Source organism: Pseudoliparis swirei, chromosome 7 (assembly GCF_029220125.1).
Source record: "Pseudoliparis swirei isolate HS2019 ecotype Mariana Trench chromosome 7, NWPU_hadal_v1, whole genome shotgun sequence".
Classification (NCBI taxonomy): Eukaryota; Metazoa; Chordata; class Actinopteri; order Perciformes; family Liparidae; genus Pseudoliparis; species Pseudoliparis swirei.
Window position 1 is genome coordinate 10,075,675 of NC_079394.1, and position 142,473 is coordinate 10,218,147.

At 42.0% G+C, this 142,473-nt stretch overlaps 9 protein-coding genes across 19 annotated transcripts in view; 7 read left to right on the forward strand and 2 right to left on the reverse strand.

Moving 5' to 3' along the window:
* Nucleotides 1–4,444: 4,444 nt before the first annotated feature.
* Nucleotides 4,445–12,381, reverse strand: npffr1l2 (neuropeptide FF receptor 1 like 2). The gene is made up of 4 exons (XM_056419313.1): nucleotides 12,232–12,381; nucleotides 9,527–9,890; nucleotides 7,593–7,692; nucleotides 4,445–5,845 (listed from the first exon to the last, which is right to left on the reverse strand). Exons 2-4 carry the CDS (start codon nucleotides 9,867–9,869, stop codon nucleotides 4,837–4,839), a joined length of 1,452 nt encoding a protein of 483 aa, XP_056275288.1. The 5' UTR covers nucleotides 9,870–9,890; nucleotides 12,232–12,381; the 3' UTR covers nucleotides 4,445–4,836.
* A 5,788-nt stretch (nucleotides 12,382–18,169) lies between these two features.
* hk2 (hexokinase 2) lies at nucleotides 18,170–40,083 on the reverse strand. Of its 2 annotated transcripts, XM_056418305.1 has the most exons (18): nucleotides 39,821–40,083; nucleotides 37,960–38,122; nucleotides 36,081–36,229; nucleotides 34,757–34,876; nucleotides 33,457–33,552; nucleotides 31,762–31,861; nucleotides 29,000–29,183; nucleotides 27,236–27,397; nucleotides 26,609–26,842; nucleotides 25,442–25,746; nucleotides 25,177–25,325; nucleotides 24,916–25,035; nucleotides 23,758–23,853; nucleotides 22,707–22,806; nucleotides 22,319–22,502; nucleotides 20,917–21,072; nucleotides 19,351–19,587; nucleotides 18,170–19,141 (listed from the first exon to the last, which is right to left on the reverse strand). In XM_056418305.1, the coding sequence occupies exons 1-18, from the start codon at nucleotides 39,881–39,883 to the stop codon at nucleotides 18,997–18,999; spliced, it is 2,763 nt and encodes a 920-aa protein (XP_056274280.1). In that variant the 5' UTR covers nucleotides 39,884–40,083; the 3' UTR covers nucleotides 18,170–18,996. The 2 variants fall into 2 exon arrangements, with proteins under 2 accessions (XP_056274280.1, XP_056274281.1); XM_056418306.1 differs by lacking the exons at nucleotides 27,236–27,397; nucleotides 29,000–29,183; nucleotides 31,762–31,861; ... (3 more) ...; nucleotides 37,960–38,122; nucleotides 39,821–40,083 and having other exon boundaries at nucleotides 25,442–25,679; nucleotides 26,609–26,698.
* A 4,768-nt stretch (nucleotides 40,084–44,851) lies between these two features.
* On the forward strand, nucleotides 44,852–50,603 carry figla (folliculogenesis specific bHLH transcription factor). The gene is made up of 5 exons (XM_056420123.1): nucleotides 44,852–45,052; nucleotides 46,489–46,635; nucleotides 46,742–46,831; nucleotides 49,106–49,258; nucleotides 50,589–50,603. The coding sequence occupies exons 1-5, from the start codon at nucleotides 44,852–44,854 to the stop codon at nucleotides 50,601–50,603; spliced, it is 606 nt and encodes a 201-aa protein (XP_056276098.1).
* Nucleotides 50,604–53,536: 2,933 nt separating this feature from the next.
* add2 (adducin 2 (beta)) lies at nucleotides 53,537–70,789 on the forward strand. 5 transcript variants are annotated; one of them, XM_056419218.1, is made up of 17 exons: nucleotides 53,537–53,776; nucleotides 56,506–56,636; nucleotides 57,581–57,777; nucleotides 58,232–58,373; nucleotides 58,949–59,100; nucleotides 60,392–60,472; nucleotides 60,932–61,081; nucleotides 61,204–61,347; nucleotides 61,658–61,756; nucleotides 62,109–62,285; nucleotides 64,773–65,021; nucleotides 66,291–66,401; nucleotides 66,509–66,595; nucleotides 66,692–66,806; nucleotides 67,498–67,581; nucleotides 69,083–69,116; nucleotides 69,284–69,373. In XM_056419218.1, coding segments are annotated over exons 3-17 (1,773 nt in total). In that variant the 5' UTR covers nucleotides 53,537–53,776; nucleotides 56,506–56,636; nucleotides 57,581–57,630; the 3' UTR covers nucleotides 69,285–69,373. The 5 variants fall into 5 exon arrangements, with proteins under 5 accessions (XP_056275193.1, XP_056275191.1, XP_056275189.1 ...); XM_056419216.1 differs by lacking the exon at nucleotides 69,083–69,116 and having other exon boundaries at nucleotides 56,506–56,642; nucleotides 69,284–70,789; XM_056419214.1 differs by lacking the exon at nucleotides 69,083–69,116 and having other exon boundaries at nucleotides 69,284–70,789.
* A 320-nt stretch (nucleotides 70,790–71,109) lies between these two features.
* Nucleotides 71,110–77,953, forward strand: snrnp27 (small nuclear ribonucleoprotein 27 (U4/U6.U5)). 2 transcript variants are annotated; one of them, XM_056419220.1, is made up of 6 exons: nucleotides 71,112–71,266; nucleotides 73,331–73,466; nucleotides 75,177–75,265; nucleotides 76,068–76,147; nucleotides 77,214–77,278; nucleotides 77,642–77,953. In XM_056419220.1, the coding sequence occupies exons 1-6, from the start codon at nucleotides 71,230–71,232 to the stop codon at nucleotides 77,694–77,696; spliced, it is 462 nt and encodes a 153-aa protein (XP_056275195.1). In that variant the 5' UTR covers nucleotides 71,112–71,229; the 3' UTR covers nucleotides 77,697–77,953. The 2 variants fall into 2 exon arrangements, with proteins under 2 accessions (XP_056275194.1, XP_056275195.1); XM_056419219.1 differs by lacking the exon at nucleotides 77,214–77,278 and having other exon boundaries at nucleotides 71,110–71,266.
* An 884-nt stretch (nucleotides 77,954–78,837) lies between these two features.
* Nucleotides 78,838–93,961, forward strand: mxd1 (MAX dimerization protein 1). The gene is made up of 6 exons (XM_056419075.1): nucleotides 78,838–79,706; nucleotides 80,361–80,460; nucleotides 85,198–85,227; nucleotides 88,952–89,066; nucleotides 89,912–90,068; nucleotides 90,627–93,961. The coding sequence occupies exons 1-6, from the start codon at nucleotides 79,640–79,642 to the stop codon at nucleotides 90,821–90,823; spliced, it is 666 nt and encodes a 221-aa protein (XP_056275050.1). The 5' UTR covers nucleotides 78,838–79,639; the 3' UTR covers nucleotides 90,824–93,961.
* An 8,505-nt stretch (nucleotides 93,962–102,466) lies between these two features.
* Nucleotides 102,467–106,435, forward strand: zgc:65851 (uncharacterized protein LOC321113 homolog). The gene is made up of 4 exons (XM_056418864.1): nucleotides 102,467–103,222; nucleotides 104,657–104,974; nucleotides 105,369–105,493; nucleotides 106,105–106,435. Exons 1-4 carry the CDS (start codon nucleotides 102,467–102,469, stop codon nucleotides 106,433–106,435), a joined length of 1,530 nt encoding a protein of 509 aa, XP_056274839.1.
* A 7,938-nt stretch (nucleotides 106,436–114,373) lies between these two features.
* On the forward strand, nucleotides 114,374–128,418 carry cds2 (CDP-diacylglycerol synthase (phosphatidate cytidylyltransferase) 2). The gene is made up of 13 exons (XM_056419231.1): nucleotides 114,374–114,570; nucleotides 118,659–118,798; nucleotides 119,088–119,184; nucleotides 119,590–119,687; nucleotides 120,139–120,278; nucleotides 121,693–121,751; nucleotides 123,220–123,302; nucleotides 123,511–123,598; nucleotides 123,868–123,936; nucleotides 125,133–125,285; nucleotides 125,781–125,900; nucleotides 126,176–126,279; nucleotides 127,068–128,418. The coding sequence occupies exons 1-13, from the start codon at nucleotides 114,499–114,501 to the stop codon at nucleotides 127,201–127,203; spliced, it is 1,359 nt and encodes a 452-aa protein (XP_056275206.1). The 5' UTR covers nucleotides 114,374–114,498; the 3' UTR covers nucleotides 127,204–128,418.
* A 2,364-nt stretch (nucleotides 128,419–130,782) lies between these two features.
* arhgap25 (Rho GTPase activating protein 25) overlaps nucleotides 130,783–142,473 on the forward strand; it is a 12,060-nt gene continuing 369 nt past the window's right edge. The window contains exons 1-11 of one of the 5 annotated variants that reach the window (XM_056419927.1): nucleotides 130,783–130,926; nucleotides 134,934–135,136; nucleotides 137,076–137,163; nucleotides 137,370–137,483; nucleotides 137,921–138,125; nucleotides 139,401–139,533; nucleotides 139,661–139,734; nucleotides 139,972–140,093; nucleotides 140,384–140,538; nucleotides 140,960–141,495; nucleotides 142,140–142,473. The exon at nucleotides 142,140–142,473 is cut by the window's right edge and continues 369 nt beyond it. In XM_056419927.1, coding sequence (XP_056275902.1) covers nucleotides 135,002–135,136; nucleotides 137,076–137,163; nucleotides 137,370–137,483; nucleotides 137,921–138,125; nucleotides 139,401–139,533; nucleotides 139,661–139,734; nucleotides 139,972–140,093; nucleotides 140,384–140,538; nucleotides 140,960–141,495; nucleotides 142,140–142,341 — 1,764 coding nt within the window. In that variant the 5' untranslated portion in view covers nucleotides 130,783–130,926; nucleotides 134,934–135,001 and the 3' untranslated portion in view covers nucleotides 142,342–142,473. The other 4 variants (XM_056419924.1, XM_056419926.1, XM_056419923.1 and 1 more) reach the window with 4 other exon arrangements.

Genomic DNA, 142,473 nt, shown 5'->3' on the forward strand with positions numbered 1-142,473 from the left:
TGCCTCGCATTCACATTTTTCTCCATGCACTTTATTCACATATAAACTGACAAACATCGACTAAGAAAAAATGAAAGTACCTGCATGTCGCTGTAGCGAGCTGCTCTTTGCTGTGCGGCAGCAACAGAAATGGCGAACATCAGCTACATCGTAGGTTGTGGTCTGCCTGACCAGCATATAGGGTTGATGATGCTTTGAAGTTGCCTCAACCTATCGGATACTAAACTGATGCTCAGCTGGGCGGTAGAGGAACAGTGCAAAGTGGGTAGTTACAGGAGGTAGTTTGGGTTTTTCCCTAATGCGTAGTTATAAGTCATTGCGATGGAAAATGGTTTTATACAAGATATGCATGTTATACTGTTTTGAAAACATGGAATATATCTGTGTGAATCTCTAAATAAATGATGTTGTCCAAACTAAGTCTTATTATGAGGCATCTGAATAAGAGCTAGTTGTTTTCAAAAGATACGGAATAGGTTTCTAGTCGATCTACAAAAACACGGTTCGTATCGTTGGAAACTATAAAATTCGGAGCTCTCTAATGCAATTAAATGCACCTCACGTTGGAACACCAGTCGACAGGGAAAAGAGTCCAACATTTTACAAACGAATGCGTCCGCATGTCTGAATTTCTCCCTATGTAATATTGCAAGTCCTAAATCTGGAATAAATAAAGATTAAAGGTTCTGTTATATATGCAAAGGACATATCCACATAGAGATTCCTTGTTATATAATAGTTGAACAAAAATAATGATGGAAATGATTTGCTGGGAATGTTTGAAGAATCGTGCTTTTTGCTTATTTTGCATTTTGACCACTTAGGCTACATGTTTTGAAAGGTGTCACGATTGTACATTATTTGATAAGCCAATTGCTTATTCTGGTTGAGGTTATTTATTGTGCATACTGATATAAATTGAGGTAGTTGACCAGTAGCATTGATGCATAATACAATTTGTATGAAGGAGAACTTCCACTAACTTTTATACATCTGCAATGGTGTTCGATTGCGTGTGAGCGTCTTTTTCTGAGCGACAGCGTCTGTTTTCTATCGTTACGATTAAAAAGCGCCTTGCTTCTCAGCGTTTCTCCTCTTGTGCGGCCGCTCGGAGCGCTTCAAGTGGAAAATCTTGGAACGTCACTGGAGTCAATGGAGGAGAAGCTTGTTTTGGCCATGTCTTTGCAGATTGGTTAAACACTCTCTTCTCTCTTATGATCCACTAAAGTTTGGCATTAAACAAGATGAATAAATCACAGTTTCTGTCACGTTAGGCGTCATCTGGACAGGAAGGGAGCTGCAGGGACGCCAGAACCAGTGTTTTGAAGCAGATGCGGGCAGTCACCGGTAACCAGTGGAGAGAGCGTAGGAGCGGAGTGGTGTGGGTGAATTTCAGGAGACTGAAGACCAGTCGAGCAGCTGCATTCTGGACGAGCTGCAGAGGTCGGATGGCCTTAGCAGGTAGACCAGCCAGGAGGGAGTTGCAGTAGTCGAGGCGTGAAATGACCAGAGCCTGGACCAGAACCTGTGCCGCCTTCTGAGTAAGAAGAGGCCGTATTCTCCTGATGTTGTGCAGCATGTACCTACAGGAACGCGCTGTCGCAGCGATGTTGGCCGTCAGGGAGAGTTGACTGTCTAGTGTCACCCCGAGGTTCCTGGCAGTCAGGGTATGGGCCAACACAGAGCTGTTGAAGGTGGTAGTCAGGTCATGGGTGGGGGAGCCTTTCCCTGGAAGGAATAGTAACTCGGTCTTGTCAAGGTTGTGTGCAGACATCCACTGAGAGACGTCGGTCAGACAGGCAGAGATTCGCGCCGCCACCTGTGTTTTGGACGGTGGAAACGAGAAGATCAGTTGCGTGTCATCGGCATAGCTATGGTAGGAGAAGCCATGCGAACGAATGACAGAGCCGAGAGAATTTGTGTACAGAGAGAAGAGCAGGGGACCCAGGACGGAGCCTTGAGGAACCCCAGTAGTGAGAGGACAAGGATCAGACACAGATCCTCTCCAAGTTACCCGGTAAGTGTGGTCGTTAAGGTAGGAAGAGAAACGAGCGAGTGCAGTGCCTGAGATCCCCAGGTCCTGAAGAGAAGAGATAAGGAAAGAGAGGGGGATGAAGAAGTTAGTGTTGGTGAGGTGATAGAAGATGGATTGGTAAAGGAGGAGCGTATGTCATCTATCTTGTTTGTAAAGTAGTCGACAAAGTGGCTCGGCAAAAGGGTGGAAGGAGGAGGGGGACAGGGGGGATCAAGGAGGTTGGAAAAGATAGAGAAGAGTTTTTTGGGGTTAGAGAAGGAAGACTGCATTTTGGTCAGATAGAAAGAGCTTTTGGCTGCAGAGATAGAGGCAGAGAAAGAGGAGAGAAGAGATTGATAGAAGAGCAAGTCTTCCGCTTGATTCGATTTGCGCCATTTCCTTTCCGTCGCTCGCAGGGTGGCTCTCTCGGCGCACCGAGTCCGACAACCACGGAGCCGGAGAGGATTTCCGAACCGGTCGTGTCTTAAAAGGACAAAGAGAATCAAGAGATGAAGACAGGGAAGAGAGGAGAGTGTCTGCGGCAGAGTTAGGCTGCATGAGTGAGAAGGAGTCAGTTGAGGGGAGAGCAGATAGGACAGAGGAGGCCAGGGAGGAGGGACAGAGGGTGCGAATGTTGCGGCGTACATGTGCAGAGTCTGTAGATATGGGTGGGTTGTCAGTACCATAGAGTGAGAGAGAGTAAGAGATGAAGAAGTGGTCAGAGACATGGAGAGGGGTTACAGTGAGGTTGGAGGTAGAGCAGTTTCTAGTGAAAATGTAGTCAAGGTGGTTGCCGGCTTTGTGAGTAGGAGGGGAGGGACTGAGTGAGAGGTTAAAGGAAAACAGTAAGAGTAAGAGATCACATGACTTCTGTCTGGATGTTCAAGTCACCCAGAAGCAGGAGCGGGGGGCCGTGTTCCGAGAAGTTCGACAGGAGGACGTCTAGCTCTTCCAAGATATCTCCCAAAGAACCAGGAGGACGGTAGAGAACAACAATGTGTAGTTGAACCGGATGAGTAACCGTCACAGCATGAAACTCAAAAGTCAGTGGGATAAAGAGTGGAAGCGGGTAGGGAGAGAAACACCATTTGGGTGAGATGAGTAAACCTGAACCTCCACCCCGACCAGAGGGTCTGGGTGTGTGGCTGAAGGAGAAGGCAGAGGAGAGAGCAGCCGGGGTAGACGTGTTGTCTGCTGTGATCCAGGTCTCAGTGAGAGCCAGGAAGTCAAGCGACTGCTCCACAGCAAAGCCAGAGATTAAACCAGCCTTGCGGTTGGCTGACTGACAGTTCCAGAGGCCTCCTGTGACCAGGTGCTGGGTGTGAGTAGAACGGGTAGGAAGGATAACGTCGATTAGAAATACGCACAGGTATGGAAAATACACACATATTCACAAAATGGTGAAATACTCAGCCACCCACGAAGACTCCAACGGAAGACTCCTATGTCTTTGTCCTCCGAGTCTTCGTCCGATGAGTGACGCTGACGCTAAAGACCCGATCCGGTTATGAGCCCAAGTTGGTGCCAATTACCTCCAGCCGCGTTGACACCGCCCCTTGGCCGTTGGTATTCAAATGACACTCAATTGAAACAAGGTGATGAGCACTCGTCCAATCAGTGAAGATTCAGGTGTCAGGACACAGGACACACCTCTCGACCAAAACAAATCCTAAAACAGTACAGACTAACAATCTAGCAGCTTTAAACAACAAATACAACAGTAACTTAGCAGATAAAACTAATTTAAAGAAGATACTTAGCAGGATACAAGTAGTCTGTAGTCTCACCTCACAGGTAGAAAATGCACACATTAATGTCTTATTTGACAATATCCATCACATTACTTCATAGAGGCATCAACTAAGAACAGTTTTTGCTTCACAGTTCCATTGAAGTTATTTACCTACTTGTGTACACATGACATCTATTGCATCGGGAGAGGGATCCTCCTCTGTTGCTCTCCTGAAGGTTTCTTCCCTTTTCTCCCTGTGAAAGGTTTTTTTCAATTTTTTGGGGAGTTTTTGTTGTTCGATGTGAGGTCCTGGGACAGGGATGTCCATGTGTACAGATTGTAAAGCCCTCTGAGGCTAATTTGTAATTTGTGATATTGGGCTATACAAAATAAACTAACCTAGACTTGTCTTGTACAAGTTCAATTCAGACAGTTGTGATGCAGCGGGGAGAAGGTGCAGAGGCATGGCAGAACGAGAAAGGAGATGTTATGAGGGAACGGTTACATTGACTGTTCTATTTTATGTATACATATATTTTCTTGTCAAACTTTTCATCTACAGTCTAACAAGAACCGTAATTACATTCACTCAACACTTTTTTTCTGCAATACTTAAACCATTAATGTTTGCATTTCATTTCAAGTGTGTGTACATATGCAATGTCTATGTGATTACCTTACTGAATAGATTTGGATGTGCTCTTAAAAATGTCAACACAATATTGTACTGATAAAATAATGAAGGCTTACGTTATTGCGACGCTTCTGTTAATTGCACACAAGTTTTGCCTTAAAAAGGGATTATTTTGCCTTCAGAGCAACAACACCAACGGGCATTACCTACCTTCATTATCTATATTGGAGGTTTGAGGTTAGGGAATTGGCGCCTGTTGCTCTTAGCCTAAACTAATTGGTTTGCCCGCTGACTGACATGTTGGGCTAGGCACGAATGAGGAAATATAAAATAACCTCAAGGTACATGGTGCTACTTCTAGTGGAGTCATCTGCGCTGTCCCCGATTGGCAGAGCACATGTTTACAGGAAAGATGTTTGGCTTTGTTCATTAATTTCTTTTAAATATTGTGAACACTCAGTTATCCCATGCCTGACACATTGAGGCTGCCCGTGAACCAACCTTATCCGACTCCTCACTGTTACTGCCTTTCTTATGTGCAGCTGTAATTTCTAACCCTTGATCTGAAAGACTTCTCTCTGTGTGGACCACCACACACCCCACTCTTTCACTTCTATTCACATCGGCTGTTTCTGCCGTCTCGTTGACGTTATGGACTCGATTTCTCAGCCCAATGACAAGATGGTTGTGATTGTTCGTGGCATCTCTGAAGTCATTACCTCCACAGGGTGCTTGATTAGGCCGGCCTGTCCTGCCCCTCTTGGCCACCCCTTCCCACTGCTCGCACTGGAAAAGTCCACAGAAGGGCCTGGACTTGCACAGCGCCTGGAAGCCCCTCTTAAAGTTCTCATTGTAGTAGCCATAAATGATGGGGTTAATGCCGGAGTTGGAGAAAGCCAGCCAGTGGGCGAAGGGAAAGATGTAGCTCGTCAGGAGGTCCAGCTGATCCCTGTCCAAGCCTGCGTAGTCAGTCATCATCATGAGAGTCCAGAGTGGCAGCCAGGACAGCATGAAAAGCAAAGCCACCAGGATGAGCATCTTTATCACCTTGACCTTCTTCTGGGAAATCATATGCTGACCAGCCCTCCTACGCCCAACCTGGACGATGACGTTGGCCAGCTGGGGCTCTCGGTTTGCAACCATAGAAGAACACAGTTTACCTCCGATACCTCCGTACATCAGTGTGATGACGGTGAGCGGCACCAGGTAGATGTGAGCGAACAGAACCGCGGTGTAGACCTTTCTCATCTGAGAGTTGGAAAAGTTCTCATAGCAGCTGCACATGGGGAACGTCTGGTTGAAGTCATCATTGTACACCATCGCATGGAAAGGAACTTCATCCACAGTCAATGCCATAGCCGCAGGACACATGATCCCCACTGCTAGCAACCAGATCAACACAATGGCTGCCTTGGCAACGAGGATGGTGGGCTTGGGTTGGAGAGGGAAAACTATACAGCGAAACCTGGAGAAAAATAAGTAAGGAGCGTTCCAACAAATTAGCTATATATCTAGATATAAACAAAACAACATCTGAAATAAAAAAAGCTTTAATTAAGCATACTTGCTGAATAAGAATTAATCTTCCCATTATTTTTGACATGATTCATTGAGTCTTAAAAAAATCATGACAACCCCACATCTCAAAGTAACAACCCATGTTTTAGAAATTGCAATTTTGTTTAGCCACTGGTAAAAAATATGTATACTTGATTTGTAAGAAGCAGCTTAGAAACATTTTAGGGTTATGCTCGATGGGAATGTTCGACTAAAATATTCCAACCACTATTTCATACATTGACCTGTAATTTTGTACAGACATTAATGGTCCCCGTAGGACTTTGGTGATGCTGACTTTTCTATTGCTATTAGCATTAGCATTTACATACAGGTGAATAGCAGAGTCAAGAACCCAGATGTCCGTAGCCAACAATGCTATTTGCATCCCGACCCGGGCATTCATTAGATACTGTATGTAAAAGCGTCTGCTAAATGACATGTAATGTAATGTATGTATACGTGTAGCCTTCTGTAGGCGATGTATATTGTTCCTCTGTAGTGTTGATGCCCAAACCCAACCAAACTGCGACTGATAACTGAAAGTAATACACCAATGGACTCTTAATATAACAGCTATACGTTAGCATGTTGAGCGTGGTTGCATGCTGTATGTTAGCATTAAGTTAAGTTAAATCTAAACTTCACCCCACTGCTCAAAACAATAAATAATGATGTCCAAGGCTGAATGTGTTAGTGTGTGGCTCAGTGACTGACTGACTGTGTGAGTCCATGTGTCTCCATCTGAATAAATGAATGTACGCTTCTGTTTTTATCCACTTTTATCATTAGCAACAAGGCTGATTACACCGCTGCCACATGGGAAGACTTCACATTTAGTTTAATTTAGGTTTTGGAAAGATTATATGAAATGTCTTTGACGACGACTTCAAGCCGATTGTCTGCATACATCGCCAGTGGTTTTAGAATTTAAATGGAGCGTCTTTTACAACGCCCTAGGGTCTGTTTGGGGAGTGTTGCTTTTATTGATCATACAATACAGTAATGGTCGTTATGGACACAGCTGGTGGAGATCTGCATTCTACAGAGTTCACATTACTAGTATTCTTTTTTTATATACGTATGACACCTCATCTATATCATCACTGTTTCTTTTTTATTTTATTTCGGTATTTCTTAAATTGTTCCATCAACATTATTATTATGTCTTTGCTCATTTCGTTATTTATATCTTATCTCATATTTCCAGTGTCCTCTGGTTATTGTCTGACATATATAAATACACAACACATTCACAGTACTCTTTTTTGTATCTGTAGTGGGGAATGCTCCCCAGAGAAGGACGGGTAGGGTTTTGAACGCATCCCTCAGGCTGGCTTCACCCCAATCAGCGCCAGCATATAAAAAGGCACCTGTTGTCTTAATATTTTTTATTTTTTATTTTCGTTGATTCTTGAAATAAAATTCTGATTTGTTTTACTAAACATGTCTCTGGTCAAATATCAGTAAGGAATCTGTGTCCTCAACACTTCTCAAACTATATTTTGGGGTTGTTAAACTTATAGTTCTTGGTGTCCCCAGGTGTCATTGGTTCCCTTTTATTTCCCCCTTCCTTAATAATAATAATAATAATCATTCATCTTATATAGCGCTTCTCAAGACACCCGAAGTCGAGGAGTACAGCTCACACTAACCTTTCAACAGATATGGCCACCAGAGTAAAGACCGATGCAGAGACAGACATTCCCTGCACAAAGCCACTCATCTTGCACACAGTGTTGGAAAAGGGCCAACCTGTTGAACAAGTTACAATCATTAGAATACTCTCGCTAATCCTCAGTGATGGCAAAATTGTCAGACCAAGAGGGTTTTTTGAAATTGACATTCACTCAAAGATTCCAGAACCTCTTACCGAATTACTTTAATGTGGCATTAACGCCATTTAGAGGTAACCTATTCTAGATATTCTTGTAAATGCAGAGAAGACAAAGCAAAAGATCCCTTCACACCTTGATTTATTTTGTTAGTCTGTTTCATCATCCCTTCTAAAACTGAAAGGAAGGCTTCAAACTCCCGACAGAGTGCCTTTCTATTTTCCGTGCAAAGGGTAATTGCTTAAATAGAGCATATTATATAATTATGTCGCAGAGAAGCGGCAAAGAAGAAAAATTGAAATTGGCTTTTAAGTTGTGTAAAACGGTGCTACGCTCTTTGCACTTTTTGAGAGGTGCTCATCTGATCTACCTCATACATTATTGGTGTGTCGCTTGGGACCCAAGGGATTGCTTCGTTGATGCAATTTCGATCTGCAACACTCTGTCTTAGCAAACTTTGAACAAGTGAGCAGAACAGTGCTGTGTGTAGCGGATGGGGCAGAGCTTCAGGGCAAAATGCTACACATTGGTAGCTGTGTTGTAATGAAGCTCCTGGATAGCTCTAATTTCACAAATGATAGGGTTGATAGGTTTCAAAACATCGAATGAATATTATCCATTCTGCATTTAATGTGGGCGTCTGTTGACATGCAAACTCCACATTTCCTACAGATTGAAGAGGTTATTGAATGGCAGCCAGTGCATCGTAGTAAGGATATGGGCTATTGGCATAAAAGAGTGCAAGGTGTTGAGCGGTGGTTTCATGTGGTCAAGTAGGACATGATATTGTGACTGCTCATAGTCCTCTGGGCATAGCAGTTATGGAGGGCCATTTTGAGAATAATAATGAAAGCCCTTTGTGGCGTTACTTAAAAAGCAGCTCGGTGGTAAACGGGCAATGTGGCAGGTGACAACAGGGGCTGCCGTCCTAGCAAAGGATGCAAGGGAGCAGCAGATTGCAAAGGCTGTGGAAACATTGCAGCTGGCATGTGCTGAAGTGAGGGAAATGAAATCATATTACTATAGAATACTCTCCGTTCCAGCTCAACCCTGAATGTTGTGAGGAAGGCCTTAAAGACCAAAAGCTAAAAATATCTTCTCTGCACGGATTCAAGTGTGCGGATAACGATTCTACCAGGTTGAACTTTTAGACCGAACTTTCAGCACCATATTTAAGATAAAGCCGGGTGAGGCGGTGGTAATCTTACATAAACCTACTTAAATTAAAAGCTTTTGAGAACTTCCGGCGAGATCCAGTGAAAGTACACCTTTTTATTTTCTCCCCCTTCTTTATGCCCTTTCTAGGGCTACGTATAAGGCTTTCAGGGAGGTTGCACAGCAGTAGTATAGGTTTCTTCCCTTTTTTTCCCCCTGAAGGGTTATTTGGGAGTTTTTCCTGGTCCGATGTGAGGTTTTGGGGCAGGGATGTCTATGTGTACAGATTGTAAAGCACTCCGAGACAAATTTGTAATTTGTGAAATTGGGCTATACAAATAAACTGAATTGAATTGAATAGTATAGCAACCTTCCTACTGTCAATCTGCTTTAACCACCAATGCACCTCCCTGTATTAGCTATACATCCAGCTTTTGGCAAGACCTATGGAAAACAAATTACTACGTTTTTAGTTACACTAATGAAGTAGAAGAGCTCAAAAAGACTGGACTAGTTTTGTGACAGAGGTCTGAGTCTATTATGTTGCTATAGAGATAGTGGCGGGGGCAGTAGTGGACTTCGAACAGGGAATGAATTACCTGTGATGAGGATGTCCACCAGTGTTGTAGGGATGCAGAAGATGCCCACCAGTAGGTCACTGATGGCCAGGTTGAGGATGAAGAGATTGGTGATTGTGCGCATACGACGGTTTTCCATTACAATCAGACAAACTAGGATGTTTCCCACCATACACAGCAGGAAGATGAGGAAGTAGGCCAGGATGTAGCTGGCAGCCACAAACAGCGAGTGCTGATAATAGGGGGAAAAGGTCATGTTGGTGTCATTTGTGGAGGCATCCAGGCTGATGTTTATAATTGCTGGTTTGTTGGCTGATCCCTCTAACTCCATCTCCTCCTCGCCCATGTTGTCCAGTATATCCATTCTTCAGAATAACCAACACTGCTGAGAAAATCAAATAGTGACAAGAAAATATTTGATTGGAACGAATAGTTAAAATCACCCGATTAGACCAAGAATACACAGTTTTGGATTCATTACTGTTTAAGCGGGAAGACATTTTGACCAGAACGTTGTGATCAATGGACATTGTTATCGCGTTCTTAAGGAGTGTGGCTGCTTTCATTATATATAAAAAATATTCAACTTTCTTTCACAATTGTAATATGCACTCAAGTTCAAATAATTCCTCATGTTATCACAATAAAAGTGTATTTGGGGATTTGAAACTGTTCTTCCTTCGTACATTATTGCATCACCCAGATATATATTGTGATTCGTTTGTAATGCCAGGAACTTTCGAATCTCTAAACCGCACTGTAAAAAATAAATAAAAGCCAGGGTCATTAGTAGGGCTGCAACTAACGATTATTTTGATAATCGATTAATCGGTTGATTATTCTATCGATTAATCGGATGAAAATGCGGAAGGTTATGTTTTGATCGCCGTGTATTTATTTATTTATTTATCTATTTATTTGTATGCGTGTTACTCGCATAACTAAAAAAGTATTAAACCGAATCGCATGAAATTTGGTGGGATGATTGGTTATTATCCGGGGACCATTTGATTAGATTTTGGGATCGATCGGGTCAAAGGTCAAGGTCATGAAAAGGTCAACATCTTCTTTTTACCATAGCGCGGTCAATTTGTATCCAATTGGCATGCAACTAATGCCAAAGTGTTCATAATTCAATGCCCAATCTTGTGATATGCGAAGGTATGCGCTCTACCGAGTGCCCGTTCTAGTTAATGTTTTATTATAATTAGGACTTATAATGATGTCACTGGCTTTATTTACACACTTTGCTAATAAGACACCATCCTTATGTGTGTTACAGCCACCGTTGTTACTTTCAATAGATCACAACTTTTGAGTGGGAAGTGGCGTATACGACACCTTGAGACCCAGTCAAACCCCAAAGGGAAGTCGGACCAGGAAGAACAGGCTTGACATTTAAGTATTCTCAAATTATATCTGCACTTGTGTCACAACAAATGTGACTAGAGGCAATTGTAATAACACCCCCGAGACCCAGTTTTGAGTGTACACAGCGGTTTTAAATGAGACCCCTGATCATAAATACCAAATTGGTCAGAAAGTTTCAGAAAATGTTAACCTTTTAAATGTCATTTAATGTGTTTACATATTGCCAATATTGGTTTTATGAGAAAACCAAAACATTAAACAGGAATTATGTTCTTGTTTAAATGCTGGGGGGTGGGGGGATTTATGAATTTTCACAGTTAAGGAACACAGTTAAGGATATGTCAATGCTCAGCCAGGTGCAAGAAGAGACTCTTAAATCATGTACTGTCGAACCTCCATGACATCTTTCTGAAGCGCAGCCCTGTTAGATAACCAATATAGACAAAGGATTTACCCATATTTATTTGAAGTATTTCATCGAAATGTATATACGCGCCAGCAACTACTGGCAATCATGCAAGAGATGTATACTATATGTACATTTAGCTTATAATAAAAAAAACGGAACCATCCTGTCTTTGACGATTATTTTGTTTCCAATGAAAATTCGAAGTGCAAAAACAATGACGACATGCTTTTCCCACAACACAAGTCTTTACAGGAAGACTGAATGCACTCACAGCCTATATAGTGTCACTGTTCATGGCATGCACAAAGGCTGACCTGCATGCTTTACATAAAAAGAACAACTGTTCCCACAAGCAACAGCTTAAAGTCAACAGACTTTTCTCATGTTGCAATTGTTTCATTTCAAATCCAATATGCTGGGGAGCAAAGACAAAACACCTGTGGCTCTTATGGGCTGTAGATAACGTGCGTGCTGATTTATCATCATCATCATCATCATCATCATCATGTTCTCGCTTATTGCCATCAAGGTAGTGAAGCTTACTTAATAAAGCATTGTTCTAAATGATGGGAAAATAGCATTGACAACTAAAACCAATAGGCCTACGTTTTTTAAGAAACCCTCTGATATATGTGTATATACATATATACATATACATGTATATATATATATACATATACACATATACATACATATATACATACACAGGCCTATATATATACATAGCCTACAAAAGTCCACAGGTCCAACAAAGAGCTGCAGAAATGCAAATGTTCAGAAAGTTCAAGCTCGCCGTTATTTTGAGTGTCGCGAGCCTATCGCTTCCTCTGTGGAAGAGCAAGGTGTCTGTGTGTCAGTCAGTCAGCTCCATTCGGTCACCGTCCCGTGGATGACTGAATAAACCAATCTGGTTCCCGCGACGCAGGGATCAGGATGCGTAACCTACCTTTACAGGTGCTGTCGGATGCTCTCTGAGGTCGCAGTTGTCACGAGTTAAAAAACCTAAATAAACAGAAAATGAACGCGGCGTTGTGCGTCTTCCACAGAGTTTCAACAATAACACCAAGGATGTAGTTTAAAGAGATGTCCAGCTCGAGGTTCGTGCAGCGTGTCCACCGAGGAATTGCCGCGGAGACTGGCTCTACTCTGGCTGTCTCTCCGCGCGGGGGCGGGGTCACCGGGAACAGCAGCAACATAATAACATCATCAGTTCCGACTTTCCTGAAGGCAACAGCTGGTAAAGTTGAGTGGCATCTGTAATATCTTGACTTCCTGTTTAAGTTGTGTCGCTAAATTGATGATTTAATCAAGGTGGGAGGTGGGGCTTGGAAGGCAGAGCAGGAGGGGCGGGACTGTTAGGGCTCTGTCTCATCTGGGACACGGGACCAGCGGCTTAGGCGGTGGTGTATAAAGTACCCAAAAGCCACACCTGAGTCAAAGTTAAGATACTTTACTGGTAAATTACTGAAGTAAAAGTGAAAAGCACCTATTAGAATACTACTTGAGTAAAATTCTTAAAGTATCTAATATTTATTGTAGTATTAAAAGTATTTTTTTTTGACAATGAGCTATTATGAACTTAGCAATATGAATATATGAATATATATATATATTAGGGCTGGGCAACGATTACAATTTTTAATCGTGATTAATCGCATGATTAATCGCATTTGTATACGCAAAATCCAATAATTAATTCAAAAGTAGTGTATAGCGCACTTCTATTTTAAATGTTCTGCCATATGAATGAAAGTGCCATAACATTTGTTGTCCCTGTTAGAGTGAGACACCAGAAAACACTTTCAGTGCAGTTTGTCAATTCCTAGCACTTGACACTTATTTTAAATGCACTGCCATATGAACTAAAGTGCCATAAAATCTGTTGTGTAAACAAACACTTAACATCAGCATTTGTATATAGTAGCAGTTAAATAAAATAAATACTTTGTGTAAATCTCAACTTAAACAATGTTATCAAAACAAACACAAAACTAAAGCTTATTGCCACTGCCAGGGCATTAATGTTAGAGTGTGGTGAAGCACCAAAAATGTGATTACATTTACGTAAACCAGAAAACGACAAACATAGAAGGAAGTTAGCCAAGGTGTATTTAATTGTAAAGACATTTTATATTTTCTAACATAGCTCTTCCCTTTGTACAGTCCTACAGTAGGCTATGAACAAGATTTACAGTTCAATCAGATTAACTCAACCAACAGCAAACGTGGAGGGTAACATGGGTTTCATGTGTAAACGAACCAGCTATTAACAATGCCATGATTCAGAAACCCGTTGGCCTAATTTAATTGAGAAAACTACGTTGAGGACCTAATCCTGAAAACATCAGCCCTCTCTTCAGAGAGAAAGAGCTAAAAATAACCTAACTAACCCAAAAAATAACCAGAAAACACTTTCAGTGCAGTTTGTAGATTCCTAAAAATTTATGTTTCTTACCCCTCTGCACTAAACCAGTTGCTAAGGCACACCAGATTATTAACATTTTCAGATGATAAAGAAGCTCTCTTCTTCTGGACAATATGACCAGCAAGAGAAAACAACCTTTCGCAGGGGACGGAGGATGCCGGTGTGGCCAGGTACTTCTGTGCACAGGGGGCCAGCCTGCTGTTTGTGTGCTCATTCTCTAGGAATAACCGTTACTGTCTACACTTTGATGTCTTTGGACCAACGTTTCTGGAAAAAGAATTGGAAAAAATAAAAATAACCACTCCGCCTCTGGAGGGAAGATCATAAAGCTCATAACAGCGTTCCATAAAGTTGGCCAACATTTAGAGCTCATGACATAATTTTAAAGTAATTTAAGGAACATATAAAATGTTTGATTATTATTATTATTTTTTATAAACTAAGACCAATTGTAGTTGATGCTCTTTAGTGTCCAGGTTCACACACATGTTATCCATTCCTACAACCACAAATGGTGGTTAACATGGAGAATTATACATCTTATAGAGCAACGTGAACCTATATGGCTGAAAATCAAGAATTAGGCCATTTGAACGGCCTAATTTAGTATTCTGCCACACCAGCATCAGCAGATGGTTCTGATTTATTGAAGAGCCGACCTGATGTCATCTGAAAGCAATAAATTGCCTGGGAATGCTTCCAGCCGAGTAACCAATCACCAGAACTCATGTAATTCACCCACATTTACATACAAATGCTCACACATCTGACCAGGATTTGTACAAATGAGCTAAGGCCCAATTAAATCTCTTTGTCTAATGTCATCACTGAATCCTGTAAGACTGATTAATGCAGTTACAAAGCTATTCAGGAAATACTCTGACACCCCCATGTGTATTTACTTGCTATTCTTCCCATACTATCACAGCAGGAAAAGCAACAGCCTAGTTAATCATATTAATAATGGCTCAGTTACATTAGACATGTAGTCGTAAAATAGTAACAATAATAAATATTATAATAATACTTTGATATATTTATAGATCCTTTTAGGATTAAGCATGGAGTTCTTTCTAGATTAAAATATTTAAAGATTAAAAATAATATTTGTATGACCTACATATGTTATATTCATATATACTACTTACTCATAATGATTGTTAATTCATTTAAATCCCATGACTTTATTCGCTCTTTTGTGTTTCTGCAAGAATTCCGAGTATGCACATTCAAACATAACCCATATATTTGTGTTCTCTAGAAGCAGAAAACAAAGTTGTACCCTTGGAATTTAATCGTAAATGAATGAGAATAAAGTCCTGATAATTAAATTTAAAAATCTTGCCCTATACCATAGGCAAGTCGATATAGAGCCTATCATGTTCTGTGCCTTAGCCATTGCTATTGCACTGTTGATGTGGTACCATCGCTTTCAGAGCATCCAAGACACAAATGGATGAGATAGAGTGTCTGAATCATCAGAGGTAGACACCAAAACTAACACTGATTATGCATAAATCTCACCATCATGTGGCTTTATGTCCACACAAATGTTAACTCAACCACCTCCAATAAAGAAAGTCCCTTTAGATGAGTGCCAGGCAAGCCATGTGTTCTCCTCAGGATGAATTGCATTAACTCTGGTGATCCGATTAGTTTAAAAAAAACTCTGTTTCATACGGTCACTTTAACTACCAAATACCTGCAAAATAAAGTCAATTCCATCTGTAAATAACCCCTTAAAATGTTTATTGTTTTGTGTTGATTGCCTTCTTTTGTATCTGCTTTATTGGTTTTGATGTATGCCTTTTTATATTTTATTGTTTTAATAATGTTATTGTATTGGACACTTTCCGGAAGGTATAGAATCAAGAAAAAAGGTCAGACAGGTTGAGTTTACTTGACTTTTCTTACCCATAGGACCTGTTAACATAGTGAAATCAAGTATAATCAAATAACAGTATTCACAAAATGCACTGTTATGCACATTGCTCTTCTCTCTAACACAAACATGTCTGTATCAGTCTGCCGTAAAGCTCTTCAGTCATCCCTCTGAACTTCAGATCTGTACTGAAAGGACAGAAACAACACGTGTATTATTCTCAAGAGCCCATATTACTACCTTTCATCTTCTTACCATTAATATGCACATAATGGTACTGACATGTCATTTGAAATAGTAATTACTTGTAAACCTCATAGGGCACAACAGGCACAGCATCTAATGACAAATAATTGATTTATTGTGTCAAGATACATGTCTCATGACGGGAAAACAAGTCAAGCATCATTTCAGGGCTTTTTTCTGGAGTTTATAAACTGATTAGTCGGGGTCTAAGATGACCACTTTGGATAGGTATTTACATACCAAACTCAATCAGAAAGATCCTGTACCTATTTGTCTGTAAAGATTATGAGCAGCAACAAGAAAACTATTAGTTTTAGAATTTAAAAAAATAGAATATTATTTTTAAAAAATTGACTGCTCCATCAAGAAAATTAATAGTGGAAGCAGTGTGAACATTTTGTCATTGGCCACAATTTGATTTATACACTTTTGCTTGTGGTGATTATTTACCTGGATGTTGTTGCATATGGATTAACATAATACATTATTTTTAAAATATAAAAATGAACATCATTTAAAAGAAAAGATTGTCAAAACTAACATGTCCTCAGGTTCAGTAATTATTATGATTATTTTATTTATTTACTTGCACTAAATTATTTGGTATTCACTTTATATGTTGCACTAGAGAGAAAGGTTTTTTCCAACTCTTCTGTATGTTTGCTACATGTCGAAAAAAATTAAGAATAAGGCTGACTTTTGACTTTATTAGTCTCCCTGTAAATCATTATGAGTTTCCCTGAAAGGCGAGAGTAATGTACAGACCATTTAAGATCTAAACTTCTGGCCACGAAGGATTACATGTCATCCAAAAATGCTAATGAAAATAAAATGCATTTGAATCAAATAGAAACAACTTAAATACAAGGCAAAAATGAATCCCTACTTCCCTTAAACCACCAACTCCAACAGTATCACAAATCTTTACTCTTCCCATTGTGACTTTGTGGATTAAATTAACTTTGCCATTCAGGTTCACAATCTACACACATTAATGTTATTCTCTTTAAATATACACGCTTGTGCAAAACATGAGATAAGAATTTGGCTCCAAAACAAACCTGAGCCTCATCTGCTCCACAAATTGTAAATTATGAAATAAAATAACATGAAAAGACTCACTTTTATATTTCTGAATCCATGACGATACTCAAAAGAAACTTTCAAACAAATAGGTTTTTATTAGATATTAAACGTCAGTGATTAAAGTTCAGTGGCTTGCATATCAGCCTGTTTGGCTTCATGCTGCCGCAGCCGGCAGTGAATTCAGCTGGATATTTACAGTTGTGGAGTAGACGCTTGTTTGGCTGGTACCCTGCGGGGGAGGCTGCATGGCACAGCAGCACAAGAGAAGGAAATACACGAGGCCCCCGAATGGAGACAGCATCAGGTGAAAAGGTGGAGTTGGTGATGAAAGTCGTTTCCTTAGAACCGATTCGACTCCATCCGAATGGAACAAAGAGAAACTTCCATTGAATAGAGACCAAGAGCAGCTCAAGGCCAACTTTATTGTGGCAGTAATTGGTAGATGACAACGGGATGTCAAGCTAATTATCACCGTGGGCCACATTAGCATCATGGCTGCCCTCAAAGGGCCGGTTGTCACTGTCACGCTGTATAATTCTAAATACTCCAGAACATCGTTAAATAACTATTTGAATTCTCCATTTATTCCACTCTAAAACAAAACACCTGTGACACTAACAGCCTTCACTTTTACACCACCTCATTGCCCTGGTTACAACACCCGCTCTTAAACGGACCCTGTCACGTATATTGTAAGCCGCCCCACTAGTTCCCACTTGAAGTAAAGGTGATCCTATGTCTTTCAAGGCATGGCGGGCCTTGGGTTTGACACCTGTGCATTATGTGTTCCACTGTGCGGCTGGAGCTCATAGGAAGCTCAAGGTCGTCGGTTCGATCCCCGCCCATAGTTTGCGTGTGTCAAGTGCCCTTGAGCAAGACACTGAACCCTCAGCTGCTCTCTGGTTGCCTCACTAATAACTAAGGATTGGTTCAATAAAAGCAGGATTTCTCCACTTTTGGATTAATACAGTATATTATGAACAATGACTGATTATAGGATGTTTGTTGTCTGTGGTGTTAATGTGTAGTCGTTTGGTTTGTTGGACGATGTATCCAAGAGTGATACAAAAGGAGATGAAGAAACTAAATAAAACAAAGAAGTCTAAAAACCGAGAAGAGGCAATTAACCTTTTGCGTTCCCTCCACTTGGAACTCGCCCTTTGTTTTCCTACCGCTGGGAATAAATCAACTCTCCTTCCAGCTCGGCCGAGGCTTCACAGTACGACTACAAAGACAAAGACCTGCTCTATGAATAAACCTTTCATTTAATGTCATTGTTTTATCTTAGTGCAGTCATTCTAGATAGACTTTTATTTTTAATTTCAGTGAAGAGATGGAGAGCAACACATTTAAATTTGATAACAATTAAGTAAAAGTTTATAACTTCACAAAAGAGTATTTAAAATAAAATCTTACAATCATTCTTAAAATTGATGTGAAACTAAATCAAACAAAAATTGAAAAGCATTATAGAACAAAATATTCTAAATACAAACATATTGCAGACATGGCTCATCTTCTGGACCAAATTACCACAATGTCAGGTTGTGAGTCGTTTCCTGGTTCTGTTTATTTTATGGTCGTGCTTTCGACTTTTACTGTGAGGCACTTTGTGACTTCAGATGCCAAAAAGTCGCAGTATGAATAAACGATTCTAAACTTAACTTATGCAAAGGTTAAAAGTAAACAGATTAACTTCATTTAAAAAATTTAAAAAATGAATTAAGCCGGGTGGAAACCTGCTGGAGTGTAAAAAACACACCCAAAAGAGCTCCACATCTTGTAACAGACATATTTCACAGCAGCTGCATCTTCTCTCACACACAACTTAAACTGTCATTTCTATAATTATTCTCCACCGTCCCCTGCAATGTCGGCAAACACAATAATTATGTATTAGGAACACAAACAACTAACATGCACATGTGTGGATGTGAAAACACACCCAGAAAAAGTCAAATTCAACATTTCCGTACTAAAGTTCTAAACTCAGGCCAGCTGTTGGTAACTTCATGTTGGTGACCTCAGTAGTGGTAGATCCGGTTCCACTTGTCCACCGCAGTGGAGACGATTCAGTGCTGGCCTTCACTCTTCATCCTACAGGCCACAGCTGTGATCAGCGCTGCTCCCTTCCCACTTCCATCCTCCGACTTGTGGAAGGTCACCTGGCACTGCGGCGCCAAATCCTGCAACGTCTCTTGCATGATGCTGGAGAAACTTAAGGAAGAGGGAGGGAGGAAAGGGAACCAGTGTTACATTTCAATCCTCACATCTTTGAGGCAAACCTTGCAGCTTGGCATTAAAGAATAAAGAAAACATTAAGTAGTTGTAAAACTCAAAATGGAAGAACTTGAACATGTCATGCTTCTGATTCTACTGGGCTTATGCACACCCAATAGTTGTGTTGGGACAAGAGCGCTCCTTACTGAGGGTGCGTCTTGTAAAGGGTGCCGTCCACTCCCACGGTGATGGAGAGCTGATTCAGGTTGCGGTTCTCTCGCATCTTGTCGATCACGGCAGCTAAACCGGCGCCACAGAGCTGGGCGGCGCGGCGCGAAACCACACTGCACACCTCCTTCACCAGCACGCTGTCGTCACACGTGGAGCTCGTGAGGCCCAGGTGCTGCAGGATGGAGCGGACCTGTCGCATGGCCAGGCGGTCACTTTGGGGTCGGACAGAATTAGAGTCATAAACACAAAATAGATGGCTAACATGCAGAGTGTGATTCTTTGTAGCAATGATTTTATTTCATTCAACTTAATGTGATAATACTGGAGGATGAATGCCGTTGTGTTACACAGACGAAAACACATGAGTTCATGTATTATTCAGTACTTTAATCTCCATGTAAAGACACTTAACTATACGTGGCCATAAGTGCACCGATATAATCAGTTAATAAGCTGCTGACAGACAGTTCAATGCAACCTTATTAGAGCCCGAGCACTGTCCATTAACTTCCACACAAATGTAAGACGTTCATAACCTCAACGCACAAAGCTTTTGATATATAGCGGAACACAGTTGCCGTGGCGACGCATTCTTCGCCATGAAACACCAAACGCACACATTTAAAGTCCTAAATGTGGTTATCCGATAGGATTCTAATGCTTTCGGCGATTTAGACGATTTAGTTCTGGCAGTCCGTTTCACCGACAATTTGCGAAGCACATTTAAAAAGTCATCAACAAGTCTCTTGGAGCCGAGTCAAAACCGAACCTGAAGTCGGCCTTCTTTAATTTTGTGCGAGTTTCTCATTAGTATTTTTAAGCCATTTCTAGGCGCTGTACTTTAATAAACTCCACCAATGCTTTTTATTAAATCAACATTTAATTTGTTCAGAACTAGCTAAAGACCTGAGTGATTAAATGACCTGGTACGGTCTAACTCGTGTCGCGTCTCATGCTCACTGAACTGCATGGCCGTTCTACTCGTATCCTCGACGTGCAGGAAGGTCCAAGGGCCTGATCAATTGCATACGGCATTATTTATGTCGACACAAGTGAAATGCCGTGTGCACAAAGCTTACCGGTCTTATTTGCTGAAAGATAAATAAAAGATTTTGCAACTTGGAGGAACATGAGGATATCAAACGTTAGATGAAAAACAGACAATAAGTCCGTCAAGCTTTGTGCACACACCATTTCATTTGTGTGTACACATAGATCATGCCTTATTGCTTTTAGTATGTCGGTATTATTTTCACATAATACCTTATGCTTCTTATACCCTTCCTCAAAATAAATGCTTTTAAGTGGGCGTTAGCGCCCCAAGAACTCTTCAGTTGAATGTGTATAAATGTGTTTGAGGACTGATAGTTAACAACTGATAAGCTACATTTTATATCCCTGAAAGATTACACAAACATATTTGAGATTTAACGTGTTAATGAATAACTGTCTTTATTCCCTACAGCAGTCAATTAGACCGCATCTCCACGCGTCTAAAACAAGTGCGAACAGGGTTACCGAGACTTATTTGTAATACTCACCTTTCAATCTGTGACAGGAACTTAGTCTCGAAGATGCACTGGGTCTTGAGTCGCTCGGACAGTTTCCCTCTGAACAGCAAGCCCTTGGCGGTGAAATCTAGCAGCACGTTCCTCACGACCTCCCCCAGGTACATGCCACTGATCATCTTCTCATACCTCAGAGAAAAAAACACAATTGGAAAACGTCCCAAAGCAATACATTGCTAACATTTATAATATTCAAATAAATAATCTAATTTACAATTTTCTTATGCTATACAGCTTTTTTTATTTGTAGTGTCAGCCTGACTTTATTTTCATGAATAAAAGAGAATAAACAAAAACTGGCAGTGGTTGAGAGGTTGGTTATTTAAACTTCATATTAGGAAAAGCCCAGATGTGTTCAATAACATTAATGAGAGCTGCATTCAACCTCCTCACAGTAAGAGGGGCCCCGGGTTTGACCCCGGATCGAGCGGCCCTTCTGTGTGGAGTTTGCACGTTCTCCCCGTGGCAGCGCGGCTTCCGTTCGGGTTCTCCGACTTACTCCCACAGTCCAAAGACACGCAGCTTAAGTTCATTGATGACTTTAAAATGCCCGTAGGTGAGAATGTGTGTGTGAAAGCTCGTCTGTCTCCATGTGTCTCAGCCCAGGGCGACCTGTCCAGCCTGTCAGCCGAGATCGGTTCGTCACATTGTCGGCCGTTTCTGACCTGCAGCTCTCTAGGTGCTGGACCAATTTATAAAAGTGCTGCCCCATTAGTTACGTGTTCTCCATGTAGGGGACTGCCAAACCGAAGCCACCGGAGAAGTCCCACGGAAAGGATCAGAGGTGGTGAGGGTCAGCCAGGTGGGCAGAGTGTAAAGCAAAGTTTGATTTAATCAACCTAGAATTATTAATGCGAGCTAGAAGCACAAGCAGCTCAACTTAGATCTGCTGTGCATTGAAAGATAGAAACATAAACTGCAGCTCAGGCACAAACTGTGTAACTGTGAACCCAAGCTGCAGCAACAGTGGGATCAAACAGCATTTGGATTGACAGCATAACCAATCTGCCCACACGATGCTACAAGGTCATTAGACGAGAGGACGCTTTTTTCAATTAGTAACAGCATTGTAGAAAAGCGAGACAACAAACGGCTAAGATACGTTGATTAGAGACGTATTTGTAATACGTCAAATACAAACGTAATCGGGGGAGAAATACGTTTGTCAAACCTAATTGCACGTTACGTTTTAGTTCAGGGTTAATAGGATTTTCATGATACAGGGTTGGCCCTGGGCACCTTCTTGCTCATTAGTTTATATTTGCTTATTATTTGTGACTAAGTGATGCCGTTTGATGCGAGTGTTTGCCCTTTTTGGTTGTTTTTCATGGATACAAAGTGGATTTTATCATGTCATAAACTACACATCCAATACCTCTGTTTCCCAGGATTGGTTGAGCAATTATCGACAATGTGATCGAACTCGGTGCAGAAGTCATCAAGTACGCCATTGTCACCAAATGCTCCCCACTCCATGTTGACACACATGCGGCCATCATTCCCCTCCACCAGCTCGATGTTCTGCATTTCCTCCATGAAGCACGCATTAGTCCCCGTGCCTGAGTTAAAGAGATGTGGACAAGTATTACCGGAAGCAGACATCTGTCAATCTTCAATGAGCATCATTCCAAAGTGAAAAAATAAAAGCACACAACAACAAAACACCACTTAATGTTTGGTCACATTGAATTGATTTTAACATTTAAAAATGGCCAGAAGAGATAAGAGACTGGCTTCCAGAGAGGAAGCAGGGACAGACTTACCCACAATGAGTCCCACTTCACATTGGGGGTCCTCATAGCTGCAGGTCATCATGGTTCCCACGGTGTCATTAACCACAGCCACAAAGTTCAAGTCAAATTCCTGGAAGCAGGGATAAAGTGATTGACATCTAGAATACTGAAAACACAGTTTTTGTAATTATAAATATCAGATATATAGTAATAAGTAGCTCCATATTAAAATCCCCTCTCCTTTTGACAAGTCTGTCTTCCCTATTTGACGCCGTTCCATTATAACCTTTCAGCATATTGTAATTAAAGTGAGATAAGAGAAGACGAGACTAGACTCTCCTCAGAGAATGTACTGATTGCATTAGTGTGGAAAGACTTATGCACATTAACATATACATGATTACACTTTTCTTTTTCTTTTCCTTGGGCATGTCAGAGCTGGACATCTTGCACGTTAGATCCATCTAAGATGGAGGTTGGTGGCCCTGAAGCCACGGTTAGCACGCATGTGACCAAGCTCAATCTGAGCCGAGAGCGAATCATCCAAAGTAAAACAGAAAGAAGGACTACTGGTAAAACCATGAAGAAGTCATAGATAACAGCAATCATGTCATTTATTAACATGCATTGTAGATAATATATATTTGTAACTATAATAATTGCAAGTGCATTATCCAGACCCCATAACAATGGAATACATTACATATACACATTACATTTATATGCTGTATTAAGGAATGATTCAAAAGACGATGTGGCTTAAGATGAACCCATTCAGAATAGCAACTGTTTGTCTTTTGTTTGTGCCTGAGCCCCGACTAGACCTTTAAAATAATGGCTGCTTAAATGTCAAGGATGAATGAGTATGGATGCAGCTGTAGACACTAAAGGGATACAAATATGACACCTAAATCTAGAAAAACTGAACTCAAATACATTTCTAGAGGCAACAGACATAATCAGTGGGACCATTAAGTATTTTTTTTTTACCATAAGCCTCTTTGGAGGACTTGGTGTCAACAATAACATGCTACATTTCTCAATAACGTTGAGACAAAGTATTTGTGATGCGTTTACTGACCCGTCTGCGGTGCACAGCCTCTTTCAGTAATGTAATGACATCCTGTCCCTCACAGCCACTGGCTTTGAACCCCTTTGTCCAGTTCAGAAGAATGCCCTGAACAAACGAGAATATTGATTTGTGTGTGAGACTCTTAAGAATGAAAAATAAATGATGATTAATGCTGGTATACAGAAATAGAAATAGAAATCAAAAGCGGTTTGGCACGATGAAAAATGAATCTAAATGTTTCCGCTGTCTAATGATTAACTTTCCTGATGTCTTCGTTTCCGATTAACCTGAACAATGTCAGTGGATTGCAGTAAATAACAGTTTATCCTGCTGTTTGCACAATTTGAAACCACAATCAAAAACCTTTTCAAAATGCAGCAGATGTTTCATCTTTCTGTGTTCATCAGAAGCTCAGAAAGTATTTGGTTGAGTTAAAAGGCATTGAACTTTATGAAAGGACATTTTAGTGTTCCGATCATAACTGTCTCTTATTTTTTCGTACGGTGGGCTTGTGTACGAGTGTCACGTCAGATACAGCAAACACTCCTCAGACAAGTGTGAAATTAAGCAATAATTATGCGCAAGTATAATTTATGTTGGGTTTTCAAACTCAAATTTAAAAGTAATGAAATATCCAATCCAATAGTGACGCCCTCAAGCCTGGTTAACAGAGGATTGGCACGTGCTTCCTACGACAGGACTGGGCCGAAGAGAAAACGCTTGCACGAGTCTGATTGCTGGAGAGGTTCTTACATGAGGCCCATTGTCGCTCTGCGGAACAAGAATACTTTGCATGTAATTGACCAATCCACATTTCAAATAACTGAAATCATTTTTCTTTTATGGACTTTAAACTGTATTTTAGACATTACACATTTAAGAGCTGATTTCTCTGGGTTTAGTTTCCTTCGTTGTCATCGGCTGAACCACATTTCCGATAGTCTGCTGGGGTTATGCTGGTTTTGGCTAATTAATACAATCAAAAGAATAATCCTTTCTAAACTAATAATGATGAAGCTCGGGGAACAAACTGATAGTGTCAGCCAACTTGATGTCATTCACACCTGAAGATCAGGAAACAATGCAAAACTACTGGTTGATTCAATATGTTGCTATACAAATTATTACTAGTGTTACACTTAAAATGCATATTGAATAAAACATTACCTGATCCAGCTTGCTTTGATGACAGGGGAAGGAGAATGTAAACCCCAGAGGTAAGGATGCTCCTGCCATGCCCATGTACTCCAGAAAGTCAGAGATGCAGAATACAATGTGGCTGAACAGCTGGCAAAGACAGAAGATAAACATAAATAAGAAATCCTGATTTTTACACATCTTTATGAAGTGCATGTAGGATCATCATGCAGAAATCAGAATATCTTTTGTCAGAGGATCAGTTTAAAATATTTGAAGAGGGGGTTATACTTCTTCCCCAGTGCCCTGCATCGTCTCCTGTGGGATAGTGTAGATCTTGTGGTGCATGTCCACATTGTGACCTTTTCCACTTCTCACTCGCACCAGCAGCACCCGAAAGCTGGAACCCCCAAAATCCAAGGCCAAGAAGTCGCCATGCTCTGAGGAAGGCAACAAAAAGGCAAGAATCATGAACATTTACATAGAAGCAACATAGAAAAGAGAAACCAGAGTTCAACACGTCAAGTGGATTATCATATTTTCATTTAAAAGCTACCTGTTCCATCTGGAGTGTCTCTGACAAAGGTCGGCAGCATCTTCACGCTCGCCTGCTCGTGGGTTTCTTTTGACAGGCCTCGCACCATTTCCTCACTCATTCGCTTCTTCACCTCCAGCAGATTTTCACGGCTCAAGCGCAATGTGTCGAGGATAAGCTGACGCTCAGCATGTTGAGCGGCGAGGCGGTAGGCTACCGCCGTCACCATGGCTGCACCTTTCCCACTGCCACACTGCGACTGCAAGAAACGCACATCACAGTCTGGCACAAGTCTGCGTACCATCTTGTGGAGCCTCCTGGGAAACCTAGAACAAGTGGATACACTTGTAATATCGGTGTCGTTTTGGAATCACCTCCGTTATCACTTTTCTCTTCAACAAACAAGCACAATAAAGTAAAACAAACATCTCTCATATAATACATACACACACACACACACACACACATAGTATACATAGCAAAATGCATACTGTGACATAGCAAACAGAATTGAAAGGCTGTTTTTTAGGTTGAAGATCAGTTGATGCATGGTAAACACAATGAGCAGTGAATATACACTATATATACTTTCAACATTCCGACTATACCTTGAATAAAAACAGAATAGCACTTCAGTGACACTTGAAAAACACTTCCTTATGGTATTACTTATGGTCTTACTTATGGTCTGGTCTTACTTATAGTATTACTTATGGTCTTACTTATGGTCTTACTTATGGTCTTACTTATGGTATTACTTATGGTCTTACTTATGGTATTACTTATGGTCTTACTTATGGTCTTACTTATGGTCTTACTTGTGGTCTTACTTATTGTATTACTTATGGTCTTACTTATGGTCTTACTTATGGTCTTACTTGTGGTCTTACTTGTGGTCTTACTTGTGGTCTTACTTATTGTCTTACTTATGGTCTTACTTATGGTGCTTTTGTTGTTTGGCTTTCTTGAAGAAATGTAACTTTCTTGATTCTTGTTGGTCCGAGTTTGTACTCTTGGTTGAATGCACTTACTGTAAGTCGCTTTGGAGAAAAGCGTCAGCTAAATGTAATGTTATGTAATATTCAACTCTATTCAGGTGACAGGCATCTAATACTGAACCCGACAGCTTATTGAACGCCGACTTCAAAAAGCCCCATAAACACAATTCTATGTTTGAGAGATACTTACTCTGGGTGGTTTTTGTAAACGGAGCCATCCACTCCAATAGTGGTCCGCAGCTTCTCAGCTGCTTTGTTGTCCCGGATCTGCCGCAGCACTGCCACGAGAGTGGCAGCACACAAGTGTGCAGCTCGTGTGGATACTATCTGACACACCCTCTGAGTGGTGATGCAGTCCTCAACAGACGGGTCCAGACCCAGGTCCCGGAGCACTTTCTCCGTGCTCGCCAGACCTTCCTTGTCCCTGCAGGTAAAGTAGAATACCAAATATATACAGGAACGTTGACCTTTGACTGCTTAGTGTGATTCTGAGACGTGTCGGCAAGAAACAAAATGCAAGGTCATACACTGGCGCACAATGGACTTTGTGGCTTAGGAGATGAAAAGCGCAAGGCCAGCAATACGTATGACATCGCTTCAGTTCTAAGATGATGAGATATATATATATATATTATATTTATGTGTTTGACGTTATACTCATTTATATTAATTTGACTGATTTAATATAAACAGTCAAATTAATATAAATGAGTATAAAGTCAAACAATAAATAAAAAAAATTACAACTTTTGCCTTTTGATATCTCACTGTGTCACCACTGCATCAGACTCTCTCAAACACACACACACAAACTAACTTTTCATTCTCAATGTCAAAGATGTAGCTGGTGTTGAAGCTCCCGGTGGTGAGGAGCTCTGCTGTCGTCTTGCCCTGGAATAGCAGCTTCTCTTTGGTCATCCTCAACAGGATGAGACGCACCAGTTCCCCCATGTACAGGCCGCTGATCATCTTCTCAAACCTGTACAGTAACACAAAAATCTATTGTCAAAACTGTCTCCACACATGCACAACCAAACACAGATGCAACTATCAGATGATTAATCTCATGACATCAGTGATGTTTTTAGGACATCTCCTTATATACCGTTTATGTCAGTCTAAAGGACAGGATATATTTTCCATTTCCCAGTATTTGTCTACTTGATCTGCCTAAAACAGAATATATAACTAGAATGGGCACTCGGTAGAGCGCATACCTTCGCATATCACAAGATTGGGCATTGAATTATGAACATGTTGGCATTAGTTGCATGCCAATTGGACAAAAATGTATCGTGCTATGGTAAAAAAAGAGTTTGACCTTTCCATGACCTTGACCTTGACCTTTGACCCGATTGATCCCAAAATCTAATCAAATGGTCCCCGGATAATAACCAATCATCCCACCAAATTTCATGCGATTCAAGAACATTTTGACCTGTTCATGACCCTTGACCTTTGACCCGATCGATCCCAAAATCTAATCAACTGGTCCCGGATAATAAACAATCATCCCACCAAATTTCATGCGATTCGGTTCAATACTTTTTGAGTTCTGCGAAATATTTTGACCTGTTCATGACCTTTGACCTTTGACCCGATCGATCCCAAAATCTAATCAACTGGTCCCCGGATAATAAACAATCATCCCACCAAATTTCATGCGATTCGGTTCAATACTTTTTGAGTTCTGCGAAAGAGTTTGACCTGTTCATGACCTTTGACCTTTGACCCGATCGATCCCAAAATCTAATCAACTGGTCCCCGGATAATAAACAATCATCCCACCAAATTTCATGCGATTCGGTTCAATACTTTTTGAGTTTTTCGAATAAAACGCATACAAATAAATAAATAAATAAATAAATAAATAAATACACGGCGATCAAAACATAACCTTCCGGCATTTTCAATGCGAAGGTAATAATGATAATATCCCACAAGAGGTTTCTTTGCAACAAGAAACATAAGAAATCTCCCCAGACCTTCCTGAGATATTACATTCACAAGAAGGGACTGGATGGACAACTCGAAAACAAAATGCTGCTGAATCTCACCCCCTGTGAAGTAAAGCTCTGACTGAGTCTAAATAACACACCTTCTGGCCCCTCCAGCAGCACTATTCTACAGATGGCAACAGATTAAAGCTTGTTAAAAGATTAATGTGCAATCTTTTACAAGCAAATATTTCCTGACAATACATCCATCTCTAAATCTCTATATCGCTATCCATCTTGTGTTTCATTAATAGAAGCTTAACAAAAGCGAGAAAAAAACAGTGCATAATGAGTAGTAATAACGATCTAGAATAGCATCCATCTGTTACAATAATCAATCAGTTAAAGTTGTGAGTATGCCTTATGCTGAATTATACATGACAAATGTTATGTAATTTGCGTCAACAGCAAATTGAAATAGTCGGTCAGCCAAAAGGGATTGATCAACTAAAATAACAGGAATATAGCGATATGAACAATATAAATCACGAATAAAGGGCATCTCTAATAAATGCCTGCCTGCAGCAGAGTTCAGTGAAGGGATGTCTTAAGTTGGACCAGGTAAGAAAAGCTCAGACACTCACAGCTGCTTGCCAGGGTTCAGAGAGCCCGCATCTATTTCACGGTCGATATCGGTGCGCAGGTCCTCCAGGGAACCATCGTCTCCAAAAGCGCCCCACTCTGTATTAACACACATCTGGCCCTCATCCCCGTCCAGCAGCTCCAGGTTCCTCATCTGCTCCATGTAGCAGGCATTGGTCCCCGTTCCTTGAGGGAAGAGATGTTAGCATAAAAATGACTACATAGTTCTCATTCAACATGTTACTTATTATCAGTAAAGGCTGGGCTCTTGTTCCTCTGCAAGCACGGGAGGTCGAACATGGACTCCAGGACAATACAACTACATACATATAATTGCAACTTCTTTTGGTGATGCGCCACAAATTGCAGTTGCACCGCTCTCAACCACAAGGCTCTACAGCGTGTGGTGAAACGCACATACCACCTGGACGGAACAGCCACCCACAAAAGCATTTCACAAAAACAACTGGAATTCGCAAACTCGCGGGAAAGTATTGAATTCAGTGCACAGACAAACAAAAAGTGACCAGTGCATTTAAAGTGAAGAATAAAGGAATGTGCAGGGTGTGACGGTAGGAAATTGTCGTGGGGCTGACGGGCTCATTAACATGTCAATGCCATAAGCAGAGCTCTTCTTATGGCATTGACAACACAATGATAATGTTATCAGTAACACCTACAGTCAGGGCCATACGTATTAGGACTGTGACATTTTTCTTATTTTCCTCTTTAAACGACTTTCCACAGATTTAAGATGTCAACATGTGGTTGACTTTCAGCTTTAAGTCAATGGATATAACAAAACTATCAGATTTACCGTTTTGGAATTGAAACTATTTTTACAGTTTTCCACAATTTCAGAGGCTCAAAAGTAATTGCCCTTACAAGTGGTTTAATTGCCAGGTGTGGCCTGTTCCCTCGTTATTTCATGACGAATTAAGCAGATAAAAAAGGTTACATTTGCATTTGTCAGGTCTCTCTCAGCATGATGCAAAACTAAATGGACGGCACCTCTCTGTACAGACGTATAATGACCCGAAACAAAATGTAAAAACAGCCCAAGAGCTTCTCATGGCAAATAAATGGAATATTATTCAATAGCAAAGTCAGTCATCTCTGATCTCAACCCAAGTGAGAAAGCTTTTAGTGAAGGCAGAAAGACCCACAAACAAGCACCAACTGACGGAGGCTGCAGTAAAGACCTGGCCAAGCATCAAGGGTGGAAGCTCAGCTTCGACTTCGGGCAATCATTGACTGCAAAGTATATTCCTCCTAGTATTAAAAATGATCATTATTTCACTATTATGCTAGTTTGACCAATTATTTCTGAACCTCGGAAAATGTGGGGCACTGTGTACAAATGGCTGTAATTCCTAAGCAGTTAATGCAAAAATGTTTGTTACATCCATTTGAATAAAGCTAAAAGTCTACACTTCAACCACATATTGACTGCTTTATTTAAAATCCATTGCAGTGTAAATAGTCAAAATTAGAAAAATGGTGTCAGTCCAAATACCTATGGCCATGACTGTGTGCTTTTCCATGTCAAGATGTCCAACAACAGGATAGCTAGGCAGATGTCAGAAAAGCAGTTTGTGCAATTCTACACACTCCAATTAGGTGTGGGTATATTATATATAACTAGCTTTCTGTTTGAGCGGGTTACAACAAATAACTATGAACGGCAGATGTTACAACTGGCATTATAATAGGCTGACATTTGTGTATGATGTAACATTTAACCGCTTCCACCAACAAAATTAAGTACTTGAGTGTGGGCGGTGCTCCATTGAGCAGACTTAACATTGTTAAACATGATTGTGGGATCATCACTGTTGGCGGTGAGAAACCTGTTGAGCAGGGGAATGGGATCTTACTTGCAGATTATAAGAAGCAGTTGACAACTCCCATCTAATTCCAAGGAGTCTGTCCACATTTACCCAACACAAGACTGGGAGACATGTACAATCAGAATAAAGGGTTTTACGTTTATTGCACTGCCCAGGCAACACGCTGTTGCTATCTAGGATTTAGAAATCTACTCTATTTTTAGAGATAATGTAATATATAAATGTATTATTAAGAGGTAATGTTAGCAAAATGATGATGTGATTTGATAGGAGCACAAAGACGTATCAAATGAAATAACACCATCAAACTACAGCAAAGGACAATCTATCAGTAACATGTTCTTACATGTCAGACACACAGGATCTTCCCTTCCCTGCTTCTGCTCCTTTATTATTTCAGTCTCCACATTTGTTACGTGTCTCTGTCTCTCCCTCTCCTTGCTTTCTCTCAGGTGCCAGCTGGTATCCCTTCGCTTCCTTGCTTTTGGAGGAAGTAGTTATCGTTTCATGTTTAGTTAATAAAAAACACCTTTTGTTTATCCCTTTGTTGTTGGTAAATCTGTATTACTCCCTTCCTCCCCTAGACCTAAAAGGGAGGGAACGTAACAACATTATACACCTCATATGCTTGAATAAAAAAATGGATTGTAGCTTCCAGCCCAGGAGACAAATCTGAATAAGAAACATGACAAGATGCAGATACAGGGCTCGAGGGTTCACGGGAGGAAACCTATGTAAAACACCATCTGTGAAGTCACAACATCTCAACACAACGTTACACATGTGGAATAATATTTGATTGATTATTAACATGGGTATGTTTGCTCTACCAACATTAGTAGGCAGTATAACATGGTACATGTTGGCACTTCCCAGACACAGTGCATTTCTTTCCCCTGAAATTCTGGACTCACCCACAATGAGTCCAATTTCACAGTGATGATCATCGTAGCCACACGTCATCATAGTTCCTACGGTGTCATTGATCACAGCCAAAATGTCCACGTCAAAGTCCTGCAAAGAGATTAGATTTATTTGTAATTAAAATCAGTACAGAGGCAAGGTTTTTTGCAGTTGCAATAGGCACAGAACTTTAGATCGACTTGCACAAGGTGCCTGCAGAGGTCTGAACTTGGATTTAAGGCATTCATTCAAGACGCTGCTGTATCACCTGTAGCAAGTGGCCAGTAAAGTTATGGACCACTGGAAGGTTTTGGGACAGGGATGTATATGTGTACAGATCGTAAAGCACTCTGAGACAAATTTGTAATTTGTGAAAATGGGCTATACAAATAAACTGAATTGGAAGGAACACCTTCGTTCTTATTAGGGCTGAACAATATGGCCAAAATCTTCCGTCCCCAATATGGATAATTTCATGTCTCGAAGAAATACGTATCAAAATAGAACATATTTTCTGTCTCGACTCTGTATGAAACAACCGCATTGCCTATTTTTGAATATTCCCGTCTGAATTTACTTCTTTCCAAATGACAAATACATTTTCTGATCAGTGTCTGACTTTCTTACGATGTCTTCTCGTTTCTGATGGACTGAGTCTGAGACGTATATCCACATGTTGAGCTCCGTCGAGCAAATCACTAGTTTGCTCCAGCTCTGCTTCCACTTACAAGGACCTGCATGTAAATCATCGTCCAACAGATGTAAATATTGCCGCAACGCAGTTTGGCTGCTGGGTTTTCATTTCAACATTGCAAGAACGATATTTTTTTTTTTTTAAGTAAAAAATAAATAAAATAAAATTATATATATATATATATATATACACACACACACACATATATATTTATGTGTTTGACTTACACTGATACTCATTTATATTAATTTGACCGTTTTATTTATATATATATATATATATATATATATATACACATACATACACTTATTACATTTGTATATTATTTGACATTATATAATGTCATATCACCGGCTGAAATAAAAAGAAAAATATCATGGGAAAAAACCACTTAATCTCTCCATCCATCTCTTCTGTTTGCTGGAGGCAGGACCTTTACTTAGTTCCCACTGTTGTTTACTCATCCCCCTGAGGCGGATGTACACATAAGCCACAACCAAGCTGTTGCTGAGTATCAATGTGCCTTCGAACACAACTTGTAACTCACGCAGACACATATTTGTCTCAATTCAAGCTTTCTTAGCAAACTGGCATTTAATCTCCGAGCTTTTCATCGTATGCAAAGCGCGTCACCTTTAAAATTCGCCCTCCATTCAACCATCTAATAATAGCCCCTGAAGATGATGGTTTTCCTTATGTGGGATTCAGGGCAAAGGAGAGTTCAGTTGCTCAATACTGAAATGGTGGCGAGTAGAAGGTGACTGGTGCTTTGCCCTGCTGCTCATCACCGAGCTGCCAGGGATGCTTCGTTTAGCCAATTTCCCTCAAGCGACATTCAGAGATGGTCAGAAGTTGAACCCCATCAATATATAACTACCTACATTTCACATGTCATGCATTATCTCCATAGACTAAACACAATTGATTTATAGGTCTTTGCAAGTTTACACACGTTTTGAAATGCATGTAAACAGTACATAATGCACTATGAAACTAGATTGTGTAGGCTTACCCCTCGTTTTTTGATGGATTTCCTCAGAAGGCTGACCACATCTTTTCCTTCTACTCCATTTGACTTGAAGCGTTTGGTCCAGGACACCAACACACTCTGCAAATAGGGAAATAAAGACAAAAAGTAAAACAAATATGTTGTGCTAGCTATTCTCGTTTTAGTGACAAGCCGCTCCTTTGACTTACAACATTCATTGTTCAAGATTCTTATCGTCGATAAACAGATACATTATTATAATTATTAACATTCCTAATACACACAAACATAAAAATCTGAGAAGGCCATTTTAGTAAGCTCCAGAGCATGATAACCAGAATGTATGAAAGATGTCGAGCATTTTTAATAGTTTCTAGTGGTATGATTAAACAGATGGAGTTTGAAGTGCATAAAGTGTGTACATTTGTCTATACGTTTGAATGGATCATTTTTGCAATAATAAGATTGAGAAAAGTAAAAGTGGAAATTTACTTATTCAGCTTAACCTTCTTACGTTTGAATAAAGTTTGTATTTTGAAAAATAGGTTTAGAATGTTTCCAGTTTTATTCAGTTTCCGAGCTCTGTCAGTCGATTGGAACAAGCTTCAAGATTATGTTGCTGCTTGTGATCGTTACTTTTTGCATTCCTTTTCCGTGAGTGTGTGATTGACAGCTTTTTGTGAAATGCTTTTCTACTTGTGGACAAATTAACTTTGGTGACCTACTGGGCTCCATTTGTTCACCGCCACTATAAATTAGATTAGATTAAATTAGATATTCCTTTATTAGTCCCACAGTGGGGACATTTCAAGATCACAGCAGCAGGTGCACATTAGAGCATTAATAGAAAATAAAAACACAATAACAAGAACAATACTAAATACTAACATACAAAATTTACAGAGGAAACAAACACATTTAGAGTTAATCATTGCATTTTTACAAAGTAGTTTATAGGCTCCTAAATACTGGAAATAACAGGAAACAGTTTCTATATAATTAAAATAAAGAAAACAAGTTAGTGGGAGTTAAACAATTTAGAATATAAAATAAAATTATAAGAAGCATTTGAGAGAGAATTAAATAAAGAAACTGGCTTTGCTAACTTAATCTCTACAGATGGCTTAAGTGCCCTGATAAAAGCAGTATCTGGAAGGTAAAAGTAGCAGGGCCACACATAGCTGTACTGTAACACTACTAATGTACGGCAGGGGTCGGCAACCTATGACACGGGTGGCAATGTGGGCCCGCAATGTCATGTTCATTAGCACTTGATGCAGGACTTTCACACTTATGGTTAGAGAATTACTTCTAAATCATTTACCTCATCCAACTTGGTCTGCTGGCAGGGAAACGAGAAGGTGAAGCCCAGAGGAAGCTTTTTATCCTTTATGCCAAACTTCTCCATAAAATTAGCCAGGCAATCAGCAATGTGGTCGAATAACTACAGGAGAGAGAAAAGGTCAGCTTTCTTATTAACCATCAGCTGGAAAATAGAGGGTTTCATTTTCAACATGTGTGTGTGTGTGTAATATATATACAGGACTGTCTCAGAAAATTAGAATATTGTGATAAAGTTCTTTATTTTCTGTAATGCAATTAAAAAAACAAAAATGTCATGCATTCTGGATTCATTACAAATCAACTGAAATATTGCAAGCCTTTTATTCTTTTAATATTGCTGATTATGGCTTACAGCTTAAGAAAACTCTAATATCCTATCTCATAAAATTTGAATATTTCCTCAGACCAAGTAAAAAAAAAGATTTATAACAGCAAAACAAAATCAAACATTTGAAAATGTGTTTCCAGGTGTTTCGAGTTAATTAGACGATTCAAGTGATTTGTTTAATACCCTACTAGTATACTTTTTCATGATATTCTAATATTTAGAAATAGGATATTTGAGTTTTCTTAAGCTGTAAGCCATAATCAGCAATATTAAAAGAATAAAAGGCTTGCAATATTTCAGTTGATTTGTAATGAATCCAGAATGCATGACATTTTTGTTTTTTTAATTGCATTACAGAAAATAAAGAACTTTATCACAATATTCTAATTTTCTGAGACAGTCCTGTATATATATATATATATATGTGTGTGTGTGAATACCCCATCTTGCGGGAACGAAAAGCTGATTGCACAGTCCCAATGTTTTTTGGGGTGAAGACTTGGCTTAAGGTAAGGTTAGGTAAACACACTACATGCCATTCACACTTATATGACATCTAAATGTATTAAATACATAAATATAACTGTTGCTGAAACTGAAAAATAATTCAGATAATTTATTATTAAATTATTTACTCAATAAGAAAAAGGAGATCACCGGCTGTTATATAACATTGTCTGGTTTTATTTCATGTTAATTTCCACTCTTTTTCCTCATTTACATAAATACATATTGCAAAGTATCCTGAGGGTTTCTTGGAAGTTCAGTACAAATGTCAACCCAGTGAAAAATAATCAATTGGTTAGAATACATACAATTATGAACCTTCAAGAATTCATAATGTAAAAAGGGTTTTGGAGAGGCCCTGTAGGGTTTTGCTTGACTTCATAAAAACTCATTAATTTTCACAAGACAATCCATGACATGTACTGTACACCACATTGTTTGCAGTATATATTATATGTGTGGTATTTACCTCTGACCCGCTGCCTCTCATGAGGTGTTCAGGAATGGCATAAATCTGATTTTCCATCTCCACCTCTTGCTTGCCGTTCGCCATAACTTTGACCAGCAGCACCCGGAAGTTTGATCCGCCAAGATCGAGTGCCAGGAATTCACCTTGCTCTTTGAACACAAACACACAATGTCACATGTCTCACACACAGACACACAACGTCACATGTCTCACACAGACACACACTTTCAACCAGGGCCCTATTTCTCGTACCTGGCTGACGTAGTTAGTGGGATAATTTCGAGGATGAGATTACACAAGTGAGGCTTTTCGGTTCCACGAAGCAAATTTGGAAAGCAACAAATCAAAGCGCAGGCTTATTCAGTCTACTTGAATAATCTGGCCACGCCCCCTGAAGGAAATAGAGCTTACTTCCTCATTTGTGTACAGTCATGTACATTATTGTACAGTGTGGTACATTATTGTACAGTGCGGTACAGAGTCGGCGATGCAGAACATCAGGAAAGCTGCTGTATGCCGAGCTGTTAGTAAAGTGTACTTAACCCTTGAGAAACTTCTGGATGTGTTCATTACATTGCGTGGCCCACACACAGATTCAAACTCCTATTATATATGGTCATCTCCACATACATGTGTATACACATATATATTATCTACTTGTTCTGGAAGAGTTGAGCCATTAAGCGACTGCCAGCAGGCACATTAAAAAAAAAACCGGATTATTTGGGGTGATGAGACACTTAAAATTATCCGATATATTTCCCCAACACTTGTGCTGCGTTTAAATCAAACGCGTTGAGAGCCGATTCATGAATGCACAGATGAGAATAAAGAGGATTTTCACCCAGGTATTCAGTCGGTGAAAGTTACCTAGCTGTGTGAGCCTACGGTTGATGTTATGTAGAAATATATATACGATATTGTTATGAACCCAAACACGAGGGCGTTTGATTTTCAGACGTTTGTGATAGTTCCACACCAGGTATTAAGGAGAAATAGTGGTTATTTCTTCCATGGTGTATAACTGTTTCCATGGAGATAAGCCACGCCCCCTCTACAGTGAAAGGAAGTGAATCAATTTAATGACGTCAGGGTTAGATGTTCATGATTATGGTCTGAAATTCCTCATCTACTGCTCGTCAGTGGAGGAAAAAAAACCTGGATTTTCCTTTCAGTTTATTTGATCTTGTGCCGTTACAAAATCATGGTTTCGGTGATCAACCCTTCCCCCTTTTGAAGTCAGGCGGGCACGCACAATCATCCTGTGAACTGACGTCTGGTTTAAATTAACGAAACTGTCTGAGGGCAGATCAGCCTTTGATAAACCGAGATAGCCTGATGTCAATCATCTCGTTAATTTAAGCGGGAAAATAGGACATTTGATCAACTTTGTTGAAATAGGGCCCAGAGTCCCTTCTTAACATTGTTGGTTTTTACTTCCTTTCCATCATTGAAAATCAAATGTAAAAAATCTGTAAAAAAATCTGAGGGGTGTCAAACATTATTGAAGTTCCAGCAATGACTGAAACATACAGCATGCAAACCATGGCCTAAACCAAAAAAACATGATTATTCTGTCTGTTTTTGTGGAAAAAGCGCCATCTCATAGTTAGTCAAATCTAGAAACCCCATTTCTTCCAGGGTGATATTTTATGGCTAGATACAATATAATTGGTATTCAGAGGAAGCATGGATGACGCTTTGCCTGATACTGAGGTACAAACAGATTGTCTGATTTGTTTAACTTTAAGAAATTAATAACAATAATGGTGGAGAGTTCAGGTGCTCTTGATATTTGAACAGCAGTCTAATATGACTCGGTCCAACATGTGTTCAATGGACCCACTTTGTACATTTCCTGCCTAAAAAGCGGTATTACCTGTTCCATCAGGAGTGGAGCGCACAAACGTGGGCAGCATCTTGACAGCAGATGTGGGGTTGGTGTCTCTGCCCAGGCCTTTGTCCATCTCTCGGCGAAATCTTATTGACAAATCCATTAAAGTCGCATCTGACAGATTAAAATGGTGCAGGTATTTGTCCACCTAAGCCATTGTAGAGAGGAGAAACTGTTACAGAAAAACACTACTGCCTTATGTGGGGGAAGCTAATAAAAGGCCATATTTCTTAAGGTAACTTAAGAAACCAGAAATCCCATGCCAAGTTATTGTTAAGGAAGCTCTGTTCTGCAAATCTTTAATGCAATTTGATGCGAGTTAGGATCTCTATAACCGAAAAAGATCATTTCATCAGCTGCGCTGGGCTCCACAACTAATGAGTGTCGTAGCATGCAGTCCAACGAGACAGCTCTGATGTAATATTGAGCGGGTTTTGACTTGAGATTGATTATACCTTTAACAAATGAAAAGTGCTGGTGCAATAGTTATGGCTCATTAGCACAAGTACAAATAACACTTCTGGTGATTCAGATAAAGTAGATGAGAAACATGTGATAGGAAGTGAAATTAAATGTGAGAGGCATCATTTTACCTATAATGTTGCCTCTCATAATAATTTCTACAATATGGCTGCAATTCACCACGTCAACATATTTGTTGCCACTTTCAACATCTCCATGTTGTGTGCAGAGTTTCTGCTCAGGGGGGCACATTCTGGAGTCAAGTTTTATTCATCACAACTTTTGTGTGTGAACTCTTTCAGGCCCAGTCTTTTTACATTTTAAGAATGGATTTTATAAAGAGGACTTGCATAATGCATCAGCTTTTCTACTGGGTCACCTTGACCCATGGTGTGCACATTGACCTTGTATCTGGGCAAAACAAATACTGTGTACACTTAAGAACACAAGGTTTGGCTTTCTCATGTCACAGGCACACCTGGTGTGTCCTGCGATGTGAAACTGGAGATGGTGGGGATAGCAGAGTTTAGCCACAAATAGCTTTACAAAAAGAGGTGAGAAGGCCTTTTCTGAATGGGGCCATGAAAAACAGATTTTCCCATCTAATGTTATTACATAAAAAAGGCCCAGTCTACTGTTGTCTGATACAGCAAGTAGGTAACGATTAAGTGAAATAAGACATACTATGTGCCTGACATCAACCAGTCATGTTTTTTTCAACGGAAACTATATTGTTTACTTTTGTGCAGACAAAGATCAGAGGACCAATAGGATAGGTGACAGTCTTACAACACAGGCAGCAATGGCATCAAACAGAAAGACACATACAGGTAAACGAGTTCCATTCAACTATTTTAGGAGTCCGTTTTTATAAAGTCAGTAAGAAAGACTGAGTAATGCTATGCTTTCCATCATTGACTGCAATCAGGAATTGCACTGAACCATAAATAAAACAATTGGAAATGGTAACCAGTATATGGAATGCATTATGAAAGGAATTGATCTGTTGAGATAGTTTTTTTACAATATAATTGTTGCACAATAATACATATACATTTTTATATATTAAAAATGTCTCCAGATGATCTAGGTGTCGATTATTAGTCAGACATCATTATTACTTTCCTATTGCGTATTTTCTACTCTGACATGTCCATTAAACACCATCCGATTGTATTTAACACCAGATGCACCAACCTACGTGCAATATGTATGAACAGTAGCCGACTACCTCATATCTGGGTCATGGAGCCGTCGCTGCGTCCACAACGTTGGCATTAAACCTAGCTACTTTAAATGGAAGAAGGGGTCGGACTAACTGCTGGATCCGAGTTCAAGACTCGAACATCCCAGAACAAACCCAGAGTTGTACACCAGTACTCACTCTCTGCGTTTGGTCGTCGTTGTGTTCCGTACAGAAATTAGCCAAAATACTCGAGGCTAACATCTTGCAGGGATGAGTGGCGACTTTACGTCCTGCTTTGTCCTCCTGCGTTTAGACTTGAACACAGTTGAGCTCCAAGGACAGCTACTTCAAATAATAAATGCAGAACAAAATTACTATTCCACCCGTCGGTCAGTTTTCGTCTAAACTCGGGAATTCAAACTTTAAAGTTAGTTTTAAAAAGCAGCCGTAGGAAATGTCCAGCTTCCTGAAGTTACAAGTAGCTTGATGACGTCATCGCGAAACGACGCCGCCGATTGGCTGCAGGGAAGGCCGGGCTTGATCTGTTTTTATTTTTAAAGTATTGTTCATGGATGTGAAGGGAGAGCCTTGCAACAATTCTTCATTTTTTGTAAATGAATAGTCAATGAAGGTTTATTTTTTTATTTGTATTAACTACGGGCATCCAGTACTATATTTAAGCGCTTAGAAAAAAACACCAGGTTAACTAACCACTCGAAAACTAGAATTGATTTGCTATTTTCAAACAGACCTGAAATAATTGTAGTCACTCATAAACTTCCCACAGGTCTCTCGGATCCCAATGCAATTCTTTTCTCCAGAAAATTAACAAAGTCACGATTCTCCAACTAAATAAATAACACACTAGAACATATTTGTAAAGGGAACAGAGCTAGATGTAGGAACCAAGTTTAAGCACCTAGGGGGTAACTCTAGACTCCACACGGACCTTTAAGAGCCATGTCAAAAAGCAAGCAAGTTACTTCAAATTCAACCTACTAAACTTCAGAAACAGCTTGACAGACGAAGCCAGGACATTCCTACATGTCATGGCCACTCACGTGCACAGCAACACTCAAACCCATAGAATCTCTGTATATGAGAGCACTCAAAGTCTTTAAAAAGATACTGCAAACCCATCATCACTGCCACATCCTGAACAGACATTAGTTATTATGTTTTAACAACCTTAAAGAAGCCAGCATCATTTAAAAAGCCCTAAATGGTCTGCTGAACAAGTACATCAAACAGAGACCTGTCTGCGGCCCTAGAGTCACCAGAGCCTCCGACAGGCGACGGTGTTATCCCACACAGGCGCTCCACATTACCATCCTGTGTTAGGGAGTGCCCAACCATCAGCACTTTCAAAAAGCACATGAAGGGATGGCTCTTGTCCCCCCAAACGTGTGCTCAAAGATAGTACTGTCAGGGCAGGGGGACAGACAATGGAAATCAGCCTTGCGGCTGTAATTGGGTGCATTTACAGTTCATCAATTTCATTGTCCCTCTCGAACAAATACAACTTGAAACTAAATTCAGATTGTTCCAATTTTATGCTGGATTAGACTACTTACACTCACTACATTCAGCTGCAGACGCAAGCAATTTTGCAGATTATAACATAGTCAGTTTATAACCAACAGTGTTTATTTATATATATATATATACACACACACACACACGTACAGTGTGAACAATACAACACCAATATAACCCTAACAATATAACACCATGAAAGTGACTGACACCTGGAGCTGAGACATGACAGGAGGAAACACACCTCACCCCACAGTCAGTCGACCTTTGAGTTACATACATCAGAGGCTGAAGACATGCGTTTGATTGCTTGACATGTGAACTGTCATTATAATGTGTAACTGTTTTGATTCATTATTTGCTCATGTATGACCACCTTCTTAAAACAGGCGCACGGTCCTCATAAAAGCAGGCATGTATTGAAATATGAATGTATATGGCATTAATAGGCATGAGTTATAGATGAGCAAAGAACGGTGCACATAATTAAGGAGAATTAAACAAAAGAACGAGAGGTTGATGTTTACAGCAAATAACAGCAAAGAAATCCATAAAAACAAAGTGATATATTTACTCTAAAGACATTAGCACAAAGAACGAACAGCTCAAAGAAAGGAAGGCTGAGTAAAACAGAGCTAAAATTATCTTGGTAATTAAATGATACTTGAACAGAAACTGGCATGGCAACCATAGGAAAACAAGGGATTATATCCACTTCTCTGACGTATTGAAAGCTCGATGCATGGGTCCTTGTTGAACACATCTTTGCACATTAAATGCTCTATATATTTGCTGTGAAGTCTGAGAACAATAAGTCTGAAGTTATTCGGATATTTGGCGTGATGTGTTTTTGGTAAAGTAGTCCGGTAGTAATGCAACTTGACTTCAAACTAAATGCAAGAAAAAAACATTTTACTTGTATCCTTCCAAAGGAATTCTCTTTGACATGTAACAAGTCTGAATGAATAATGCAATATACTTTTGATAAATGATACAGTGCATCTGGAAAGTATTCACAGCGCTTCATTTTTTCCACATTTTGTTATGTTACAGCCTTATTCCAAAATGGATTAAATTCATTATTTTTCTCAACATTCTACACACAAAAACCCATAATGACAAAGTGAAAACTGTTTTTTGCAAATGTTTGCACATTTATTAAAAATAAAGAACGAAAACATAACATGTACATAAGTATTCACAGCCTTTGCTCAATACTTTGTTGAAGCACCTTTGGCAGCAATTACAGCCTCAAGTCTTCTTGGGTATGATTCCACAAGCGTGGCACACCTATTTCTGGGCAGTTTCTCCCATTCTTCTTTGCAGAACCTCTCAAGTTCCATCAGGTTGGATGGGGAGCGTCGGTGCACAGCCATTTTCAGATCTCTCCAGAGATGTTCAATCGGGTTCAAGTCAGGGCTCTGGCTGGGCCACTCCAGGACCTTCACAGAGTTGTCCCGAAGCCACTCCTTTGTTATCGTGGCTGTGTGCTTCGGGTCGTTGTCCTGTTGGAAGATGAACCGTCGCCCCAGTCTGAGATCCAGAGCGCTTTGGAGCATGTTTTCATCCAGGATGTCTCTGTACATTGCTGCATTCATCTTTCCCTCAATCCTGACTAGTCTCCCAGTTCCTCCCGCTGAAAGACATCCCCACAGCATGATGCTGCCACCACCATGCTTCACTGTAGGGATGGTGTTGGCCAGGTGATGAGCAGAGCCTGGTTTCCTCCAGACATGACGCTTGGCATTCAGGCCAAAGAGTTCAATCTTTGTTTCATCAGACCAGAGAATTTTGTTTCTCATGGTCTGAGAGTCCTTCAGGTGCTTTTTTGCAAACTCTAGGCGGGCTGTCATGTGCTTTTTACTGAGGAGTGGCTTCCGTCTGGCCACTCTACCAAACAGGCCTGATTTGTGGAGTGCTGCAGAGATGGTTGTCCTTCTGGAAGGTTCTCCTCTCTTCATAGAACAACGCTGGAGCTCTGTCAGAGGGACCATCGGGTTCCTGGTCACCTCCCTGACTAAGGCCCTTCTCCCCCGATCGCTCAGTCTGGCTGGGCGGTCTACTCTAGGAAGAGTCCTGGTGGTTCCAAACTTCTTCCATGTCCGGATGATGGAGGCCACTGTGCTCATTGGGACTTTCAATGCTGCAGAAATCTTTCTGTACCCTAAGCCAGATCTGTGCCTCGATACAATTCTGTCTCGGAGGTCTATAGATAATTCCTTGAACTTCATGGCTTGGTTTATGCTCTGATACGCACTGTCAACTGTGATACCTTATATAGACAGGTGTGTGCCTTTCTCAATCATGTCCAATCAACTGAATTTATCACAGGTGGACTCCAATCAAACATCTCAAGGATGATCAGTGGAAACATGATTCACCTGAGCTACATTTTGAGTGTCATGGCAAAGGCTGTGAATACTTATGTACATGTTATGTTTTCGTTCATTATTTTTAACAGATTTGCAAAAATTTGCAAAAAACAGTTTTCACTTTGTCATTATGGGTTGTTGTGTGTAGAATGTTGAGGAAAATAATGAATTTAATCCATTTTGGAATAAGGCTATAACATAACAAAATGTGGAAAAAGTGAAGCGCTGTGAATACTTTCCGGATGCACTGTATGTTGTTGGTTGAAAAAGCATTTCTTTATGATAGATATCTTCGACAGCTCATTCATATAACACAGAAACAGATGATTTACTTGTGCACTAAGCCACTGTGTATACATGTTTTCCCGTCGACCGTGCAACAAGTACAACAACACCTGTGTTCTGTGTCACTTTAAACTCATTACCAAATTCACAATCACAAAAATACATTGATTGTAGTCCAGAATGATTTGGATTTTTGTGGTGCGTACAGCATAATCCTTAAGGGTGCAAATCAGAAGAACAATGGAACATAAGTGTGAAGGCCAACCTGGATGAGAATCGAGCCACTATCAGTGCTGTGGGAAGCTGTTTTTGTGTCACTAGGGTCATCTTCTTCATCAGCAGCTCTTGCCATTGACATATGGCATAAATTATGGCATGCAATAGTTTGTGTCCAGTGACCTCCTGTCATTTCAAGGTCAACATGCTTAACCTGATATATTTTTTTCTGATTGTCTGACATAGCAAAGACAATTACTTCTCAAATGCCTACAATAGAATAATGTCTGGAAATGCTAGACACTGCCATGGCTTCTACGTTGGCCTTACATATTATAGTTATTAAATTCATGTTAAATTAGTAGAGTTCTTCTAATGTATACTCTTGTTTTACTCGCTTTTCTTTACCTTCAGTTTGTCAGCATTCCTCATTTGTGTTCCTCCCTCTCTCCAGTCCACTGTTCCTCCATTTTATTTAACTCATTTGATAGTGCACGATTCCCAAAACCAGACACTCTGTCCAATATGAACATACTTTCGCCAAAAGCACGTCGAGGCCTCCGTATAATGCGTAATGCTGCATGTTGTCTTTTTAAATAAAAAGTGGAGTAGCCTCCGTCGTGTGAACACATCTTAGCTGAACGGCGTAGGTAACTATATTCGTTAAACGCATCCTCAAGTTGCCGCAGGGGACTAATTAAAGACGGAGCACAGGTGTGATAACGGCAGGCCGCTCTTATCCCGTCGTTGCGCTGTTTACACGAGTGATTTGCCGTCGGAAAAAAAGTTAACAGAAGTAACAAGTTGTCACGTCTCATATATGTCATTGGTTAAAATGAAGGTGCCAGAGGAGGAATTAATGAGCGATATTTTAAAGCGGTTAACGGGCGAATCTGCACTCCCCGCGTACAGCAGCATTGCAAAGTTCAAACGGGTAAAGGACGGCATTTACTTTGTGTCCGAGGACTTCAATCAAACTGTGAAAAAAAGACAACTGGTCAACGCCAAGGAACGACTGAGAGTGAGTGTTCATTTTAAAATATTCTGTATTAATGTTTGTGTGGTCGTGTGTTTGACAGGAGGGAAGCTAACCTAGCGACACTGAACAGTTCCTGCTTCGCATTCAAACTCTTGTCAGTTCAGTAGCTTAAGCTAGCAGTTCCCTAGCTAGTTAACGCACGGTAGGTGTTTCCTAGTTAACGGTAGGTATTCCCTTGTTTCAAGAGTTATTTGTTTGGCAGTATTAGCCTGACCCTCTAAAAAAAATTAAAAATCAGTTTTCGTAGTTTGGCACCAAGTAAAATAAAGCACACGTTTTCATAAACACTGGTAAACCGGGGAATTGAATAAATGGATTTAAGGTTTATGATGTATTGTCTGGAAGAGGTTACGTCTAGCTAGCTAAATGTTAGAATATAAAAAGGTATTGTGCCAGTAATCATTTGTGCAGATTTGAAAGAGCTAGTGACATTCAATTGGCTAAGTTACATCGATTAGAAATGCAACTATCAATGGTTGACTGCAGTATTTAAAGACCTGTGCTGGCTCGGGTTGGTGCAACAGTTGATTTGGAGAACCTATTGATTTTCTCTATTAAAACATGCACACATGGCCGCAGTTCTCTTCCTTACAAATCCAGTAAAGATGGAGATGCCAGCCTAAATAAACAATCTAATTATGCTTCACTCCTTTTAAAAATGAGCAAGTCAAAATGTATGCCTTTGTAGACTCTGGAAAGAGAACTAATGTCACAATAATGGACTTCTGAGTCAAACCATGTATCTTTCCAAGAATAGCCACCCATGGTTCTATAGGTACTTCCAGATTTTTTAGTATGGGCCATATACCCCGCTCTGAACCTAAACCCAAACATAATTTACTTGACCATATTCTTCGCCATGTACCAGCACTAAGTGGTCAGTCTTAATCTTAAAAACATTTTACTTGCTATGTAATACATCCAGTCTTAAACTAATAGACTGAAAGTAGTGAATACTTCACATAAACTATTTATAAGATGATCTTCATCTACTTTATTTGTAATTTTGTGTTGAACAAGTACTTTGTGGAGTGAAGAGGTGGAGGAAGGAAAGGTATCAGTGGGGGGTGTCTGTTGAAGAGAAAAATACAAATAATATTATTGCCTTAGTTATACTTGGTACTGCTTGCATCTGTCCTTCAATAAAATATATAAAACTGCAAACCATACATTATGATTTACACTATAACACAAGGATATTTTGATGCCTTTTGCATGTTGTGTCATATGTTATAACTCATACCATCAGCAATAAAGAATGAAGTCGAGACAAAATTGACCGACTACATCACCTGTCAATCTTTAGATGCATGTTAATCATCATTGTTTTGCTTTGTTTACATTTTGGGAACATAAAACATTTTTCGATGATCTAATTTGGCTAGATGATGTGAAACTTCAGCCTCTTTTCTATATAGATCAGGAACTTGAACACCATGTTCTCCCGCTTGAAACGCATGGTGCCACTAATGCGACCCGACAGGAAGCCCAGTAAAGTGGACACACTCAAAGCTGCGACGGAATACATTCGTTTGCTTGTTGCAGTGTTACAAGACGCAGAGAGTGTAAGTGCTGCATTCATCAGGATATAATGACAAGCCACCTCTGTTATTTGCCACTGAAAACCCTGACACTTTGAAATGTTGATTGGTGTTATTTTCTTTTTCTCAGGATGATGGCTGTGGAACCGATTTCCTAAAGAATGCAATCACTTATGGTCAGAGTGAGGGCTTGGGCAATGACCTTTGGAGGGTGGAAGATGTGAGTTGTAGGTTCTTTTTCCACTGTCCAGTTATGACGAGTTGTTTGATATATTTTAGTTTATGTGAATTAGGATTAGGTGATGTAGAAAATCAAAGTATTACACGATTTATTTGGGAGCAAATACCTCAATATTGCGACAATATGATAGTGATTTATGCCATTTTACGGTATGCAAAATCTAAGATAGGAATTGTAGTCGAACCTCATTATATGATCTCATCAATGTAAAGATGGCACAGTAGCCACTTGTAACACTTGACACTGTTTCTTAGTGGATGTAGTGGCTTTGGGGTTAGACCCCTAACGATGTCTACATTGGCTACATTTATCTATAAAGGAAAACACTGCATCAGCTATGGGAAAAAATGAAATCACCTACTATCATGATTGTAATTAAATGAATCTGTTAATATATAGTGTAGGTTTTATGCGTTTTTCTTAAACCTGCACATTTAGATAACAAATTCAATAATGGCGAAGAGATTAAAAAAAGCAGATTTAAGTACTGAAGTATCTTGTTTATCCATTGCACATTTCTCTATTGCACTAGAATCAAGCCTTTGGTACACCGTCTTCATAATGGCTTAGATTCATATTCAGAGAGAGGATGTTAAAATTATTTTGTTGCTGGTTTCATGGCTAGTGTCAATCCATATCTTATGATGCTCTTTAGGATTCAATTCAATTTTCAATTCAGTTTATTTGTATAGCCCATTTTCACAAATTAGAAATTTGTCTCAGAGTGCTGTACAATCTGTACATATAGACATCCCTGTCCCAAAACCTCACATCGGATCAGGAAAAACTCCTAAACAACCCCAAAAAAGGGAAGAAACCTTCAGGAGAGCAACAGAGGAGGATCCCTCTCCAGAATGGACAGGTGCAATATATGCCTTGTGTACATAATGAATCATTATACACAAATTAAAACACTGTAACAACACAATCAATGAATATGACTGAGTGTATGAATAGTTTTTAGTCATATTCCACGATCCAGACCTCGATGATCCATCAGGCAGATGGGATCTATGAGACGTGAAGTCAAAAGGACTCCGGGGAGAAAGCAGAGTTAGTAATGTGCAACAGAGATGAGAATTCATCCATAAGTAGAGAGAAAAAAGGAGAGAGGTGCTCAGTGTATCCTAAACGTCCCCCAGCAGCCTATAAGCCTATAGCAGCATATCAAGGGGCTGGACCAGGTGAACCTGATTCAGCCCTAACTATAAGCTCTGTCAAAGAGGAAAGTCTTAAGTCTACTCTTAAACGAGGTGACTGTGTCTGCCTCCCGGACTGAAGGTGGAAGCTGGTTCCATGAAAGAGGAGCTTGATAACTAAAGGCTCTGGCTCCCATTCTACTTTTTAAGACTCTAGGAACTACAAGTAGTCCCGCATTTAGTGAGCGCAGCTCTCTAGTGGGGCAATATGGTACTACAAGCTCCTTAAGATATGATGGTGCATCACCAATCAAGGCTTTGTAGGTTAAGAGAAGAATTTTAAATGTGATTCTTGATTTTACTGGGAGCCAGTGCAGAGCAGCTAGTGCAGGAGTGATGAGATCTCTTTTCTTAGTGTTAGTGAGAACACGAGCTTGCCTGGTAGAACATCATCATGCTCTAACTGCTAATTATATGCAGCCTCAATCTGTTCAGTAAGTAATGTCTTTGCTGTAGTATATTGCAATGCATGTATTCCAGGTAAAAAAGGCTGTATGTGGACAGTTATGCATTTATACAAAAACACCTTGATTGTCTTGTTTTTGGTGATAAATTGCTCATAGTGATTTGAGTGACTTGCCTCGGGTCAAGGACCATCTCCTGTGTTTAGGCAGCATTTTGAATGAGATGGTTGTTGTCACCACTTGATAGTACAGTGTCCTTGTGAAGAAGCCTCAAAATCACAGTATCAGCAGCACATTGTATAATGGAGTTATCAGGTGTATTTGCCTCATGCTTATATTCAAATTGATATGTAACTAACATTGGCTCGTCTCCCTTTTTGAGCAGGAACACTACAACATTCTCAAAGCATTTCATGACATTTGAGGCCAAAGCTGCAGGCACAAAATATAATTTTCTTTCCCATAATTACCCCATATTGGCTTACAGTGTAACAATCGCATCCCATTTTCACCATACAATGCAGCAGGTCAGTGATTGTAAACTGTTTAATAGTAATGTATTTTTTTAAGGCAACTATTAGTCACTTTTCAAGTCAAAGGTTATATTTTTTATCTATTTTCTCTTTTCATGCTTTTTCCACCCCTGACAGTTGCTGAACATGTCAGAGGAGCATATGGAAGATGGATTCTCCATGCCCGCAGAACCAGGAACGGAGGATGCCGATATGACCCGATTGATGTTGCAACATTGTGGGATGCCCCCCTACCAGTTCATCATCCAAGTAGCACCCGATCAGACTTTGGTAACTCATTTCACTTTCCTAGTATTCTACCTAATTTTATACTTGGTGTTTTTCGGCTAAGGAGTTGTATTTCAGGTTGTGAAATACAGTTGCTTAGTTACACCTGATACACAAGACCCCCTTTTTATAATGTCCATATGATACAAAGTGGCAGTATTATATTACTTTGAATGAGAGCTGGTTGTTATATAATTGTGTTTTATGTGATTAGGCCCTCTACACACAAGGCCAATGCGATAAATCATGTCTTTTTTTCTGCATTCATAAAAAATCCATCAATGTAACACCCTCCCACAGGGTTGTGCAGATGGGTGTGTATTTTTGCACTTGCCAAAGTGCCCTCCATTATCAATTTTACCAAACAATGTTTTCTTTCTCTGATTCACTGCTTTGGTCTCATTAACGTCTCTCGCTCTCTCCCTGCTCGTTGAGTTGGGGAGGAGGGTCCGACTTTGAAAGCCGTATGCTTAAAACTACCAACCTTAACGCTGCCATTTACAGACATACAATATTTACCTACTACATTGTTTTGTTTTTAAGCATAACCAATTGGCCGTTCAATAAATTATTTTGGCTATAGAGACAGAAAGCCTTTACGTCATGGCAACACCTGTAGGGAAACAAAGCATTGCTTTCCAGTGACTTTGTATTGTTTGACTCTGTCGCTTTAGTCTGATAACAAAGAACCCCAACAATGCCTAAAAGCAGCTGTGAGGTGGGTTGCACTACCAACAGGGTATATCCAATGTATACTGCATATCTTTTTTCAACAGAAACACAATCTTGTATTTCATAATTATTATTAATTGTTTTGTTTTATAGATAGTGATGCCAATATAAATTCAAAATATTCATCAGTTGTAGACTGATGCAACCTTTTGAACACAATACAGGCAGCCTTCATACTGTACACAGGAATAAATGCACATTCCCTTCAATCAATAGGCAATCAGACACTTAAATCCTAAAATGGTCTGAAAGGAATACGCCACGATCGCTGCTGGCAATCAACAGAAAGAATGTGATTGTCTTCAGTGTAACCCAGTCATCAGACTCATTCAAAGCCTCCTCACAAGTACCTCATTTGATTGGATAAATCAAGGTGAAGAGGTTTAGAGATAGACAAGGACACTTTTCTATTATTCCATTGGCCTGACGTGCGACCGCAACAGCTGCCCTGATGAGGAAATCAGTCCAAAAAAAGAGATGTCATGGACAGTTTATCAAGTTACTGAAAATGTTTTTATTGATAGCAAATGTATTGCTTATTCGTGGGGCTTATTGCATTAAGAAAATGCACGATTCATAATTCGCCTTATTTTTTCCACAGATGCCTCAACCCTAAAGCAAATGGCTTGGACTAATATTGGAAACCTGCCAGGTTAGATATTCATGTATACATATCCAGTCAGTTAAAATCCAGATAGCTGAAATCATACCAAAAGTTGGTAAGATTTTGTGGTCGTCTTTTTTGCCTTCCTCTTTTTCTACTTCTTCATTGTTATTGTCGTGGTGCGAATGGACTTCATTGGTCGAATAGTATACAAATGCTGCCCCAATGTGGTTTGACAGTTCATTGTCAATTTTATGCAACTGCTACAAAACAACCACTTCACTTTTTTTTTTCATGCAATATTAGGAAAAAGCACATGTGTAAATAATAAAATGACTGACCCATCTGGCTGCATTAGTTTCAGGGTCCTGATTGCTGTCTCACTGTCACGTCCTCCTGGGACACTTGAGCCATCGTTAATGTTTTTTTGCGCTGGGCCTGTTAAGACATGTCAACATTTCTGCTGTGAAAAAGGCCTCTTGGTTGATATTGGGTCCTTTTTCAAAGAGCTATTGAAGTCTGTTTTGCAATTAGAGTATATTTTGGTTTGTTAACTCACCCATTTGTAATTGTCAGAGTTAAGTGTAAAATCCTTGACTTCCTGCTGCCAGCACAACAATGTCCCTGTGCCTACAGGCCCAGCACACGGACTCATATGGGGTCAGTTATTTTGGCTGCTTGTATCTCTGCTTGTATTAAAATAAACCCGACTGGTAATTTGCCAAGTCACCAAATCCTTGCACAAAGAAGTAATTACCCCTCTTTGAATTTGTCATTTTTTATTTCTTTTTGAATAACACATGAGCACAGAGAAAAACAAAGTAAAGCAATGTATCCCTGGGATTTAAAAAGCAGTTACAGTGCCATCTTCTGGTTGGATGTTTCAATCCCCAAGTCACTCTTAAGTGTGATCAGCAGTGTGCCAAGTTCCTCCTGTAACCAGAATTTCTAAGGGATGTTGGGGTGCAAATAAAAACACCTGCATCACTGCAGTGTTGTGGGGGAAACAACAATTCAGAATATCACCTCCCACCAACAAGTCGCTGAATGCAGTAATTGTGTTAAACTAACTGTGCTATATTAGTTATGTTAATTTGTTTTATTTTTAGGGGCCTGTTAAAGAAAGGATTTTTCTTGAAGAATATGCACATTTATTTATCTATTTAATTTAATTTAACCTCTGAAATTTATACTTTGAGTAAATATGAATGTTTTTATTTTTGTTTTACAAACTGTATCCTTAGCACTTAAATAAAACAAGCAAGAATGCCTCTGTTTTTTTTACATTACTGTCTGAAAGGGTTTGTTTTTATTGAATCAAATAGATGCCTTCTCATTTAACAAACTATTCATCATAACAAGAATAACCATAATACTGTTATACATATTATGTGAATATTAGCAGCTTTCATGAATTGTCCTTTTGAAGGAAGGCATATGTACCAAGCGGACAGACATTGATTGTTAAGTTTCTGGCTCTCATAATGTTAATTTGTACATTATAAATATCAAAAAGCCGGAGTTGTTTTGAGCCATTGTAGCTGGAGTTTTTATTATTATTAATTCATGTCATTTAGGACATGTATCCATAGTAGCATGTTTTTTTTATGAACCAAATTGTGAGAAGCAGTAAGATTTATTTAATTAAGTAAAAGTATCAACACCACAGACATGTTTACCAAAGTAAAAAGGTCATAAGCATGTTCAGAAAAATGGACCTAAACTATTTTAAAAAAAGAATCAATGTCTGTTATGTATTATTGATGTATTCATATTTAAACGGCATCAGCAAAGGTTGAGCTCGTCTTTACTGTGGTCTCATGATCTATAGCAAAATATTGGTGCATGTTGTATGTAAAATATGTATTGGCAGTGTAGCATTAGTATAATGACTATAATAACTAGAATGGGCACTCGGTAGAGCGCATACCTTCGCATATCACAAGATTTGGCATTGAATTATGAACATTTTGGCATTAGTTGCATGCCAATTGGACAAAAATGTATCGTGCTATGGTAAAAAAAGAGTTTGACCTTTCCATGACCTTGACCTTTGACCCGATTGATCCCAAAATCTAATCAAATGGTCCCCGGATAATAACCAATGATCCCACCAAATTTCATGCGATTCGGTTCAATACTTTTTGAGTTCTGCGAAAGATTTTGACCTGTTCATGACCTTTGACCTTTGACCCGATCAATCCCAAAATCTAATCAACTGGTCCCCGGATAATAAACAATCATCCCACCAAATTTCATGCGATTCGGTTCAATACTTTTTGAGTTCTGCAAAAGATTTTGACCTGTTCATGACCTTTGACCTTTGACCCGATCGATCCCAAAATCTCATCAACTGGTCCCCGGATAATAAACAATCATCCCACCAAATTTCATGCGATTCGGTTCAATACTTTTTGAGTTTTGCGAATAACACGCATACAAATAAATAAATAAATACACAGCGATCAAAACATAACCTTCCGGCATTTTCAATGTCAAGGTAATAATACATTTCATTTCTATAGCGCTTTTCAGAATACTCAGACGCTTGGAATAAGAAGTAAAAAAAATTCTTTTGTATTTTGTTCTAGATTAGATATATAAAGGGTCTGTAAATGTAAATAGTCAAGTTCAAGTTTGTATAAGTACAGTACTTGTGAACATTTACTGTTATATTGTGGGGGTGAATCCTCTGACAGCCATCTAAATAGATTTGTTTTGGGTGTTTTTTACAGTGTAGGCTGACTGCTCTTCACCATTACAACAGAAGGTGGCGCCTGTCTGATAGGAAACATTTAGTCCCACTTGAACGGCCTAGCCAACTAAACAACGTTTTAGGAGCAGCATTAGATACCCAGCAGGGCTTTACACACGCAATAACTAAGTGCTCTGCACGAGATTGATTCCCACTGCAGTTGTGTGAGTGGGAGCCCCTGCGAGTCGGACTGTGGACAGGCGTGGTCGTGGGCTGGTCCAGGAGCAGCGAGCGATGGAACAAACATCAGGGTCCCCTGGCTTGGCATCAGCTGAGGCCCTGAACTAGTCTGACAAAGGAACCCGGTGTCGCATCCCCACCGGGACCGATCGATCGCTATTAACCACATCTGCTTCTGTCTGAGGACGCGGTTCCGGGCCGTGGGCGTGCCGCACCCGCACAGACGACTCTGTCCCGAGGATGCACTGAGGTGAGTCCACCGCCTGCAACCATTTGCGTTTAGCTGTGTCGGACCAGGCTGTCGTAGTGAAATGTCTGGGCGTAGTAACCTACAAGGTCCTCCCTGGCGCGTGCATGGCCCGTGTGTGTGCGCCCGATGATCCGGCTGCGGTAGCATCCTTTATGGCCTGATGGTTACCATGTCGTCGGTCGTACGTTGCGTCCCATTCTCCACCCCTTGATTTATTGTGTTATGTGCTTGTATCACGTTATTAAAATGGCGTAATTGATCGGCGCACAGCACCCTCTCTCCATATTGTCCATGCTTTCTTTTCGTCATTGTGCTCTGCAGAAGAAGGCCCGTGACGAGGGCAGTGTGTGTCCTGAGACCGCATCAAAGCCTGTGCAATGTGTAATCTCGCCCATTAGCGTGATGGCTGTTGGTTATTTCACAGAGGGTTTGAACCCCGGACAGTATCAGGATCAACATGCGGGACGTTATGGGCTCCTCTGGCCCATTTCACGGGATGGCTTTTAAATGCGCGGTTCTTTGCGGAGGGAGAGTCCCGCAGGGTTGAGCTGAGGCTGCTGGCCTCTGCTTTTTAGTGGGTGGCCATTAGCGGATCCTGGTGCTGATGCTGCAGCGCGCGCGAGTGTTGCTAGGCAGCCATGCAGCGCGCGGGTGGAGGAGCGGAGGAGGCTATAAACAACGATGTTGTTCATGCACGTCGAAATATGGAGCTGTAGATGGATGCACAGTATGTTGCCCTGCAGTCGCGTGACGGTATGATCCATACGCCTGTCCCCCTCTTCCCTCACGTGACTCAGTGTTGTTGGCACTGTATATTGTAATCTCCCTCATCATTCATACTAAAACGATATTGGGATATACACTGATTATACATTGCAATATGGCTTGTCCTAGATCAAATAAGGGCTGTTTGCATTTTTAAAACATCTAAATATAAGTTATTGAACCTCAAACATGCTGAAAGGAAGAAAAACAAACATTAGTGATGGGAGGATATACCTCTGACCAAAACAGTTTTTTTCCATTTTCGACGTTATTAAATGTTTTTTATATGTTGCTATTGTTTATTTACATTGAGGTGGAAGCCAAATGTCCCTTTTGAGACTAAATGTAAATTTATTGGGCCATTAATATTCATGCATTTTCATCTTATATGCTTGCACTTACAGAGAGCACTCCATCTGCTTGATGTATATAATTAATTTATTTGTGGGCCATAATAATTTAGTTCAGTGGAGTCTTAACTTAGTGTGTTGTGTTCGGGGATATTAAATTGAAATAGTTTTGCAGACCACCTAACACTGCCTGCACATTAGTCAATACAGGCATGTATCTTTGACAAGAATGTACATAAAACAAACTATGGTTCAGTCATCTCGTTTTAAGGTACAGATGAGGCCAAAGATCTCACAGTTTACTCTCTGGTAAAGGTAAACGCATGGAATCATATTTGTTTACTAAACTAAACCTTTCTACAGTTTTTCTTTTGCTGTTTGATAAGAATGGATAGAAGAGAAGGACTGGCAGCGGTCCTTCTTCCTGGGATTGTATGACACAAATATGAAGTGATGATGCAGCAAGTTCAGCAAGATCACAGTGAGACTAAAGACCACAGGAAGTGATGTCGAGCCAACAGCCAGATCTAAACATCAACGATGGAGATTAGAGATGTCCTTTTTGTTTAAGGCGAAATGTTTGTCAAAAAAACGATATTATTATAATATAAATATAATATTGCTGTGCCTACAAATCATACAGACTTAAGAAAAGATCTTAGTTTGCAACATATACGGGGGAGAAACGTTTTTCAATGTAAATGATAATAATGATTTCAAAATGATCATTCCCTCTGATATTGTAATTGCAATATTGGTTAAAATAAATAATAGTGATTGTTTTCCACCATTTTATTCCAGCCTAGCCAGATCTCTACATCTCCCCATAGTCATTAGGACTGTCCCTAGAGAGGGCGAGAGAGAGGGAGGGAGGGAGGGAAGAGGGAGAGACTTCCCCCCCCCCCAGGACAGAGGCAGAAACACTGAACCAACCTCTGGGAGACAATAGGAGAGAGCCGCTGTCTCAGATTTAGGCTTTTATAGGAAGACTACTGCTTCTAATTTTAAGATCAGCGACTTTGTCTGAACCTTTACTTGGATACATCACAATGAGCATATACATATCTGTGTGTGATTGCATGAAACCAAAAACTCCCCATCAAATCACAATAAAAGCAACATTTATTGTGAGAAGTAAGTCACATTACTAAGTCGAACACAGCAGCTCTTTCTTTATTATCAAAACAAGACAACATATTGCTCATACGTCGGTGTATGATTTCACAGTTATTCCTTTAGTAAAGGGCTGATGTGTTTCAATGCTTTTCTGTGCAGGCAGCCCGGCGTCGTCGGGTTAAAAGTGTACACTTTAGTCATCTGTCCGAGTTTCTCTCGTGCAAATCAATGACGTGTGTGTGTGTGTGTGTGTGTGTGTGTGTGTGTGTGTGTGTGTGTGTGTGTGTGTGTGTGTGTGTGTGTGTGTGTGTGTGTGTGTGTGTGTGTGTGTGTGTGTGTGTGTGTGTGTGTGTGTGTGTGTGTGTGTGTGTGTGTGTGTGTGTGTGTGTGTGTGTGTGTGTGTGTGTGTGTGTGTGTGTGTGTGTGTGTGTGTGTGAGAATCGGGGAGTGGCTAGCCAGCTCTTCTCTGGAGAGCCCTCCGGTAACTCTTTACTCCAGTTACAGAGCCGTATCACCAGCTAACTTCCTGTTACTGGCCGTGACGCTGCATGTGAGCTCTGCTCAGGCTTCGTGTTCTGTGGCTCTGCACTTCCACCGGCCAGGGCCCCGAGGAATACAGCATCCTTAATGTGAGGGTAGGTCTTTCCTCTGCATGCTGCCATTATAGAAGTACAAGGAAATCCAGGTTTGATGTGCACTCCAATACGCTGTTTATCTTTGCACTTGGATGTAAGATGCAAATGGATTTACATGGGTTGAAAGTGTATGCTAGTGAGAATATTGATTGAACTAACAATTGTTGTTAATTATTTGATCGTCTTTGCTGGATCTCTTCATAGCTTTGGGCTGATGTGCACCACCTGATCCCAGAGCAGGGCTTTTTGTGCGCTCCTAGAAGCGTATGGCAGCCAATTTACTGTTCACTGCACTTCTCCCATTTGCAAATGTACTCTGATGTTTTTAGAATAAAGCAATTACCTTCATCTGAACAGGGTCATGGCTGCTGCTTTAGGATCTTATGGCTCGGTTCCTTTGAATAGTTGTATTCGTTTGAACCTTTTTGTCCTGTCTTTGAAGCTATTATTTTCCTTCGTCATTCTTTAAGTCATATCAACTGACTGCTTAGTTAATCAAAAATGATAAAGGTGTTGGAAGGAAAGGGAGGAATTTAAACTTTTTTTTTCACAATACAAACTGTGTCCTTTAAAAAATTAAAAAATAACAACAACAACCAATGATGGAAAAACACTGGCAAGAGAAAGCTCAGCACTTGTTGTGCTTGTTGTGTGGGGTTCATATGGTGAGAAGGTGTGTTGGCCATCCAGCCTGAAGCTCCGGCCATGAGGACGGACCGGTGTGTTTGCCATGAATTGCTCCAATAAGTCGGGGCGGGTGCCGTTTGTGACGTGTTTCTGGCTTCATGATGTATCATGATGTGTTTATGGCTTCATGATGTTGATCTCCAGACTGCCCGTTTGGGCAAGACACTGAACCCCCTCCTGGTACAATAATTGACTAAAAAGTTCAATCATACAATCATTCATAAATAAATATTGCCACCCTTTCTTTCCAGTTATCCTCACCCCCTCCTAGCTGTAAGACACCCACTGCGATACGTAGAAGATGAGCAAGTCCCCCTCCCCCAAAGGCACCCCGGTGCAGGGCAGCCCCAGTGATGAGGTCCCGGAGGGCCTCCAGTCTCCTCAGCAGTCCACAGCCAGCTCCGGACCCCAGCATAAGAAACACATCTCCAGCCTTCTTCAGAGTCCGGTGAGCCGTCTGTTTGTCGGCGTGTGAATGCTTCAGTGGCTCAGTCTTTTTTCCTCTCCGTCTCCACTCCCCTAAATGTGTTTATCTCCTCACATTACGATAAATCTGTTCTCAAATGCTACTTGGCAGCTCGGGCCGCAGCTGCTTCTACATATGTGTGGGAGGCTGCATGACGCTGAAGAGGAGAAGGTGACCATGAAGGGAAAGGATGGATGGAGAGAGGCTGACTCGTGAAATATGTTTACTCGCCCCTGTAGTGTAGGAGTGTTTATCCCCTGTGGATGTGTATGTGTCAACAGCATCTTTCTAAGTTTTTTGGGTGGTAAAAATGAGACAATTCAGGAGTCGCCAAAAACAGAAATGTTCAATACACATTGAGTATTGTTATGAAACTGAAATGATTTGTATTGTGTGTTTTGTGGATATATATTCATATCTGTGTTTGTGTGTGTAGTCGTTCAGGGAGGAGCTGGATGTGCTGATCCAGGAGCAGGCGAAGAAGGGGGGCAGCTCGTCCAACCTATGGGCTCTGAGGCAGCTGGCTGATTTCATGGCCTCACATGGCTCCCCCGCCGCTCTGCCCGCCTCCCCTTCTAGTACGTGCTGAACACTAAACACATTCCCAATATACTGCATATACTTTCACTTTTATAGGCCTGGTATTATTTATGTATTACACACTAACCTGAAGCAGGATTGACTATGGATGCACTTATCGTCTGCTATTGCGGCGCCCCTGTAGATTGTATCATCGTTATTATTACAAGCAGCGCATTGTAGACAGAAACTATTATTAGCAATCATGAGAAAAATGTGCTGTAAAAGTATCGGCAGAATGTAAATAATGACAATATTTAACAAAGAAAACTGTCACAATGTATTTGTCTAATTGTTTCTTTAGTGTTAAAGGTCTTTAACACACACACACACACACACATACACACACACATATGTTTTAATTTAATCAGCCTTAGGATTTTTGATGCAGGGGATGATATAAGGTCGCCAAAGTCCTTGTACCAATAATATTGGTCAAAATTCAAGTTGCCCTATCAAATCCATCTTCCTTGTTGAAACGTGTCCCTTTGAAAAGAGCCGTATCTTTAGTGTCTGCACACACTCATCTCGACTGTACTCTCTCTCTGTCTGGTGCTCTGCCTTTCTCCCACAGACATGATGATGGTGACACCCATCAATGACCTGCAGAGCTGGGAGCCGGGCAGCATGGTGAAGGGGGAGAGGTTGATGCGCTGCAAGCTGGCCAGTGTCCATCGCCTGTTTGACCTGTATGGCTGGGCCCAGATCAGCCGCACCTGTCTCACTGTTAGTTCCAACAACTTTTCACATTACATTCCTGACTTGGACTGTTTTCCAAATGGCTTGCTTTTTCTTTTTTCTTATAGCATATACTGCAATTGCCCTAACAAAGTACGCACTCGGACATCCGACCTCATCGTAACATTGCACTTTGACTCTCTTGTCCGTATATCCGCTGCACAAAGGGTTGCGTGTGAGGATATCAAAAACAGCAGACTGCAAAATGCGACCGACTGCATTTGAAATACTATGTTATGCGACAAACTAAATATTTTTTCTCACAAAGAAATTAACAATTATAACTTATTTCTTGATGAAGTCCTTCTTGCAGTCAGAGATCAAGAAGTTCCATTCGGGTCTTCACGCACACACACAACATCACGGCGACTGGACCGGGTCCTATAGGCTATGACGTTTTTGACAAGTTCATTAAATTATTAGAGGAAATTCTTGGGGTTATTTTTCGCCCCTCTCCTAGTGATATCAGGGGCACATTATATTTCTTGGGGACAGTTTTGCCCTTTGCCCTCATGTATTTTTGACGCTGATAACAATGCACAGATTGTTTTCTTCCTTTTGTTGTGAGGCAGAAGACGTACTTAGTGACAATATGTTTCCATCATGTCGGTGCTCGGTACAAAGAGTTATAAATGGTAAATGGACTTATTACCACACATGTATAAACTGATGGCAGGGGCTGCCATGCAAGGGGCCATCTGCCCATCAGGACTCTAACTAGCCATTCACACCCAATCATACGCCGCAGGACCAATTTTAAGTCGAGTGTCTTGCCCAAGTACACATCGACATGGAGTAGCGGAGACAGGGATCCTCTGATTGAAGGACGACCCTGCTCTTCCACTGAGCCACAGACTATATAAGATCACCTCTGTTTAGCAGTACTCTGTGGAAGGCTAGCGAACACGTGGAAATCACTGAGTTGATCAGGTTGTTTGTGCAATGGATACGAGAAGTAATCCAGTCATTTGATTTGATTTAGTTCAACCACACAATTACCATTTGCACATAAAATATTCACCCCGTGTTTCCTTGAATTTCTGAAGAAAGCTTCATTTTGATGAACGAAGAATCAACAAACATACAAAAATGAGAAAGACGAATGGTAAGTAAATGGAAGCTGCGTTTCACAACAGCAAAAACAAGTATGGAAACATCCTTTTGCAAACTCTGGGAGTAGAATCCAAGTCTCGTTTTTCACACGACAACATATTCTTAGATCAGCATAGCTCCTCTTCCATCATGTGTCTTCAGTATCCCTCCTCTTCCTCCCTGACAGCTGCGTGTCAGTAAAGAACAGGAACACTTCCTGGTGCTTCCAGACGGCCTGGCGTACGGCGAGGTGACTGGATCCAATCTGGTGAGCACCACATATCAACGCCATGAAGAAGGTCACGCTTACACACTCAGTGGCCACTTTATTAGGTACACCTGTACAGGCTCATGCAGTTCAATACAACTGAGGGCCTAGTGTTTTACTGGACTACATTATAATGAGTGGGGCAGAATATTAGAAACTCCCCATGCAGTTCAGCACTACACCGTCACAGTGTGACAGTCTCATCATTATAGGCATCTCAAATGTAGACTTTATAACTGAACAGATGTATTGGATTGCATTATATCGAACATGTGTACCTAATAAAGTGGCCACTGAGGGTATGTTGACATGGCTGCTTATGGAAAAGTGCACGTAGCCCTCTGATGTTACTGATATGATGTTATTCTTTTTAATTACATTTGAATTATATACAGTAATTGAGCCAAAATCTGGTTTTCTGCGCGTGCATTTTTAAAACTGCTTTCATGTGGTGTCCAGGAAAAGGTGAACATCCTGGGTGAGATGGTGGAGAGGGGTAGCACCAACCTGGGCGTGGACACGGAGAAGTTCAGCCTGCACTCCGCCATCTACTCGGCCCGGCCAGATATTCGCTGTCTGCTTCACCTCCACACGCCGGCCTCTGCTGCGGTGAGTCAGCCTGGGAGTCGCCGTTACACTTCCGCTGGTCACATCCAGCGACACATGGATACGATTAATAACGCCTAATACTCTTAAGATACTTCGTAAAACTGACAGCCAACCGTGCACAGGTTTCAGCAATGAAGTGTGGCGTCCTGCCGCTGTCCCATGAGGCTCTGCTGGTCGGTGATGTGTCTTATTTCAACTACAACGGGGTCATGGAGGATGAGGAGGACAGAGTGGAGCTGCAGAAGAGCCTAGGGCCGACCTGCAAGGTGAGTCGGCCACCAGGGAAAAGACACGTGTGTGTGTGTTGATTGCCCGGTTGATCGGTCACTGCTCCGGTTTATCCCTCATTCAGCTTTCTGACTGAATGAATGAACTAACAACACAAGAGGATGAGCTCTTCCCCAGGATCAGCTCCTGAAGATGTTGCTGCTGCTTTGAGGCGACTCTTTGGGAGTTGGTCTTCGTGTGCCTTCTCATTCTACGGGGACATTTCTCAATAACCGGCAGCTGTTTCAAAATAGAAATCATGAGGGCGGTTTTCATTGCTGTGTAAAGGTTGATGTCATGATGTTTTAGGTTCTGGTGCTGAGGAATCACGGCATCGTGGCTCTGGGGGAGTCTGTGGAGGAGGCTTTCTACTCCATCTACCACATCCAGGCCGCCTGCCAGATCCAGGTAGTTCTCACACTCACATGTTTTCATCACTTTTCGGGACATTAAATTGACTTTCATTCAATACCTGGAGAATTACCCAAAGCATAAACACTACCAGCCGTGTGTGCGTGTGCGTGTGTGTGTGTGTGTGTGTGTGTGTGTGAGAGAGAGAGAGTGAGCTGGCACGTGTACATAATGTAGATGCACCCTTTTCCCTCCTGGGCGGTTGCCCATCTCTTAGTATCGTTTCAGGGTAATTGAGCCAGCAGCTCTGCAGTATATTACAGGAGAGAGTTGCTGTGTGCCAGAGACGCCCTGCAGTAATCCTACAGGAGAAGCTGCAGCTTGTTCTAAATCTAAATTTTTTTGCCAGGTGTCAGCTTTGTGCTGTGCCGGTGGGGAACAGAACCTGATCCTGCTGGACCGGACCACCCATAAACCCAATGTAGCCGGCACTGTGGGCTGGGCTGGCTCCACCTTTGGACCCCTGCACAAGAGTCGCATCGGGGAGCACGAGTTTGAGGCCCTCATGAGAACCTTGGATAATTTGGTAGGCAGCGGTTATACTAAATAGAAAAACATGTTTACAGCCATGATTGAAGATTCATTATTTAGATTTTGTGAAAGGGCCACTCCACCAAACTTTACACATAACGTTCTGTTTACTGGTTCTGAAGAGTAGGATACAGTTTATGAACACAGTTGTATGTGATGTCTTCTGTGGCTTGTGAGGGAGTTCAGGGAAGTAAATATGCATTTGAACAAGGAAGAGGAGCCTAATTTAATGGCAATCAGTGTATGTGTGTGTGTGTGGGGGGGGGGTCCACTTCGTTTCAGGACTAAGCTCAGAGCCACAGCCACGTTCTCCCCAGCCCGAAACACAATAGTGCTGTCCGTGGTTCTGAAACGACAAATAAAGTCACAGGCAACATTTTTGTTTTTGTTTTCTGCACATTTTTTACCCAACTTGTTTTGAGGAAAACAAACTATTATCATGCTGCCGTTCCCCCTCTGCTTCAAGGGATGCACTGATCAGATTTGGGCTTCGGGTATCAGCCAATACAGACACTGGGTTTAGGTTCGTGGTCAAATACCTAAACATGAATTTCAATTCCATTGGGATATTATTCATTATTAGTGACTAAACTAAGAAAACTAAATGTAAACATGAATCACAATTATGTCGCATACTATTGCAAGGCGTGAAATGCCTCCAAACAGCTGACATGTCTGTGATCTCCCTCAGCTCGGCGGCCTGTCGCCGTGCTGCTGACCCACCACTGAGTGGATTTAATGGCTCTGCCCATTGTCACCATCACCCCATCCAGTTTGTCGCAGCGCCATAGCAATTTACTAGATTAGCTTCTTTTTTTTATTAGCTTGAATTTAACAAGAAAATGCTAAAAGGTTTTACTTCCCTTGCTGTGTGGGGGAGGTTTGCTGATTCATAGCAGGTCCTTCAACTGCAGCGCCTCATCTAACCAGCTAACTGCTAGTTGTGTTGACCAACGTTTACTAAACATTGACAGATACACACTAAACATTTGATATTTTATCTTTTCTTGATGCTCTAATGTGCACCTGCTGCTGGGATCCTGAAATGTCCCCACTGTGGGACTAATACAGGATTATCTTATTTTATCTTATACTAATGCCACGTTCATGTTATATGGAAGTTTCTGTATTTACTATTGTAAATACCACAGATGTCAAAATTCAAGTCAGAACTGACTGAACAAAACAACGTGCAAAAGGTAATTCATCCCTCACTGAATTTGTGTTGTATGAACAATGCACATTATTTGTAATCCTCTCACAACCGCCTTGAGTAGTCTGATGACACGAATGATTGCTCATGGGAATCTTTCCTGTCTCTTTCGTGTATCATGTGAACGCAGCAGAAGAGCCGCGACAAATACTTTTCTGTGGCGTAAACCACTTCCTGTGGTTTGCTGATGGAAAACTATCGATGGAAAGAAGCAGCAGCAAATGTTCAGTTTGCATCTGCAATAACTTAACGGCAACTAAAACCCACACAGAAGGCTTTTCTGACTAAATGTCACTCTGTGGTCACCTACACAAGCCCAGACATCAGATAAAGGTTTGAGTTGCATGACAAGACGCTTCTCATGACTGTCCATTGAATTGAAAGCCAGCAGCCGTCAGTTAGCTTAGTTTAGCATGACGATTGGAAATGAGGAAACGGCGAGCCCGGCTCTGTCTGAAGGAAGCAAAATCCACTTTGAAGCTCCTCTAAAACTTGTTAAGACTGAGAGATTAATGTAAAATTATGAAATACAAATCTGCTTGGATTACTCTCAATTCTCTAAACTCCCATTTAAAATGTTAAACTTACACTACAAGATGAAAGTTTTAAATCAGCTGCCCTGCTTTCTTTCTTTCGATGGATTAGGCCAAATATGTACACTAAGGAAAGTTTGATTTTACTGATGATGATGATGATCATGCAGCTGAATTTCTCCCGAGATATGTGAAACTGAGGCGGAACTGAACAGGACCTCTCGTTTTCCTCCCTGGGAAAAGTTTTAATTCTTTCTGTCATGTTGTCTGATCCGGCCATATTATTTTGGCCATTGTATTTGGCTCCATTTAATAAGCCAATGGTTTTTTCTCAAATGGGCAGGAATAAGGGCTTCTTGGCGCTGCAGAGAACATTGCTGATGGAAAACTATCAGCAATGATAGAAAACTATCAGCAATGTTAGTTTATATATATATATGTATTTATTTATATATATATATATGTATTTATTTATATGTATTTATTTATAGATATGTATTTATTTTTATTTATATATATATTTATTTATGTATATATATTTATTTATGTATATATATATATTTATTTATATATGTTTGCAATGACACAGCAGGTAGAGGACAGAAATATTGTAAGTTTAACATGACCTGGTGCAGCAGTCGTGTTCCCCAGGAGACCTTTGGAAACGTGTCTGCTCTCTGCACTATTCTGTCCACCGAGCGGTGACTTGAAGCATCCCTCTCCTGTTGTTTCCCAGGGCTACCGTACAGGCTACGCCTACCGGTTCCCGGTCCTGCTGGAACGGACGCGGACGCGGAGGGAGGTGGAGGTGCCCGCAACCGCCACGGCTTTCCACCAGTTTGATGACGATGGAGTCCACCCGGCTCTGAGGCAGCAGCCGTTTGCTCAGCGCCAGCAGCAGGAGAGGACTCGATGGCTCAACACTCCCAACACCTACCAAAAAGTCAGCCAGGAGCAAGCAAGCCCGGGACACCAGCGAACCACTGTGAGGCCCTGGGAGGCATTGCTTTCTATTCATTGAACCAATTACACCATAGAAGGACTTCATGAATCGCCCAAAAATAAGATCCATGGTCCCAGCAGCAGTCCAGATACACGCATTATTTGCAATACGTGTGCAGATAATCACAATATTGTGCACACTGTGTTACATTGTGGCAATTGTCTAATTGTTAGAGGTAGGTATATGTCTGTAGTGATATGTAGGTGTATATAACAATATAGGGAGCAGAGGGATCAGAACAAAGAGGGAGAATAAAGGGAGCAGTGAGGAGGGAAGGAGGGAAAGCCTTGAAGCTGGTAGGTTTAAGATGATGACTCATGCAAGGAGGAAACCAACACAGAAAGAGAAAAGATCAAGCAGAGCTGCAGTGATGAGTTGTTTAGAGCCAAACACAATACGAGGTGGATTGTCAAGTGGGAGGAGCTTGGCTCTTCTGTTTCCTCTCCCCCTCCGTCCTCTCTCTCTTCTCTGCATTGCAGAGAAAGCCCGCTGCCCTGTGATGACACTGCAGTGCAGAGTGCTCCCTCTGGTGGACACACATCCACATTATCAAAGCTGCTTCATTAAAAACATCATCGTTAAGGGGAAGAAGTACTTTAAGAAAGAAAGTGACTAAATAACACATACGGTGCGGGATCTTGTACTTTTTTGACATATTCATTCATAAACTGCTAATTTGTCTTTTTGAAGTTTGGTATTTGTGGTTCGTTATTTGTTCAAATAATAAAATAAAAGAAAAAGAAAAGCTAAACAACAATGTAACAAAATGCACAGGTGACTTGAAAAGAAACCCTGTGCCCTTGTGAAAGTTACCCGTCTGACATTGAAATTAAAGACAGCAGTATATGCTTGCGAACAATTTACAAACAAGACGTCAATATTTTTTAAGTATCTAAAATTAAATAAAAAAGTAAAATTTCTAAACAATACAAAAAACACCAACAAGAAAGAGAAAAGAAGGAAAGACAGGATTACACTAACACATATGTGTTTTATTTATCATACCTCATTTACATTGCTATATACTCCATCAAGAGCAGTTTTTTTAACATCTTTTTTTTTTTAAAGCAGATTTGAGGAGCAAAACTGCTGAGAGAAGCAGAAAAGCTGGTCCACATAACTGGACCACTTTACCTATTTGAAAACTTTCCACGGCAAGTTCTGGCCATATAGAACTGAAACAGATCTGATGTGATGACACGGTATCTGATAAGGGGATTATGAGATATTGTTTTGATTTTGTTCCTTTAGTGGTTGAAAGAGGTGACGCAGGCCGGCAGCACGGCCATCAAGATGGAGAACCAAAACCAGTTTGTGCCTCTTTTCACCAACCCTCGAGAGGTGATCGAGACACGAAACAAGGTACCGTCTCGCTTTTAGCCTATTCCGTCTCCCTTGATTCCCATATTTTCCGTCTGCATAGTGTCACATAAATACAAATGTGAAACAATAATTGTTCCATTCCTCAGATCCGACAGCAGAATCGTCAGGACATGAAGACAGCCGGACCTCAGTCTCAAGTCCTCGCCGGCGTCATAGCGGTGGACGGCCCTCCGGTAAACTGCTTGTCTAACTTCTGCGCTTTCCCCCCTCCGTCCTCCTTTTCATCTGCAGCATTAAAAGTCGTGATTTTGTCTCTGCTCGTCTCTCAGTCTCCAGTCAGCCCACCAGAGCCAGAACCTCCTAACCCCTTCAACCAGCTGACAGACCAGGAGCTGGAGGAGTACCGCAAGGAGGTGCAGAAGAAACAGGATGGAGGGACCAATGGTATGCATCATTCAACTCTCTCTCTTTAGATTGTTAAGATAAGATTAGATAAACCTTTATTCGTCCCACAGTGGGGACATGTCAGGATCACAGCAGTGGGTGCACATTAGAGCATTAATAAAAATAAAAGATAAAAACCCAATAACAATACGAAATACGTAATACTAAAATACTAAATACTAAAACTAAATATACAGGATCAAATGTTTAACCACACCCAGACTGTACTATAACAGTCATTGTATACAGTAGTTATTTAGATTGAGCTATTAAACATTATTTCCATATCCTGTATATTTGGAAATTCACTCACTTTTGCTAATGCATTGCACATTTCCTTCTAACCTTCCAGCCTTAAAGGTGCAGTGTAACATATGAACGGTCAATATAGACTTTCAGTTTTGAATTAAGATTTCTCACAGGTCTTCCCTTATTCCATCTTTTGCTCTCCTTGTGCCGTCTTTCACCTTCTCCCCCCCCCCCCCCCCCCGTTTGTAATTGTTAACATGCAGTAGATTTTATTCTGAATTCCTGTTGCATGATTTAAACGTCTGACATTGTGCAGATGCTAAACACAAACTTGATTTCACGTGTGACTGCCGTGTAAACTGTGTTCCCAACACTAACTTGCCTTACGACTAAACCCTCACTGTCCCTCACTGTGTGTCTTTGTGTGTGTTTGTGCAAGTAGGGGAGGAGGTGGCAAATGAGGAGGAGTCTCCCCCCGCTACCTCCCCTACAAAGGGCCCTCCGGCCAGCCCCTCTCCTCTCTCAGGTGAGGCTCGGCAGAGCGCTGACCGTCTGCCCTGCTAGCTTTGCATGCTGCGTATCTGACCAGCGTTCTGCTTCGGTCCTCTTATGCTTCGAATACGTCCTCCACCTCATCATATGCAGCTCAAGAATTGCCTTGAATGCTTCATGATGATTATTATGTTTTCATTTAAGAAAGATAAAGACACGAGAGTGAGCTGTTCAACACTGTCAGGAGGAGAAAGACAAAATATTAATGTATGGTAACAACAATAAAACTAAATTCACTTAACAAATATCTTTAACTTTTGGGGTTAGGGTTAGGTTTGGTCGGGGTCATTTTGACCCGATTCAATATTTAACCCTCTGTCGCCTTCGGGTCAATTTGACCCGATTCAATGTTTAATGTCGGTGTTCTTTCGAGAGTCAACAAACAAACATAAAGTACCTGACACTTAAACTTGGAAAACAATATTAATTCTAATCATTTTCTGGAGATTTTAATAGCTGGGGTCATATTGACCTCAAGGGTAAAATATGTTAGTAAATATAAAGGTAACAGGAGGGTTAAACATTGAATCGGGTCATATTGACCCGAAGGCGACAGGAGGGTGAAACATTGAATCGGGTCAAATTGACCCGAAGGCAACACAAGGGTTAAAAGAATAACAGATTTAAAATGTGATTAAAAAAACAAACATTTAAAGAGAGCTTGAAACTCAAACTGAAGATAAAAAGCCCAATTAAAAGGTATTTATAGTATTGATCACATACCAGTATTATAGGTATAGTCAGGGTCCAATCAACCATTTAGGTCCAGAAACTGAAGGACCGGCTCTTTGTGCAACCTGCCTCGTGTCTGGCACGATCATTTAGGGCGGAAAAGGATGTCTCGCACCCGCTATTCATATTTGTACATGAATGTTTAGCAGTTTTAATAATAAAAAATAGGCATTAGTATGCTTATAAAAGACATTTTAGTTAGAATTATAAAAGACAAATACTTGTCTTGTGGTTTTATAGACTAACATTTTGCAAATAAGGCTTTCAGGGGGTCTGAAGTGACAATCAAATGCTCATTCACACACACCTTACGCAAGGACATGCAGACTAGTGGAGAGGGGATCAAACTGCAGGTCTTCTGATTAGTGGACCACCCGCTCTACCTCCTAAACCACAGCCGTCTCCTATGAGGGTTCACATGTGTTTTACGTATGTTTCCCATGAAAGGCATAGCAGGAAACGTGTACCATGAATAATAGTGGCTCTGGTAATAATATCATCATATCAAATAATAATAGTAGCTCTATCGGTGAGACAGCAATGCCCTGGGAGCAGATAACAGGAAATGCTCATGCAGACATTATTTTTGCTATTAGTCTTGTTAAAGCCTTTTGTCTTGGCTGTTTTTGTTTGATTTACATGTGCCACATTTCAGCCCATCTGTCTCTGTGCCTCCTGTTTCAGTTGTACTCTCTCCCTCTGTCTGTCTGTCCTTTTCTGTGTTGCTCCTCACTCATTCGTAGGGCACACTTCTGGTGCTCTGGTCTTGTCTCGCTAGTAAGTACAGAGAACGACGATTCACTTCTCATGTTCATCTGCATTGACGTGACTAACCATGTATTGTTGCAGCTCCGCCCAACTTAAGGCTCTCGGTCTGGTTGCTTAGTATTCAACATTCTGGGGGGTTTTTCTTCATTTTTTTTCTCCTATAAAACTTGGAGCAGAAGAGGCAAAGACCGACTCCCCCGCCGTACAGAATGGAGGCGAAGAGGAGAAGCAGACCACAGAGGAACTGGAGAAAGGGATGAAGGCTCTTTCAACCAACGACACCTCCTCCCCACCCGCCGCTCAGCCCCTGATACCACATGGCGACACCCCAGAGGGCTCGCCCTCCAAGTCCCCAACCAAGAAGAAAAAGAAGTTCAAGCCGCCGTCGTTCCTGAAAAAGAGCAAGAAGCAGAAAGAGAAAGCGGAGACCTGAGGCGTGCAGACGCACCTGACCTCGGTGAAATACGGCTGTGAAACAGTTCTTTGTGTATGACGGAGTAGCGGATGATTTATCCACATCAGACTTAGTCAAACAGTCAGTAAAGATGTCGTTCAGAGACACTGAGGGTGTACTCAATTGACTTGCAACTATTTTACTGTAACACTGGTACTCACTGATTTGATTGAAGTGCTGGTTCGTCTTAGAAAACACTGACAAATATTTTCACAAACTATTTGATCCAGGTCAGATACAAGCCAACATGTTGATGCTTCTTGTTTTTCACACACACACACACACACACACACACACACACACACACACACACACACACACACACACACACACACACACACACACACACACACACACACACCTACACACACACACACACACACACACACACACAGTCTTGTACACACACACACACACAGTCTTGTATTACTTGCATCTTATGTTCACCTGCTGTGCTATCAAACCATTACTTAACTTCACTGTAGAGGCATTCAAACCTGTTCCTTTCTGCACATGTGATGACTCGTGTGATCTTGTGCACTTGCCGCTCAGAATTTGTTTTATACCTTTCTTTTTATTTGATCCACAATATTGCAAGACATGGTGGCAATTGAACTCCCCTTGAATTATGCACCACCTATCCACATATAGGCACTTGATATTTGTATATTCACATTCTAATATGTTGCATTTTGAATGATCATAAGCATCTTCTAGTCATGGTTTGGTTCTAATTATTAGATAGATGTTGCAGGTTTGCTATGTGAGCACAGGTGCAGTACGTGTCGAAATATATTGATAACTACTTATTGTGCTCTTCTGAATGCTGGTTCTGTGTAAAACGATCAGCCTAGTGATGTTATTACAGCAGGGAAGGACAAGGAAAAAGAAAGCAGGGAAAATATGTTGGCTCGCAACAAAACACAAGTCGCTATTAATGCCTCTATTACCCAAAACAATGTGTTGCTTGCCAATGCAAGGTGAAACCCAGTAAAAGAAGATACTAATGAGACTAAACATTCCGATTTTTTCATTTTCTTTTTAATGTATGTGTGCAAAATACCTCCTAGCAGTTGTAATTACTTTTTGTTTTAACCAGTAGCTGTTATCAAATTGCTGATGTGATGTTTGCTCATGGTTTTAATTTATTTTATATTAGAATGTATAAGTGAGTGTTGCAAGGTTACCATGTATCAGTCATTAAAGATCAAGTTTGATTTCAAACCAACTGGACATCTAGTTTATGTATATATTGTGCTCCTTTGAAGTCAAGGTTCTGTTCCTACCTTATCTATTTTAATAACTAATATACAATATTTATTTAAATAAAATGGTATCTGTTTCTATATTTACAGATGTTTCATTATCAGTCTAAGTACTATAATATATTGATAACACTAATACCACTCATTATTAGTCAGTGCCTATGGGTGGTGCCAATGCGCTCACATTGAAACATGGCGGCTCTCCTCCGCACCGCTAGAGGGCGCTCTGCTGAAGAAACGTCACCGGAAGCTCGTGAACCATAAACTCGTGAACCATAAGAGACAACAGAAGAGCCTCCTGACTTCGGAAGCAGCCATTGATCCAACGAAATACACTTATTTCTTCTCTCAAATTAGTTCGTTTATACGACTACGTCGATTTTGCATTTGATTTATTTGGAAAATGGGAAGAAGCCGGAGTCGAACTCCTCCAAGACGAGGTGAGAAACTAAAAGGAAGTTAGCTAATTTAGCTAACGTCAACACTACGTATATGCAGCTTGTGACGCTGTTTTATCGTATTTTCACTGAGAGAACGATATTCATGTTCATATGATAATGTATTGGTTTATTTTCCGTCATGACTTAACATCTTATAGTGTGACTCGTGTAACGCGTCGTTGTCGCTTTTCTACACAAAGTTCAATATGTTTTGCCGAAGTCATTGTCGGTTTGACGCATGTCTGAAGCTGTAGGCCTACTTGATATTTGACTGGTTTTGAAGTTGGAACATTCAACTATTTTTGAGCATATTAAGTGTGTAAGTAACACCAGTGTGGCAGAGCCTGCAGAACTGAACCTGTCTGGACTCTGATTAGACCATACACACGTTACCAGGTCGGATATATTCACCTGTTTCAATAAACCTTATTTATGCATCACTGATTGATATCATGTAATCTCGGGTTTGTCTGACACTAAAGGCCGGTGGTGATATTTTGCCTCATGACAGACATTTAAATGATGGCTTTGCAAAAGGAAACGGTGATTACAAAACTCAGTTGGAATGGGTCGAATAAGTCAGTCAGTTTTATTTGTCAATTTTTCACATGTGCAAACATACAGAAGATTGAAATTACGTTTCTCTTCTGTCCAACATAAAGTGAATTGAATTGTGCAACATAAAGTGAATTGTGCAACATATAGACAATATAAAGTGCAGAGACAACATAAAGTGCAAAAATTAGGGATGCACCGATCTGATCGGCCGATCAGATGACGTAACATCTGCGAGAACTATCAGACGTTTCAATCGCCGCGCATCGCAACGGAGACGATGCGCCCGGCGAGGGCCGCAGAGTGCAGAGGACCACGAGGGGATCCTCACCACCGAGCGGCGTCCCCGTCCCCCGAGTTGAATCTCTGGGTCAACTCAGCCGACTCTCACATGTCTGCCCCTAGAGACTGATGTTGACGGTAAACACATTCGATCGGGAGCGCGAGAGGGTTTTGATAGAGTTAGCGGAAGGATTTATGTGACAACATCCGGTTTTGCAAAGTTAGCGGAAAGAACCACGTGAAACAACATCCGTTTATCAAAATAAGATGTCGACAAATCATACACGAACATATAAAAGTAAACAATGAACTGATTTTGTATCTTTAGAGATCGTTTCTGAGATTTAGCTTAAATTATGCTAACATTAAAACATTTTTACTGTACCAAGGAAGAGTTTATAAAAATAAGTCAGACTTTTGTATGTTAAAAAAAGTCCTGTATATAGATTTCCCCAAGAGTTCCAGGAAATGAATAATGCAGATGTGTTCCATACATATCTGAAATCCCCTACAATAGCAATCAAACAATTTTAATGTATCAATTAGGACATTTTTCAAAGTAAAAGTCCTAAATGTTTAAAGAAATCTGTAATTTCTTTAATGTTTGAGTTGCTTTATATTTGTATTTCCTCATAGTCCTAGGCAATAATGCTACACAATAAATAGAATGCTTCAATCGACACCGTGATCGGTATTATCAGATCGGCAGATACTGATTTCAGTGATCGGTGATCGGCAGGTACTGATTTCAGTGATCGGCACAAAAAACCTGATCGGTGCATCTCTAGCAAAAATAGTAAAAGAACATGTAAACATATAGACAACATAAATTGAACTAGCAGCATTCAGACATGTGTGTGAAAGAGGACGGAGTGGGAGGATGGGGAGAGTTCATCTTCCTGACAGCCTGGTGGTGTGAGCCCAGAGGCTCCGGTATCTCCTCCCAGAGGGCAGGAGGCTGAAGAGACCGTGGCAGGGGTCACTCACAATCGTGGTCACTTTGCGGGTGAGGCGGGTGTTGTATATGTCCTGCAGGGATCGGAGGGGGGGGGGGGGGGAGTGAGGCACCATGATCCTTCCAGCTGCCTTACACTCGTACATGTATCGGTAGCCTGTTTAAAACGGAAGAGAAGCTCCTAAATTAACTGTGAAGAGAAGAATGTTAATACGTTGGACGTCAATATCCACCACTTTAATGCAAATGTGATCTTGTTTACTCCTTTCCAGCAGAGAGAAGGCGCTCCCGCTCAACTTCCCGGGAGCGTGAGCGAAAGCGAAGAGAAAGGGAACGCTCTCGTTCTCGAGATCGGGATCGAGAGAGGCGGAGGAGTCGCTCAAGATCTCCTCCCAGGAGACGTTCAAGGTGACTTAAAGGGTACCTGTAGCCCAAAACAACAACGTGCTACATCCATTAGACGCATCAAATAAATAATATTTTCCCCGCCGCTATTGTCAACAAGTCACGCATAGCCCGAGGCTTTACATTTCTTTGTCAACATTCCGAGTCCGTGAACGCTTCAGTGCGCAGACATCTTGCCAGTTATTTACTCATGTCAGAGGTCACTGACGTAGAGTCGTTGAAAGGAATTCAGCCAATCCGGAGCCACTTCTACACGCGTTGCTTCTTGGGATAGATCGGTGGCCTCAAGAATTACACAATCTATATCAGGGGTGCTCAATACGTCGATCGCGGCGTAGTATTGGTAGATCGCATGACATTAAAAAAAATTGGCCCGCCCCCCTGTCACTTTCTCTATAGCGCCACATTACAGCAGCAGCATGTCATTTCTGTCTCTGCGTGTTGCGTTGACAGTCCTCTGCCCGCCGTCTCGTGCGCGGAGCTCCCGACACCGGTTTGCGCGCATCGGGATGGACGGAGCAAAGCAAAAGTCACTAGCACCCCCGAACATGTCGGCCGAACATTGCATCAATGAAAGACATCTCCAGCGCTGGCTTATGCGCGATGTAGCTCTCAAGCTCACGCTTTTGTGTGAAGCAGATGAGGTCTAATGACACTATATCATCGGACATAAGTTTGTGTTCTTTACAACAAATGCACTATGTCTGTTTTTTGTGGCACACATTTCCCACAACTGCACCGTTTGTCCGCCGACTTGCGTGCACGGTCCGCACGGTGAAGCATCTGGACCGGCGGTCCTTCGGCATCAACTTCATCAGAATCATCGCTATCGCTGTCACAATTAACTAAATGGGGATAGTCTGCTTTTAATGGTTCAAACAAGTATCCAGTTGCTGAATCTGACAATCTTTCATCGTCCATATTTCGCCCGTTTTCTTTATTATTATCAAGTTCTCAGCATTTGTTTGCGAGCGCTCGACGTTGTTTACATTGGTTTCTGAACACATCCGCTGTGGCTGGCTGTCGATCTATCAACGATGTGACGTCACACCACCGGCGCCATATTCAAGCACCAGTGCAATGAAGCTTGTTGGAGTTGAGGGACTTTGAACAGCCTAAACTACGTATTGTTATTGAATACTGGACCGTCAGTGCATGAATAACCTTTAGAAACACATTATCTTTTGATCTGGCTACATATTCGCGATCTCAACAGGTACCCTTTAACACAGTTTCTCTTCTCTTTGACACAAAAGATTATATATACACAAACACCCTCATGGCTGCAGTCATTCCTTTTATGCTATCCTGCTGCAAAAAAATGTTGAGAACTAGCACATGTATTTGCTAGCTATACACTTACATAAATCCTCAACCATATTAATCCCTTTAAGGTGCTGAAGTGTCTGACTCATTATAAGATAAAATAAGATATATACGTTATTAATCCCCAAGGGGAAATTAGTTCTCTGCATTTAACCCATCCTTAGTTATTAAGGAGCAGTGGGCTGCAGTGATGCGCCCGGGAAGCAACTGGGGGTTCAGTGCCTTGCTCAAGGACACTTCGACTTGCTACTAATGGGGAGAGCCGGGATCGAACCGACAACCTTGGGGTTGCAGGATGACCCCCTTACCCCACTGAGCTACAGCCGCCCCCCCGTTGTGGTAACTCGTCCTCAGGCCATTTAACAGCCATTTGTGTTCCCTCTGCAGATCTCCCCCCAGACGTCATCGGTCCTCCTCCCCCTCTGAGGAGCAAAAAGAGGCTACGGAAAAGGCAGCGAAGACGATTACGATCTCGGGTATTAATTCAATTCAATTCAGTTTATTTGTATAGCCCAATTTCACAAATTACTAATTTGTCTCGGAGTGCTTTACAATCTGTACACATAGACATCCCTGCCCCAAAACCTCACATCGGACCAGGAAAAACTCCCAAATAACCCTTCAGGGGGAAAAAAAGGGAAGAAACCTTCAGGAGAGCAACAGAGGAGGATCCCTCTCCAGGATGGACAGATGCAATATATGTAATGTGTACAGAAGGACAGATTTAGAGTTTAAATACATTCAATGAATATGACAGAGTGTATGAATAGTTCATAGTCGGCATATTCCACGATGGAGACCTCCACGATCCATCAGGCAGATGGCGGTAGAGAGGAGTGGGCGGAGTCTCAACAGTGGGCGGAGTCTCAACAGGACAGTGGCGTAGTCAGGAGCAGGAATTCCACGACCCAGACCTCGATGATCCATCAGGCAGATAGGATCTATGCCGTCTCATAGGGTCCGATGACCCCATGAGACGTGAAGTCAAAAGGACTCCGGGGAGAAAGCAGAGTTAGTAACGTGTGATTGAGAGATGAAAATTCATCCTTAAGGAGAGAAAAAAGAGGAGATAGGTACTCAGTGCATCCTAAATGTCCCCCAGCAGCTATAAGCCTATAGCAGCATATCAAGGGGCTGGACCAGGTGAACCTTATTCAGTATTAGAATTATGAATTTCGTTATTATCAATATGCCCCCATTTGCTATATTCACATTAATTAATTAATATAATTCAGCCTGTTCTATGCTTATGACAAATGTTTTGCCCAAATCCGACAGAGGAAGACATGGAGGGCAAAACGGAAGAAGAAATCGAGATGATGAAACTGATGGGATTTGGTTCCTTTGACACCAGCAAGGTAATAGCACGAGGGTGTTCTACGCTCTGCACCCACAAGGAGGTGCAGTTTATTTCAGAAGAAGTTAATTCCACATCTGAACTGAAGATGGGTATACTGTTGCATTTCATTCGTCCTTGTTTGGCCTGCTCCACGTACCAATGTATTACAGTTGTGCTTTAAGTATCAGAGTATTATAGGACTTCCATCGTAGGTAGCTCCTGATTATGGACTGGTCACTATTCACACTTCCCTTTACCGGGCTTCTTTTGACGGTATAAGGAAGGTACATGTCCAAAAAGAAAGAAAGATGTAGTCCAAATATGGACAACAAGCTGCAAAGTAAAACCCTTCCAGTGGTTTCCCCTGTTTTATGCTTTTCTGTGAAGCAGCTGCAGACATGCGACGTTGAAGAAAATATGGAGATGGCCACTGAAATAAAACTCCTTTTGTTAATAGAAATGTTCTGACAGAACTTTGGTTCAGATCATCGGTCAGCTCAGTATTATAGAAATACATGGAATTTCGTTGTTACTTTTATCTGTCGAATAATATTTGAAAACTGCCATCATGGTTTACAACCCGCATGACTCATCGTCCAATCTCAACCTAATTCAGCCTTGAAGGAGCAATGGAAGTTGAACGGAGACTACTACATTAGTTAATATGCAATACGTTACTATTTAACCCTTGTGTTGCCTTAGGGTCATTTTGACCCGAATCAATATTACACCCTCCCCCCGCCTTTGGGTCATTTTGACCCGATTCAATGTTTCACCCTCCTGTTACCTTTATATTTACTAACATATTTTACCCTTTGGGTTCAATTTGACGCCAGCAATTAAAACCTCCAGAAAATTATTAGAATTAATATTGTTTTCCAAGTTTAAGTGTGAGGCACTTTATGTTTGTTTGTTGACTACCGAAAGAACACCGACATTAAACATTGAATGGGGTCAAATTAATCCTAAAGCGGGGGGAGGGTGTAATATTGATTCGGGTCAAAATGACCCTAAGGCAAGGTAAGGGTTAACTTGATTTGTAAGATGTTATGTATGTGAGAAGCAGTAACAATGTTTTTACACAGGGGAGGAAAACTGATGGATCAGTCAATGCATTCGCTATCAATGTGAGCATGAAGAGAAAATACCGGTACGTCAACAAAGCAAATGTTTCTAGTTGCACAGAACTGTTTGGTGGTTGTGTAGCATCGCAACAATTGGGATTGTTTCACAAGCCCATGTTTCTAATATATAGTATAATTTTGTAGTTATTGTCTAAACCCCAGTTTTCTGTGGTTGCTGAGTTAAAGTGTCAACTTTTCAGTCTCCTCACAGTGAGCGCTCTCAGAATTATCCACTGTTATTGTAGCCAATCGTCTTTGCAGGTGTTTCTATGCTGAGATCCCGGCTCTCCCATTGGTGCTCGATGACGTAATCTGCGAGTGTTGCGAGGGTAACAGTGATGTAATGTTTTCTTTATTTATATATATATATATATATATTTTTTCTTTAGGCAGTACATGAACAGAAAAGGTGGTTTCAACAGACCTCTGGACTTCATCGCCTGAAAGCATCAACAACTCATTGTGATGGGAAGCTCATCCCCTCCATACTAGTGGATGATCTTGTGCTATTTCTGGTTACTTCAATCCTATTTTGTGTTATTCAACAATTGTGCATATAGTGTTTTCTTTCTTTTTACAAGATAGTCTCCTACCAATACTCAGCTTTGTCGGAATATTGATTGGAGTAACAATGCATGTCATTTTGTGTTGCTGAGGTGTGTGTCGAGTTTTATTTGAAATAAAGTCGATTTTAAAATGTGTTGCTGCAGTCCTCATTATCAAAAGGAAATCAAATAGTGCATTTTTGAATCTCATAATGGATAAGGACATTTCTCATATGTAGGTGTCTCTAACGTTTAACATTTGTAATTTAATCAACGCCATCCTTGTACCATCGAGTCTAGAACAGATAATCTAAATACTGTCACGTGTTCGAGATTGTTCTTGTGGTGTGCTGTGTTTCTTTCTTTGGAAGGTGTCACCGAATTTGTTCTAATGTGGTCTTCTGTATAAGCCTATATACTATGTGCTCGTTTAATGTTGTCCTGGACGAAGGATGTCTTGCAGCCCAAACACACATTCCGGTTTGAGTTGAGAACCAGTTGTTTTTCTTCCTGTTTTAAAATGACCATCCAAGCAGCCTTTTGCTGACATGTTTCGGGGGAAACTGGGTGTGCGCCTGCGCGAATGCATTGTTTGCGATTGGCGAAGCAAAAGACCAATAACAAGACATGTGAATCTGGCCACTAGCTAAACACGGTGTAAGACAAACAACACCACGAGAGCCAATCATTACCATACACCGCGAAACAGCATGGCAGAGAGGCGTGTCTTCGTTCAGAAGCGGGCGTTGTCACGTTAACTCTTGCACATTGGGACCAATAGCTGACGAGATTATCGGGGAGCGACCAATCACGCTTCAGGAATGTGTACGGCAGAAACTGTGTCCATTTTGGCTCGTAGTGTACTTTCGCCAACGGAATCCATGGACCAAAATGGCTGAACCTGTGGCAGTCAGCGCCGCCCCTCTCTACGACTGACGGCGTAAACGCCCAATAGGAGCGCGAGTTGTTACGACCAGTATCCAATCACAGCGCAGCACACAGGAGCTTTGTGGAGCAGTACAGTAGTTTGCTGTCATCCAGATCAACAAGCCACTATTTTGGAAGCAGTTTGATAAACACTCACTGTTTCTCAGTTGATGTCAGTCGCTATCTGCGTTTCCAGCAGGACGTTTTACGCGCACTCAGCGATAAGCCAGCACAAAACTAGCCAGCCACATCGATAAGGTTGGACGACATCGTCAGTTGAACTTTTAAGACAACTAACGTTCGCTCGTTTTTCTATAATTTCCACCTCAGGCAAACGAACAAGCGAACGGTCTTTTTAACCGACTGGCTGACTATATTTACAACCGAGCTAGCGAGAACATTTCATCGTTAATCTGGCAACTTGTCACGAGCGCTAAACGTTAGCCAACTTCTTCTTCTTTTTTTACCAAACAGAACAATACTCGGCTTATTTTTTTTATGTCAAGCAAGCCTTTTTTATCAACCAGCCGTTTATTTTCTCGAAGAACTTTATAGAAAACCGTTGATTTTTTAAACCAAACTAACGCTATTTGCTTTAATAAAGGGGCCGAAGCAACATAAGCTACTGAAGAAGTGTCAGCCTCAGCAAACACCAAACCTTTAACGTCAACCATTTCTAACAACCATTAAGGAAGAGGTCAGTCCTGCGTTAACTGATCGGTGCTGAATTCAGGACATTTAACTTGTAAACAGTCCGTTTGTTACCCTTTAACGGTCGCTCTCACCTTTAAAAAAAAATTCAACTGTAAGAATATAGCCACCTGAGAAGAAGCCCAGTGGTAGGACCTTCAGCACGTTGTGTAGAGCAACATAATCCCTCATCGGATTGTTATATTATCAGTATTATTGTTGAAAATGGCGGCGATCGGAATGGTGCAGATGTTGATCGAAGCAGCCGAGTACCTCGAGCGCAGGGAACGAGGTAAAGTCTATTGTTTTCTACGGTCTGTTTTCTTTCTGAAAAAATACAATGACAAGAACTCCCCCTAAATGACGCTAATTAATACAACTGGCATTTGTTATCTATTTAAAAATCCTGTTGCTGTCCTGTTTATTAAAAAAACAAACCTGTTTTTACATTAAGTAACGTTAATCGAGTAACGTTATTTTGTAACCGCACAGCAGAATGCATCACCCAAAATAGATGCTGAACAATGTTAATATTGAGACATTCGGGGATGTTGTGTAAACACATGCATATCCCCTCTTTGGTAATTAATAAAAGAATGAATGCATATGTGGCAGATGCAGTCAGATGAGCAGGCAGACTTTGTTTTCACGCAGGCCCCTCCTTTCCCTCTGTTGTGGTTTGCTAGTGGGGTTTATTCCAGTTCAAGATGACATCATTGTCCAGGCTGAGGGGAGAAAATACTGTGTAAAGATACTGCATGGAATCCATCCATTGCATGCGTGCACATAAGCACAAGACACTGCTACTGAATTCTAAAAGACTCAGGATCAAATGTGGCCCATTTGGCAACCGTTCTATTTTGACTTATTTTCACTGTGGCTATATTTTGCATTGCCAGATCTCTCTGGACATGTGACCACTGTTGTTTGTTTTGTTTGCTTGCAGAAGCTGAACACGGCTATGCCTCCATTCCACCCTTCACCAGCAGCCAAGAGAGGGAGAGCTTGAAAAGGAAAAGCAAAAGCAAGAAAAACACAAGTAGCAGGTAAAGGCATAGCAGCTCCTTGTGGCCAGAACACACACACACACATACACACACATACACACACACATACACTGTATACTTGTTCAGCTCTCTCAAGAAGGCGCTCATAATAGCCCATCTTCAAGTGTGTCCCCACTGAGCACAGCAACGTTAATTAATTGTTTACAATGATTGTTTTTTAGATTTTTTTCAATGTACACTTACAATGTGCCCTTTGTAGTGACATCATCATGAATTAGAACATTTAACCTAATTTTGTTTAGCTTTGTTTTTTGGTGCTGCAATTAGATACATTTCAAATTGGAGTAAAAGTAAATTCATCTCACTGCCAGTTTTGTGTGTGTGACACTACAGAAAAAGGCACCTGATAATACATGATGTGGCTGCATGTGTAAGTCTATTGGGTTAGATTCAGATTAAAATTAATTGTCATTGCACAGAGAACTGGTACTGAGACAACGAAATGACGGTTAGCATCTGACCAGAGCAGTGCAAAGATAGCTGTGTGTATGTATATATATATATATATATGTATGTATGTATATACATATATGGCCTTGTTTTGACCACCCCTTGTCTTCAGAGCGTGTGAGTGGCAGCAGCAAACATCAGTATGTCCTAAAGCCAATGGCCACTCAATAAAGCAAACTGGGTCAGTCAAGGTGACTGCAGAATACCTTCCACAGAGGGAGCAGGGTCTGACAGCGGCAGTCAATAGACACTACTGCACACAGAAGTCTATAAATCAATCATATCGGGACAGACTTATGTTGCATGCACACTCCACAAATCAATGTGCACTCTGTGATTAGATAGTTTGGGGTTTCATGCAATTGGGAAATTATTGTTCGGGAAAGTCATTTTAACGCACGGCTTTTGAATGCAGTAAAGAAGCTCCATCGAAGGCAGCACTAGTGGAACCATATTCTATAGGACCCATAAGATGTGACTGTTCGTATTTGTTGTTTATTTAGGGAGCATTTAGTATTGGACGTGGTGCGGTCCGGGAGTTGTCTGTGTTTTCGTCTTCTGAATCAAAACACTTTTCAGTTCATAATAATAATTAATTGTAACATTTTGGTCACCTAAAATATCCTCTTTTGTGTTCAGTTGTACTCGTCTCTCCCCTTTCTGGTTCACTTCTGGCTCCACAAAAACAAGATGGCAACAGCCAGCAAAAACGCCACCAAACTTGAGGCTTTAAAACTGCAGTGAATGAACGCAGAACACACGAGAGAAGAATATAAGTAGGTTTATATACATAGGGTCTTACCTTGGCATACCCACTGTAAATATCCAGCTCAAATAGCTGCAACCATGTATGTGAATTTCTGAAACCGAATCTCTGGCATGAGAAATGCCCACTTCATGCAGTGATTGACCGGGTGTGGAGAGAGGGAGCAGGATTGGAACGTCTCTCTCTGGCTTTTGTGTTTGACTCTTAACAGACAAATGCTTCCGACACTTAGTATGCATGAACAAGGGCAACGTCATCATAAATGTCCTCGATGAGTTACTGTCCAAACATCTGCGCTTGAGCTATCGCGCCTTGCCCCCATCTGTGATGGCAGGCCTATCGACGTTGTTGGATGACACGTTGTACACACTTGTACATCTCAGGAACGTCTTGACCTAAAGCAAGAGCACAGGATGTGAAGCATGTCAATTGTGTTCATGTTTATGCATGTTACTCCTCATAACCCATTGTACATATATGCAGCTATATTATCAGCAGATCTAAAGTAAGAAGACTGCTATACACAGACGCTTGAATATTCCATGCCATCATACACGCTACTGGTAAATAAATTCATCATTTTTTTCAATCAGTTTTTTAAATCTGTACAATTTTTAAGAACCTAGTGAATAGCGTCTGTCAATTCCCAGTGTCCAGCGCAAAGTCTTTAAATGTCTTGTTTTGACCAACCTTTCCAAACCGTAAGATATAAACACTCTTATAAAAAAATAGCATGAGTACAGCTACAACCGGAGAAAGTAAAATGAATGATTAGTAGATCAATCGGCTAATCGTTTCAGCTCGAGTCATCTGCCAAAAGATTTAAGAATTCAGAATAATGTCCTGTATTTTATTGTATAATTGTGTACATGTGTAAATACTGCTCTCTGAAAAGGAAATTGTCGCTATTCAAATATTCGGTCTAGCCTGTTGGTCAGGATTATATCCGTTCAGCCTAACCTAGTCAATTGGGTGCAGCAGGAATAGGTCATAAAACCAGTACATGATTCAGCTAATGTTGATGCAATGTTCTTGGTTAGTTGCCTGAAATCGGGGTTGTGTTCAACACAAGGGGAAGGGGGCCTCTTGTCAACTTGTGAAGCTTCTAAATGAGACCACAAAACCACTGGTCTGCCTTCATCTTCGTGTTGGTGACATGAAGTCATGCAACATCTTTAACGCAGAGCTTATTTTCTAAATTAATTCAAAAGCCAATGGGCAAACCCCTTTTGCCTTTTTGACGAAGGAACCAACTTCCAGCAGCTCTCATATAACAGTGACTGGACTATAAAAGGTGCATGATGAGGACCTCCGCAGGAACACACCTGCCTCTGAACATGTCCTCACACGCTTAATGGCGTCACACTTCTAGACGTGCCCTGTGGAGAAAAACTGTGACTAGATTTGTGTGTCAATTAGACTGCGAGCTGCTGTCGGTTTGTCCCCCAGCCATCAGATCTTTTTAGCTCATCTGCACTTTTACTATTTTATTTGTTTAATCACAAGTTTCTGTTAAGCAACTCCTTCTATGATCATGTATGAGCTTTTAATCAGCTATTGCTCATTGCTATTCAAGGGCAACTGAGCCGCACTGGTTATTAATAAGGGGCTTCTTCCCAGCTCGGATTATTTTGTTCTGACAGATGAGAGCAGACCATTAATTGATATAAGTTATTTTGTTGCGTTTGAGACTTAGTGAAATGTAGGGCAGGCAGTATATATGCATATATACATATATGTATGTGAAGCCTCTCATTCCAGTATGAAAAATCTCCTCCGTTTCTGTTGTTTAACCATGGCATGGATGTGTGAGTAGTGGGGGAAGGGAGTCACTGTGGTTCTGGCATGCATGTGTTCATGTGTGTCAGTAGAAGTGACTCCCTCATCTCTCTCTCTCTCCCTCCCACTTGCGTTTTCTCTCTCTTCTCACCTCCTCCATCCCTCTGTCTTTCCTGCTCTGTTCTCTCCCTTGGCAATCGGTGTGGAGAACACCAGCTCCTCCATCACATCGGTCCTCCCCCACCCTCCACACACAACACTGTGCAGCAGCAGTGCTCTATGATCTTGCCATCCATGTTGAGCAGGAAAACCCTCCACACTCGCCACCCTGTGCTCGGGAAAATAGTAGAATAATCTACTATTCAGTTCTCCAGTTGAATCTGATAATCTCAAACCTTCTCTATCGAGGACCCCCCAAGAGATAATAGCACCCAGACCCCATGTCGTCGGACTACGTCCAGGGATCTTTCACCGGAGATTGAATGTCAACACTGTGTGTGGTGTAGACCCACACTTATTATTAGAATGGTCATTCATCGCCTTGACGAGTCGGTACCAAGTGACACAACCCATCACTGTCATTTCCAGGAGTCACAGAAGCTGCGATGGTAGCTGCCAGGAGCAGTTTCACAATGATTTAAGAGTAGATTCAGAGGGACCAGAGGGACTTGGAACCCTCTTGAAAGGAAATACGGGTTTCATACAACCGTTGTCTTATGTCTCCAGTTTTTGGACATCGATCCTGTCTTTAATATTAACTTTAGAGCAAAGTTTTGAGATAGAACTACAGCAACCCATACATAATAGGGGTAGGGTCATGGGGCCGGGGCCCGAGGTGGGGACGTGTCCCACAGCCTCAATAAGTGGGATCATTTCCCTGCTGGCGCTGTTATGTCACCAGCGGCTGTCTGCCCAGCACAGGAATGCTCACTGGCCGAGGGGGGCAAGTGAGATGGAGAGCATCCAAAGCTGAAACAAGTTGATACGACAGACAGACAGACAGGCGTGAGTGTGTGTGTGTGTGTGTGTGTGTGTGTGTGGGTGGGTGGGCGGTCCCCCTGCTGGTCTCTGGGGACCGTGCCGAGACCAGCAGGGCTGAAGGTGCAGACAGGCTATTTTGGGACCTGGGGTGGGTGGCTCGGGAGGTCAGGTGGAGGTTGCTGAGGGGGATCTCCGCTGCCAGCTTAGCAGAGAAGAGCAACTCTGTTCCTCCATTCTGACTTCTTACCTTTTTATTATTGAGCAGGCAGGTGTAATAACGGCGTGAATCCCGCCTTGAACAGGATGTGAGAAAGAGGGCTACTGCAATGCAGAAGTCCTTCAGACCGCGAGCACACCTCCAGCTCTCAGTTTACCTTCAGCACTGTGTCCTCCCCCACCCCCGGGCACAGTGGATAATCAGGCAATTTGTGGGGGCACAGTCCCTCACGTCTGTTGCTAGTTACTGTTACTATTTTTACCCCTGGCTTTTTTATTACATATTTAAGTGTGGTCCTTAAAAAAAGCGCCCATGTCCTCCGTAGATTGAGCCACCGGCATCAGAATGCTCAGCCGGTTTTTCTTAGAATCTCAATTTGGTTGAAAAACTCCTTCTGCCTCGCTCACTCCCCCGCTGTCAGGCCTCAGACGCTATGATGGCACACAAAGTGGAAACCTTTCCCCGTTGAGCAGTGTCCTCGTTGGTATGTTTGGTTTCTCATATGCGGTTTTTTTCTCCACAGGTCTACACACAATGAAATGGAAAAGAACAGGTATGTAAAAATGTCCGGTGTGTGTTTTTGTGCTTATTTTAAAGTTGTTGCTTTTCCTCTGTTACCTTGAAACGTGTCTCTAAATGATGGGTTGATTTTAACCAGAATTAGAATTTAGAGGGAATACATTCTTTTAATTTGGGTTCTCAGTATAATCGGGCCATAATTAAATGTTTAAAAGGAAACTGAAAAGCCAGATGGATATTGAAATATATATGGGGGTCAACATTTAAAATGTGTCCAATACTCTGCTTTATGAATTAATGACGATCCGTTTCAACCCCAGCTGCAGTCTGTGTTGCTAATTAGCAGATGGTAACATGATACGTGCCGCTGTTAGCATTTAGCCCAAAACACCACCAAAGTACAGCCTCACAGAGCTGCCAGCAAACACCACATTAATATGATTTCTCTAATCTTTGTTTGCAAGATAAAGCCACAGCTGTAACAGCAGGCTGTGAGGGGAGTCGAAACATAAATAAAACCGCTGTTGCTTTTTAGGAGTTCCTCAGGGAGGAATATTAGGCCCAAAAACTGACATGTAGTTAATTAATTAAATGATTTGGTCCCAGTCAGTCTCAGTGCTTCCATCCAGCAGCCCAGTAGAGCGCCTGAATAATGTATGGCGCGGAGCCCTCCGCCTGGGACTCAGCCCTCTGCGTGTGTGTGTGTGCATGTGTGTATGTGTGTGTGGAGACACCTGCAGTAAGTCAAAATGACGACCACGGCCCGTCGTATAACACTTGAGAACATTCATAGCCTTTAGCCAGTTTCTCCCACCAGTAGCTTGACGGTAGAAAGCCATAATAGGCAGATAGTAAATTACTCACGGCGACCCACCGCCAGCAAAGCCACAGCAGTGCAACGAGACCCATCCCCCTCCCTGGAAATATTGCCTCGGTGAAAGCTCCACGGACGCATTCAAAGTCCTAATTTGTACAGCTCCCCTTCCCTCATGCACACACACGACGCCCGTAGCTGCACATGAGCCTCGTCTGATGACACATGGCACCAGAATCACCTGTTGGTGATCTAGCGTCGCGTGTTCCAGCCACGCTGGTCGAGTTTGTCTACCACGCAGACATTGTGGGACCGTTGGTTTTTCCTGAGGCTGCTGCTCGGCAGAGTTGTTTAAGGAACACGAGCTCGCCCTGCTGATTATGGTAGAGTAACGCTGCCGAGGGCATTTGGGTGTTATGTAATGGCAGTCCTCGTGCCCTTTGGTCCGAGTCAGCTGAGAAACAGGCACTTCGTTTCAGAAGCTGAACACTGCACAGCAGCTGTTTTGTACGCGTTTGGGATTGAAGGCCACGCTTGCCGAGAGGGCGACGGCGGACCGGCCATCTGGAGCGCTGAGCCAACGGGCTGCTTATCAACTCGGGCCGGTGCGATGCAAAATACAATTGTTTTTTTTAACGGAAGAAAAAGTCAACACCTGCTTGAATATCAATAAAGTGCTGTGTACTACCAGCCAATTCGTGTTGTTTGTACTGGCGCGTGGCGCCGCATCATGCACAAAGGCGTCTACGCTCAACGCGCTGTTAGTGTTTCTCCGAGGCGCCAGATGGCGTGCAAAGGAAAATCTATGAAAAATCCAGAAGACAATGAGTGCAACCCAAACGGACATAAACCTCATCAAATCAATATCATATCTCTCATATTCCTGGACTACTTTGTCACCTTTATACTGGCTCTGTAAAGAAAGAAGTCATGAATTGAATGCATTTATACAGAAACACATTTTGATAGTGGTTTGATCCGTGAACTCTTTCAGTCACGGCTAAAATAAACGTCAAGCGGTGCATTTCTGTATCGTTGTTACTCGCCGCAGGCCACAATTGCATCATTTTCTGCGGCGTGGACCTTGCATCGGCATCACTACGGCGAGTATAAACTAAGCCTAATGTTACCTTGGCCTTGCCCCTTTCACATCTCGGTTAACCGGTGACATTCAGAGAAGGCATGATGAGTCGATTATCGCAGCCTCGTGAGTCTGACGGCAGCCGAGAGGTGAGCGCAGCCAATGAAGCTCCCTGAGCGTAGAACGCAGCCGCTCTCCCTCTCTGTGTGTGTGTGTGTGTGTGTGTGTTATCCGAGCTTCTCTTTGCTTTGTTGACATCGCCGGGAAGGCCATGTGTGCTCATAATGCATGTTAGTGCATGTGAGCGTGCACCCACTAGTTTGCTCACAGCCCTCGGATAAACTTCTTAAAGAATGATGACAGCTTATAACGCCGCACCGACCGGCGGCGTCATCGCGGAAGCGTTGCGCCCACCCAGCGCCGCCGCTCCCATAAAGCGCGCTGTGCGGAGGGCACCAAGTCCTGAGGGGGCTCCACAAGATAGGCAACTAAAGAAAACCTCATAGTTATAATAATTATAATGCCGATATTATTTTAGTCTTGAAATATTAGGCACCTTTTAGGCATCTTGTTCTGCGTGTTTTGTGATATCACAAAACAGGCAGAACAAGAGAGATGTTTAATTGCTCCAATCTCGAGTATTGCACCTTTAAAAATAGGAGATGATGCGCCAATTAAAACCATTTTCTTGGTAAATGAAGTAATGAAGGAACTAAACCTACAAAATGATAAATATTGGTTGTTTGTATTTTGAAACGGCTGTATTGTCCAATCACCGTTTACATTGGGTTGTGTGGGTGAACTTGTTTCGCTGGCTGGGTTTTGGTGGGCCGGTCATTCCCTGACCGTTCCTGGCAAAGGATGAGAACATATTTGAACGTGTCCTCAGTGAAATCAGCCTTCGCCTCATTCCATGCGTCTGATTTTGAATCAAGTCTTTCCGGCTGTGACGCTCACATCAGGATTACTTGCGGCAGACAATAAGTGAACAGCTCATTCAGCCAGCCCTCCGCTGCCAAACAAACACTCGCTCTCTGGAAGAGTCTGACGTACACCCGCCCACTCGCTCAGGCACACACAGGCAAACAGACACGTACACACACTCTGCGGAGGCTGGAGGTGTGTGTTGTGTAACAGCGGGTCAAGCGGTCACAAACACCCACCAGACCGTAGCAACCGCCAAGGCTGCCAGCTTAGAGCGGATGTGAACTGTGTCACAGGACAGCTGACATTAATAGTGGGTTTAGATCTGAGAATATGTCAGTCGGTTATTGGATTTCAGCACATTTGAGGACACGTGAGGATTTACACTGTTCCTCAGAAATCCTTGCATCATTATTAGTCATGTTGCAATGCAGAAAGAAGCAAACGGGAGAGTCTCCTGACTTCTCCCTGTGCAAACCATTCAGTCACGACGCTTATACGAATGAGGAACTGGAGCAGCGAAGGCTGATGATGCAATGTTCAGGCAGGAATAAAAGTATTGAACGAATGTAAATTCTGATTATTCTCTGCTCTAATGCTACAAAAATAATAATGACTCAAGATGCACTTGCTTTTTTTTAAAATTATTTTTTAGCTTTCAAGCACATCTCATTGTCATCGTGAGACGGCTCAGTTGGCATCATGCAACCAAAGCTCAATACTAAAGTCACTTGATACAACTGGGATGACAACGGGACGAGATGTGGTTGAAAGCTCCAGAAGAAAGTTGTGGACTGGAAGTTGACCATGAGTTATTTATTTATTTTTAAAACTTGTATTTGAAGGCTCAACCAATGACATGCTTGTGTGTAACAGACTAGAAAACAAGCGAATCATGTCTGACTGTTTCTCTCTTTGTTTCTTCTCTTCTGTCTTCAGGCGGGCAAACCTACGGCTGTGTTTAGAGCGCTTGAAATCCATGGTTCCATTGGGAGTCGATGCCAACCGGCACACCACCCTCAGCCTGCTGATGAAGGCCAAAGATCATATCAGGGTGTGTGTGTGTGTGTATGCGTGTGTGCGTGTGGTTCGTGGTTCCAACATCATCAATGCAAAGAGGCAAAGCAAGTTTAGCTGCGTACCTATTTCATTGCAACTCAAGTTGCTTTTCATAATGTAGTTTAAAAACAGAGAGAAAGGAGAAATAATATGGCGTAAAACCTTTTTACATTAAGAAGTTTAAATAAACGGGTAAGAAGGATAAAGGGTATAATAATAATGCATTATATTTTTATAGCGTTTTTAGAAGTACTCAAAGACGCTTAAAATAAAAAATAAAAGTAAAATCTTTACAAATTAAAGTGCAATATTAGTTAAAATCTAACAATTTCAATTAAAATGTAGTCATCAGCTGAAAAGTCTTTAGTTTAAAAGTAGTTTCAGTTGGTGCAAATCTTTTTTGCTCAACGTTTTTTCTATAATAACTAAATGCAGCGTCACCATGTTTGGTTCTGACTGCTGGCTCGTAGGATTCATATGGAAGAAGTAGGTCAGAAATGTACTCAGACTTTTAGCCATTTAATGATTTATGGACACGATTTCTGAGTCTAACTTCAGAGAAATGGACTCAATAGGAGCCTCAACTTCTTTTATCTTTAGCACTGAATACAATGATCTCAGGGTTGCCATTATTTAATGGAACGTTCTGGTTCAGTCAACCATTTACTTGGTCAATGCATTGATGCATCAAGTCTTTCAAAGCATTATTAGTTAGTGAACATGCACAATTGTGATAAAAAGTTGTTGTTGTTTTGTATGATTCTGCCTAACACACACACACACACAGAGCAACATTTTTGACCGTTTCTCCTTGTGTCTTGTTCTCTTCTCACCCTGCAGAGGTTGGAGGAGAGCGATAGGAGAGCTCAGCATACGGTGGAGCAGCTACAGCGGGAGCGGAGACACCTGAGGAGGCGTCTGGAGCAGCTCGGGGTGGAGAGGACCCGCATGGACAGTACCGGCTCCGCTGTGTCCGACAAGTTCGACTCTGACCAAGGTACACGCACATAATACATTCACTGATCCCCGTGAAATAGAGTTAATGCATCAGGTGAATCCAGATAAGAGCAAGACGACAATAAACACTCCCGTAAAGTCATTAATCGCTGTCCTCCTTATTTACTGTATATTGTGATCTAATGGTAATGTTGCCTCTCTAGTCAAAGTCGATGCTTTATAAATGTTATAAACAAAGATTCTTTACTTTAAAAAAATATATTTTCAGCATTTGAGAGATGATAAATGAAGACGGAAATGATCCCTTAATCATATTTATGTCTCTTTGAGGATTTTACGCCTGCTTGGATCTAACTAATCTTAGTCTGAATCAATTCACAAAGTGATCGACTGCAGTCGACAATCGGGCCGTCAATGTGTTGTCCGTATGAACAATGAAAGTTAGAATAAGTTATCAAACACGGGGAGCAAAGCAAAACACAATGCCTTCACTAACAGAGATGGACTGTCGGCGCATACGGTATCAAGATCACGTGACGAGAATATTCAATTCTCCTTCAGGCCTATTACAATGTGTGCGTTCCCTTTGCTCCAACAGAGGACCTGGATGTGGACGTGGAGGGGACGGACTACCTGCTGGGTGACCTGGAGTGGAGCACCAGCAGTGTGAGCGACTCGGGGGACGAGCGAGGCAGCCTGCGCAGCAGCTGCAGCGACGAGGGCTACTCCAGCGCCAGCCTGCTGCTCCTGCAGGACTCTCAGGAGAAGGCCAAGCAGCTCGGCTGCAGCCTATAGAGGGCACTGCTGGTCACTGACCCAACTCCACCACTCCCCCTTCCCCCTTCCCGAAATTGCCTCACCGCTCCCAAATCTCGCTCAGACCTCACCATCTCCCCTCCCTCCCCCTCTCGCTCCATACATGCCAGGACTGACCAAGTCTGAGGCCTCGAGTCCAGCAGGACCTCTGCGGACTTTCTGTTCCACCGACGACTTCCATCCAGCACCTCCAAGACACCCGCCCACAATCCAGCCCATCGTCAGCGGTCCGTCTTGAGGGTCTCACCCAATCTACTCGGCACCAATCAAACGAGTGGGACTTTAAAGACGCTCCACGTCCTCCGTCCATTCATCAGAAACACAACTTTCAGCCGGAGAATGTTCCCACACAATAGCCCACTGCCTCTTTTTTCTATGCCTCAAGAGCCACGGAAAGCACTTATGAGATTTCACCCCAACTTCACACACTTGGATGCACACACATGCACCCCTCCATCGCTCCCAGAGGTGTGACACTGACATGACGTGGGGCTTTTTTCCCGCCCCGCTCACCGGTCAACCATCTGTGCATGGTACTTTGCACTTATGATTGCTTTTGTAAACAAAACTGTTCTTTTTTTTCCATTTTTTTTTTCTTCAAAGATGTCTCTGAAAAACATCCCTCTTCCTCCTCCTCCTCCTCCTCCGCCCCCCCCATGCCAGTGGTCTACTGTGCTGTCGACAACATAACGATGTGTTGTGTTGGACTGTTCGGGCCGGCAGCGATACGTCTCTTCTTACCCGGCAGCATTGGCAGCCCTGTTATCTGTCCACCCCAGAGCTACAAAAGTAACACAAGAACAACAACAAAATGTTGTGCGCAGCATGAGATTGTGAAGGCGCCGGGGGACACAGGACAGTTTCAGGGTTGGGTTTGATGTTTTACTGCCTCTCTCTGATGACTGTGGCGTTTTTACAGCATCCTTTTTATCATAAGTGTGTGTATGTCACGCCTGAGCCTGGCGACGACGGAGGTCACCAGCAGGTTTGGACACGTTTGAACCCCCCAGCCGTCAGACTGAACGCTGGTGTGTCTCGGCAGGTGCGCCACTCCTACATTTGTGTGCACTATTTCATCGCGTCCCCATTCACAAGGCATTAATAAGAAGGGAAGAGCATATCCACTGAGAGCAGTCGAGAGACTGGAGCACATTCCATGATGACGAGAGGACAGGCAGGTAAGGTTTGAGAGCATCATTATAATTTTTTTGCAAGGAGAGGTTCCTGCCAATTATTTAGGGGAGAGTACAGTTTGAGATGAGCTGAATCGGCCTGAAAAAGAACAGGCTTTGGCTTTTCCGTGGGAACACTGTGTTCACTTATGAAAAGCACTAAAATTTAAAAAACAAAACAGATTTTCCCTCTTTTGCCTTGCCTACTTCGCTATTTATTGTTTCTGTAAAAATGTTAATGTAAATAGTTTACAGAAAGATCTCTATGTCTATCAACAAATGTATTTATTAGATATCCTAAATATATAGATGACTATATAGAAATATATTTAAGTAGTCCTAGTTTATGGTCTTCTTGTGAGGTTTATTGAGAGTTTATAACGTGTAGTTTGTTTGCACAGCCTAGTCAACCCATAGAGTAATTACATGTACGTCTCTTGTGCCTCGAGGCTTTTGTGTCGGAAATGAAATGTTTTCTTTGTGGTTGATCAGCATTTTTTAAAGCCGTTTTCAAAGCTACATTTCCCTTTTTAAATACGGGAATAAAAGGACAACAAAAAAAACTAAATAATTTATAAAAACTTTAATTAAAAAGTATAAAAATGAGAGGAGCTGGTGGCCAGGTTGAGCGGCGGTGACGATTCCTCCGGCAAAGCTGTTCGCACATCTCCGTGCCTCGGAACCTCGGACAAAATGGCGTCTCGTTAGAATTTGGCGTTTTGTTCGGTTCAAAATCATCACAGGCGGGGAGAGGATTGCAGCTTTTCGAATGTAGACGTCCTCCACCCTGCAGTGCCGCAGCGCCAACGGGACGTCCCCGCTCTCCTCCGCCTGCAACTCTCAGCGAAAGCATGGAGACGAGTCAGAAAAAAATAGATCTAGGAATGTTTAGTGTTTGATTGTGGAATGCTGCTTCTTTTTTTTTTCTTCGTCAAATTTGAAACTTTTTCAAAACGGAGAGGTGCTGTGAAGCCACGTTTAAAGGAGGACGGACTAAAGGGGACATGTGATGAACATGAGGTGCGAGTGGGCAGTTGTGTTCACTGAAAGGCCATCTGTCGGTGTGTGTGTGCGTGTGTGTATACAGTGTGTGTGCGTGTGATTCGTCACGTCTTCAGAGAGAAATATGTTGGGGTGGGTGGTTTTAAAAGGATTGTAAATTGTAAGGATACATTTCTTTTATGGTTCTTCGTTCATTTGTTTACTCGTTAAATGCAAAAAAGTCCACTTTACAAAGACTTCATGTATTGACCTTTAAGCATTAATGTCTATGGGAGTCGACTGTTTCCTCTCTGTGTGTGTGTGTGTGTGTGTGTGTGTGAACGATCACCTGCATACTGTTGCGCTTCACCTCCACCCCCCCTCCCCCGGTGCTCTCAGCATCTGCCTTTTTTTAAAGAAGCAGGTGTGGAATCTCTCAAAGAACAAGACTACAGTCAAACCAGTTGTTTAAGCTACAGGTTTCAGCTTCAGGTGTGTATTAGATTTTTGCACATTTTGTCCCTGCATACAAAGTGGCTGATAACGCCTTAAAAACAGACACGACCTAACAGAAGTATATGCGATATGTATGAGTACATATGATATCTACCGACATGCATCACAAGGGCCATTCCGTTTCATTGTGACCGTCACAGGCGTGGTGCTTTCATCACAACACACACACACACACACACACGCATACACTCCGTGTCACAGCTCCATGAACATCGTCGTCGCCTGCCGCCTTTCTCCCTCAGAAAGGTCAAATGTATGTTGATTGAACAATAACTTAAAAGGGAGGGAGTTTTGTGTACTTACTTTTTAAGAATTGGATAATTTGGGCACTGTCGTCTAAAGAAATCACTTAAAATGTGGAGGAAAAGAAAACCCTTTGAAAATGAATCGTGGAGCAGCAATTTGTATTTGCCATGGATATTAAAGGAATAAAACATTTTAAACCCTTGTTTACCTACCTATTGCTTTGTTATTGTCTTACGGGTTTATCCAGTCACACACACACAGACAACCAGTGTCTCCATGGAATGACTCATCCTAATGAGAGGTTGAATAGATGGTAAGAAGGAGGATTTTGCACAGCAGATGAAAGCCGGCCTCCACTGGGAGCCTGATCCACGCCAGCCAGCCAGCGTTCTTCAGATTAATCTGCTGCCAGGTTTAAATGTCACATCTGACTGCAGCTCAATAACCAACACGGAGCCGGAGAAAGAGGGGGATGAGCATCTTGAGAAGCAGTTGCATTGGAAAAGGCTTTTTTTGTTCTCCTATTGTGTGTGTGTGTGTGTGTGTGTGTGCTTCATTGTTACACCTCCAACACCATTGTAATATATCGTAGGCCATTGCAAGGAAAGGGATTTTTAATTTCATGTAACTGCAGTAATTATTGAACAGCAGTCGAGTGTCATACCAGATGCATCAACCGAGTTCCATAATCTTTACTCTGAACACGTCATAAATTAGCAATCTGAGTAGTTTAGTTAGTTATTTCAGTTAGTTAAGTAATCTGTCTTAATAACACTGTTAAATTAATCATTTTTATTGTTTTAGTATGCATAAATAGACAAGCGAAATAACCAAATACCTGTAAATATTTATATTAATAAAATGCAAACACTCCGTTTTCTGTTGGGATGTTCCCTCTCGGTACACAACTGAAACTTCTGGCACCTATCAACACGCATCCCATTGTTGAGCTGAATCTGAGGGCCTAGTTCTGTGAGACTACATTTCCCAGAGTGCAGCAGCAGCAATCAGTGTCGCTGATTTGGAGCACCTGTGGGGACAGAAGGGCTCTCATGCATTTGTAAAAACAAGCAGCAGAGAGAAGACGCTTCAGGTCACTCCACGGTTCAATCCAAAGGTGGCAATGGTGAAATAATTTGTTTAATTTCATGGTGTTTAAAAATGCTGTTTTTTTTGTTTTAAGGATTTGTGCTAGAATATTTCATTTTGAGTTTGGTAAAAATTAAAAGTATAAAATGTTTAATTAAAAATGTTTAATTTAAAATGTAAATTTATGTTTTGTCTTTAAAGGTTTACAACCTAATTCACTGGCAGACCAAATTTAAAAAAAGAATTTAAAAAAAAGATTGAGTCAGTAATTTGAGTTGTCCTTGCGTCCTTTGGAACGGTGAGCAGGAGTTGGACTTGACACCCATCATCATGTATCCTATAATATGAACCATCGTTTAGAGCGGAGCTGTAATCCTGTAGACAGAACAGTGTGGAGGTCAAGACAGTGAGTCCGCCATGTGGGGGAGCTGCAGCCGGGTCAGGGAAAGCCTTGAGAGAGGATCAGCACAAGAACGTGGACTAGACGGTCTCCTTGTGCTTGACCTTCGTCGTGTGGACACGTCGGTCCATTTCTATTGTTGAGATGACGAGATGTTCTCTCCTGCAAACTCAAAAACACTACGACTCCTTTGAGAAATGAGTTATATATCCATCTATCTATCTATCTATCTACCTACCTACATCTATCGATATATATCTCTCCACCAACCCACCTACCTACCTACATCTATCCATCTACCTACCTATCTATCTGTTTCAGTGTTGGTATATATGATAATCCGTCTTTTCATCCCACTGTAAAGCATTTTAAAGGCGTCCACCAATAGACACACCTTGCCTTTAATCTGCACGTGAAACACAAGACAGACACCGCAATGCAGTTCAGCCCGTGCTCCCGCTGAGTGTATTGACATGGCCTACGTGCTGGTGTGTATGTGTATAGAAATGTTATTGACAGTCACGGAGGTGTGTGTTTTGTGTGTCAGGGTCACGGGCCTACTGACCGACCTCTCCACGTCCTCGCTCGTCAGATTATTCAAAACCATTCGGTTATCTGGGACCTGCACACCCACCTTTCTTTGACCTTCGCCTTCGGAGTACACTCCGAACAAGCACACGGGCAAAAGAGCATTCAGACACGTCGTGCAGGGAACACACACACACACACACACACACACACACACACACACACATCAAGGCATCACAATCAAACAGAAAAATGAGTCCAGTACTATGAGGAAGTACGTAACAATAGACTGATGTATAAGCTTGAAGTCACCAGTTTGAATAAAATGTCTAATCAACCAAATGCCAGTTTAAACAGGTATGTATTGAGTTGGTGTTTACAGAAAGTTACACTTACATTTGTATTAAATTAGAACACCTTAGTGATGTGAATAATAACTCTGGATTATCACATGATTGTTTTCTTAAGTTTTATTGGTCTGAATAACATATATTTTAAACCACAGACTAGGGGAAACATTAAAAAAACTCCTTATGAGGAAGAATTAGCTCATTATGACCATCCGACTTGAGTAATATTTTGACGGAATGTGTTTTACAATACATACTGTAGTCTGTCAAACTCTAGCATCCACCATTTTGAAGGTGGTCCACAGTGTCTCACTGGAAACTAATTAAAAAAGATCAATGAGCTGTAGATGGCACGTATCACGTTACATCGCCAAAGTGGACGCGTTAATCTGAGCCTCAGTGGACGTCATCACCTCTTGCAGTGACAAGTGACAACTGCTTTATATAATCCTCCTCCATCCCAGCCGGCCGCTCAGATCAAGAGGTAGATATTTGAGTGTGTGTTTTTGTTTGCTGTGCGTGTGTGTGTGTGCGTGTGTGTGTGTGTGCGTGTGTGTGTGGGGATCAGTGCATCCAAGGCAGCACAAAAGCGAGAGAGCCGAGCGGCCTGTACGTTCAGAGTCACGTAGTAAAGCTCTCCAGTGAGGAACACCTGGCGTATCAGAGCTCCAAAGGGAGACGAGTTTCAAAGGAGCTGGAGAGGGTTTTCTGTCGAGACAATCTGGGAGTTTCTGAGTTATTAGACGCCATTATATATTTATATATATATATATATATATATATATATATATATATATATATATATATGGACCACAGCAACTGAGCCACACTCAATGATGGAGTTGCTTTCTGCGCGTTGAGCAGCTGAAGTGAGCTGCCATGTGGAACAGTGTTTACAAGTCTATTAGCTGAAACCACAGTGAGGAATCCTACGGAGGGGGGGGGGGGCATGGTAAATAAATCATATTCTTTCCCCACCCTCAGCACATGGTGTTGCAGCATGCAGAGTGATATGTCTTTCACTACCTGCCAAACATTATATTTTTAGAGTATTACGACCTGACCACATTCTCCAAACACATGGGGGGGGGGGGGGGGGGAAATCTACTGTCATCATTTATCTCCAAAAGAAAAGCAAATTATTAACTAAAAGCGGGGTGAGAATATAACACCGCAGGCATATAATCAGGAGTGGCGTCGGCCTACGGTTTCCATTGGCCTGGTGTGTGTTTACTGGGTCGCTGATCGGTGGCTGTACGGTCCGTGTTAGGTTCATTGAACTAAATCCAAAATGTCAGAGACGAGAAAAAAACGATTCCTTTTCGTCCTCCCCGCCAACAGGAGCCTTCTTCGTCTGGAGGATGAGGAGCAGCCCACGGAGATGGACCTTCAGGTAGCGGAGCGGTAGCATCTTTAGTTGACCCTGAAGCCCCGACCCTCTGCTGCTACCCCATCAGAGCGTCCAAGAAACCCAAACTGTCACTAACTGCACAAATATATGATCATATTTTTTTAAGAAACTAGCAGAAACTAGAGAGAAGCAGACAGAAAGGTGAAAAATGATGACAGTTGCACAGCAAAGGGGCCCTGGACCTGACAATGAAATGGAATGCAGCCAACTTTTGTTTTTTGAGACATGAATTAACAAAATGCTCATTCCCTTGCATCGCTTTCCGTGCTTCCTCTTTACTCTGAAGAGGATGCATATACATATATTAGAGGTTGTTTTTCATTCGCTCTTTCCACCATTTGCCATCGGCCACAATCCCAAAAGTTTAGGGACCAGCGCCCTCTTCCTGTTTATTGTTGTAAAACACATCAGCATATTTAATATTTACAGTTTTTCTCAATTGCTAAAACACTAAAACCCATTGGCTGAACAAAGTTCTCAGTTGCCTAAACTCATTAAGCTAATTGTGCAGTCTGTTGTCAATACCTTAAACTATTTCACATGGTAAAACACAATTTGCAGATCTCACTTAGACTTTTCAGCAAAACTCAAAACACATTCTGCACTCTAATGCACATGTCATACATACTGCTAAACACAAGCGGCAAAAATAAAATACAAATTGAGAACACATGTCATTGATTAAACACAATCACTCAAAATGGATTTAACTTGTATCATATGATGTGACACAACCAATATAAGCCAGTTGAGAGCAAACAGGTTGTTGAAGGTGGGAAGAAGAAAGTCTGAGAATGGATAGAAGAAACAAGGACAAGTGCGTATGCGAGGTGGGCGACGAGGAGGAAGAGGAGGAGGGCAAGAAAGAGGAAGAGGGCAAGAAAGAGGAAGAGGAGGACAAATAGGAAGACAAAGAGTGGAAATATCTGATGAAATTCGAGCAACAGTCATAGACCATGTTATAGTCCACGGACTGACAATGAGGGAAGCCGGACTTAGAGTGCACCCCAATTTGAGCCGATTTTCTGTGTCCACCATGGTAAGGACATTCAGAGAAGAGAACAGGTACAGTATGCTCCTGTATTTTTGTAATTGCACATTTGCTGTTCTACGCTATATGCAGCTGTTTCAATAGACACACAAGAGGCTTCTTCCCCCGTTGCCTCAGGAGATAACATATTGCTTGTGACGTCGACGAAGTGCTCTGGCCTGACCCAAGACAAGAAGAAGCACATTGATGATGTTGACTCCTTAGATGTGTGTCCCTTCACTGTAGTATTGTATACTGTAGTAGGCCCACAGTGCATTGTAGGCTGTATAATGTACAATAAACAAATTGTATGGCCTTGAACATCGTGCTTTCTATAACTGTATACAATAGGGGTACGAAGAGGAGCAAAAACTAAATAAATTGCAAAGAGCAAAGCACGGAATTAATTTCTGATCAATTTTTAGCTACTGTAATAGAACATGTTTTCGTTCATATGAAATTTGTTTTGAGATTAAAAATCTACTTCTCCCTGAGAACTATATGTTTTGGACAATGTGTTTTCTATTTATTGGTGAATTGTTTACTGACTCTTTGATAGTGTATATTATGTTGATCACTTTGTTTATGATTTGAGAGCAGTGTTTGATTTTGAGCACAGGTAAAACTGTTTTGAGGCGAAAGTTTCATTTTGCAAGAGGATTCAGAGGTTTTGTAAATAGTGCTTGAAGATAAGGTTTTTTGTTTACAGTTTAGAAAAAATAGGAGACCGTTTCAAGAAATGTGTTTTAGCAATCGAGAAAAACTGTAATGTGGAGTCCAACCATGCAAACGGCAATTTAGGGTCTGCTCAGGGCTGCTAACTGCGTTTTTTTATTGTTATTGCAGTCTGCAGTGTTTTCTCATGGTGCTACTTGTAGGGGACTGGGAGGCGGAGCAAGACACATAATTAGATAGATTAGAGATTAGATTAGATTTTACTTTATTCATCCCCAGGTAGAAATTTCTTGAAGCAGCAGTAAAATATGTTTACAAATACACAATACAGTAACATCAAATAAAATAACAGGGCATAGTACATTTAAGAACTCAAATAATAAAGGAAATCTAAAATAAAAATGAAAGTGTATACCGTGTATCTAAAGTATAAAGTGACAGCGGTACACGGTTCAATCTGCGGAGGATCCCTCCGGAGGTGATTTATTACACAGTCTTATTGCAGTGGACAGGAATGTTCTCCTGTCTCAGTTCTGCTACCTGCCATTTCCTGCTGAGTCAACGGCACAGACTGTCAAAATGGACAAGCAAGGTCTCTCTCTCTCTCTCTCTCTCTCTCTCTCTCTCTCTCTCTCTCTCTCTCTCTGTCTACGTCTCGGACACAGACAAACACAAAAGGTTTTTGGTTATTTTTGATCACATTACATCGACTTACATTCATTCCCCGGAGATATATGTGAACCTCAACCAGCCTAATCCTAACCCTTACCCTAACCTTAATCTAAACCTGACCTTAAATTATACATAACCTTACCCCAAAACAAGTCTTCACCCTAAAATGTTGGGATTAAAGTCATGGGGATGTGCAGTTTGTCCCAAAAAGGAAGGTGAGTCCCCACAATGTGAATGTGTAAACAGATCTAGGTCCCCACAACATGAGTAGTACACACCCACACACACCATTTCTAAGTCTTGATAAACTAAACGGTAATCTTGTGTTGGGTTCTTAGTTCTTACACCTCACTGTGTCGCTGAAACCTGAGCTGTGTGAACAATGTGTTTGAATATCTGCAGTGATGCTCGAGATGAAAACTGTCCAGCTGGATGACCTTGGTGACTGACCAACACCAAGACCAAGTCTATGATAGACCTGCAGGCCACTGCCTGTAGGCTTCAACGCACGATTATGTGTCTATATTATATACACAGTCATTTCCACAACTATACACTTAGAGAGGTGTGTATTTAGCCATAACCTCATTGATATTAATGGGGTGGGCAAAATACAAACACCTGCCTGTATAACACAATACAGTTCAACAGCAACACAAACTGCATCCTGTTCACAACATCAATGCATCTCTAAAACATTTTAAAAAACAAAACAAGAGTGAGGATGTGACTTGTTTACACGTGTTCAGGTCCGCTGCACAGAAAGAAGTAGCACACTGATGCTTGAGCCCCCTCTAGTGGTGAATATATGTAAGTGAAAAGAAAAACACTCCTTCCAATGTCATCTATTTACAATGTCGACTTTGTTTACGTTGCTTAATGAGAGCCAAATCCAATGCATAACATGTTTTTAATATATATTACACATATTGACATATATGTCACTGTCCTGAACGAAAGACGAACCTAGAGTTTGGACCATACAACATGATAACTTGGTATGTTTAAAAGCAATAATTTAATACTGACTGTAGTGTTTTGTAGTTAATACATTGTTGCTGCACAATACCTTCTCCTTCTGTTCTGAGTTAAAGCCAAATAAAGCAGCTGACTTCTGGAATCAAGATAACTGTAGTTTATTTCTAGTGAAAAAACTATATTCTACTACAAACAAAACACTCATTTTGAGATGGAAGCTCTTTCTACTTTCCCGGTGTTACAGTACCGACAGAAATGGCCCGAGGAGGATGACTCGGCAGAGGTGCATATTTTTACAGATTGGGCTGTTTCCCAGCCTGGCGGCGTGAGCAGCAGCACTAGAGGCGCGGTGTGCGGTGTTTGGAGGAGGTGAGGCTGCAGTCCTGTGGGCGGGGCTTCTCTCCATTGCTGGGCGTGGTCCTTCTCCTGCCTCCATCCTGGATCAGGACCAAGGCCAGCGACAGCTCTGCGCAATATATTTTAAGGCACACAGCCAAGAAATGACTTTTTGCCAACAGAGATATACTCACTCTTTATTAGGACAACTGTATACGTGATATATAGATATAATGTGAACAAAATAAAAGATTAGCTTCTTTCCATATTTGGTGATCTGGGAAATCTGCTTTGCACATTTTAAGGGAAACATTATTTGCTGGTGCTTGCGATGACTTATGACTTAAAACGAGGATTGCAGTGTTATAGAAACATAACTTAATATTGTTTTTCTTTCTATTTGGCGTGTTCTGTTGTGATAGAATATGTCGATCACCGTCAGGAGGTCACGGTTACCTCCAGTTTACGATCTACCAACCCATCTCGTTCCAGGGCTGCAGACAGGTGCGATGATGGGAGTGCAATAACCAGGCCGTAACGAGTCTCATCCCGTATTCCGATATTGCGGAGGTGTGGGGTGGATGAGGGCGGCTGGATGCAGACTGCAGCACCCAAAACGAACCCTGGCGCGTGCACGGCTCACGCATCGACCCCGTGTGCCATTCTGCTGGGACAGCAAAGAAAAACTGCAATGACAGTGCAGTGTGGACCAATGTAACGGGGGGATGACACACGTACTGGGAATATTAGATTACACGTGATTCTATTATAACGTGATTGTATTTGAATGTCATTAAGTCAGAACAAGAAAGAAAAGTTAATAACTTCACGAAAGTGAACTTCAATAAGCTCTCAGGTCAAACCGGCCACGGTGAAGTCCTCGTATGAATGTGTTCCTCGCGGTTTTTGTGTGTTGATGCCATAGCCACAAGGCAGAAAAGAGGAGCTGCATGAGTGAATTCGTGACTCCCCAGAGGGAGGGAGCAGGCTTTCTGCAAAAGCTTGCAGGTACCCCCCCCCCCCCAATCCCCCCGCCCCAATCTTCTGTTATATCCCTGCGTCAAATGATGCGCAGGCGCATTCACTATAAAAGCACCTGTCCCGGCCAGACATCACTCGCATCTCACTTTGTCTCTCGCTCACAGACTCACTCAACCCTCACACACTCCTGAACTCCACGCTCCCTCTTCCTCTCTCTCCCGTACAGAGCAGCGGGACCGGACACCCCTAAAGGAAACATGAGTTACTCCGGCGACATCTACAGCAGCAGCAGCTCCTATCGGAAGATCTTCGGAGATGCCCCCCGCTCCGGCCGCGTGGGTCTGGGCACCAGCAGCAGCAGCAGCCCGTCCCGCCTGCACTCTGCGGGATACCGCAGCAGCCACCGCACCTATGGCTCCCCCTCCGCCGTGTCCTCCACCAACTACCGCAGGACAGCGTCTTCTGGCCGCGTCTTCTCCTCCATGCCGGACTCCGCCATGGACCTTACCCAGACCACCGCGGTCACCAACGAGCTCAAGATCGTGCGCACCAACGAGAAGGAGCAGCTGCAGGGCCTCAACGACCGCTTCGTGTCCTTCATAGAGAAAGTGCACAACCTGGAGCAGCAGAACAAAGTGCTGGAGGCAGAGGTCACGATGCTGCGCCAGCGCCACAACGAGCCGTCGCGCCTGCACGAGCTGTACGAGCAGGAGATCCGCGAGCTGCGGACGCGCGTCGAGGAGCTGACGCACGAGAGGAGCCAGATGCACCTGGACTGCGTGCAGATGAACGATACGCTGGAGCACGTGAGGGAGAAGTTGGAGGAAGAGACCAAGCTGCGAGAGGAGGCGGAGAACACCCTGAAGGGCTACCGGAAGGACGTGGACGACGCCACCCTGGCGCGCCTGGAGTTGGAGAAGAAAGTAGAGTCGCTGCTGGACGAGATCGCTTTCCTTAGGAAAGTTCACGAGGAGGAGCTGCAGGAGCTGCAGGCGTCTCTGCAGGCCACTCAGGTAAACCTCCTGCTGCCTCCTGGTGACCCAGTCAGAGAGCCAAGGCCACTTGTCAGTTTACCATCCACAAGTTATCAATGCCTAAAAATACACCTCACTATTCTTATATGGCTTAACGATTTTTTTTTTTTTACATTAACACATCTACATTGTACCATAAGCCAAGATGAATGTAATAAGGCTCCATGGAATTGAGGCGTGACTTTGCAGTGTCATCATAACCTGCTGGGCTGGTATGCCTGCATTCCCTATGACTTCAAAATACGTTTACATTCACCAGATAACATTACTGCATGTGTGAAAGAAATCACCTATACACATAATACTATTTAGTCAAATACCACTGATTATATTGTATATTGTTTAGATATTAAACAGTTTCCCGCAGTTTTACAGGACTTCAATAACCTGCACGACAAACTGCGTCCTCCTTAAACTATATTGCGCACTTGAAAATTGATGGCACTGCAATTCCGTTTCACGCACTGCCTTTCCCTCCCTCCCTCTCTCCTCCTCCTCCTCCTCCTCCTCCTCCTCCTCCTCCTCCTCCTCCTCCTCCTCCTCCTCTCTCCATCCCCGCAGCGTCCCGCGCGCGCTCGGTCACGCCCTCGCTCGGTCACGCCCTCGCTTAAACTTTAAGATGATTTGGCTTTTTCTGTCAATGCTGATAGGTTGAAAAGTATGCCGTAAATCTGAATTATCTGTGGTAAAATATGTATTTGGCAACACGTCACAGTGGTGTCACTTCAAATATAAATACTCAACAAGGTCATTAAGGACGTTCGCTGGCGAAGTGTTTGGGGGGTATTGGCCATAGAGGAGGGGAGGGGAGGGGGCGCAGAGGGGGAGGGAGAAGAATGCGGAGAAATAGCGCATAATCCAGGGATGTGGTCGTCCCGAAGGAGCAGCTGACAGGACACGCCCACTTCTGAACTATAGCAGTTATGTGTGTAGTTTACAGGTTTACCTGCAGCGACAGTGAACATACTCTCATGGTTGACAACATGTTTATGTCTTAAACGAGCAACCATCATGCAACTCTGAGCATAAATCAAGGTATTGAATGTGCAATAAGTAACAGTTAAATCATGCAGCAGAGTTATGGTTGTTGGGTAGATTTCTCCAGGGTCTCTTCTCTTTCCCACAGGGAACACAATTGCCATGTAAGCTATTGACAGCACGGCTCACAAGAACGACGACTGAGCAGTCGATTCATCTGCAGCACACTGCACATGAGAAGAGATGTCCAGTGATGTCACACTGGAAGAGATGTTCAGCGTGGATTAAAAATGATATTTTTTTCTCATCTCTGGTCAAATTGAATACGTTTCTCAAATCAGCGTGTTTCACAGATGTTTTATGTTTAAACTATCCTAAAAACGAGTGCCTGAACGTAATAAGCATCGCTCCGTTAATCCCCTCTCCCACATCCAGGTGACAGTGGAGATGGACATAAGCAAACCGGACTTGACCGCCGCCCTGAAGGACATCCGGGTCCAGTATGAGACCCTCTCCGCCAGGAACCAGGTCCATGCAGAAGACTGGTACCGCTCCAAGTTTGCCAGCGTGAACGAGGCCGCTGCTCGCAACCAGGACGCCGTCAAGCACTCAAAGGAGGAGCTGAGCGAGTACCGCAGGCAGGTGCAGGCCCGCACCCTGGAGATCGATTCCCTCAGGGGCCACAACGAGGCCCTGGAGAGGCAGATCGCCGAGATGGAGGATCGACACAACAATGAAATGGAAGACATGCAGGTATGGCAACGAGCCGCAGGAGTGAGAGGTTTTAATATGTGTTAACAGTTGATTAAGCAGGTGTAGGAGACGGTTGCTTATGGGAGACCTGCACGGCAACAATCTTGACCAAACAGATATGATGAGACCCAAGAAGGTAAAAGTGGGTTATAACGGAGGCGATGAACAGTAGTCTTGAGATGGGGCAGAGATATCAGACGTTTCCCTTTAAGTCTCAAGCACACGGTGGACCTGCATGAAGGACACAACCCGCTTATGTGTCTTTCATCAAGAACAAAAATGAACACACTCCTTGTTTATTGTCACACGTCAAAAGTAACATTACACTTATCGATCTTTCTCTACGGGAGAATGGATTATTAGCGTTTCACAATAGGACTGTGTGTGTGTGTAGGATACCATCCAGCAGCTGGAGGCCGCTCTGCACAGCACCAAGGGAGAAATGTCCCGTCACCTGCGCGAGTACCACGACCTGCTGAACGTCAAGATGGCGCTGGACATTGAGATCGCTGCCTACAGGTGAACCACAACATACAACATACTCAGCCATAATCAGTCTGGGAGCTTGAACTTGCTTTAACATTATGCAATGATACGTTCAGCGGCTCACAGGTACATCTGATTTTATCTTCTTTCTGTTGACAGTTTGCATATTTTCTTTACAAGTGCCCTGGAGAATTCAGTCAATACTACCTTCAGCATTTATTTAAAGAATACTTTTAATTAAACTCTCCTGCAGTATCTGGTAGCCTGTTTTTTAAGATACATAGTGTGCAACTGTATAACTCCCCCTCTCTTTACCCCCCCCCTTGCCCCCCTCTAATATTGCTGTCCTTTTCATTTTGAAAGTGTGGTAGACAATGTTCAGCCTAACATCTCATAGTCCCTCTCAGTTCTTCTCCCACTGTAATAAGATAGATGAGTGAAAGTGATACAAAGGGGAAACCATACAATGATCCAACTCTGTGGTGATGTTTTTGGATGATATACCAAAAACAGAGCAGCGGTGCCACTGATACTCCAGTGACATCAGATCCCTCAGCAGAGAGACACAGACAGCATGTTCGTAACGAAACCAGACCCCAGGCGTCGGCGTCTCTTGACGTCCGTCTCTCTTTCTGTCCGAGCAGGAAGCTGCTGGAAGGCGAGGAGTGCCGCCTCAGCTCCGTGGGCGGGGCCATGGTCCAGTCGGGCTACCAGGGCTTCTCCTACATGTCAGCCCGCTCCTACGGCCTCGGGGCCTACAGGAAGCCCGAGGCCAGGCCCGAGGAGGAGGAGGAGGAAGAGGAGGCCGAAGAAGAGGCCGAGGAGGAGGAGGAGGAGGGAGAGGAGAACAAAGAGGAGGGAGACAACCAGGAGGAGGGGGAGGGAGAGGAGGAGGAGGAAGAGGAGGAGGACGAGAAGCAGAAAGAAAAGGAGAAGAAGAAGGAGAGCCCCGTCGGCAAGATGAGCAAGAGCTAAAGCGCGAGTGTCAACATCGTCTTCATCATGATCAATAGCACATTCCGCCTCCTCCTCATTACAATCACTGACATGGATCTGGTGTCTGATCACGTCAAACACAGTTCTGCACACCGTTGGCGTTTTTCCGTCTCCGTTTGCTCCGTAATTTAGAAGTGATTTTTGTGTTGCTTTATTAGCTGGAGAACGAGCTGTAGAAGCAAATCTATGACAGAAGAGTTTAGCTCATACACACACTTTGCAGAGGTCGTCGTTATTTCTCATCACATACGTGCAGTGAGACGCAGACAGCTATATGACGCCATTGTCTTCAGTTTGAAACAATAAATGTGCCATTAATGATCAATATTCACAGCAAGAGCAATCACAACCTCGAAAGTTACACATTGTGTCCGCACACAGACTTTAAGTAAGTCAGCCAGCCTATCGTTTACGGTGCTATTTGATTTTTACATATAAAAGTACTGTAAGTTAAAAGCTCTACCAGCTCATTCCTGAAGGTCGGTCCACGGGAACGTTCGGAGGAAACGCCGCTTCTATCGGATCTGTGAGTCCAACCCCACATTTCCCACAGAAGCGTGAATGCTTTTCACTCCCTTCGTTCCTCTTGCCCCTTTGCATCTCTCTCCAGTTCTGCATCTCACCCCACCGCGACAGACGGAAATGTACCACTTACCAATCCAGCTCCTTTCTCCTTCTCTTTAACTCACTACAGTGTCACAGCACGGCAATAACGGAGCTCAGAAAAGAAACTGTACATACAAATGTGTTGGGAGGGTGGGGGGTGGGGGGAGTGCTGAAACTCCTCCGCGAGGGTGTGCATCTTTGGGAATGAAACCATAGGGTTTAAATTGCCGCTATATATATCTATATATATTTTTGATTCTTTGATTGATTGATTTGTCAATGAATGTATCGGCCTGTCAGTTTATTATAACTCTGCAAGTCTATTTTTTTCCCCCTGCATTTCCCTTTTAATTTCTCCTACTACAAATGTAGTGCTACTTTTGTTTCACGTAGCTGGAAAAAGGGATTTGAGGATCTGTGGGTGTCAGGCAGCTGGTGATGACACCGACGGCCCTCAGCTCAGGCTGTAAGTGGCAGGAGGAGCAGAAGATGGAGGAGTAGCTACTTACTTTCACCAGCCTTCTCTCACTTTACCACTTTACTCTGACATGTTTTATTTCACCATGTCTTCATCAGTTCGTCCTCTGGGATGTTTTTTGTTTCGACAAATGAATCAACCAACGGGCATGAATGCATGGCCTGACTCTTCGAGCTTGAATATCTGCTGGATGGGATAGATGTTTTGCTTGTTGCGTGTTAAATTAAGAAACTTGCCTTAATCATGACTGAGAGTTAAAATAAAAGATGTGATCCCCTGCATCTCACTTGTTTTTTGAGAGGTTGAGGAGTGCTGAGCCTATCCAGACCTCTGCTATACAACTGTGACTGTACATGTGCTGCTATCTCATGCAGTGATATTCCTCTCAAAGCCAAATAAAGACATTTATGAACCAAACATTTCACTGCAGCTATGCGTCTTTAATGTGATGAGGTAGACGGTCCTGTCCGGTTGACTGCAGCTATCACGGCACATTGGACAGCATTTTAGTAAAACATACGATTTTAAAAGTCAGCGACGGGACACGAATAACTTGAAGAAATAAAAGTTTTTCTTCATTTTTCAAGGACGATATGTTGTGCACTTATTTCATGGTTATAGTCCAAATAGTCAAACCAGCATGACTACTGGAAGGTAGCTCGTGGTTGTGTCTGTCGCTTTATTTTTTCAAAATATGCCAGGATCGTTAAACTAAAATTACTTTTATGATGTGCACCGATGCTTTTCCCACTGTGACATGCTTCTGTGGAAAAGGCCAACTGGTGTGCCAATCAACTTACATATTCAGGTCTCGATCAGCTTTCTACTTCTTTACGTTGGCTCGCTCAGAAGTAAAGTAATACACACGGTCTACTTCCGGTCCCACTCCGCCGACACCTTCTCGTTGATGGGCGGAGCAGCCTGATGCTGGGTGTCGCTATCAGCTCATCTCGGCTTCTTCCTGCCTGCACCCAGAGGTGAGAGATGGGGATGGCTAAGATGGATGATAGTTGCAAACGCTGGCCCACCAGCAAAGCTGCTCACACACTGTGGTCCTGTGTGTGTGTGTGTGTGTGTGTGTGTGTGTGTGTGTGTGTGTGTGTGTGTCCTATGTCCTGGTGTCCTAGTGACACAAAATGGCTGATGGGCCAATTTCAGAGAATTCCCAGATGACAGGAGCAGAAATTCTGCACGATTAAGTGTTTAATGAAAGGAACACGCGCTGCTCTGGAGGTGCAATAATCAATAAGAAGCTAGGTCACCATAAGGCTGCATCAGAGATAAGGATGTGTGTGTGTGTGTTGAGTTGTCATGAATCTCAGCTTCTCATTGAGATTCTGACGAGAACAGGAGAGTGGTATCAATCTTCTCCAACTCTCTGCAAGTACATTAGTAAGAGTGTTTCTCTTCCTGTCAAACATTTCCCTGAAAATATACAACATTCAAATGAACAACTATATGCTGTACATAGCTTTGTTATCCATCTTAACTTTCTCCCTTTCTCCCTCCCTCTCTCTTTCCATCCCTCTCTCTCTCCCTCCCTCTCTCACTCTCTCTCCCTCTCGCCCGCTCTCCCTACCTTTCCCCCTCTCCCCCTCCCTCTCTCGTTCTCTCCCTCTCTCTCTCCTCTTCCTCCCTCCCTCCCTCTCTCTCCCTCTCTCCCTCTCTCTTTCTCTCTCTTCCTCTCCCTTCCTCTTTCCCTCTCTCCCTCCCTCCCTCTCTCTCTCTCTCTCTTCCTCTCCCTTCCTCTTTCCCTCTCCCTCCCTCCTCTCTGTCCTCTCTCTCTCTCCTCTCTCCTCCTCTCCTCTCTCTCCGCTCCCTCTCTCTCCCCTCTCTCTCCTCCCTCTCTCTCTCCTCTCTCTCTCTCTCCCTCTCTCCTCCTCTCTCTCCTCTCTCCTCTCCTTCTCTCTCCCTCTCTCTCTCCCTCTCTCCCTCTTTCTTTCCGTCTCCATCCTTAACCTTTATGGTAAAATACTGCCACATTACAAAAAAGTTTCATTTGAATTCATAATTTGTTTCTAACTGTAAATTAAAACTTAAAAAAAACCATGTAGTGTAAAAGTCCCTGTGGCACCGCATCCTGGACTTGGAGAGATTTCCGCTCTATCGTTCATCACAGGGGAGTTATGACCGGGCACAGAGCGCTGCGATGAAGAGTCACAGGGAGCGGCAGGAAGGAGCAGAGGGGAGACTGATGGAGCAGAGGGGAGACTGATGGAGGAGAGGGGAGACTGATGGAGGAGAGGAGAGACTAATGGAGTAGAGGGGAGTCTGATGGAGGAGAGGGGAGACTGATGGAGCAGAGGGGAGACTGATGGAGGAGAGGGGAGACTGATGGAGCAGAGGGGAGACTGATGGAGCAGAGGGGAGACTGATGGAGTCGGATCGTTCCCACAACTCTGTGCTGGCCGGGCTGGAGTCGTCCTTGATGTGTGTGCGCTGAGCTCTGCCGTCAGCAGATTCTGTTGTTGTGGAGGTGCATACATAATTGAACTGCTCCCCTCCTCCTCCTCCTCCTCCTCCTCCTCCGCCTTCCCAAGACCCTTCGAGATAAAGTGATAAATTCTCAACCTCAGCAAACACCCTTCACTGCTCCTGTTGCCGGGAGTCCACGAGCCAGTAATTCCATCTCCTCTTTTAAGTGAGTTAAACACAGAGATACTAACACACTCACTTCACTGCGACCATGCCGCTGCAATGGCTGACATCCTAAGTGGACACTTGGTTGGCTTGGAAATTGTGATTTGCTTTTTTAAAGAAAATGAAGTGTTGTTTAGCTTTTAGTTTGCACAAATCAGGAATGTAAAAGTTAGCATTTGCCTTTGGAGAAAGTTGCATTCTGCCGGCCTCGTATTAGTTTCCAACTCATTTTCAGTTCAAGGTTCACTCTTATCACTCATTGTTTCTCTGTGTCTTGTCCTTCATCTCTGTCTCCCTTCACCCTTCTGTCTGTTCGTCTGTCTGTGTCTCTCTTTCTCGCCCCCTCTCTCTCTCTCTCTCCCTGTAACACCACATCTATATATAGACTTCTGCATTGCAGATGTCCCAGAGCTCTGCAGTTCTGGGGGAGCTGCTGAGGAGTCCCAGTGCAACATTTGGGTGACATGAACCCCCCCCCCCCACACACACACACAGTTACATCATGACAGGAGTCTTCACCTACATGTGCAGCGTGGTGCGTAACACGTCCGAGGCGTCACACTGCAGCAGGATGAAGCGCTCCCACAGAATAGAGTCAAAAGCACTGCAGTCATAATCGGTGGGTGGGTATGTGAGCGTGTTCTCGTTGCCAAGCTTCTGAACCGATTCCCCATATTTTTATGTTTTCTGCCAAGTCACGACTCCATTATTTCAGAAGCTTTAGATGTTAAGGTTGGATAATAAACACACATTCAATGACATCATTAATCCAATGTTTATTCCAATGTACTTTGGATGATGGAAGTCTTCCAAAGTGTGTGTGTCATTATTCAGATGTCGGTCTGGGACAGATACTTTAAAAATATTTAGAATAAAGTACTAATAGAACAGAAGGGGAAATTAATGTAGCCTTTCAGACATTAACATCAACGTTCAGAAGATGCAACAACAACAACATGACAGCAATAGTGACAAAAACATCTTTATTGTTCTCTGATTAATCACAAAAACAGAAAGAAATATCTTACACAAACTCAAACAAAATGGACAGAAAATTGACAAGAAATAAGAAAAGACATTTAAGAGATTTACTATTCAAAAAGTAAAACAGAAGATGAAAATAAGCATGCCTCAAGGAAATACATAGATGAAATATAATGCAGTATACTGACAGCTGTATTTAGTCTGTTCAGTCAGTAAACTGTAACATTGAATATTTAAACATCGCCTGCAGCTGTCTTCTCCATGATGCTGCAAAGATCTGCCGAGTCATGATTGAGGGTGCACCAGCTGTTCACAGGTAATATCAGCAATGCATTTGGGGGGCGGGGGGGGAGTACTAAAGTCAGGCAGTGGTGCATTGAATACAATATTGTTCAACTATGTTAATATAAGTCTTAGATTCTGTTGGGGGGGGGGGGGGGGGGCGGCACAGGCACAGCTTGATGTCACATCCTATAGAACTGTTGTATTGGGGCTGCAGAGCTCAGCCCCCTTTCACTTCTGCTGCAACAGTGGTAGGGCATTAAGTATATATAACTGCTGGCTGTTGCTGTCTGGTCACAGAGCTGACACACACACACACACACACACACACACACACACACACACACACACACACACACACACACACACACACACACACACACACACACACACACACACACACACACACACACACACACACACACACACAAACACGATTATGGTGAGCCTTTGCTACCACTTGGTGTTCAAGGTGAAGATTACAGCAGGATCGCCTTAGATATTTAGTCTTCAGAGAATCTTGACTGGCAGATATGGGTCTATTGAACTGATGAAGGCTGCCATAGTTCCAGTAAATTGTCCCCTAGGTAGGATATTAAGATGCTATTTTCTTTCCTTTTTTTAAAGAAATGGACCCAGAGCAGCATATTTTAAGTCCTGAAGAGGAGGAACCACTATTGTTGATAAAATATGTTTAAATAATGTAACTTGCATCTAGTTGAAGAGGTTAATGTACATCTTAAGTTAACACTGTTATACATTCGGTCATTATGTACAGTGTGAGTGTAAGTCGTAATGTATGAGACAATCTGTGGATCAAGAACAACAGTAAGATTTCAGAAGAATCACTCGATCTAAAAACATTATTATGTGGTAATGAAGAAATGGATCCACATTGTTATAGCTAATGCTTTATTGTTTCTTTTTATTATCTACAACTGTAGCACTCCCAACATGCTATACTGGATTTGACTTGAATATAGCCCTCTCCTCCCATATCTTAGAACTCTATACCTTCACAATAAAAGCACAAATTTGACAATTTGAAAACTTGCACACAGCAATCAAGAATATGATAGCCGTTATTTATATTTCAGTGTATGGAAAATTATAACACACCAACAAACATTTAAAAGAAGAAAAACCTACAGAAAAATAAACTTGTAGAGACAAGATAGGCTACCCGTCAAATTATAGAAATATGATAAGTGCTTTCGGTCTGATCGTTATTTATTTCTTTTCACACCTGATCCATAATGTATAGTTTTACACTTATATTTTTTTAATAGTATTTTGTTTGTTACTTGCAGAGTCCACTGTTATAATAGAAATGGCTTCCTGCATGGATGCATGATGTGAGCTGCCTCAACAATAACCATGTAGTGGAATCAAATTTTAACAACAACTCAACATTCATATCTGTTCAATATGTTGTCGTGGATTTTATTAGATTATTATTAGCAGCTAACAAAGTGGCCATAGAGTTTAAAGTAATGGTAAATGACTTGAGTTGCTTATTTTAATGGTGGACGTCTGGAATAAAAATGGGAGACAATGAACAGAAGTGGAGAGGAGGAAAACACAATGTGTAACATTCAGCGAAATATTTCGGTCAAAAGCAAAATCACACTGTTTACAGTGTGGGTTATATGCAAAACTTTAAAATAAACTTGTTTAATGTTTGTTGCCACTTTGGTGAAACCAATCACCTACTATCAGACTGATGTCGGCTAGATGTAAAACACATATGAAAAAACTAAGTTTACAACCATGAATAATGCATAACTTCATGATAGTTGTCTACAGCTTGAATTGGATGAAATAAGAATCCATTCTAGAATGAGAATTCTATGAGAATTCTAGAATTCTAGAATGAGAATGCTAGAATTCTTGCACCTTCCATGTTCTCACATTCGCTCCCTGGACTCAAAACACCTTTTGAGACTCAAGAGACCAGTAAACCATTAAGAAACTCTCGTACTCAAGGAAAGCAAGATGAAGGCCGAATCTTCGCAGCAGCGCTCGGTGTTTAACGCTCTTCGTCTGGAGGACTATTTTGCGACGTGCTCATTAAAGTGGAGGCTGTGGCATTTGAAATCCACAGGGTCATCATGTGTAAATGCAGCCCCTATTTCCTGTGAGTTGGTTATTTGAAGCTTGTGAATGTATAATCCTTCAAATGGGCATAACAAAAAGGGTTGTTTGAGGGACTTATTACAAAACATAATGAGTTCATGGAGCATTTGCAATAAAAAAACGAGTTTGACGTAGAAATAAATGAAAAATATCAGGTTGGTGACGGATAAATGAAGGTCCTCGCTGAAATTCAGTTCATTACAACGAAATATCAACTTCCATAAAGTGTTCTGTATTGATCATGTAGCTCATTAATAGGACAGTCTTGTTTCATCATTGCTGTATCATAAGTGTCAAATAAAATAAAGAGTACAAAAATATAATTAAATAAAGAGTTCTATTCTGGAGGAGAGAAATTCATGCAGAACTTTTTTGGTAAAACTGGACCCAAACTCAAACGGATGGCAGCTAATATATACAACACAATGTTTTCCAACAGAAAGCCTTTATCTTGTGCTCTTTTTTTATTAAAAGATATTTTCAATAATTCTCCCCCATAAAGTATACGGACTCTGCCATAGGGCATGAGGTGTCTGAATCCCAGGGTTTCTTCACAACCATACTATGTTTCACGATTTGTGTACACAACATGCTTGCATATTATTTAACTGTATCTGTTTATTTATATTTAAGTGTAATTACAATGAGAGAGATGCAAACAAAAATAGACAAATCAATTTCATGTGCACGGACAACAAAGCTGATTATGATTTGACATGGACATTATTTTGAAAACCGGAAGTTATCGTTATCTAGCATCCCTGCGAACTTGACACCGATTCGGTTCATCGAGTGAATAGTGTTGCGGTGCCAAATCACAAGCTTAGCAGGAGACCTGTCCACCAGAAATAACAAGCGAGTGTCTGGGAGACACAGCAGGACCGCCGCGGTAGTCGTTCGGCTACAATCCGCCACAATGACAGAGCTCAGGCACCGCGCGGGCAAAGACACCGACCCGACGCTACAGCAGCAGCCGTCAGAGGACAAGGTAACGTCAGCCGGACTCGGACGCTAGTCGGGCAGCTAGCTATCGGAGTGTCCTGGTGGGCACCGTCCTGGGGCTCGTGACGCGAGAGGAAAAGTCATCTCGAACTAGCCTGCATTGAAATCCGACATCTTGACGTCGGTTTCCTCAGAAGAACAACTGTTAACCTAACTGTTCTTAAATGCCGCTAATATACGACGAACTACTCTCATTTTAGACTCGATTGGTTGATGCTCCGTGAGGTCTTCCTGTGCGCGTTCGTCGTTGTAACAGGAAAACCAAACGGCACAAGTTAGAATCAATACGTCAAGAACATCCGCTTGTATCTGCCGACGTATACACTTCTGGCTCTCCGTGCACAAGAAAACTATTACGTTTGGTTTTACACGGTGTTTTTTTATTCAAAGCGACAGTAAATTGAAAACAATTTGAATTGTGTGTGGAAAAGATGTTTGGCAGTTATTAGCCACATACGCGGTGTGACGTCAGGGATACGACGCCATGAAAAAGCCTCGAGCGAGAAAGTGGGGAAGATTATATTTGCTCTTAACTGCCATTCGTGTTCCCCCCCTTCCGACATGAGCGTACACGGTTAAATCGGCTCGTGCGCTGTTCGAACGCCAAATGACCAGAGCTCGCGCACATCGTCTCTGACAGTGTAACGTTAGCTGAGCTGGCTGCTACAACAACAACAACAACAACAACAACAGCTTCAGCTCTCGTTCTGCTGTCTAACAACACATTATATGTACGACTGCCATATGTATTCAAACTGAGTGGAAAGCTAAATGCATGTTCTACATCGTCAAGATGGGTGTCGAAGTTGCCTCCCAGGTAGTAGTCGGACCCAATAAAGGGGCGTGGTAATGTATGTGTGCACCGGATCTTGATTACAGATCATCAAGAGCAGACAAAGGCAGATGGGAGAGGCATCACCCACATTGTGCCACAAACCACACAGGAAGTATTAGGGGAATTGTCATTTACTAGTGAAGCACTCTCGGTCCATAAAGTGCCACGACTTTGTATTTATTTATTATATGTATATATTATTCGTATTTAGGCCGTGAGTGTGTTTTAGTAGCCCATCAATGAGCACTTAAAGAAGCAACCTTTGTGGTACTGTTAAGAAGTGCTCACACAATCAGTTATTTGCTTTCCACAATTAGCTGTAGTGCTATCTGGGTCATATTCTTAAAGTTTTACCGCTGGGCCTATCAGATTTCTATCCCTCTCGTATCTCATTTTTAGAATTTAATAAACATAAACTGACAGTGACAACATTTATATCTTCAGTGTAATCTGGTTTATTTAATTTGTCGTATACCAACAAATATAGAAAATCCATCCTGTATTTCTTTTTAAGTAACCTCGCCATTTTTTTTGTCAGTTTGTGAAGTGGAGCTCAAAATGTAGGCACATGAGTGGACTGAAAACATCCGTGTGATAATCAGTGTAAAGCAGATATGGCTGGCTATAAGCCTGCGTAAAGACGTCATCCTGAAATTACACACTGCACAGGGTGATGCTATAATAGTAGTACAGGGTAGGTCGGTCTAGATGTGGAAACCAGGGCAATTCTGTGCCATAAGTGTTGAAATAAATAGTTAATAGTCACTTGGTTTAGATGTGGGAGGCCCACATGTATTATCACAACAATCAACCACAAGATAACGTAATTATCTGTAGGACATGCAGCTATTTTGGTGAACCCTGCTTCCAGCAACTAAGCGATCATACAAGTAAAAGGTGGGAGAAAGTGAGTAGAAAAGGTTAAATCTCTTCTGACCCTGCTATGACCTTGTTGTAGTGATCAGTGTTGTCTCTGCTCGCCGACCGTGGGATGGTTTGAAGAAATTGATGAAAAAATGATCTCGAGTGACACTGCACTCTAATAAGAATATTCAGTTTATTTTTAACAAGCACAGGTCAGGAACAAACGCCTGCAGGAAGCCGAATTGAGAGAAGTCTGCTAAACATACATTTTAACATACGATTACGACAAAAAAAAAAAAAAGGGAGTTATATTATATTCCGGCTTTTTGTGGACCAATCACCTTCAGGCATAATTACCTCATTCTGGGACTGATCTACCAGGTTGAACCCAGACACGTGGAGCCCCTAAATTCAAACCTGAACCGAGGCCTTCGTGACCCAATTAAAGACATGCAGAATCACGTCATATTCTAGAAATGATCTCCTGGCCCCCCCTGCGCCCAGGATCTAACCCACACATAGTGACGTGAACATTCCTAAGTCCAGGCCCGTCATATAGATTCTCAAACCTTGAGCTCTGACTTGAATGTTTTGGATAATTTTGACATTATAGGGTAGATGAAAATATACTACATCAGCTTAAGAGGAACAACTTCAGAGAACATGACATTGGTTTAGGAAACAAGGACGACAGCTTAGATAAGGTACTTCAAAAAAATGGTGGTAGTGGTACACGTTTTAGTAAAAAACGGGCTCACAGATTTATGAATGAGTCACTGTGATCAAACTATGTAAAGATTAAAGATGCTTTGGAATTCCGCCGCAAAACTATTTCTGGATTATGTGCGTAGAAAAACATCTGGTCGGGTGCATTTCTAATTATAGACATTGTGCGTTCTTTCCGGCGATGTCGGGAAGTCTCATTCCAAATGAGTATCCGAACACACGTGTGGTCTTTAGCTATTCAAAACATTTCAAACCGTTGCGCAAACATATTTGTGTCTGAACTCGCAGCGCAACACAGCTGAGAAGGCGAATCACAGACCTCCTCTTTTCCTTGTTGCTGTATTTCTAAAGGGCTCACGCTCATCAGGGCTAAGATATCCAAGTAAAGACGGCCTTCAACACATAAACGTACCCATCCTTTTGCCACTTACAGATGAATTGGAGATCAAAAGAGACACTGTGTTGAAAGCATGAAAGGGTTACCAGCGTTTGTGTGAAACGAGCGCCTATTTTTAACTCCAGCGTCCTGAGTGACGGACAATGTCTCCATGGAAACCAGAAGGCGGAGAGTGGATCTGTATGCGCTTGTTGTCTGGTGCGTCTGTCTGCATTCAGTTGGCGGGTTGAACTATTGACGGTGTATCTTGTGAGCGTGTTTCATATAATTTGAAGAAAAGCCAATGGACTTTTTCAAGTCTTGAAAAATGTAACGTTTTGGTCACCTAATTAGGGGATAATATAAATAAATGTTCCCGCTTAACAACATGAGAAAAAAAAGTACTAAGAGCAAAAAAAAACTGCATGCTGTTGACATCAAAAGCGAGAAAGGTCCGTTATTAGAAAATATCGTGCTGCAGTAATGTCGGCGTGTCGCATGGTTAAACCGTGAGACTCAGTGGGCGTCCCAAACGGTAAGCTGACCGTCTGCTGTGTGAATGTGAGGTGAGACCTCCAAGCCTAATTTGGTCTTCAGCAGCAGCAGAGAATGTCTGTGGGGGCGAGAAGTGAAAGGAAAAACTGACCGAATGAAAACTCACCGTTTTCATCAGACACGCTTAGCTGCCGCCGTCTGATGACCGCCATCCTTTGATGGTTGCTGTTGCCATGGAGAGGTAGCGATCAGTGTGCTTTGATCACACGTCTCTGGGAGAACAACAATATGGATGGAGATGATTCGGTGCAGCTTTTAGCCGCCCACATGGACTCCTACTCTGGAAGTCCTGCTGCTGGTGTTTGCTTATTGTGATATGATGATGCTGCTGCTGTTTGTTCAATGACATATGTATTTGTTTCACTACATGTTAATTCACAGATGATGTATGTTTTGTGGTATAAGTAGCGTGTTGAAGCTTCATTTACATTAATTTAGCTGCACAGGCCCCGTTTTGCTGGAAGTGGTTCTGGATATTTAAAAAAATAAAATAAACATTTGCAGTAATGTTGATTTAATTCATTGTATGAAAATCTAAACGAGCGTTATTTTTAAATTAAATTACACTCAATCGGAATCAGCAACTAAAGTATCGCATGTATTTTAGATGTTATCGTCGTTTTTTCGTAATTCTGTGGTTGCACTTGTTGACCATCGCCACAGCTCAATGTCTTTGCCAAAGGTCCGTCTCTTATTTCTCCTGTCTGCTTGTCTTCAGGGTTCAGACAGTGAGCTGAAGGGGGAGAAAGATGGATCGTCGGATAGCGAGGCCAAGGTGGACTCAGGAGTCCCAGAGGTGCCCGTCCCTGCTGACACCCCTGTGGTTCTCAACAAGGCCGTGTCTGGACTCTCCTCAAGGTACCGCCCCTGTGGAAGAGAAAAAACAACAACAACAACAACATATTGCTGAGTTTTGTCTGCAGTAATAAAAGTCTTTCCAGAATCTGACTGTAAAGCACGATGTTGAGCATGCTATGTTAACCTTCCTTGAATAGATGATGGTCAGCATTGAATACCGAAATTATGATGAAAGGTTTATGATAGAGTAGCCATCTTGATTTTAATCTCCGGTGAACAGCAATGTTATTGATTATATGTCGGAACCCACTAATTCAAGCAGTAATGCCTCTGTCTGCGTTTCCTTCAGATGGAAGAACTGGTGGATCCGAGGCGTCGTCACACTAGCCATGATTTCCTTCTTCTTCTTAATCATCTACCTGGGCCCCATGGTGCTCATGATGATTGTGAGTACCAACGGCGCTGATGCTGCTGTGCAACCTTTCAGAAAATGTGTTGCATCAGTGGAGTGAAACATCAGCAGGAAAGATTACTTCCAACGGGTGTAAAATCATCTCCAATATTTACACTTCGACATTGATGGTACAGTCATTTTCTTATTGATTTGTACAATGTGTTCATACAGTAACATCCCCCTGCAGCACGTTCAAATGAGAAACGTAATCTGATGGATTAATGGGATTCAGGCCCTTTTTAATACCCTGCAGGATATCTGGTCCTGTCATCTGGGAAGTCCCTAAAAATAGGCCCATCTGCCATTTTGTGTCACTACACACACACACACACGCACACACACGCTTGGAGATGCTCCAGTAGTTTCCTCCCCGCTGACGCAGTGTTTCTCTGTGCAGGTCCTCATTGTTCAGATTAAGTGCTTCGAGGAAATCATCAGCATCGGCTACAACGTGTACCACTCCTACCACCTGCCCTGGTTCAGGACGTTGAGCTGGTGAGGGCGCATCACAAACGCAAACGCAACACATTATCACACATTTCATAGAGGTGTCGTTTACGCATCAATTATCCTCACCTCTTTCTTATTGTGTCCTTTCATGTTTTATTTTGTTGCAGACTTCCCAAGGTTTGTTTTCTGACCCGATTACAGTAGATTGTAGATTATTAAACCAATCGACACACACGGCACTCGTATTGTGAATCAAAGCCAGTCGATTTGAGCAATAGTTTAGTCCAGTATAGGTGTGATAGATCGTAGAGTCCTGGCATTCATTATCCCGTAAGCCTGAACAATCTCAAGTGTTGTCCATGTATGGTTAGTTACCCTTCCAACTTACGTCATACAGTGAATTCAAAGTTGGTTTACATGGCCTCGCTGGTTTTCTGATTAGATGCTGTCATAAGCGGTGACACATGTCCACTTGCTCAACCCCTCCACCCCACAGGTACTTCCTTCTGTGTGTGAACTACTTCTTCTACGGTGAGACCGTGACAGACTACTTCTTCACACTGGTGCAAAGGGAGGAGCCTCTTCGCATCCTCAGCAAATACCACCGGTTCATCTCCTTTGCCTTCTACCTCACAGGTACAAACGCTGAGACCCGCACTGCAAAAATAATGTCCGTAATGATGTCCGTCCACATCGGTGGGGGGATCAATTCAGCTGGAATAACGTCCTGCAATGTAGACTTGAGTTTTCACAGCTATCTTTTCATTTGGTCAATGTGGCACATTGTCATGTCACATTGTCATGTCACATTGTCATCTCACATTGTCATGTCTGTGTCCCAACACTTACCAAAATTAAAGCCACACACAGGTTTTCTAGTGATTGCGTTCTACTAGCAGGGTTCGTACGGTCATGGAAAACCTGGAAAAGTCATGGAATTTTAAAATGGTCATTTCCAGGCCTGGAAAAGTCATGGAAAAAACTTAATTCCTAAAAGTTTTGGAAAAGTCATGGAAATGTTGTTATATTCACATGTTCATTTATGCCGAGTTTGAAGTAATTAATATGTTTTTTTAAAGAAAGACGCTCAAAAACGCACAACATTTTCTAAATTGTTCTTAGGTCAAAATGTGTAAGAACCCTGTACTAGAATGTTCTACTGGGGCCTGAAGATGCAACAGGGTGACCTCTTGACAGGGTGAATGTCTTCCCAAAGCATTTCATTTAGGAGGAGCAGAGAGTGATGGATACTGTTTAGACTGTCGTCTTCTATTGGCCACAAAGGACACGATTAGGATCTCATCAGATGACTGTGATTTATTATTTTGTCTTTCCCAGAAAGGAAACATTATACGTCGAATCAAAACTGCTGCTGGTCGTCAAAACGTTAATATCAACACATTTAGAATAACAGAGCCGATAGCTTTGTGTCCTTCCAAAGTTGGTTTTTTTTTTTCTGCCACCGTGCAAACTGGAGAAGTCTCACTTCCTGTACTGCAGGTTTTCAGTCAGTACTTCAGTTCTTCTGCAGCAGCCGGTTGATGCCAAACAGGATGTGGTGAGGAAGGAAGCACCTTGACTGAAGCTATCTCTCGCCTACTTGATTCAAGGTGAAGCTGAATGTTCGGCTTTCTCACACGTCTTTGAGCAGAGAGGCTTTGTAGACAGCAGTGTCGTACCTTCAAGTCCCAGAAAGTACTAACATCTGCAGTGTTTTGGCACAACATGGAATTTGTTTTTAGACGCTGTAGATGTCGCGTCCTGAATGAGATGCCCTTGGAAAACGTTACAGTACATCTGGTTGAACTGTTCTCACAGTATAAGCACTTTTTTGCGTCATGCATTCTCAGCTTCGCAAGATTGCCTCCTCACCTCAGTCTTGTGTATGAAACCTTACTGCACATTCATCCGGGGCTTTGTCTGAAATGGGTCAAGCTAAATTTAGTTGAGTTTGACCAACGATGACCCAAGATTCTGACTTGATTAATCTCCCTCTTCTCCCAGACACGGCAGCCCTCATTTTACGCAGTATTTGTCTCGTGTGTTGCAGGTTTCTGCATGTTTGTGTTGAGTTTGGTGAAGAAGCACTACCGCCTTCAGTTCTACATGGTAAGTGTGGAACAATTCTCCCTCCTAATCAAACCTAAGGGGAAAAGTACAGCGCTATTTTAAGGGAATGTCTCAATCTGATGTTGAGTGTTGAGTCCCTTCTTAATACGATTGAAAACCACCAAGTACGGCAAATGTGAAACAGTCATAAAAGAAACCAAACAGTTAATGACGGACACCAAATGTTACTAATCAAATTCAATGCGGCATACGCTGCAACACACAAAACGAACATGCATAACAAATAATTTACACCCCTCAAAGTATAATTACATCCCTGGATCGCGACCTGTCCGCATGCTCTTTCGAAAAAACCCTTGCGTCTCCCCTCCCCCCCATCATATTATATACCCAATCACGAATACTACTACTACTACTAATAATAACAACAATAATAATAAATGATCCTGTTTAAACCGGAGCTCACACTTCAGGCCACTGATAATCTTACCGGTGCGGCACTTTAACCCTTGTGTTGCCTTCGGGTCAATTTGACCCGATTCAATGTTTAACCCTCCTGTTACCTTTATATTTACTAACATATTTTACCCTTGAGGTCAATATGACCCCAGCTATTAAAATCTCCAGAAAATTATTAGAATTAATATTGTTTTCCAAGTTTAAGTGTGAGGTACTTTATGTTTGTTTGTTGACTCCCGAAAGAACACCGACATTAAACATTGAATCGGGTCAAAATGACCCGAAGGCAACACAAGGGTTAAGGGCCCTACCCGTTACTGGTGCTGTACACAGAGACAGACGTATGCGATCATTACAAGTGGCCCCCCTCTTCCTGGTCTCCAGCCTACAGGCCACTGGGTTATTGATGGGGCTCTGAGAAATATGGGCCCTCAAGTGTACTGAGAAGTGGGCCAGAGATGGCGCCAACAGAAAATGTCTGCCACACTGTCGATTCAACTGTTCAGTTGTTGTGTTCACCAGATAATTTGGGACGGTAAAGTTGTTGCCTGGTTACTTAAAGCGCATCCGATCATCCAAGATAACAACATTGGATCAGGTCTACTGCGCATAGCCCGCATGCACATCTCATGCTTAATCAATAAGCAGATCCAGACAGAATTTTTTTTCTTCTTGTTTAAATACTGAAAGACGACCTTTAGAAGTTATTGATCCCGTGAAGGTTTGCACACCGCACACAAGCTACACAAACCTGTCCACTCGTCAGTTGAGTTTGGCCACAATATGTTGCTGCTAGTTCTTAATGGCGATCATGAGACTGTCTCCGCCCACATTTTCCAACCACATTTTTGATTTAATTTAGCTATTATCTGATCATGTTTTTTGCTAAAACCCATCTCTGTGCAGAACATGTTGTGTTCTTACATGTCCAGCCTGTCAATACGTTTTTAGAATAGACACAAAATCATGAATAGTTCTGCTCTCATTTCAGGCACATTTTTAAACTTCTGTCTTATTATTGGCTAATCCTGTTCTATTGTGTCCACAGTTTGGTTGGACCCATGTCACTCTGCTGATTGTCGTGACTCAGTCTCACCTTATCATTCACAACCTGTTTGAAGGGATGATCTGGTAAGAAATATATATATATATATATGTATTTATTGCTAAAATGGCTTCTTTCTGATGTAGAGCCATGTGTACATCTAATTATGTTCATTTGTATGTGTGTATGTTGAATTGTAGGAGGATTAGGTCGTCAATTGTGTGATCACACATGTCTAGTTTTTATTAAAACTATTTTCAGTTGGTCTCATGTAAATCTTTCTCATGTCAACAGGTTCATTGTGCCAATTTCCTGCGTGATCTGTAATGACATCATGTCCTACATGTTTGGTTTCTTCTTCGGCCGCACCCCACTCATCAAGGTCGGTTGCATCACTGTTATTTCTAGCTTTAGAGACCCGTAACGCGAGCAGCATGCGTGCAGATGGTTTTACACCAAGTCAATGGAGCCGTTTCTAGTAAATTACCTCCAATATATTTGAAGTGTATTGTCCTTTATCGTTGTGTTGTAATGCCAGAGGAGGTCAAGCACAAGCATTGTTGAAGAGGTCTGGGTATTGATTTATGTTATGACACATAAAAAGTATTGTGTGTTCCATGATGATATCTTAACCTCGACCGTTCTCTGCAGCTCTCACCAAAGAAGACATGGGAGGGATTCATCGGTGGATTGTTCTCCACTATTGTGTTTGGCATTATGGTAAGATGGGTGTCTATCTTGTGGGTTATTCTACATTTAGGCTGTTTTTGATTACCTTCCTTTTTTATATTAGCAATATCACCAAATTCTAATCTTCACTCAGAAAATGCTGAAATCCTTTTTTATTAATAGCTGTTTATTAATATTGTAATCACCTTTTCACCGGATTACCTAAAAAGCCTAAAATAAAATAAAAGAATCTTTTATTATTCCAGAAAAAAAAGAAAACTTTAACTTGTTTAAGACTGACGATGGATTACATTCTACAAACTTCACTGTCTGCCTGTATCATTTACAATTTATTTTAAAGATATTTTACTTGTTTATTAAGCTTTTTAACCCTTGTGTTGCCTTCGGGTCATTTTGACCCGATTCAATATTTAACCCTCCTGTCGCCTTCGGGTCATTTTGACCCAATTCAATGTTTAATGTCGGTGTTCTTTCGGGAGTCAACAAACAAACATAAAGTACCTCACACTTAAACTTGGAAAACAATATTAATTCTAATAATTTCCTGGAGATTTTAATAGCTGGGGTCATATTGACCTCAAGGGTAAAATATGTTAGTAAATATAAAGGTAACAGGAGGGTTAAACATTGAATCGGGTCATATCGACCCGAAGGCGACAGGAGGGTGAAACATTGAATCGGGTCAAAATGACCCGAAGGCAACACAAGGGTTAATGACTTAAAGATGCTTCGCTTCCCAAGAATTTGCACATTCCTGCGTGCGGTTTAGTCAAACTCTTCATCCCACAGTGAACAACTTGATTTAGTTCACCATTGTTATTTACATGTATGCACAAGTATATACACAGTGTCATCCCCTGCATTGTCTGGTTCTGACTGCATTAGCAATAATGTGACCAGTATTTACAATACATTGATTTTGAGGTGCAGTTTTGCTGTTTCCTGTCTCTTTTAGTGGTTTCTATGATAGAAACTAAAGGCAACTCGTACTCTCGAGCCCTGCTTTTCCTAATATGTCCCATAAAAGTACCGGTGAGAGTGTCTTCTGTCTTTATGGCCCTAAACTGTGGAACTCACTGCCTCTGGATATTAGAACGGCAGCAACTCGACACACGCTGCAGTGTTGCAGGACGTCTACTCTTCTTTAGTCCGTCCTTGTTTGTGAAATGAGAGCCGGCGGGCCGGTGACGTGACTGCAGAGTAACTGAAGCTCTTCCTCCTCCCAGTTCTCCTATTTGCTGGCCGGCTACCGTTACTTCGTGTGCCCGGTGGAATTCAACAACGACTCCAACCGTTTCCAGGTGGACTGTGAGCCATCCGAGCTCTTCCAGCTTCAGGACTACATCCTGCCCAACATCCTGCAGTCCTTCACTGGCTGGGTGAGGCCCACCTGCTCCCTCTCTGCCATCGCTTTGCTTTTACGCGTCTCTCTGCATTCAAACAAATGTGATCATGGAGGGATGAAATATTTAATGGCAAAATCCAATTAATCAGTGAAAATATGACAACGTACAAGAGGAGTCTGATATGTTCAGAACATATTGTATTTTTGCAGCATTCTTACCAACTTTTCATGGGTGGACAACGCCTGACTGATATAATACAGCATCTCTGTAAACGTGTGTGAAGATATACTGTAATATGTAACCTTTTTGGTAAATAATGACATTTTAACGTGTTAGTTTATGTCAGGACTTAGCTGGTAGTTTTAGCTCACAACAAACCTAAATCCAGTCGAGAAATGCAGAACTATAAAAAAAGGGAATGAATGTGTTACAGATGTGGAGTTGCCCTTTGTAAGTCAGTCCTACGTTGAAATGCCGGTTGAATGTTGGAAACGGCTTTCATCAAACACTTCCTCCTGGCCTCCACAGACCACGGTGCGACTCTACCCGTTCCAGATCCACAGCATCGCTCTCTCCTCCTTTGCCTCCATTCTGGGACCTTTCGGTGGATTCTTTGCCAGCGGCTTCAAAAGAGCCTTTAAGATCAAGGTAGGATGACTGCAGTCTGCTGCCTGCACTAATTGTGTCGCATACTAACCATATAACAGTAATATATTCACGTAGTGTACTTGGTGTTTCCCTGCTCAACTGTAGATGGCTTTAAAATGTCAGTAGACTGTATTGTGCTAAATTAAATCTGAAATATTCGATACTGTATTTGCAAAACTTAATAAATTACATCTACTGCCTGTCGACTTTGCTCCGTTTCTATTATTTATTTAAATCATTAAATATCTGATTTTTAAAATACTTTGCCCCTTCAGGATTTTGCCAACACCATCCCGGGTCATGGTGGCATTATGGACCGATTCGACTGCCAGTACCTCATGGCCACATTTGTTAACGTCTACATTGCCAGCTTCATCAGGTAAACACACTTTACATGACGTGTGTGTGTGTGTGTGTGTGTGTGTGTGTGTGTGTGTGTGTGTGTGTGTGTGTGTGTGTGTGTGTGTGTGTGTGTGTGTGTGTGTGTGTGTGTGTGTGTGTGTGTGTGTGTGTGTGTGTGTGTGTGTGTGTGTGTGTGTGTGTGTGTGCCACACATTTCGCTTGGCGCTCTGACAGAAGGCCAAAAGTACGCTCTGCAGTTCAGCTTAGGTCGCTTTGTACGTTTAAAAATAAAAGAGAGCATTCCGGTTGTGTTTGGGTGGGCTAGGTTTGTACTTTTTCCATCTCTGGTGGGGTTCAGACAGAAATGGATGTTTCACCTCTACAAGATGAATTACTTGGAGAATGAGGACTGAAATGTGACGCCATCTTGCATAACAAGTTTGGCTTGAGGGGAGTCTTAACTTCCCCCCCAAATTCATTAGATAACAGGAGCAGTGCCTCACTGCTAACCTGGGCCTGGACTCTGATATCGTAGAGTTACCAATGAAGGTGTCCGTAAGCTCCATGGTTACATGAGCCTTCACGGTGCAGACAGCTGCATCGATGAAAGGGAGAGTTTATGTCTCTGTGATACGAGAGACCCGCGAGTGGAAAACACGTCCGATGCACTTTCACGGTGAAGACCATGCCGTGTGTCGAGCGTGTTGGGAGGCGGTAACTCACGTGGTGCAAGCTGCCGGTTCCCGCGGGTGTTATAACAATAGTTCAGTTCTGTGGAGGTCGTTTTGGACTGAGGGTGTACGCTGATGTTCTCCCTCCTCTCAGGGGCCCAAACCCCACCAAGGTGATCCAGCAGCTCCTGGCCCTCCGCATGGATCAGCAGCTCCACATCTTCAACTCCCTGAAGACTCACCTGACGGAGAAGGGCCTGCTGCCAGCGCTGGAGGGGGCCGCCGCCTAGAGCCCTCGGACCCCACACCGGCTCGCCCTGAGAGAGAGAGAGAGAGAGACATCAGAGAGGAGGGCGGTACCCGAGGGCCCCGGCGCTCTGAGAGACTGGCAGTGCTTTTGTGTGCGATAAAACACATCGAAGAGAGAGAAAGAAAACAAGAAAACTACAAAAAACTAAAAACTAGTCTTAGGTCATTCCATTTTCTGTAGGTATGAGAGTCGAGTGTGTCTGAATCGTGTTCCAGTGTTTTCAGGTTGACTTAGTGAGTTACTCTCAAACATTTCCTTTATCGCCAACTTGTATCTATTCACGCCGGTGAACTAAACGTTGGTCCACTGTACATTTCTACCTGTATGCAGGATATCCTCTCTATACCTATTACTGCGTGTTCACGTGGAGTTGTACTTCTGATGTTTTTAGTTTCAATGCACTGCTCTCCACCCCGTTACTCACCGTGTGGTCACTCCAGCTGTACCCCTCCTCCCCACTTTCAGTTTAAATGTTATTTGTTGTGATTGTTTCTATTTATACATCGACCCTTTTTACACCTGGTATGTCTTCTTGTATCTAAATGTTGTGTTTGCTTTAGACTGAATTCACCGTTTACATCTGCCACGTCCATTTCTGTCTTTGTTTTGGTGTTTCTGCTGCCACTCATTTTTTTAAAAGCCTTTCACTGACATCACAGTGTCGTTTATTACCAAAGGACGGCAGCGGTTTGTTGGTTTAGTGCAGTGAGCGACGCTCCGCACTAAATGTCTCACGTAAACATACCAGCTCCCCTTTCAGCAGGATGGTCTCAATCTGCCCTCACCTGGGGCCCATTTCACATTTCATGGTGAAAGCAGAAAGCTTCTTAGAGATGAAACACGCAATTGTTTCTTTATTTTGTTTTAGATTCGTTGAGTCTTTCTGCGTTAATACTTACGTTATCTCTAGCGAGGAGCTGGTTCAGTGTGTATGCTCTGCATTGGTGGATTGTTGCGTTCTGGTTCGGACGGGACAAGTTGGGCACAATAATGGCCTCCACAGACATGTTCGTCTCTCTGATGTTCACGGCTTCAGAGCAGAAGGATGGACTATCCTGCTCGAGGTGTGTGTGTGTGTGACAGCTGCTGTGCTCTCGCACATCGGAGGTTTTAGGATTCTGTGATATTTATACCACTGGCAAATGTTATGCTTCATTTGTTTGGTGGTAAAATATTAAAGATTCTCCAGTGTTGAGTTCATTTCTGTTTTTGGAAGCATTGTGAATGAATTCTGTGTGTAGTGTCTGTAAAAGGGACGCCAGTGATCTTACACGTGAGGATGATGAGTTTACTTGTATTACTACCAGTCTGAGACAATTGCCATGATGATGTCATAGTGATGTTATTGGGGTAATCTTGGATTGCGCCTGAATAATTTTAACTGAAAGCTCTGGTCCATCCTTTTTGACGAGGAGTCTTTTAATCTTTCTGTTGGGGGCATGAGGCACGACGCTGCCCCAACTACATCGTATAAATGATTTATAGCTTTAATGCAACTGGCAGACAACAGATTAAATGGCATTTTAAGACTTTTTGCTGATATTGTTTAGTCCATTTGGATTGTTAAAAGTGATGATAGTTAAATATATATTAAATGGGCATACTTATTATTTTGTAGAAATGGAGGTGCTAGAGGAGCAGAAAGCCCTGCGCTGTATACAGTGGACGGTCAGTGGGTCCAACTCTGGTAGATAAGGATTCTGCTCTAATGAGCCGACTACCCAGCAACCAATCACCTCAGGCTGACTATCATCTTTGTGCATTTTCATCCTTTTGTTTTTTTAACCAATCGGGGGAAAGAATTGATTCATAACTCTGGAGGTTTAATGTAGGACTACAAGTGTTGATGTTACCCCGACTGAACGACTTCTGTTCTCACGGTTTGAGGTAAAAACAGCAATATGAACAACCATAAAGTAATCAGTGTAGCAGCGATGGGAAGATCAATATCTAGTTGGTAATCTAGTGGTAATCATATAAAACAGCTGTTATTTTGGGTCCGGTAATTGACGGCTCAACTTAATGTCATTTAAAAGGGTTGCAACCTTAAATTTCCTCATCAGATTCTGTCCTCAAAATATTTATGTATTTTTAAGAAAAGAACACAAATGTTCTGAAACGCAAAAAAAAATGCTTATTCTTCCATATGACAAATCAAGTCTCACAAGAACCACTGGATACACCAAGCATGCATTTGTGTTTTCTCCGATTTGAATGTCCACCCATTCATAATTTTATAGGTGTCATGTTTTTGGTTTGACCTGCGTGTGTATTACGCTTAACTTCTTAAAGTATTTTATTTACCGTGAGAAAATCTTTTCAGTCACTATATTGTACATTTAAGAAGTTTAGAATTTTTTTTTGCGTGTTTTTGGTTAGAGGAATATTACAAATATTATTATTGCCATATAGCAGAGTATTGAGATAGCAGAAACGTATTTTCTCAGTATTGCTGTGACGTCGGTGCATTTTGGTGTTTTCTAGGCTCTTCCCTGGTAGCTGTCATGTGTCAACTTCTTTGTGGCGGTGCAGGTTGAAACAAACTTAAAGCTCTGTGGCGCATCGTCTCTCTTCGAGTAGACCGGAAGTCTCCAGAAAGTAACTCGAGGACTGGTGTCTCAGCAATCGTAGATATATTCTGTTGTTCTGGCGTCCCCCCGCCTGCTCTGGTCGAGGTCTCAGCCCTGCAGCTCTGTACTGCCATTGCTCTTGTAGTGTTGCAGTCGGCCACTAGAGGGAGCTGCAGCTTCTGCTACCGGCTCATCGAGTGTAACACAACGGTTTCCCCCTTTGCTGTTTGATACATTCCAGTTCCCCTAAGATTGTGCTCACGTGGACACAGAATATATGAGACAAAGATGCCACTATTAGAAGAAGGAGAAACAATTGATTGTGTTTGTTTCATGACACCCAGGGAACACCGCGCCATTTAATCAACACAGTGCCACTTTGCTGTTGTGAATCCTGCCCAGCCAGAACCCTCTAAAAGGAACGTGTGGGAGTTGTGAGTACCCCACATGCTGTAGGACCTTTGTGGACATTTTATTTTGTAGTTACATTTATTATAAAGCTGTATGATTTCACTATATTGTGCAATGGTTTGTGTTGAGTTGTACACTTGTCTAGAGAGAAGTGGTACTCGTTGATGCTGAAATGTGCTTTGCCTTTATTCAAAGAAAATTAAAAGTCTAAAAAAAAATGTTGGTGTGACTGGTTTCTTCCCTCTTAGTCTTCTTCCCCATTTTTTAATAGATATTCAGTCAATCTGTTTACACTAACTGACACATTTTATAATAGTTCATCTCTTTATATATGGGGAAACATTGCAACCGATGTTTTTAGAAGGCCAGGAGATGATACCTGGAGCTTTGACCTTGAGCCATAATGTATGTAGAATGTAAATACTCCCTCTCTGCTGCAGTCGCATGGCAGAGCTGTGAAGCAACACTGGAGGAGTGACAATCATTTCCTTTAAAACATACTCGTGGTTTATTTTTGGGTGCCACCAGTCATTTGAAAAGTCCCCACTATTGTTCCATGAAGCCCTTTAGCCCTGCTCCCTTTGGTGAATCAGCCTGCAAGCCATTTATTCAGATCTCTATCAGCACAAGTATGAACATGGAAGTAAAGGCAACATGAGGGAACGCGTTTAGAAGGGCTGGAAAAAAAGAAAAGAAGAAGAAGACAGATCAACACACAGGAAGTAGGAAGTGTGGTCTTCTATACCTCCAATTTGTTGTATTGTGTTGTTTGAGTGTGTATCAATTTGTGTGTGCGTGCTCCGGTGGGCTTTATGTGTGAAATCCGACACTGACCTCTGGTATGAGTGGAGGACAATGTCTCTGAAACTTCCTCGCAACTGGGACTTCAGCACCTTCAAGGCTGAGACAGCTCGCATAGGTAAGACGATGGCGATGCTGCACTTCCACTCATATTGGACATTTTACAGTTTGGGCATTTAACTGCTGCTTTAACTATCAATGTATGTCAATTCAGATTAAAACAATAAATATTCACCTGATTACAGATACAATTTTAAAATGTTTTGTTTCTTCTTTTTAAGTATAGTAATATGTGCAATATTTTGCAGATAATTTCATTGTAGCATAATTAATATCATATTGATGGAGTGAAAAAGCGATAAGTGACGGAATCTGTACCTTGTTTGAGCTGTGTGGTTTTAGAGCAAGTTGGTGGTTGCTTGTGGTGATGGTCACCAGTGTTATTTCTCTTTACACAAATCACTGTCATCCAGTCCAGAATGAATACTATTATATTATTTTACTATAATAAAACATGGCTTTACAATTAACACTTTAAAGTGCCTTTTTTAAAGGGGAAGTACGGCCCTTCTCAACGTTCATGCATGTTTTTTCTTTGGCCAATGACGGTCCAAAACTATTAATAAACAGGAACAACTTGAGGACCTGTAAATTATGCTGGTGCTTCTCCATAGGCAATGCATTTGGAAAGATGTTATCGACTCTGAGAGCACCCTGGGAAATGAGTATATTGATCATCTTCTGTTTCTGAAGCGAGAACACTGTCATAATATGACACCAAATATTGATTTAAAGAATGTGTTATTGTTTTAAGAAGGATATAGTTCATTCTGCCAAAAAGATATTCCGCTCGCCGCCCATCGCACCGGTCTGCGATAGAGAAAGAGAGGAAGATAGTGTCGTAATGATAATTGACCACTCAGAGTTGAGAATTCAACAAAGCCATGTAATTACAATCAGGAAAAGAGTTTAACGAATATTGAACTGTTTCTGTGGTCATTTCACGAGTACATAAGAAAATGGATTCTTGTTTAACACGTTAATGGAGCTGAAGAGAGTAGAGTAGCATTGGCATTATAAACAAGCTAACTAGCCAGCTGTCCACTAGTTAGCTTGCTAATTCCACCGTAGGCCTACGTGGATGTTACACGGACATTGAACGGTTTATGTGGTCATTTCACGAGTACGTAAGAAAATGGTGAATTTTGTTCAACACCTCAATGAAGCTGTAAAGAGAGTAGAGTAGCATTGGCACTACAAGCAAGCTAACTAGCCAGCTGTCCACTAGTTAGCTTGCTAATGCCACCGTAGGGCCTACGTGGATGCTACATAGGCGACAGAGAATACGCCAATGAAAGTTGACATTCATTTGGCGACAGCGCTGTGCTCTCCTGTGCTGTGATAAGAATGTGTGGATTAGGTATTACAAATAAAACATTAACGGCCTGTGGAGTAGTTCCAGACGTTTTACTTCTTCACAGCACTTCTCTGTTTTCTGTCTTTGAGAGAGAGTAGCTCATTTCACCAAATACTGATTGAACTTCTCTAGACCGTGGAAATAACAACGGGATTCTTAATGTTGGTGGTGCTCCCCTTTCAGTCCCCATAAAGTACCAATATTGCAATAAGTCGTTGTCCAACTGCCTGGAAAACTATGTGCTGTATTTTAAAGTGACTGTGCAGCCGTCTAGACTGACTAATAGTGCTTAGAGTTTGCAGAGGGTGGAATCGGTGCAATAACATGCCCCGTGCCATGTTTCAGGCTCTGATGGCACAATACTAGCAACATTCAAATAAAAGAGAATTGCACACAAGCAGTGATACGATAAATGCTCTGCTATTTTTCCCAGCGTGCAATCATTTGCACGATCAGTGGTAGCCTCCTGTTTGTTCAGCAGTGTGGAAGGAAGTATCAGCCTGTTGCACATTTATTTGATCTGCTAAAGCGTGACTAAATATCAGCCGCTCCTATTGTCATGCTATTCCTTCAGTTTGAAAGAATAACTTCCCAAAAAGCGAGTGACCCCCACATGATTCTTTTACCCTTTTAGATGTTTTTGGACCATGGCTGTGACTGATTCTATACCGGTGAACTAGAGTGAAGCAGGTTTTCAACAGGAAACTGATGCAAGAGCTCAGTTTCTGCAGAGATCTGACAGGGATAAGTTTGACATTTTGGGAAATAGGCTTATTTGCTTTATTCGTGAGAATTAGATGAGTAGATTGATTGCTCCCACTTGTGTGCATGTGCACTACACTAGCTTAACATAAAGACTCTAAACAGATAGACAGGTGGATTGTTTTACCTTCAGAGAGTCAGGCTCGCTGTCCCCCGTTTCCAGTCGTTGTGCTAAGCTAAACTAACCAGCTAACAGACAGACATGACAGTTGTGTTGGTCCTCTTAACGCTCAGCAAGAAAGCAAATGTATATATTTCTTAAAATATCAAATTGCAATCAAATTATCCGTTGGATATTCATTCTGTCATCTCTGAATGCTGCCAGATCATGATCTATTAAGTAAATACACATCTTGATCTTATTATCAATTCATTATTGTGCATAATCATTGAAATCTAAGCCTGTACACCCAATTTTATATTTCTCCAGGTGAATATTTTACCATGAAACCTGATGACATGACAAATGTCTCCCCACAGTCAGTGGAAAACGCTGAATATCTTTCTCCCTTGTACCCATCTTGATGGAAAAGTACCACACTTATGATAGTAGGCACTGGACACGTTGTGGTGCAATGGGATCCTGAAATGAGGCCAGTTTAAAGTAGTCGTGTGTTTGTCGTGTGTGGTGTGTAATCGGCTCTTTTAATGAAGTATCGATACTAAAAATATGCTAAATCACATCGTTTTTAACGTACGGGTACTTTGTTAGTATCGATACACCGTGCAGCGTGACAGCAGCAGATGTAGCGGACTAACATTCAAGCTAACCTAACTTCCCAAACGCTGTCGACATCTGAACGCTGATTGGCCGAGACGCGACACGTCCCATCAAAGATGTTTTATTGTGAAGAGCACCACTTCACACTTTTCTCCGCGTCTCACTGCAATCTCAACGGCAGCGGGCCAGGTGAAAAAAATAATAAATCGGAACGCGTCTCTGGTATTGTTCAGGGGGCCGGTCCAAATGTGGAGGCGGGTCGTAGTTTGGAGACCACTGCTCAAAACTCTAGGTGGAGCCCTTTAAAGTGTCGCCGGCCCTCCAGCACCGATGTGGCAGCTTCCTGTTTATCCCGTTGCCGCTCTGCTTCTTCTCTTCTCCGCTGTCCTCTTGCTTAACCAGACACGGTGAATTTAAGAACAACTGAGCATGTGGGCTCCTTCTCAATCCAGCTCTCTCTGCAGTCCACAGCGCTGCGTGTTACTCAGTCCGTCTCCATCTGAGTCCGTCTTCTCTGGGCCATGTATAGACGTCGGTCTCTGTTCTTTCACCACTCCATGAAACCATCACCTCATGGCCTCTCCCAGGCACACAACTCAAGAGTGAGCAGCATCAGTCAAGTGTGACATTCTTTCAAGAAAAAAGATTTCTGTGCCAGTTTCAGTATAGTCGATACACAACTTAATGTCTTATCTTTCCAGCTCATCTTTGATGGCCGGACTCTTGCAAACCACTGCGTTAGTTAAGTAGAACAATCACAGCTAGATTTGTGCACCTTTCACAGGAAACATGGTCAGTTCAGCCCAACAGTTTCCTCTCTGCGGGGAACAGAAATAAGCTACAGTGAGCAGGTCTCTCGAACCCGATAGGCTGATGCAAGTTCATATCAAAAAGAGGAAGTGCTCTCCTCCAGCTCAGTCGTGCTGATGTTTTGGTAATGTTTCACAGTTCCGGCTGTGACACAGGGAGTCGGCGTATTTTGTTGTTCACAACTCTTTTAGCAGCAGCTTTCTTGTGGTGTTTGGCAGCGCGATCCAGGAGTGTGCTAACCGGAGAGGGAGGCTCCGGCCCGGGCTCACCGCACTCCCCCAGACCCATGGAGAGGCCACTGAAGGCCGGCTGGCTCAAGAAACAACAGCGGTCTTTAGTCAAGAACTGGCAGCAGCGTTACTTTGTACTGAGAGGGAGCACTCTGACCTACCACAAAGACGACAAGGAGACCACTGTCCAGGTGAGGCCAAGGGAACTTAGTTTGACCCTGTAGTAATACTATTGTCTTAATTATGATGTAATTTATTGTCCTTTGTTGGTATAACACACATGCACACACTATTGCCAAAGCAATTCGTACACAAAATGCATATCAACATTAAAATGACACAATAACTTCTTTGATTTGGCACATGCAGTAACTCATATGGGAAGAAAGGACTGTCATCAACATAATTTCTATACCTCTATTACATATTCTACTTCTTTTACATCCAGTAATATTAAATAATTAAAGCAAACCAGCATGATCTATTATCTTTTCACATGTAGTTATCTTAAATGAGCATTGTTTCAGTATTAAACGTTGTGTATGTTGTTGGATTAATTCATAGGTTCATTTGAAATGTGTCGTTTATGTCTTTCAAGGAAGACCACGCACGGTTTAGCTGTGTGGCTAACTTTGCACACTTCCTGTAAACAAAATAAATGGTGCTTGAAGCCTCGAAATAGAGGCCTGCTGACATTAAAGGCCTTTTTATCTAATCCACTGGTTCACGCTGTTGAACAACCATCCAACCAAGACCCCATGGTCTTTGTCATGATGCGGTAGATCTGTCTACAAGATGTTCTTTCTCTCCTTACAAGCCATGCAAAGTGTGGACACACCTTCAAACATGCAGTGTACAGACAACGGGACACTCCCATTGGCTCCACAAAACCCAGAACTGCTCTGACAACCTGAGCAAATATGTAGACCATGTAATAATGTGTGAACTATTTCAAACAAACACACATAAACAACACAAGTGTTCTTTGTGTTCGCTCCTCTTTACTTCGTGTGTCGAAATGAGTTATGGTGAAACAGGAAGGAAGGGTAGCATTCATGAAAATAAATAACCTTAACTGAACAAGCACAATCACATTTATTCTAATTTTTATTATTTGTTTGATTTGAGTGGATTATTTTACTTTTGAATTAGTGTTTGCTTGTGTTTTTGGTTGATTATATGACTTGTGTGGGCTGAAAGTCTTTTTTTCAAGGAGATTCCTACTGTAAATCTCATGTTGCAACTTGCTTCGGTTCTTTACCTTCGCATTGAAAATGCGGAAGGTAATGTTTTGATCGCCGTGTATTTATTTATTTATTTATTTGTATGCGTGTTATTCGCATAACAAAAAAAGTTTCTAACCGAATCGCATGAAATTTGGTGGGATGATTGGTTATTATCCGGGGAGCATTTGATTAGATTTTGGGATCGATCAGGTCAAAGGTCAAGGTCAAGGTCATGAAACGGTCAACATCCTCTTAAATCGCATGAAATTTGGTGGGATGATTGGTTATTATCCGGGGGACCATTTGATTAGATTTTGGGATCAATCGGGTCAAAGGTCAAGGTCAAGGTCGTGGATAGGTCAAAATCTTCTTTTTACCATAGCACGGTCAATTCTATCCAATTGGCATGCAACTGATGCCAACATGTTCATAATTCAATGCCCAATCTTGTGATATGCGAAGGTATGCGCTCTACCGAGTGCCCATTCTAGTTTATGGTTATGTTTCAGCTGCTTTGTTTTATCGTGCAAAGAAACATAAATAAAGGAGCGGGAGCTAGAGTAAGTGAGCTGCATGTATGATGAACTGGGGAATATGCTGACCTGTACTGTATATGCTGTAATGTAAACAGTCAACTCGTAGAACATGAGTTGACCCTTGTGAGTTGATAACACATGTTTCAGTGCGTTGTACATCTGCAAAAGCATTGCCAAAATAAATGACATTTCTCCTTGCCTGGAGAGAAAAGCAGAGCAAAGTGAACAGTTAATATTAGGATAGCTTACGTTGAAGTAATGTAAACATGAGTATAAATATCAGTGGTTGGGTCTTGACTTCTACTCTGGACTTGACACTCATATGCTTTTTTCTCTTTGTGTTTGTGCTCCTGTTTTTTGGTCTGCAGGGAGTCATCCAGCTGCGGTTCAATAAAGTTAATGACCTCCCTCCAAACTCTGATGACCCCGGGAAGTACCTCTTTGAGATCATACCACGTAAGCATGTAATCGACCCTTAAAAGGAACAACACTAGTGCAATGTCAGAAACCACCACAAACTGATAGCCATCTCAATCTTCACTGGAATTATTTATATATACATATATATACATATATATATATATATATATATATATTATTTTTCCATGTTCTGACTGTCCTAATAAAGAAAGATTTCACCAACAATACCCATAATTTCACAGGCACAACCAAAGACAGAGAGAGATGTCCCTATGTGTTCATGGCAAACTCCCAGAGTGACATGGAGGAGTGGGTCCGCACTCTGCGCAGAGTCATTGGAGTACCAACAAGTGGAGGTTCAAAAAAACCTTGTATTGTTATGTAAACTAAGATTACGTATGAAACTGCAACTCTAGAAATAGTTGGATATTTTGAGAGTGAGTTTATTCCATTTCTTGCTGATGGTTAGATGACAAGATTACTAGGCTACCACTCTCATGTGTATACACTGAATCAGCCAACTTAGCTCAGCCTGGCTCTGTCCCCCAATAAATAAATAAATATATAGGCTACATATGTATATCTGCCTCTGGATTTGTAAGCATTTTATTACGATGAGGATAGAAATAAGTCAGGACACTGCTCGTTGCTCAGAATAGTTTTGCTGTTGGGGTTTCTTGTTACCTTTGACAGAGCTAGCTTTCTCCAGTCTTTATGCTAAATGTTTTCTGATTATACTCTACGCACTTTACTGGCCCAATTGGTCATGACCTACTTCTCTGTCTGTCTGCAGTGTTTGGAAAGGGTCTCAAGGACACAGTAACATATGAGCAATGGTTTGGGCCTCACATGGTGCCGATCCTGGTGCAGAAGTGTGTGGAGTTCATCAAAGAGCGCGGCCTGGATGAAGAGGGCATCTTCCGTCTCCCGGGTCAGGACAACGCTGTCAAACAGTTCAGAGATGCTTTTGATGCAGGAGAGAGACCCTCCTTCCCCAGGTAGGGAACTCATGTTTCCCCCTGTATACTGGAGCCATATGAACCATTTAATAGCTATGCTTTCATGACATTATTGTGAATATTGTTTAATTCTGACTCCAAACCCTGTTGTGCATATGTGCCATATACAGCCTATTAAAAAGGTTGTTGTATTGTTCGTGAAATTCACAAGAAATACTGAGTATAAAGTGTTTATAAAGCAGCAGTCACACATTTAAAAGAAAGCTTAAAAGGGCAAAGAATTCTTACCTCAATCAATCGGCACAGGGGTTTTTTTCTTCTGAGAAAGCAAGGAGAGATGAGAGCGACGCAGAGCGTGGGATGGATTTCTGTCTGTTCAGAGCTGAAGGCATTACCACATCCTGTTCTAGCCGGTACACGAGAGGAAGCCTGTGTTACTCAACTTCACAAGCTCCTCTGACAAAGCACTGTTGATTAAAACATCCATTTGACCCATCTTGTTTGTCTGTTTTACTTGGCAAACCACAGAACTGAATCCGATCCTGCTGCACTAGCTCAATATACAAAACTAGACCTAGAGGCCCAACATTTCCGAGAACAACTAAGCCCTAGAGGACTTTGTAAAGGCCTTGTTTATGCTCCAGCCCCATGTAAATGCTATTTTGTTAATCTAGTCAAGATGGAAAACTACTTAAATACACACACAAAAAGAACAGCAACATATTTATCCATTTTTAGATGGAATCCAGTAAACCCATTGTCTTAAATTTAAAGGGACAGTTCACCCCAAAACCCCAAGATGACTATTTTCCCTCTCACCTCAAGTGCTTTTTATGAATCTTTTGTCGGCATTAGTTGCATAGTTTTGGAAATACAAGCTGTAACTGTGTTTTGTTATCTTGTTGTTTTCAAAAGACATACAAAACATTTGAAAAACTCAACAGCACAGTCTCTTTCATGTAGTGTGTGGGGAAAGAAAATAGTTCAGACATACAACTGGTGCTTTGAGCCCAATATGATTGCCATCTAGTTCCATTATATTGATAAGAAGGCAGACATTTAACCAATATCTCATCATTCAGTAACTCACAACAACATCTAGATTGATAAATTCTACGAGTAAGAGGAAAATGATGTATATTTGATTTTGGCGTGAACTGTTCCTTTAATGAAGCCATGGTCAAACATGTAATCAACAGGATGTAACCAAGCAAACAGCACGTCTATTTGAGCAGGTTCCATTCAAGTTGAACTGCCCCTTTGAGATTTTAATGTCAGTTATCCTATAACTGGATGTTGTGATACGCGCCTCAGTGACACTGATGTCCACACGGTGGCGTCTCTGCTCAAGCTGTACCTCCGCGAGCTTCCTGAGCCCGTGGTGCCCTGGACTCAGTACCAAGACTTCCTGGACTGCACCACCCAGCTGGACTCCAGCAGCACACAGGTGCGCCTATCTAACAGAAGGCTACAACATGTGTCTGCACTCTGTACATTGTGTATGTGTGAGCGTGCAGGAGAGGATGTGGTATTTTGAGTGTGTCCTTCAATCTCTCGCTCATGTGTCCTCTTAGGGTTGGAAAAGTTTTGAGAAACAAATTGCTCTTCTGCCCAGAATCAACTACAACCTTCTCAGTTATGTTTGCCGGTGAGTAGGAGCTGGGGCACAAAGCATTATGGGACATTCCTTTAGGAAAACATGATGCCTTAGTGGTCAGGGAGGACATGTATGTGTTCAGTGACATGTCCTTGACTGTACATCTACCAGGTCTTAGGTTCATCTGGTTGAAAACATAAACTAGTGCTGTTCTGAGATCAGTTCCCACCCTTCAACACATCGACTTGTATCCGTTAACAATGCTGATCTCGTCTTTCTGCTTTGCAGGTTTTTGTTTGAGGTGCAGCTGCACGCCAAGGTGAATAAAATGAATGTGGAGAACTTGGCTACAGTGATGGGGATCAACCTGCTCAAACCTCAGATAGAAGACCCCATCACTGTGATGAAGGGTAAGAACGTGCCTTAACTAAACTGTGTGCAGATCCATGTTGAAATTATGTGGATGTGTGTAATGTGTCCAAAAGATACGTATTAAGTAGCGCTTTTACAAGAAAATGGCTCCTGCCATGGCTTCCAGTATGTCTGTGTCTATGTATCTGAACTGTATGATAACAAAATATGAACAAGAAGAAATTCAGCTCAAGTATGTTTCAGAAAAATAATTGATAATCTGCATGAGCCTGAAGAGAAGACTTTCTGATGCTAATCTCTCCACGTTTGTGTTTGTTTCTCTTCGCAGCGACTCCTCAGATCCAGACGCTGATGACGGTGATGATCAGACAGCATGAGACTTTGTTTCCTCTCTCTAAAGACGTCCTTCCCTCCCCTCCCTCAAAAAAAGCGGAAAACCAGAAGAACACTCCCCGAAGCTTCGTGGGCTGGGAGTCTGCAGAGGTACGAGCTCCGGACCACACATCACGCCTCTGAGATACTTTGAACGTCCCGTTTTTAAGAGCATGTTAAAAACAGGACAAGACCGCGGCCAATGGAAAAATATATAACACAGAATATATAATGATGTCATGGATTCAACGTGAAATCAAATGTGTCAATTAGTTGACCAAATCTACGGATCACAAACGATTACTTTTGGTGATAAAGTTGCCAAGTTTTTAAACAGTGTTATAAAATGTCTTATTCAGACTATAAGACCATGAAAGGCCTAAAACATGTGTTGTTGTCATCTCTTTGTTCATGATTGCTCTTCAACGGAAGTTTATTTCTTCCTCCATTTCTACCCTCTGACTTGAAAAACAACATTTGCACATGCAATATTTATCTTTGCAGTTTATTTGGAGTGATGTGTTTGTCTCAGATGGGTGATGCATCGTTGTCTGAGTCTCCAGAAGAGGAGGAGGACATTGACAGTCCAGATCCAGTGACCGAAATCTGCAGCCCCCAAAACATGCTTCAGGAGCCTCCCTCCACTTCCGTAGACGACTGGACGGGAAGTCCCCGCAAACGCACTCAGACCCTTCCCACCTTCAACTGCCCGCTCACCGGCATGGCAGCCAAGGCCGACGCGATCAACCGGTGGAGTCACATCCACGAGGTCGTGGAGGAGAAGAGCGGGACATTGTCAGAGGACATTTTTAAGATCCTAGACCTTCGAAGTTCAGGTTCATTGTTCCCTCAGATGAGCAACAAGGAGAGAGAGGATAAGTTATTAACAGTCCAAAGAGGAAGTGACACCGCAGGTTCTTCAACTGCTGTGTCCCTAAAACCTGACAGCGGGGCCCGGCCTTCCCGGGTGCTGCTTCCTCAAAAGAGGATGGGGAACCGGACGGGTCCAGACCAGCAGGTCAACAGCCGGTCTGAGCAGAAGAAAGACAGCCAGCAGCTCGTAGACAGGTGAGCTCAGCGGAGGAATCATAACCAACCTGCTGCACACCAGGCCAGACCCTCATAACCCGTACATGTGGTACACACTTTTTAAATGTAATGGTAATATCATCAAGTGGGAGCGTGATTAAAAAAGCTTCAGGATTTTAAAATAGGATTTTGTAATTGCGAAAGTATTTCTCCAACACTGGCAACTCAAAGAGGAGAATCCTTCAAAGTCCTTCATTTCAAATGCCAAGATTGAAGCGAAGCACACAAGTTTAAAAGGAAAATGATATATTTTTCTTGAGTGCTCTTTGCACCTAAACAAGAAAATGTGTTTCTTCCAATTTCAATATTTCTTGTATGGGGAATATTGTAGAAATGAGACCGAAGCAGATCATTGGACTGGAATCAAGAAAACTCTTATTTTCAGGAAACTCTTGAAACAAGTTGATTTACATTGAAAACAGCTGTTGTAATTTCGCTGCACATGCAGGATTTAATCAAAAGTAAATTAAGTTTGAGAACTCAATAAAAGACAGCGACAGACATCTTTTTAGACTGGATGCATATGTTTTTTGACGTGGATTGTTTCCACTATAGACAGAGTTGCTTTTTAAAAATGGCATCCCATTGTCTGAGCCCCCTCTGTCTCTCTCTGTCTCTGGCAGTCTGCAGCAGGAGAACGACGAGCTGAAGGCCACGGTGGCCGAGCTGCAGTCTGCCCTGGTGGCAGACCGCCGCCACATGGCCGCTCTGGAGATCTGCCTGAGAAATGCCGAACGCAGCCGAGACGAGGCCCAGAGACGCAACGAGGAGCTGCAAAAAGACATTCAGAACTTCCCCACCAAAAAGACACACGCTTCGACCTAACAGTCATGTTCAGACTCACTAGTATTTCGATTTATGGCTCCATTAACCTCAACAGAGACGATTTGACATGAACTGGTTGTGGACAAATACAATGTGTCCTTCAGTGGGATCGCATTAGATTGTTTCCATTTG

Coding starts and splice junctions, on each gene's coding strand:
- mxd1 (XM_056419075.1), top strand. CDS start 79,640: ATGGCGGCGATCGGAATGGTGCAGATGTTGATCGAAGCAGCCGAGTAC. Junction 80,461..85,197: donor AAGAAAAACACAAGTAGCAG/GTAAAGGCATAG, acceptor TTTTCTCCACAG/GTCTACACACAATGAAATGG. Junction 90,069..90,626: donor CAAGTTCGACTCTGACCAAG/GTACACGCACAT, acceptor TTGCTCCAACAG/AGGACCTGGATGTGGACGTG.
- zgc:65851 (XM_056418864.1), top strand. CDS start 102,467: ATGAGTTACTCCGGCGACATCTACAGCAGCAGCAGCTCCTATCGGAAG. Junction 104,975..105,368: donor ATGAAATGGAAGACATGCAG/GTATGGCAACGA, acceptor GTGTGTGTGTAG/GATACCATCCAGCAGCTGGA. Junction 105,494..106,104: donor ATTGAGATCGCTGCCTACAG/GTGAACCACAAC, acceptor CTGTCCGAGCAG/GAAGCTGCTGGAAGGCGAGG.
- figla (XM_056420123.1), top strand. CDS start 44,852: ATGTCATTGGTTAAAATGAAGGTGCCAGAGGAGGAATTAATGAGCGAT. Junction 45,053..46,488: donor ACGCCAAGGAACGACTGAGA/GTGAGTGTTCAT, acceptor TTTTCTATATAG/ATCAGGAACTTGAACACCAT. Junction 46,832..49,105: donor ACCTTTGGAGGGTGGAAGAT/GTGAGTTGTAGG, acceptor CACCCCTGACAG/TTGCTGAACATGTCAGAGGA.
- cds2 (XM_056419231.1), top strand. CDS start 114,499: ATGACAGAGCTCAGGCACCGCGCGGGCAAAGACACCGACCCGACGCTA. Junction 119,688..120,138: donor TGGTTCAGGACGTTGAGCTG/GTGAGGGCGCAT, acceptor TCCACCCCACAG/GTACTTCCTTCTGTGTGTGA. Junction 123,303..123,510: donor CTGTTTGAAGGGATGATCTG/GTAAGAAATATA, acceptor TCATGTCAACAG/GTTCATTGTGCCAATTTCCT.
- npffr1l2 (XM_056419313.1), bottom strand. CDS start 9,869: ATGGATATACTGGACAACATGGGCGAGGAGGAGATGGAGTTAGAGGGA. Junction 7,693..9,526: donor GGTGGACATCCTCATCACAG/GTAATTCATTCC, acceptor CTTGTTCAACAG/GTTGGCCCTTTTCCAACACT. Junction 5,846..7,592: donor GTGGCCATATCTGTTGAAAG/GTTAGTGTGAGC, acceptor ATTTTTCTCCAG/GTTTCGCTGTATAGTTTTCC.
- add2 (XM_056419216.1), top strand. CDS start 57,631: ATGAGCAAGTCCCCCTCCCCCAAAGGCACCCCGGTGCAGGGCAGCCCC. Junction 62,286..64,772: donor TGAGAACCTTGGATAATTTG/GTAGGCAGCGGT, acceptor GTTGTTTCCCAG/GGCTACCGTACAGGCTACGC. Junction 66,807..67,497: donor ACAGGATGGAGGGACCAATG/GTATGCATCATT, acceptor TTGTGCAAGTAG/GGGAGGAGGTGGCAAATGAG.
- hk2 (XM_056418305.1), bottom strand. CDS start 39,883: ATGTTAGCCTCGAGTATTTTGGCTAATTTCTGTACGGAACACAACGAC. Junction 25,747..26,608: donor GTTTACAAAAACCACCCAGA/GTAAGTATCTCT, acceptor CACTTGTTCTAG/GTTTCCCAGGAGGCTCCACA. Junction 19,588..20,916: donor TTCCTGTCACAGATTGAAAG/GTGAGTATTACA, acceptor CCGACCCCAAAG/TGACCGCCTGGCCATGCGAC.
- snrnp27 (XM_056419219.1), top strand. CDS start 71,230: ATGGGAAGAAGCCGGAGTCGAACTCCTCCAAGACGAG. Junction 71,267..73,330: donor TCGAACTCCTCCAAGACGAG/GTGAGAAACTAA, acceptor ACTCCTTTCCAG/CAGAGAGAAGGCGCTCCCGC. Junction 76,148..77,641: donor GTTCCTTTGACACCAGCAAG/GTAATAGCACGA, acceptor TTTTTTCTTTAG/GCAGTACATGAACAGAAAAG.